The sequence below is a fragment of the Dipodomys merriami genome, unplaced genomic scaffold (assembly GCF_024711535.1).
Source record: "Dipodomys merriami isolate MVZ:Mamm:240054 unplaced genomic scaffold, mDipMer1.0.p SCAF_322, whole genome shotgun sequence".
In the NCBI taxonomy this organism is placed as follows: Eukaryota; Metazoa; Chordata; class Mammalia; order Rodentia; family Heteromyidae; genus Dipodomys; species Dipodomys merriami.
The window spans coordinates 334,173-467,500 of record NW_027204738.1 but is presented as its reverse complement, the minus strand read 5'-3'; the positions used below and the strand labels follow the sequence as shown (position 1 = coordinate 467,500).

The 133,328-nt window shown below is 55.0% G+C and overlaps 5 protein-coding genes across 16 annotated transcripts; 3 read left to right on the top strand and 2 right to left on the bottom strand.

The window, feature by feature from the left end:
* The first annotated feature begins 21,062 nt into the window (after window positions 1–21,062).
* Window positions 21,063–21,716, top strand: LOC138841544 (class E basic helix-loop-helix protein 23-like). The gene has a single exon (XM_070042251.1). The coding sequence runs from the start codon at window positions 21,063–21,065 to the stop codon at window positions 21,714–21,716; it is 654 nt and encodes a 217-aa protein (XP_069898352.1).
* A 22,619-nt stretch (window positions 21,717–44,335) lies between these two features.
* Window positions 44,336–53,058, bottom strand: LOC138841591 (voltage-gated purine nucleotide uniporter SLC17A9-like). Its single transcript, XM_070042380.1, is given in 14 exon segments — window positions 44,336–44,554; window positions 45,079–45,113; window positions 45,233–45,288; window positions 46,138–46,201; window positions 46,204–46,252; window positions 46,783–46,925; window positions 47,427–47,557; window positions 48,729–48,828; window positions 49,636–49,744; window positions 49,747–49,777; window positions 50,119–50,227; window positions 50,230–50,722; window positions 52,467–52,645; window positions 53,040–53,058. Coding segments are annotated over 14 exon segments (1,737 nt in total).
* Window positions 53,059–62,817: 9,759 nt separating this feature from the next.
* LOC138841558 (glucose-induced degradation protein 8 homolog) lies at window positions 62,818–72,195 on the bottom strand. Its single transcript, XM_070042279.1, has 5 exons — window positions 72,017–72,195; window positions 67,918–68,047; window positions 65,767–65,963; window positions 65,129–65,326; window positions 62,818–63,539 (listed from the first exon to the last, which is right to left on the bottom strand). Exons 2-5 carry the CDS (start codon window positions 68,033–68,035, stop codon window positions 63,366–63,368), a joined length of 687 nt encoding a protein of 228 aa, XP_069898380.1. The 5' UTR covers window positions 68,036–68,047; window positions 72,017–72,195; the 3' UTR covers window positions 62,818–63,365.
* Window positions 71,138–72,427, top strand: LOC138841590 (uncharacterized). The gene has a single exon (XM_070042379.1). It carries the CDS (start codon window positions 71,138–71,140, stop codon window positions 72,425–72,427), a length of 1,290 nt encoding a protein of 429 aa, XP_069898480.1.
* Window positions 72,320–128,465, top strand: LOC138841551 (death-inducer obliterator 1-like). Of its 12 annotated transcripts, none has more exons than XM_070042262.1 (17): window positions 82,771–82,857; window positions 93,488–93,629; window positions 94,935–95,048; window positions 96,243–97,062; window positions 97,630–97,951; window positions 100,919–101,131; window positions 102,089–102,302; window positions 110,704–111,160; window positions 111,272–111,431; window positions 111,958–112,074; window positions 112,167–112,271; window positions 112,631–112,766; window positions 113,308–113,836; window positions 114,063–114,216; window positions 114,672–114,761; window positions 115,579–115,774; window positions 123,980–128,465. In XM_070042262.1, the coding sequence occupies exons 4-17, from the start codon at window positions 96,245–96,247 to the stop codon at window positions 127,126–127,128; spliced, it is 6,660 nt and encodes a 2,219-aa protein (XP_069898363.1). In that variant the 5' UTR covers window positions 82,771–82,857; window positions 93,488–93,629; window positions 94,935–95,048; window positions 96,243–96,244; the 3' UTR covers window positions 127,129–128,465. The 12 variants fall into 12 exon arrangements, with proteins under 12 accessions (XP_069898367.1, XP_069898363.1, XP_069898366.1 ...); XM_070042263.1 differs by lacking the exon at window positions 82,771–82,857 and adding an exon at window positions 83,617–83,725; XM_070042264.1 differs by lacking the exon at window positions 82,771–82,857 and adding an exon at window positions 92,774–92,989.
* Window positions 128,466–133,328: the final 4,863 nt, after the last annotated feature.

Genomic DNA, 133,328 nt, shown 5'->3' with positions numbered 1-133,328 from the left:
GTCAGAGGGGAGGGAGGGCCGCGCAGCCTGTGGAGTCCACGCCTGCCGAACGAAGGAGCGTGCGTGGGCTCTGGATGCGTTGACAGGCTGGGGCTTCCACGAGCCTGGATCCACTTCACACATCATTTTCTCCAGCGACGAAACACCGGAAGAATCTCCCTCTGCGGCTCCACTGGGGAGTTGCTAAGGAAGGGGACAAAGAAGAGGAGGGGGAAGGAAGAGAGGCACCGGGGCAAGCTCCAGGTCTGACTGCGCTTCCCGCAGGCCCCGAGGCTGCAGCCCCTTACCTGAGCCCCCGCTGGCTCTTCCAGGCGCGAGTGAGCACTGAGGTCTGAGCGAGCGGTGAGGGGTGGAGGACGTCCATGCGTGCGTGGTGGGAGGACCCAGTGAGCACAGGCAGGAAAGGCAGCTGCTGGCCACGCCAAGGCCACAGCCTCTGATCCTTCCAGGTTGGGGTAGGAGCGGGCAGAGCCTGCCAGGCCGGGGCCCAGCTCCCCCATCCAGTCTTGGCCACGTCCAGCGTCTCCGCTTCCCTCGGTCACTTGCTGCTCTCCTTTCTGTCTCTTCCTGTCACCTTCTGCAGTCCTTCCTGGACCTCCTACCCAGAGCCTCCACCTGCCTGGGCCCTGCCCTGCCTGGGGCCTCCCTGCTGACCTGTGTCTTTCTCTTAAACTTCCCTTCCAGCTGCGCAAAGGCCCACGGGAAGGGCCTCTGTCTCCCCACCTCTCTGTCTCTGTCTAGGTTCCCTTCAGGGCTCAGAGGACGCTTCTGCATCCACACACGTGTCTACGATCAGCAGACTAAGCCTAATCACAGCTTTATCTTGGCAGCTAACAAACAAAAATGGCTGCGTGGCCATGAACGGCCAAACGCATTTGCAGATCCATGTACGCACATGCCCACCCCGGGCCGTGCTGGCTGCATGGGTCACGGGTCACCCCAGGGCACGAGGGGCGTGACCTGGGTGTGAGCACGGAACGGCGAGTCACTGGTCGCCTGGGTGTGACCTGGGTGTGAGCACGGAACGGCGAGTGGCAGTCGCCTGGGTGTGAGCTGGGTGTGAGCACGGAACAGCGAGTCACTGGTCACCTGGGTGTGAGCACGGAACGGCGGATCGCCGGTCACCTGGGTGTGAGCTGGGTGTGAGCACGGAACGGCGAATCGCCGGTCGCCTGGGCTCCATGGCCTCTTCCAGGAAAACAGAAGCCACATTATGTTACCTGTGTGCTGAGCGCACTCTGAAGCCACCGCGTGCACAACCCCAGGCAGACCGGAAGCCCGTTCCACACTGCAGGACAGCCTCGTGTTCCAGCATCAAGACAAAGGATTCTTCCATCTCGTCCAAAGTGGGGAGCCAGCGTTGGCAAGCGGAGGGGAGACAGCTAAGCAATGCAGCAGAGCCGGAGAATGTCGAGCGCGTGAGGGTACCTCATTGATACCTTAAAATGGCACAAAACTTACCATTTTTCAACCTGAGCAAAACATGGAGGGGAACGGCGTTGCTGCTGAGCTAGTACTATCTCAGTTAAAAGGACAGTGGAGTGTGTGCGGAGGCCCTGGCCAGCACCTGTCCGTCATCACACTGCTGGGCCCCCACAGAGCACGAGAAGGAACAAGGGACAGGCACGGCCGAGCCTGGCCAGGCCCTCTCAGGGGCCACCTGGACCCAGCCGCCACAATGGCATCCTCCAGGCCTGGCCAGCGGGGCCAGGCTTTGCAGAGCACCGGCCCTGCCAGGAGCCGGCCCTGACAGCTCGTCCGCTTTCCCGGGCCAGGGGAGGAGGAGGGGCGTTGGGAGACAGGCAGACAAACCTGACCTCAGGATTCCAGGCAGCAGGGCCTGAGGCAGGAGGGGGACTGGGCCGTCGGTGCCCATCTCCCACCTGGCCTCAGGGAAGGCCGCTTCCACCGACCGGCCACCCTGGCCGTGGCGGTTACCGCCCGTGGCCCCTCGGGGCTTTTCCCGAGGTGCGGAGAGCTGTGGTGGGCCTTGGTGCAGATGCGGCACAGCACTGCAGGGATCCCAGCTGGACGGAGGACAGAGCCCAGCGCAGGCCACCGCCCTGCCGGCACCATGCCTGGACCGGGGTGGCCGCACCCGCCCAGCCTGGGCTGTGGCTATGGCTCCCGCTTGCCCGTGGAGTCCTGTCTCCCCCGCCCACTACGCTCCAGCCCTCACTGCGCACTTACTGAATGGGAAGGGCTTTTGCTTGTTCATTTCACCGGGTGTGGGGCCTCAACTCAGGGCCTGAGCAATGTTCCTGAACTTTTCTGCTCAAGGCGAGTGCTCTACCCCGGTGAGCCACAGCGCCGCTTCTGGTTTTCTGGTGATTCATTGGAGATAAGAGTGTCCAGGGCTGGGAAGGTGGCTCAGTGGCAGAGTGCTTACCTTGCATGCACAGGGCCCTGGGTTCCATTCCTCAGCAGCACATAAGCAGAAAAAGCTGGAAGTGGCGCTGTGGCTCAAGCGGTAGAGTGCTAGCCTTGAGCTGAAGAGCTGAGGGACAGTGCCCAGGCCAAGAGTTCAGGCCCCATGCCTGACAAAAAAAAAAAAAGTCTCTTGGGCTTTCCTGCCCGGGCTGGCTTTGAACTTTGATCTTCAGATCTCAGCCTCCTGAGTAGCTAAGATGACAGGCGTGAGCCACCGGCGCCCAGCTTGAATAGATGTTTTGGTTCTCATGAATTTTGCATTCCTCCTGCTTATGACCAATAGGTGAGCTGCCCGTCCACGCCAGCATGGACACTACAAACACACAGACTGTGTACAAAGATGAATGTGCAAATGAATGAGTGATTTGTGAGCAGATGAGTGTGAGAGCCAATGACTGCGCGTGTGAACGGAGGAGAGCTGAATGCCCAGGGGCCATGCCTGCTTTCACCCTGGCGGCCGCCGGCCGGCCCAGAGGGACTGGAGGCAGGTCAGCAAGCCCCCGGCCTCAGCTCCGCCGAGAGCCAGTGTTCCAGATGCACAGATGTGCCAGGGCCAGTGCTGTGGCAGTGGTGACACCCTGGCCCCATGACTGTGGACATGTCATTCATGGCTACTCCCTCCAGGGGCTCTTGGGGGCACAGAGATCCCAGAATGTAAGGTCTACTCCCAGCGAGGGCCACCAGCCCCTCCCTCCCTGCTAGTGATCGACCTGCTGATGCCCTCTGCTGGGCAGCCTGACCCAGAGAGAGAGAGAGAGAGAGAGACAGACAGACAGACAGACCGACAGACAGACAGACAGACAGACAGACAGACAGACAGACAGACAGACAGACAGAGACAGAGACAGAGAGGACCATGGGGCAGGTTAGAAGCTAGCAGGAGCCGGCTGCCCGGGACCTGACTGCCGCTCATGTCCTCTGTGGTCAGGGAAGCCCACGACTCCCTTCCACTGGCGCCGAATTCCTTGTGCCAGCCTCCGCCCGGCCCACGTGGCCCCAGGGAAGCAGAGAGGGTGGGAGCGGGCGGACCGCCTGCTGCTCCGGGTGTGGAAGACACTGACACAGAAAGCCCAGTCCGCATCTCTTTTCTTGACCTGGAAGGGAGGGTCACGGAGGAGTCCGGGGCTCAGACAAGAACAGAGGCTGAGGAGGGCCTCTTGGCTGGGCCCAGCCCTGCTCCTGAGGCTGTTGAAAAGGCTGCCAGGCAGGGAAAGGTGACCATGCACAGGAAGCGGGGACAGAGCTCAGCCTTCTGTGATGGGCAGCTGCCCAGCCTATGGCCCACAGTCCTGGAAGGACACCACACACGGGCCCAGGCCAATCCGGGCAGACGCAGACCTCTGGGTGCTGGTAGCCATCCCTACCGGCCCCTCAGCACGCAGGTGGCGGGGCAGAATGGGGAGGAAACACAGAAGGGTAAAGAACCCCCAGCCACCTGCGCCATCCTGTCCCAGGGCCGAGCTGCCGGCCACGGGAGATCCGGACCACGCCTGATGGTGCTCAGCAGTCTCCTGTCCCAGCCCTGTCCCCAGGAGCCCCGCAGGGGCTGAGGGAATCCTCTCAGAGGGGAGGGGCCAGCCCGGGGCTCCCTCCGTTCTTCCAGTCACCGCTTCCTGTAAACAAGCACAACAGTCACTGGCTCCTAAGTAAAGTTATCTGTCTGTAAACTAATACATCGTATTATCTTTGAAACGCAATAATTTGTCTCTGGAGGAATCATCCTAAAGCCTGACAGAGGGTATAACTAGCATTTGCATATGCAGATATGTCTAATTATTCAACTTGCTCATGTGTCAGCAAATGGGACTAATTAGATACATTTATCTGCGATAATCAGCTTTCCACAAACAAAATAGACCCCCTTCATTTCTCAGAGAGATGATGGATGGAGGAGGAGACCCGCCTGGCTGGAGGGCGGCCGAGTGCCATGCCGCAACACGGGTGGCCTCCTCAGCCGGACGCCGGTCAGTACAGCGATCAAACAGAAGCAGAAATGGGAGCTTCTGCCCAACAGAGTTAAGTTCCTCGGGAGGCCAACGCGCTGCTCTGGACGTGCGCGCGCGAGTCCAGGGCAAGTCAGAGGTGCAGCGTCCGCACATAAAGGGCAGGCCTGCCTCTCCCAGAGGGGCGCAGTGAGGCCGGGCCGGGCTCCAGAGGGCAGGCCCCTGCGGGCCGGGACTCGGAAGGTCTTTCTGGACTTGCAGATGGACAGCCTGCTGTCTCCTCCACCCTGCCCGAAGCCCAGCTTCTGACACTGGCCCGCCGACAGGCCGCGTGGAGCCATGAGGAGCAGAGATCCGAGGGACATGGTGACCCCTGGGCCAGTGGGGGTCCTCGAGGGAGGACCTGGGGTGTGGGGGCAGCTCTGTGGGGTCCACTGGCATGGGGGGGGCAGGTGGCCTGGACGGCAGCCGGAGCAGAGACACCATTGTCCCCACTACAGGACCAGGAGGAGGGAACGTCCGGCTATGGGGGCCAAAAGCCACCTGGAACAGCTGCCGAGTCCCTCCCTGCAGCTCCAGGGGGAGCAGCGAGGCACTCCAGGGCACCCCAGATCCGCTGTGCCTCGGAGGGACGCCGAGGGCAGCAGTCAGACCGGGACCGGGACCGGACCCCACAGAGAACCCGAAAAGGCCACTTTGAGCCTGCAGCCACCAGCGGCTCTGCTCGGCGATTCCCCAGTACATGTCCTTGAAGACGCGTCACACCCAGAACAAGGACTCTCCACCTGGTGCTCTGAATTCAGAGCGCGCCTCCCTCAGATAGACCTGAAAGGTCCTGTGCTCAGATGTTTTACAGACGTGACCAGGCTCCTCCGCTGAGCTTGCCCTTAAGCCCCCTATGATTACCCCGGCGGTGAGTCGTCCACGGCCCCCAATGAAGTCCCATAATGGAGGTCTGCTCACTCTCTGGTCTGGAGGTCACGGAGGCCGAGTGGAGTGGGGCTGGGGGGGAAGGGCAGGAGGAGAAGGGCAGGAGGAGAAGGGAGGAGGGGAAGGGAGGAGGAGAAGGGAGGAGGGGAAGGGAGGGGGAGAAGGGAGGAGGGGAAGGGAGGAGGGAAAAGGAGGAGGGGAAGGGAGGGGGAGAAGGGGAGGAGGGGAAGGGAAGGAGGGGAAGGGAAGGAGGGGAAGGGAGGAGGGGAAGGGAGGAGGGGAAGGGGAATGAGAATGGGAGAGGACGGCAGCTGGGGAGGGAGATAAATGTGTGCGGACAGAAACAGGTAGAGCCTCCACATCCGGACACGAGGGGATACCAGGGGACAGGAGGGGATGTGAGGAGACAGGAGGGTACAGGAGGGGAAACAGGAGGGGACAGGAGGGGACAGGAGGGGGTGTGAGGGGACAGGAGGGGACAGGAGGGGATGTGAGGGGACAGAAGGGGACAGGAGGGGGTGTGAGGGGACAGGAGGGGACACAGGGGACAGGAGGGGACAGGAGGGGACAGGAGGGGACGCGAGGGATGGAGCCCGCCACAGGAGCCCAGTTCCATGCCATCCGTCTGCACAAAGCTCGGCCTGGAAGTCTGAGCTTGCCCTAGGCTGGACTCCACGGTCCCCGCCAGTCCCTGCGGAGCTGCTGGAATGCCAATGAGCCAGGCAGCTGGCACCAAGTGTCCTCCTGTCCCCGGTGCCCCGGGGACGGAGTGTCTCTTGGCTGCTGGGCTCCCAGCTCCACCGGCCTCTGCGCCCTCTTCATTTTCCAAGCTGACCTGCTGCGCCGAGGACCAGTCCTACCAGAACCCCCGGCGGCTTTCAGAAGCCGCTAATTAATCAGATGCACATCCCGAAAGGCACTTTCAATGCCAGTGTGAGAGGCCAGAACAGGAGCTGGGAGCAGGGCCAGGGAGGGGCTGGGGGGGCCAGGGAGGGCCTGGGGGGCCAGGGAGGGGCTGGGGGCCAGGGAGGGGCTGGGGGGGCCAGGGAGGGACTGGGGGCCAGGGAGGGACTGGGGGGCCAGGGAGGGACTGGGGGGCCAGGGAAGGACTGGGGGGCCAGGGAAGGACTGGGGGGGCCAGGGAGGGACTGGGGAGGGCCAGGGAGGGACTGGGGGGAGGGAGGGACTGGGGGGAGGGAGGGACTGGGGGCCAGGGAAGGACTGGGGGGAGGGAGGGACTGGGGAGGGCCAGGGAGGGACTGGGGGGAGGGAGGGACTGGGGGAGGGGGGACGCTCTCTGCTGCCTCCCCAGGTAAGAGCGGGGACTGTTGCCCTGTGCACACGGACTGTCCTGCCCTGACGCTCTTCCCACAGGCTGGGTCCGGGGCTGTCCAGCCCTGCCCTATCCCTTCACCCTCTGGGGGGCTTGGTGGCTGAGGCTGACCCTCACGGTCTCTAACACCCCCTCCTTAGCCTCTCTGGGTCCTGGTGGCTGCAGGGGAGCCGCTGGGCATTTCTAGATGAGGAGCGTTAACTGGCCCTGAAGGACATCTGTGAGGGACAGGAGCCTGCCAGCTGTCCAGTTACCTGGGGCTGCAGTGGGGTGGGGTGTGGGTGTGGCCAGAACTGGGCAGGGCTGGGACTAGGCAGAGCTGGGGGTGGGCGTGGTCGGAGTGGGTGGGGCCGGGAGTGGGCGGGGCCGGGAGTGGGCGGGGCCGGGACTGGGCAGAGTCAGGAAATGGCCTCGCAGCAGAGGGTGAGCTGGGCTGTGGCTATGCAGCAGAGCCTCCTCGCCTCCAGCAGGGCCCCGAACTGAGGACAGGGCAGAGATTAGTGAGGACTACCTGATGGACAGATGGACTAGCATGTCCTTTACACTGAGCAAAGCAGGCTGCCACCAGGGAGGAGTGCCAACCCGTGCTGCTTTGGGAGGATCAGATTGGGCAAACGCGGAGGCCCATGTGCGGGGAGGGGTGTGTGGGGACCAGGGAGGGGTGTGTGGGGACCGGGGAGGGGTGTGTGGGTCCGGGGAGGGGTGTGTGGGGCCCAGGGAGGAGTGTGTGGGGTCCGGGGAGGGGTGTGTGGGGCCCGGGGATGGGTGTGTGGGGCCCGGGGATGGGTGTGTGGGGTCTGGGGATGGGTGTGTGGGGCCCGGGCAGGGGTGTGTGGGGCCCGGGCAGGGGTGTGTGGGTCCGGGGAGGGGTGTGTGGGTCCGGGGAGGGGTGTGTGGGGCCCGGGCAGGGGTGTGTGGGGCCCGGGCAGGGGTGTGTGGGGTCCGGGCAGGGGTGTGTGGGTCCGGGGAGGGGTGTGTGGGGCCCGGGCAGGGGTGTGTGGGGTCTGGGGAGGGGTGTGTGGGGCCCGGGCAGGGGTGTGTGGGTCCGGGGAGGGGTGTGTGGGTCCAGGGAGGGGTGTGTGGGGCCCGGGCAGGGGTGTGTGGGGTCTGGGCAGGGGTGTGTGGGTCCGGGCAGGGGTGTGTGGGTCCGGGGAGGGGTGTGTGGGTCCGGGGAGGGGTGTGTGGGCCCGGGCAGGGGTGTGTGGGGTCTGGGGAGGGGTGTGTGGGGCCCGGGGATGGGTGTGTGGGTCCGGGCAGGGGTGTGTGGGTCCGGGGAGGGGTGTGTGGGTCCGGGGAGGGGTGTGTGGGGCCCGGGCAGGGGTGTGTGGGGCCCGGGCAGGGGTGTGTGGGGTCCGGGCAGGGGTGTGTGGGTCCGGGGAGGGGTGTGTGGGGCCCGGGCAGGGGTGTGTGGGGTCTGGGGAGGGGTGTGTGGGGCCCGGGCAGGGGTGTGTGGGTCCGGGGAGGGGTGTGTGGGTCCGGGGAGGGGTGTGTGGGGTCCGGGCAGGGGTGTGTGGGTCCGGGCAGGGGTGTGTGGGGTCTGGGCAGGGGTGTGTGGGTCCGGGCAGGGGTGTGTGGGTCCGGGGAGGGGTGTGTGGGTCCGGGGAGGGGTGTGTGGGGCCCGGGCAGGGGTGTGTGGGGTCTGGGCAGGGGTGTGTGGGGTCTGGGCAGGGGTGTGTGGGGTCCGGGGAGGGGTGTGTGGGTCCGGGCAGGGGTGTGTGGGTCCGGGGAGGGGTGTGTGGGTCCGGGGAGGGGTGTGTGGGTCCGGGGAGGGGTGTGTGGGCCCGGGCAGGGGTGTGTGGGGTCTGGGGAGGGGTGTGTGGGGACCAGTACTGTCCAGGGAGGGGTGTGGGGTGGTGAGGCCCTGGTGCTGCCCGGGAGGAGCTGTGTTCAGGTGGAAGGTCTCAGTGGGGGATGGGTGGAGGGAGGGGCGGCTGGCCGGGCTCCCACCCAGCACCTCTAGTCTTCTGGGGTCCAAGGCTAAAAGCCTGGTCGGGGGCAGGCTTCCGTCCAGGTGGCTGTGAGACTCAAAGGACTTCCCCTTGATGCACTCAAAGTTGTCGAAAGGCCGTCCGATCATTTTTGTTTATATCTGACCTCCTCATTTCAAGCTCTTCACAGTAATACAGACCAGAGCCCTGGGGAAGGACCGGCACGCCCGCCTTTCTGTGCAAATCCCTGACACCTAAGAGCCTGGACAGAAACACATTCTGCGGCAGTCAGAGAGCACCTACATGCACAGGCCGGGTCCACGACTCCGACTCCCTTCCCTTGCTCTGCACCAGCCCAGAGCGGAGCTCCTCCCCAAGGCCGGGTCCGCGGCCTCACGTGCAATCACTGTCCTGAATCACTCTGTTCCCCTCCGAGGTTCTGGGGGGAGGAAGCCAGGCCTCCAGGCTGCTGGGTCCTTCCACGTGGCAACAACCTCCCAGAGTGTGTACTCTGCCTCTGTGGAGCCCTGGAGCTACAGACTGGCACAGAGGCAGGAAAGAGGAGAGGAAGAGAGGAGAAAGCCACTCACTCAGCAAAGGACGTGGGCAAAGCCAGCGATCAGTTCCGTAACTTGGAACCAGGGACTGGAATTGTGCACCAGGGTCCTGCCCAACCCTGCTGTGGTGAGGAGGGTATGTAGCCAGCACAGCTTCAGGAGAGCTGGCGAAGGCCAGCCCGCGGCCAGAGTGCCCTGCACTCCACGCACCACGCACCCATGCGCCCCCCACCCCCTGTGGATCTCCTGCAGGATGCACACCGAGCAATCAGCTGAGTTAATATGTTACCCTCAACAAGTTAATTGCATTAGTACTTTCTGACTCAGTAATCACAAGACTTCTATGTTTTGTCGCTAAATCTGGTAAAAACTTTAAATTGGGGTAGTTAAATAATTAGCCATAAAGTATGACAAGCTAACAACCAACTTCCCGTTTTCCCTGGCATTCCTAGTATTCGGCATTGCCAACGTGCGCTTGTGCAATCGTGACAGCTGGCCCCATGAGGCGTCCCCGGACTGGTACCCTCTGGCTCCCATGGGGGCTCTGGACACGTACGAGGGTGTGTGAGCCTCGGGGTCTGGGAGAGCTCTCCGGTCCTGCAAGGGAGCGACAGCCTAGCCTCACTCATACTAGAAGGACAGATGGTGAGAGACATGGGGAGAGCCCGGAGTGAGTTCACAGTGTGAACTTCCTGAGTCACCTACACCCTCGATGAGCTGGATGAGGTCCCTCAGGGGCTGGGTATAGAGAAATCGTCCTTGCCCCTGACATCCAGGGTCCCTCGTCCTGCTCACAGCAAGTGGACGCCTCCGGCTGCTCCGTGTTGGGGACCAGGGCTGGCATCCTGGTCAGAGAGGACACTGCTTGGGGCAGCCTGGCCGCCCTCTCCTCTGGCCGGCGGAGGCCAAGGGTGGATCTGCCCATCCCACTGCTTGGTGAGCTGGGACTTGCACACCCCTGAGGCAAATGTGGAGGCGCCAGGGGTGGAGACATCTCTGCGGGACGGTGGCAGGGAAAGAGCAAACCCACCCCGGTCCCCGGTGAGGCCTAGTTAAGGGGCACTGGGCAGCTGATGTTCAGAGAACAGCAGCCAGGGGAAATCGGAACCACTTTTGGGTGGAGGACTTGGGGCAGGGGGCGGGAGCGGAGGGCAGAGGGCAAAGCTGTGAGATCGCACAGCAACTCCTCCGCCAGCCCCGCTGTACCCTGACGTGTCGAGACGCACACGGAGTCCCTGAGAATCACGAAGGACATACTCCAAACAGCCAGTGGTGGACAGGTTCTACTGCCTACCATTTCTAGCATAAGAAGATATTTACAGTAAAAGAGGAACAGACAAGTAAAAGAGGAACAGACAAGCACAAAGGATATGTGAGGTCCATTGCAGTGTCCAGCTCAACTCTGTCAGCTGTCACACTGAATGTGAACAAACTTACACCACAAACACTCAAATGGTGGAGACCGGTAAAAAATAAATCAGTGCCCACCCTTATATTCTCTACGAGAGATGTGCGGTGCAGTTCAAGGTCGAGACAGGCTAAAGGGAAAAGGAAGGCATGTACATGCTCGGCGAATAGAAATCACCACAGCTAGCCTGGTTAGAGTTACTTCAGATGCCCAGGTGTTAGTAGACACAAATGGATGTTTTGTGATGATAATGGAGGTCTCCATAACAGAACAGATGACAGATGTGCAGGCTCGCCTCACAGAGGCAGAGCCTGATGTAACTGAAAGGCGAACAGTCAGAGATTCAAACACCATTTCTCCATCTCCAACGGGCCATCCGCTCAGAAAGCCAGCAAGAAAGCGGAAGGCCTTAGCGGACAGTGTTGGACACAGTGGAGAGCCACAGAGAGGGACGCTTCCTGGGCCAGACCCCACATGGCCGCAACCCATGTCTCATTCCTGTGAGAAGAAACAGGAGGAGGAGGAAGAGGAGGAATAGCAAGAGGAGGAGGAAGAGAAGAAGAGGAGAGACAGGAGGAGGGAAAGGAGGAAGAGGAGAAACAGGAGGAAGAGGAGGACAAGGTGGTGGAGGAAGAAGCAGAAGAGGAGAAAGAAGAGGAGGAGGGGGAAAGGAGGAAGAGGAGAAACAGGAGGATGAAAGCAAGAGGAGGAGGAAGAGGACAAGGAGGAGGAAGAAAAGGAAGAGGAGGGAGAGGAGAAACAGGAAGTGGAGGAGGAAGAAGATGAAAAGGATAAGGTGGAAGAGGAATACATTATTTCTCATGAACGAAGTCCTAAACTGGAGTTCAGTAGACCAAGTGGCCCACAGAGAGCCCAAGGTGTGGTGGTGGTGTAGCCTGACATGGTGGGCGTGGCTTGGCTTGGCATAGTGGTATGGCTGGCACAGTGGGTGTGGCCTGGAATGGTAGGTGTGGTGGTGGTGTGGCCTGACATGGTAGGCGTGGCTTGGCATAGTGGTATGGCTAGCACAGTGGGTGTGGCCTGGAATGGTAGGTGTGGTGGTAGGCGTGGTCTGGCACAGTAGGTGTGGTGGTGGTAGGTGTGGCCTGGCATGGTGGGTGTGGCCTGGCATGGTGGGTGTGGCCTGGTATGGTAGGTGTGGCCTGGTATGGTGGGCGTGGTGGTAGGCGTGGTCTGGCACAGGGGTGTGGTGGTATTGGGTGTGGCCTGGCATGGGGTGTGGTGGTAGGTGTGGCCTGGCATGGTGGGTGTGGTGGTGGGTGTGGCCTGGCATGGTGGGTGTGGTGGTGGGTGTGGCCTGGCACGGTGGGTGTGGCAGCCACAGGGCAGCAGGCTTGCTGTCAGGCTCCATGACTTTCGGCTGTCCTCAGTCCCAGTCAGGCACAGCTGAGAGACAGCGCTGCCTGAGGAGGTGGCCCGGCTGGGCTGGGTTGGGCTACCGGGTTGGGCTCGGCCTCCTCACTGATAAGGAAGCCATGGCCGAGGTTCCAGAGCCTGAGTGGAGGGGCAGCCACGTGTGGCAGCGCCTCTGGCCGCAGGTCACTGGGTAGTGGCACCGGCCCCGGCCATTTCCTGCTCCCAGCCAGAAAGAGTAGGGTGATTTACTTGGTGCTTTTTCCTACCAGTGACCACGTTCAGATGCACTGTTTAACCTACATCTGCACTTTCCACCCTGCTGCCTTCAACGACTGTGCGGAGACGATTAAACACCTCATAAATAATCATGTGACATTTTCCAAGTGGGTGTCTGATTAAGTGGCCACTCTGCAGCGGGACTCTGAGCAGATGAGATCACTAAAAACAGGACAATTCCACAGGCTCTCGGCCTCTGGGGGGGGTGCATGCAGCTGCCCCCAATTAAGCACAGCACCGACTGAGCCATCGCTCTCACGGGAGAGGGAGGCAGTGTCTGGAAGTGTCCAGCCCTGCCCACAGCCCTGCTCAGCCCTGCTCAGCCCTGCCCAGCCCTGTCCACAGCCCTGCCCAGCCCTGTCCACAGCCCTGCCCAGCCCTGCCCAGCCCTGTCCACAGCCCTGCCCAGCCCTGCCCAGCCCTGCCCACAGCCCTGCCCAGCCCTGCCCAGCCTTGTCCACAGCCCTGCTCAGCCCTGCCCAGCCCTGTCCACAGCCCTGTCCACAGCCCTGCCCAGCCCTGCCCAGCCCTGTCCACAGCCCTGCTCAGCCCTACCCACAGCCCTGTCCACAGCCCTGCCCAGCCCTACCCACAGCCCTGTCCACAGCCCTGTCCACAGCTCTGCCCAGACCTGCTCAGCCCTGTCCACAGCCCTGCCCAGCCCTGCCCAGCCCTGTCCACAGCCCTGCCCAGCCCTGTCCAGCCCTGCCTAGCCCTGTCCACAGCCCTGCACAGCCCTGTCCACAGCCCTGTCCACAGCCCTGCCCAGCCCTGCTCAGCCCTGTCCACAGCCCTGTCCAGCCCTGCCCAGCCCTGTCCACAGCCCTGCCCAGCCCTGCCCACAGCCCTGCTCAGCCCTGTCCACAGCCCTGCTCAGCCTTGTCCACAGCCCTGCCCAGCCCTGCCCAGCCCTGCCCACAGCCCTGCTCAGCCCTGTCCACAGCCCTGCTCAGCCCTGCCCAGCCCTGTCCACAGCCCTGCCCACAGCCCTGCTCAGCCCTGTCCACAGCCCTGCTCAGCCCTGCCCAGCCCTGTCCACAGCCCTGTCCACAGCCCTGCTCAGCTCTGCCCACAGCCCTGCCCAGACCTGTCCAGCCCTGCCCAGCCCTGTTCCCAGCCCTGCCCACAGCTCTGCACAGCCTGCCCACAGCCCTGCCCAGCTCTGCCCACAGCCCTGCCCAGCCCTGTCCACAGCCCTGCTCAGCCCTGCCCAGCCCTGTCCACAGCCCTGCCCAGCCCTGTCCAGCCCTGCCCACAGCCCGGCTCAGCCCTACCCACAGCCCTGTCCACAGCCCTGCCCAGCCCTGTCCACAGCCCTGCCCAGCCCTGTCCAGCCCTGCCCAGCCCTGTCCACAGCCCTGCCCAGCCCTGTCCACAGCCCTGCACAGCCCTGTCCACAGCCCTGCCCAGCCCTGTCCACAGCCCTGCACAGCCCTGCTCCTGAGGACTGTCCTCCTGGTTCCCGTGGGAGGCACAGCCCCGGGCCATGCAGGGCCCTCCCCGTGCCTGGAGTGGATCCACTCTCCTGAGATGACCTGACCACCTGACCCGCCCCAAGGCCCAGCAATGCTCCCGGCCACATCTGTCACGCTGCCCAGCTCAGAGGCTCAGAGTCCGGGGCCATCCTAGGCGGAGGCAGCCTCCAGCTCCAGACTGCACCCAAGGGCGGGTAGGTGGAGGGTGGGCAGAGTGCCAGTGAGGGGTGGGGGCAGGGGAGCAGGGAACTAGGGGTGAGGGACGGGTGGGGGGAGGGGCCGGCCTGCACCCAGGCTGCGCCCTTGCCCACCATCGCCCCCCACCCCCACTAGACCCTCTGGAAGTCTCTGCCCTCTTCCCCACATGGAGCACCGCCTGCCCAGGGGGCGGTGGCACCGGTGCTGCACCCCTCCCTCGCTGCCCGATGGAGGCCATAGCTCAGGGCTCTCGTGGTCATGGACCTCACGGCCCACACTCTAGGACAAGGCCCGCCCCCCCCAAGCCAGGCCCCCTGGAGCCACTGCCCCCCAGAGCCTGGCTGCCCGGCTCTGCAGGCAGCCACGCCACCAGCATGCTCTGGGCAGGAAACCAACGCCTGCTGACCATCAGCCCATGGCCAGGCGGGTCCGAGGGGCTGGAGGCTCCCAAAACTAGCAGGAAGCCCCGGCTGTGCAGATCCTTCTAAGCAGAATCAAGTAGCGCCACCTGACCTGAGCTGTATCACCTGGTGTAGTCATGTGAGCTGGGCTGGCATGTCGGAGCCAGGCTGGCATGTTGGAGCCGTGCTGCATGTCAGAGCTGGGCTGGCATGTTGGAGCTGGGCTGGCATGTCGGAGCCAGGCTGGCATGTTGGAGTTGAGCTGGATGGCATGTCGGAGCCAGGCTGGCATGTTGGAGCCGTGCTGGCATGTCAGAGCTGGGCTGGCATGTTGGAGCTGGGCTGGCATGTCGGAGCTGGGCTGGCATGTTGGAGCCATGCTGGCATGTTGGAGCTGGGCTGGCATGTTGGAGCTGGGCTGGCATGTCGGAGCCATGCTGGCATGTTGGAGCTGGGCTGGCATGTTGGAGCTGGGCTGGCATGTTGGAGCTGGGCTGGCATGTCGGAGCTGGGCTGGCATGTCGGAGCCAGGCTGGCATGTTGGAGCCAGGCTGGCATGTTGGAGTTGAGCTGGATGGCATGTCGGAGCCAGGCTGGCATGTTGGAGCCATGCTGGCATGTCGGAGCCAGGCTGGCATGTTGGAGCCGGGCTGGCATGTTGGAGCCGTGCTGGCATGTTGGAGCCGTGCTGGCATGTTGGAGCTGGGCTGGCATGTTGGAGCCGTGCTGGCATGTCAGAGCTGGGCTGGCATGTTGGAGCCGGGCTGGCATGTTGGAGCCGTGCTGGCATGTTGGAGCCATGCTGGCATGTTGGAGCCGGGCTGGCATGTTGGCACTGGGCTGGCATGATGGAGCTGGGCTGGCATGTTGGAGCTGTGCTGGCATGTTGGAGCTGGGCTGGCATGTCAGAGCTGGGCTGGCATGTTGGAGCTGGGCTGGCATGTTGGAGCCATGCTGGCATGTTGGAGCCGTGCTGGCATGTCGGAGCTGGGCTGGATGGCATGTCAGAGCCGGGCTGGCATGTCAGAGCTGGGCTGGCATGTTGGAGCTGGGCTGGCATGTTGGAGCTGGGCTGGCATGTTGGAGCCGTGCTGGCATGTCAGAGCCGGGCTGGATGGCATGTCAGAGCCGGGCTCCACTGTTTGCAAGGATCCCATGTTTGGGCAGCAGGGCAAACCCAGCCCCGTGTCCCAAGCCAGGAGCACTTGTGAGTGCGAGGAGGCCCAGGCCCCTGGGCTTTAGCTCGACCTCGTCCTCCCCAAGGAAGGAAGCAGCCCTGAGCTGCCCACCAGCTCCCGAGCCCTACCAGCCTCCAGCCCGCAGCTCCGGCTTCCACACACCACAAGCCCCACGGGGCACTGGCGGAGGCCCATGCTCACTCCCCGGGCCTGGAGCCCAGCGACTGTGGCCTGATGTGGCCAAGAGGCTGGGGTAGCATCGGGGGCGGCCGGGGCAGCCGACGGGAGTCCTGGGTCCATGTTGGGTGAGGCCACTGTCCCCAATGGCCCCAGAGCAGTGTCTTGGCCCACACCCAGGGGTGTCACCGTCCATACCCAGCATCCAGGGCTGTCACCTGGTGGGCCCCCAGGGAGAGGGTGTGACAAAACCCTCCACGGGGCTTGCAGAGGAAGGGAGGGAGGGAGGAGGACTGCTCAGAACCCAGGCTTGCTGACTGATCCCTTCCCCTCGGAAGGGAGTGAGTGGAGCTGTCACTTCGAGCTACGCTAGGCCAGCGGCCAGCAGAGCCCGGCTCTGCAGCGCCAGGCTCCAGCACCCTTGGCTGAGTGGCAGCAGAGTAAACTTGTGAGGTCAATTCGGTTGTCTCCTGTCCCACACCCCTCTTTTGTTCTTTTGCTCAAGCATACATGGGAGGGGCCTGTGCCCATGAAATGAGGGAATGCAAGAGGTCACCAAGGTGTGACCTTAGGCTCAGTGGTAGAGCTCTGGCCTAGCAGGCACGAAGCCCTGGGTTCGATTCCTCAGCACCACATACACAGAAAAAGTCAGAAGTGGCGCTGTGACTCAAGCAGTAGAGCACTAGTCTTGAGCTGAAGAGCTGATGGCCAGGGCCCAGGCCCAGAGTTCAAGGCCCAGGACTGGCAAACAAACAAAAAAACCCCAAAAACCCTGCCCTTGAACTGGCAGGGCAAACCCAGGTTCCTGCTGCCCCCTGGAGGCCAGAAGGGAAACGGGCCGGAAACCCCGCCAGCCCCAGCCCAAGCAGGGTCTTCTTTTAGGATCACAGGGTCTTCATGTGGCCTGGCAAAATTCATAAAAAAAGTTTACTTCCTTTTCTCCAAAACTCTGATCTCGTTGTTTGTAAATTAAGAGTCTAGCACCTGCAGCTGTGGCTACCTGCCGGTCAGAAAGACAGAGTGTCATACCTCCTGCGTAATGTCCTTAATCCAGAGCACCGGGTCTGCTCTCCGCAGATTTACCCAAGGCTTCACACCGGCCGGGCAGGCGCTCTATAGGTCTGTCACATCCCCAGCCCTTTCTGCTTTCGTGTGTAATGGGTTCGTGCATGTGCTGGGCCGCTGGTTCTGTGGGGCGTGGTGGCCGGCAGGCCCCTTGGGTTCGTGCATGTGCTGGGCCGCTGGTTCTGTGGGGCGTGGTGGCCGGCAGGCCCCCTGGGTTCGTGCATGTGCTGGGCCGCTGGTTCTGTGGGGCGTGGTGGCCGGCAGCCCCGACTCCCGGCTCTGTGGTGGAGAAGCCAGGCTGGCCTTGTCCCACAGTCTCCATCTCCATCTCCTGACCAGCCGAGATTACACGTGTGAGCCGCCCTGGCCAGCAGAGCATTTTAATTCAATGAAATACCAAAATGCAGGTACGCAGAGGTAAATCAGTAGCTGTGAGCACGCACACTTAAAAAGAAAAAATACCTGAAGTCAATCACCTGCATTTCCACCTATGACACAAGAAAAAAAAAGAAAAAGAACAAATTACATACAAAGCAAGCAAAAAAGAGAGAAATCAATGAAACTGAAGATAGGAAATCAATAGGAAGAAAGTCCCTGAACCCCCAACTGGTTCTCTCAAAACTTAGCTCTTGCCTTAGCTGTAGCCCAGCTGCTCTGGAAACAGAGAGGATGCAAATGACCAAGATCACTGCTGTCCCTGGAAACTATGAGAGCGATAAGTAAATAAATGTAGTGAACTACCAGCCCACAGGCCTGACAGCCTACAGGAATAATAAATAAATCGGGCACCGGTGGCTCACACCTGCAATCCGAGCTACTCAGGAGGCTGAGACCCAAGGATCCCAGTTTGAAGTCAGCCAGGGCAGAAAAGTCCCCATGGGACTCTTATCTCCAATTAACCACTCAAAAACTGCAAGTGAAGTTGTAGCTCAAAGTAGTAGAGCACTAGCCTGGAGCACAAAGAGAATCAGGAACAGCACCCAGGCCCTGAGTTCCAGCCCCACAACCCAAAATAAGTAAGTTAAACAAATTAATAAACACAGTGAATCACCCCAGGTCCAGACTGCTGAAGCCTACAGGAAACAGGCCAATTCCACAAGAAGACATGTCTGCCAAAAGGCACACAGGGAGAAGCAGGTCATCTGAACAGATCTAAATCTATGGCCCGGGATAAGTAATTGATAACCCTCCAAAATAGAATGCACAGGTCCAGAAGTGTTCTTCACAAATTCTACCAAACACTTAAGGAATTATAGCATTATTTATTGTCTCTTCTGGGAAACAGAAGCCAAGGAATTCCCCCTGGACTCCTTCTAGAAGGTCGCAGGATCTAATGCCAAAGCCACCTTGGGACCAGGCCCTCCCTCCCTGCCCCGCCCCTGCCCTCCCCGCTCTGGGAGGAAGCAAGGCCGCAGGCTCTGCTGGGGCAGGGAGGCTTTCTCAGGCCTTCTTCAGGCAAACTGTCCAGAGCTTCATCTCCATGGGGAAGGAAGGGTCCTTGTGGAGCGGGCACGAAAAACCCGGGCAAGAACGGGGCTCGCCTGGGAGGGTTCTGGTAGCAGCCTGGGAGGGTTCTGGTAGCAGGGACCAAGTACCACACAGAAGCACCTGTGATGATGCTAGACGCGTCTCCAGTGTTCTCTAACATGACCCTCCACCATGGCTCCCAGGCCCCCGCCCCTGTGTCCCCACCCAGGCAGCGTCCACACACAGGGCCCTGCAGCCGCCCTGGGAAACCCTGGGAGCGTCCTCCTGATTATGGTCCTGGAAGGAGGGCAGCTCTGATCTCCCATGTGGCCAGCAGGTGGCAGTGCCGTACCATCTGGAGTCCCCATGCCCGGCCAGCCCACAGCTGGCTTTGGTCAAAGGGCCTTTCTTTGTTGTTGTTGTTGTTGTTTTGCCAGTCCAGGGCCTTGAACTCAGGGCCTGGGCTCTGTCCTTGAGATTCTTTTGCTCAAGGCTAGCACTCTGCCACATGAGCCACAGCATTACTTCAGTGTATGTGATTCTGAGGAATCGAACCCAGGGATTCAGGCATGCTATATAAACACTCCATCACTGAGCCACTTCCCAGCCCCCAGGACTCTGAAGATTCTTGATAAACTAGCCCAGAGCTCCACTCATGGCTTGAGAATGGAGGACCACAGAGCCAGGCCCAGGCACAGAGACCTCCAGCTCTGACAAATCCTGATGGTTGCCAATGGGCAGCCATGGCTAGAAAATGAATATGGACGGGGATGTCAAAGCCCACATCATGATTTCTGCAGTGCTGACCGCTGTGTTTCCACTGACGTTGACCTGAACACCAAGGACTGACCACTGACCTCCACCTGAACACCAAGGACTGACCACTGACTTCCACCTGAACACCACATCACCACTGACCTCCACCTGAACACTACATCACCACTGACCTCCACCTGAACACCAAGGACTTGACCACTGACCTCCACCTGAACACCACATCACCACTGACCTCCACCTGAACACCAAGGACTGACCACTGACCTCCACCTGAACACTGCACCTCACACTGACCTCCACCTGAACACTGCATCACCACTGACCTCCACCTGAACACCACATCACCACTGACCTCCACCTGAACACCAAGGACTGACCACTGACCTCCACCTGAACACCAAGGACTGACCACTGACCTCCACCTGAACACCACATCACCACTGACCTCCACCTGAACACTACATCACCACTGACCTCCACCTGAACACCAAGGACTTGACCACTGACCTCCACCTGAACACCACATCACCACTGACCTCCACCTGAACACCAAGGACTGACCACTGACCTCCACCTGAACACTGCACCTCACACTGACCTCCACCTGAACACTGCATCACCACTGACCTCCACCTGAACACTGTACCTTACCAGTAGGACGTCTTCACCCACCCCCTCCCCCTGTGTCTGGTCCAGCAGCTCATGTTCCCTGCCCCCAGGCTGAGTTTCGGACTATGAGCACCCGGGCCTTGGGGTCCCTGTGGAATCCACCTCTTCTCACGTGGGTGTTTCTGCTGTCAGGCCCCTGGCACCCCTGAAGGCTCGGGGCCCCCATGGGAGTCGCAACCCTCGAGCACATGGTCTCAATGGCTAGGGGGTCTTGGTGGTTCCCTGAAGGCCAAATGCCCACCAAGGCCCGCAGCTCCCCCTTCCCAGGGACTCACGCTTCCCACGGACTCCCCTTCCCACGGGCTCCCCCTCCCCAGGGACTCCCCCTCCCCAGGGACTCCCCCTTCCCAGTGACTCCTCCTCCTCACGGGCTCTCCCTTCCCAGGGACTCCTCCTTCCCACAGACTCCCCCTTCCCAGGGGCTCCCCATTCCCACGGGCTCCCCCTTCCCACGGACTCCCCTGTCCCAGGGACTCCCCCTTCCCAGGGACTCCCCCTTCCCACGGGCTCCCCCTTCCCACGGACTCCCCCTTTCCACGGGCTCCCCCTTCCCACAGGTTCCCACTTCCTATCAGGACGGAGGCACGGGGCTCCAGGGTGCGGCGCCTTCCAGGGCCTCGGCCCTGAGCACAGGCTCGGTGACTGCAGGCAGGGCGGGGCGGGGGGGGGTGCTCAAGCGCCAAACTTCCCCATATGGACCTAAGGAACTCGGGGCCGCACTTGGAGCGGTGGCTGGTGGCCCATAGTCCTGCCGTGTCCCCTCCCCCATCCACCCTCCCCCCCACCCCTACTCCGACCCTTCCCGTCCCTCTTCCGGCCCCTCCTCTGTTCCTCTCCCATTGCCTCCTCCATCCCCTCCCCTGTCCCCTTCCCAGGCCCCTTCCCCATCCCCCTGGATTGGACCAAGCTGTTTAAGCTGAGCTGTAGGAGTCAGAGCCCAGGGAGGAGGGAGGGAGGAGGGGAGGAGGAGGGAGGGGGAAAGGGGAGGGGAGGGAGAAGGGGAGGGAGAAGGGGAGGGAGAAGGGGAGGAGTAGGTGGGGAGGAGGGAGGAAGGGGGAAAAGAGGAAGGGAGTAGGAGGGGAGGAGAGGAGGGGAGGAGGAGGAGGGAGAGAGAAGGGGAGGAGGAGGGGGAGGAGATGGGAAGAGAAGGGAGGGAGGAGGGGAGGGAGGAGCAGGAGGGGAGGGAGGAGCAGGAGGGGAGGGAGGAGCAGGAGGGGAGGAGGCGGGGAGGGAGGAGCAGGAGGGGAGGGAGGAGGGGAGGGAGGAGGGGAGGGAGGAGGGGAGGAAGCAGGAGGGGAGGGAGGAGGGGAGGGAGGAGGGGAGGGAGGAGCAGGAGGGGAGGAGGCGGGGAGGAGGCGGGGAGGAGGCGGAGGGGGCGGAGGCCGGGGTCTGGCGGGCGGCCCGCCCGGCTGGACCGGCGCGGAGGAGCGGCGGGCTCCGGGTCTCGGCGGCCGCGGGCTGGGGCTCGGGGCCATGGCGGAGCTCGGGCCGCTGTCGGGGGACGCGTACCTGGCCCCGGGCCGCGGCTACGCGACGGCGGCGGGGCTGGCGTTCGGGGCGGCGCGGGGGCCCGAGGCGGCCCGCGGCTACGGCGCGCCGGGGGCGGGCGGCGACCCGGCGGCGGGGCCGGCGGCGGCGGCGGCCGAGAGCAGCGGCGAGCAGAGCGGCGACGAGGACGACGGCGGCGGACGGCGGCGGCGGGGGCGGCGCGGGGCGGCGGAGGCGCGGCGGCGGCCGCGGGAGCCGCGCTCGCTGCGGCTGAGCATCAACGCGCGGGAGCGGCGGCGCATGCACGACCTGAACGACGCGCTGGACGGGCTGCGCGCCGTGATCCCCTACGCGCACAGCCCGTCGGTGCGCAAGCTCTCCAAGATCGCCACGCTGCTGCTCGCCAAGAACTACATCCTCATGCAGGCGCAGGCGCTGGACGAGATGCGGCGCCTGGTGGCCCTGCTCCACCGGGGCGCGGGCCTGCCGCCGCCCGCGCCCGCCGCGCCGCCGCCGCCCTTCGGCCAGGCCGCCCTGTGCCCCTTCCCGGCGGGCGCCGCCCTCGCGCCCTGCCCGGACAAGTGCGCCGCCTTCCCGGGCTCGGCGCTGTGCAAGCGCTGCGCCGCCGACGAGCCGTGACGGGCCGGGGCCGGGGCCGCCCGCCGGGAACGCGGGGCCCGAGCCCGTCCCGGGGCCGCCCGCCCGCCGGGAACGCGGGGCCCGAGCCCGTCCCGGGGCCGCCCGCCCGCCGGCCCGCCCGCCGGGAACGCAGGGCCCGAGCCCGTCCCGGGGCCGCCCGCCCGCCGGGAACGCGGGGCCCGAGCCCGTCCCGGGGCCGCCCGCCCGCCGGGAACGCGGGGCCCGAGCCCGCTTCCCGCCCGCGCGCGCGCAGCTGCGAGTTCGGAAGCGCGCAGCCCGCGGCACGGACGGCTCTGCGGGCGGCGCGGGCGGCTCTGTGCGGGCGCCCGGGAGGCTGGCGAGCCCCGGGGAGCGCCCGGGCGGGGCGAGGCCCGCACCGGGCTCCTTCTCCGGACCAAACCGCAGGGCCGCTCCCCCGACCCCGCGCCGCCCGCCCTGCGGAGGAGTGGGCAGCAGGGCCCGAAGACCCGGGGCGACCAGGCTCCAGCATTTTCCGCGTCGGAAGGCTCGGTTTGCTTCTTGACTGCCCGCCCGGGCGCCGTGGGATTCCCCCGTCCCGGGGCCCGCGCCCCCAGCCCGGCCTCCTCTCCCCTCTTCGGGCGCAGGGAGGACGGCCCCGCAGCCTGCGCCCGCACCTGACCTGGAGGGCCACGGAGCGCCCCAGCGCGGCCCCGGAGCCCGCAAACCCGCCGGCCCGGCGCGGGCCCCGCTTCCTTCGCCTGACCCCGCGCCGTCCTCCAGGCTGGGCGGACCGGACGGCGCCGCCCGCCGCCTGCGGGGAGCGCGGAGCGCGGAGGACCCTTCGTGCACACACCGGAGCGCGGAGCTCGGAGGACCCTTCGTGCGCACACCGGAGCGCGGAGCTCGGAGGACCCTTCGTGCGCACACCGGAGCGCGGACCGGCTCTCCGCGAGCTCGCGCGCCCTGCTGGTTTCTGCTGCTCCCGTTCTTCTCTCTTCCAAGTCCAGACTTGTTGATTACTTCTGAGCCCTCCGAAGGCTGGGGCCTGGGCCTGGCGGCGCTTTCCCAGCCCCTGTGGAGGAATCGCAGCAGATTCTTTCCCTCCTGGGGAGTCTACTTTATAAACTACTTACCATCGTCATTTGACACAGAAACCGCGTTTCTTAATTAAGACCTGAGGTGTGTGAGTCATCATGATGCACAGGGTAACGTATTTGATTTAAACTTATTTTGCGAAGGTAATGTGATTAAATGTGAATGTCACACCAAACCGTGTCTAATTCATTCATCATTTCAATCTTGGGATGCCCGCTCTCGGGCCCAAAAAATCTCTGAACTGCCCAGCTGGACCCACTCCAGCCACCACTGGCCACAAATAGAGAAAATCACAACAGAAAGGTGAAGGAAAAAAATACCTCGCCCCCTTAGGCGAAACACTAGTTTACCAATCAAAGTTTTCTGTAATTGCTTCAAGTTCAGGTTAAGTGAAAACATGTTATGTTGTGAAGCTGTTTCTCTGCTGCTCTTCAGAGCAGCACCAAGCCCTTCCCTGAGGTTGAGCCTGGGCAGACAGGGTGCTTGGCAGAGTGGATCCCCTGAGGTTGGGCCTGGGCAGATGGGGTGCTTGGCAGCGTGGATCCCCTGAGTTTGGGCCCGGGCAGACGGGTGCTTGGCAGAGTGGATCCCCTGAGGTTGGGCCCGGCCAGGCGGGTGCTTGGCAGCGTGGATCCTGGCATTGTTGAAGGCACTGTCTAGGAGTTCTCTGCACTCTCATCCAAGGACGCCCACGGATCACCACAAGTTGTCGCTTCTTCTATGGTCACCTTCCATGGCCTGTGTGCCCAACAGCAACACTTTCCTAGCCCAGTGCGGGAGTGGGGCGGGGCGCGAGGCCTGGGGCTCTCTGGAAGCTCCAAGACCGGCATGTCCCTGTGCCCTTCCAGCCACAGTAGCCCATACTGAGAGAACACGGGTCGTGTGTAAGATTGATGTTTTCTGGTGGCCACATTTTAAAACATCTCCGTGTGGTACATTGTTATTAATGAACTCTTACCTTTACCTTTGGGGTAATAAGTCTTCAAGTCACAGCCATGTGTGCATTGCTCAGTGGCCACGTGTGGTTGGGTACCACTGTGGCAAGTGTGAGGCTTGGGATCACCCATGTTCCAAGCACCCAGGGTGCCCTTTGCACCCTCAGTTTAATAATAACCAGGAAATGTCCAACTACCCAGAGAACGCGTTCTACAGCCGAATCGTCAATGTCGTCTTTATTTCTCTGCAAACCCTGACTGAATCTTCTTTCAAAGTGCTAAGAGGCCTGGTGCAGGCAGCAAGAAGTGCCACTGTCCACTCCCTGCCTTCAAAAAGAGGCAGTGCTGGTGACCAGATGCCCTCCAGGTCCCGGTCCCTGCGCTCTCCTGCTCCCTTGGCCATCAGCCCAAGCCTGGGGAGCCACAGGGTTGGGAGGTAGGAGAGAGCTGAAACCTGAGCAAGACCCTGAGCTGGATGGCCCTGGATCCCCTCCCCCACCTATGCGGGGTTAGTCTTGGGGCAGCACCATCCCTCCCTGTAGACCACACGAGCAAAGGCTGCGGCTGCTGCTTAAGCAACTGGCAAAACCCAGACATGGTAAAACTCAGGTCGTGAGCCCCTGGTGTGGCTTGTCAGTGAAGCACGGCTTGTGTGGGCTCGGGCAAGCTTCCCCGGACCAGCAGCTCCCAGGGCTGTTGTGTGGGTCATGACAAGTGGCTGTCCTGCCAGGCCCTGTCTATTTTGTGACTGTCATGTCTGTGCCCAGATGCCTGCCGCTAGCCTGCCTGCTCCCCCCGCCCCCCCCCCGCACCTGCCAGCCCACCAGTCGGAAATAGGGCGCTGCATGAAGGCAGGGAGAGAAGAGCCCGCACAGCTTCCCCTGCCCTCTTTCCTTAAAAACATCGGGACTACAGACAGATCGTTCTTCCGGTTTTGATGCCTCGTGACCTACGGAAGCAAGTGACCCTGGACCTGCTGCAGTGTCTCCACACCGGGCTGCTGGATGCGGTTCCCCTCAGCAGCAGCTCAGTCCTCGAAGGCACCTGAAGACTTCACAGTCCACGTCCAACCCCGGGAAGAATCACACTTACCGGCAAGCCCAGCGTTGCAGATCCAGGCAGGAGGCACCCACCGCCCAGGGCAGAATGAGACCTCCCCGCCCACCTCCCACCCCAGAGCCTGGACTTCGCGCACACCTCCCCCAGCCACCCCTCTTAGAGTCTCTACTGCGCAGGCTGCTGCATTCTGCGGCTAAGTTCATCCCAGAGATAGAATCTTGCCGCATTTGCGCAGATGTGTCACTGGAGAACCTGTGTCACTTGTGGTTGAGCTAACGAGCACCCACACGAATGTGGCTCTGCATAAAGGACACACGCTCGTTTCCTAGAAAGGTGGGTGAAAGGCACAGACCTTCAGCCCAGCCCCAAAGCCACTCTGGCTGCACTGCACAGAGCGAGCGAGCGTGCTAAAGGAGAGGCCTCTAGAAGCCAACAGCTCCTAAACCCTGCTTAATCCAGTGGAGAACAATGACCGCAATTTTGTAATGTAGATTTGTTGGGCTCGGTGGTTAGTCTTTATTTGCTTTGGGCGTCCCATTTGAAGGGCTGGAGATGGAGGGATTTGTGCGTATTAAACCATGACTCCAACAATTGCCTTCTTGGACTTATAACCCTGGCTGCTGCGTTCCAATATCCCCAATGAAAGTCTGTTCTGTAAGATTAGGAAGTTAACGCACATCTGTCAAGTTAACCCAGAGAAACAAAGCCGGTGAGCACCGGGAGGTTCACGTGGTTAGCATTGGCCTTTAAAGCCAGTGACCACCCTGCAGTAAAGGCGGTTGTGCTGGGTCCCTTCCAGTCGGGACAGCCTGTGACCTTTCGTGGAAAGGCAGATCGTGATGCCAGCTGAGGTGGAGGGGGGGTGGGAGAGATGTCTACACAGAGCGGCCTTGCCCACTCCCCGTTCTCTGCCGGTATCCACGCGGGATGCACAGCATCCGCAGTCTGCATTTCCAAGCAGCATAGCTGTCACAGCACAGCACGGGCCGCCAGTCCCCCCTGCTCGGGCTGCTTGGCACATCTGCCCCACCTTGGCCATCCCCGCTGCCAGTGACGGAGCTGAGGGTTCCCAGGAGTCACCCTGTGCCTCCCACAGTCCCCCGGCCCCTCCCAACCAGCCTCCCTCCTCCGCCACGTCCCACATGGTCCACAGCAATGAGCCTGTGGTGGTCGCCCTCCCAGCGCCCCTGATTCAGGTGGTGTGAGGCTGCTGTCCCTGCTTCCACACCATGGGCCTTGTCCCCCAGAGCCCTGGGCCACCCACAGGGCTCGGCTGTCTTCCCAAGGCCACGGGCATCTGACAGGACGCACGCCTGCCTGGCTCTCTTTGGTGCGCCCTGCTTTCTGCCACAGGTGACCGCAACTTGGAAGCAATGTCTGTGTGCGGCTCCGTCACATTCCCCGCACACACTGGGGTGGCGAGTTCTCAGCGGCCTCGGCCCCACCACCGAGGATCAGAGGCAACCTGGGGGTGCGGCCGGGCCTTGCAATGCCTGGCAAGGTGCGGGTGGAAGACCAGGCCCCGTGGCCGTGGGTTGACCCACGCAGCCTGCCGGCACGGGACTCACCACTCCGTGCGGGGGGGGGGGGGGGAGAGCCAGGAGCACTAGTCCCTGGGATCAGAGATCTGCCAGGCGAGCCGACAGCCAGGCCTGTGGCCCTCCTCCCCAGCATGGGGTCCCAGCATATATTCCGCGGGGTCTGTGGTGTCTGTGGAAAATGCCTTGAAGGCAGAACTTCAAGCACCATGGATACATGAGAAAACGTGTTTCCATAACCAATGCCGTTCCCTGAATCCTTTTCATTCACCCGCATCTTTTCTGGGTCTGTGGGTCGGCCGTGGTCTATCTGTAGATTGTGCAGATCCACCTTCCTCTCCATGCCCCCCCTCCAGGACCCCGACGCCAGCCACCAGTCTAGCAGGGACATGGTGGGAACCAAAACCCAGGCCCAGGCCAAATGTCCCCACCCTGGCTAGCATCCAGAGGACGCCGAGCTGACACAGGAGGGGCGCGGAGGAGGGCGCGGGGCCCCTGAGCACGTTCTCTGGGGTCTGCCCGTGGCCCGTGAAGAGAGCGTGGCAGGAGCATGCTCCATGGCAGGGAGCATGGGGGAGGGGCGGGGCCTCCAGGCTTCCCACGCCCTGGCATCCGTGGGCTGCACAGACACCGGGGGAATCAGCGGCCTTGGGGTCCAGCTCCGAGGGAAACGGCCCCTTAGGTTGAGCTGAGGCAGAGGGAAGAGGGGGCCCTGGGAGAGCCCCGCCCAGCGTGAAGGGAGCAACAGCAGAGAGCAGAGGGGACAGCTCAAAGCTCAAAGCTCAAAACCTGTGACCAGGACATTGGCCAAGTGGGCAGACTGACAGCGGGCGGGACTGGCAGGGAGGCCAAGCCTGGTGACCATGGGTTCGAGCAGGGTCTGGATTCTCAGTGGGCATTGGAGGAAAGGCCCTGGGGCTCTCCTGAGGCACAGGGTCAAACGGCATGGCCCGAGAGCCGGGGCCGCTGGGCTGCCCACTCCCACCACTGGTGGAGGAAGCCAAGGCCCCGGCCTCTGCTCACCTGGGGCTGGTTTGGCCGACAAACACATCTTTAAACATTTCAGTTTTCAGAGCTCCCAGTACTGGGGTTTCCATGCTGATGGTGAGCTATGGGAGGGTGGGCTGGGGGAGGGTGGGCTGGGGAGGGTGGGCTGGGGGAGGGTGGGCTTTGGGATTCTATCAGCCACTTTTCCGGACAGGAAACATCTTTCTTTCAAAAGCAGCAAAGCTGGGATGCTGAACTCAAATCTGAGGCTTCCCAGAGGCAGCGGCAGAACCCGGTGATGTGTGTTCTGAGACACAGGGCGCACGTGTGTCCCCAGACCAGAGGCCTGGCCCCCGCGGGGTGCTCGGGGGGGCTCCTCCCACACAGCTCATAGTCAGGCCTCAGAAGAGGAGGGGTACCCAGGTGTCTGCCCTACAGCAGGCGTCCCTTTCCTCTGGCCTTCTGCTTAGTGAGGTTCGTGCCATTCTGGGGCCGGTGCCCGCAGCCTGCCCGTTGTCACTGCAGAGAAGCGGCGCTGTGTGACAGAAGAGGAGAGACGGCTCCCAAGGACACCGCTCATCAGCATGCGAGCCACCGCTCCCAGCCTGCCAGAACACATCCTACCGAGGACGCTCGCCTTTGGTCCCCACACACCGCAGCCCCTACTACACAGGTGAACAAACACTTTGCTCAATAACTGCAAATAAACCAGGAGGATCAGAGGCCCCACCAGGCAGGGCTCCATTCCACACAGAACGCCATCAGGGTGGTGAGCGGCTGTGGGTGCCAGCTGAGGCCAGAGATCTGCCCCCCACACCCACTGGGCAGCAAGAGACTGTGTCAGGCACTGCTCAGGGAAATGAGCGGCCTAGGCTCTGACCACAGCACCTGGTGCTGCATGGGAGTGGGCTCAGCGAGGTGCCTAGGCCTCTCCCTCCCTGATGGCATGACTGCCCCGCGGACCCTCTGTGTGCACACCACACACACCACGCTCCGCGGACCCTCTGTGTGCACGTGGATCACACACCACGCCCTGCGGACCCTCTGTGCACACGATCGCACACCACGCCCTGTGTGTGATGTGAGTGGGGACAGGGGCTCCAGCCCGCAGGGTTAGTACCTAGACCTCTTGCTCCTGTCTGGAGACCTAAGAAACGGTGGGATGTAACCCAGTCAGAGTGAATCTTGGAAGTGTCCTGGGAAGAAGCAGGAAGTGCTTTTGCAAAGGAAAGGCGGCTGCCTGGCTCCCCTGGCTCAAGCCTGGAATCCTGGCCACATGGGAGGCTCAGGAAAGGAAGCCCTAGTTGGAAGCCACTGATCCTGAGTAGAGCAGCCCTTGAGACTGTTTTCAAGATAACAATAACACAATGAAGCCAGGCTGGAGTGGTAGAGCTCAGATACTACAGCACCAGCCGAGCAAGCAAGTGGAACATGTGAGACCCTGAGTTTAAACCTTGGTATGGAAGGGAGGGAGGGAGGGAAAGAAGGAGAGAGGGAAGGAGGGAGGGGGAGGACAGTAGTACTCACTAGATACTATGTGGAAAATGAACTGTACATGATGAGAGGGAAAAACTGGGAGAGAGTGAGGGAAGGGGAGACATGGTTCAAAAAAGACTGCACTCATTGCCTGATCTACGTAACCGTAAGCCCTCAGTACATCACCTCTACAATTACAGTAAAACAAAAAAGAATTATAGTAAAGTCACCAATAGAAAAGGAAGGAGGTAGCCGGGTGCTGGTGGCTCACGCCTCTAATCCTAGCTACTCAGGAGGCTGAGATCTGGGGATCATGGTTCAAAGCCAGCCCGGGCAGGAAAGACCGTGAGACTCTTATTTCCAATAAACCACCAGAAAACCGGAAGTGGTGCTGTAGCTCAAGTGGTAGAGTGCTCGCCTTGAGCTGAAGAGCTGAGGGGCAGCGCCCAGGCCCAGAGTTCAAGCCCCACGGCCAACAACAAAAAAAAAAAAAAAAAAAGGAAGGAGGGAAGGAGGAACGGAGAGAGGGAGGAAATGGAATACCTCATTGCTCATGAAACACAATCAAACCAGGAAAAAAATTGAATCACTGTCACCTCAAGAAGATAGGAATATGGGAGGGTATTTTTTTCCATATTCAAATCCTGCTCAATTTATCCCTGCTGTTCTTAGTTGAGGTTTATCTAATCAGCAAAACAAAGCTGGCCGCTGTTGGCTCACACCTGTAATCCTAGCTACTCAGGAGGCAGAGATCTGAGGATTGTGGTTCAAAGCCAGCCTGGGCAAGAAAGTCCGTGACACTCTCTTGTTCAAATAACCACCAAGAAGCTGAAAGTGGAGGTATGGCTCAATGGAGGAGCACCAGCCTTGAGTAGCCTGGCCTCGAGTCCAAGTCCCAGCACAAGGCACACACATGCGCACACAGTTGGGGTACATCATGTGACAGGAGGGCCCCATACACGGGGCCTGGAGCACGGCTAGGGCTACTTCCTGTCCCCACTCGTGACCCCCTCCCTCTCAGGGCAGCAGCCATCCACCCGCCCACGGGATGTCAGGGATGAGGCTTTGATCACATGCCTCCTGTGACCGCCCTAAGTAAACCTGAGCAATTTTCATTTTGCTGAGAATTAATATAGATCAGTGCCCTGTTGTTGGCTCCTACTTTAATCCAAAATCACTCATTAAATGGAGAGCAGCAGCTCGCCCTCGATGGGTGAGTGTGGGCCGGCCTGGGGTGGCGAGGCCGAGGCCACGTCCAGATGGACGGCAGCAGCTGCCCTCGTTACGGACTGGGCGTGATTTGGAATGCTGACCTGCTTCTCTGCACATTAGACATATTAAAAGCGCCCAAATTCGGGGAGTGGTGCGGTCTGGAGATGCGCTTCCCAAACGGCTGGGCACGGGCTTGGCCGCAGGATGGCAGATGGCGGACGCGGAGGAGGCGGCTCCACACAGAACAGCCGCCGCAGACTCTGCCCAGCAAAGCTGCCAGCTGTGACTCTGTGGCACCTACTGGCCAATCCGGGCTAAAGCCTGGATTCCCCGGCTCCCTCTGCTTTGGACCCAGCAGGACCAGCTGTGGCCTCTGACCCTGCATAGGCAGTGGCCAACCAGTGGAAGTCCGAGGGGAGCTGGCCTGAGCCTGTGGGAGGGAGAGGCCCACCGCGGGGCCCGTGGGGTCCCGGGGTGAAGGGAGTCCATGCCCCAGACACCAGGTTCACCCTGAGGCCCAATTGCCGCCTCTGAGGCTCATGCCTTAACTTCTGCTGCCCAGCCCGTGGGGCCGAGACCCCTTCCACCTGCTGCTTCTCGCCCGCATCACGCTGTACCTAAAACCCATGCCTGTGCCCTCCCGCCTGCCCGCTGCCCGCCTGCCTCACGCTCTGGCGACGTCTCTCCTCCTCAGGGCTGACAAGACCAGCAAGAGTGGGACCCAGGCTGCACAGCCCCCTGCACAGCAGGAAGGGGACTCTGAGTGAAGAGCCCCTCACCTCCCCAAACAAGGACTAGACAGACTTCAATGCGTTAGGCCCAGCGGTGGCAAGACTGCGGTGTCTGTGTGGAGCACACGGTTCTGAGGCCCTGAGGCTGGCCTGAGCACAGGCTGCCTCGTCCCTTCTGAAGGACAGGTGGGGGATGACCGTGAGCAGAGCCAGCCCCAGGGCCTGAGCCCCACCCCCATGGCCGGCTGCGGACCTGCTGGACTCCGGCCCAGGGGAGCCCACTGAGTCCTCGCAATGGCCGAGGAGGCCACGTCTGCGGCCACCCTTCCCAGAGGCCAGGCCAGAGCCACGCTGCACCTGCAGCCACAACCTGCTACAAAAGGAGTCCGCGCTGCCTTGCTGGGCCAGACAGGAGGCGGAGCACCAGCCCGGCCTGGAGGGTCTGTGAGGGGGGGGGGGAGGTGAAGGTGGCGGAGCACCAGCCCGGCCTGGAGGGTCTGTGAGAGGCCTTGCCCGCCACCCCTGGCTGGCGCTGGCGTAGCCCATCATCTCCAGGCCCGCCACCCCTGGCTGGCGCTGGCGTAGCCCATCATCTCCAGGCCCGCCACCCCTGGCTGGCGCTGGCGTAGCCCATCATCTCCAGGCCCGCCACCCCTGGCTGGCGCTGGCGTAGCCCATCATCTCCAGGCCCGCCACCCCTGGCTGGCGCTGGCGTAGCCCATCATCTCCAGGCCCGCCACCCCTGGCTGGCGCTGGCGTAGCCCATCATCTCCAGGCCCGCCACCCCTGGCTGGCGCTGGCGTAGCCCATCATCTCCAGGCCCGCCACCCCTGGCTGGCGCTGGCCGTAGCCCATCATCTCCAGGCCAGCTCTTTGCCTGTCCTTCGGCTCCTGTCTCCCCAGGGACCTCCACGTGGCCACAGGCTCGAGGCAGCTTTAGTCAACCCCAGATTCTGAAGCACCTGTGAGCACACGGGCTGTGTGCCAATCCGGATGGGAGTTCTGCCTGGTGTTCTCTCTCGGCAAACTCTTTTTTTTTAAAGACATGCCTGGCACCATCTCTGTCCCCCTCAGCATGCGGGGCCTTCTGTGAGACACACGCCGGCTTTGCGGGGGTCCTGGGTCCACGCCCACCCGGGGGGGGGGGAGTGGGGCCTCTGTACAGGCCTAGCTGGAGTCTGGAAGCTCCCAGGGGCACAGAAGTCAGCGTTTGCCAGGAAGCAGTTAGTCTCCGACAAGCAGAGCTGGGAGCCGGTGCCGGGCTGCCCAGGGCTGCTGCCATCCCCTCCCTCGTACTCCTGAGCTCAGGCCAGTGCCGGCCCCGCTCCTGTGCACCAACGGCGCTCCCTCTGAGCCAGGCCAGCTCCCGGCCGCCCGGGCTCCTCAGGCTCCACGATGGAGCCGACTTTGTTGAGCGTCAAGCCAGGCGGCAGCGACAGATGGACGCCTGCCTCAAACCTCAGTGTTCCGAGCCTGCACAAAGGCCCGGGATGTTTTTAGTATCACACATTTGCCTCGGGCCAGCTTTCAACCCCTCTACCAGGGGCTCCAGCTTTTTATCCGGCAAACGCCTTAAGCATTTTGTCAACTTGGACATCTGGCCACACGTTTAAAAATGTTTTCTTTGCTAAAATATTTAGTGGTGTGTCAGGGGCTCAGCTGGAGTCTTGCATGACATGGCTGAGCGCACTCCCGACCACTCGAATAAAGAATCGCAGGCACTCTCTAGCAAGCAGGGCCGCCCACAGGAGAGGGGCCGGCAGGCACCGTCCTGCGAGGAGCTGGCTCTTCTCTGTGTGATCAGAATTTGCTGCATTCCGGCACCATCTCCCTTTATACCATCAGTGAATCCCGGAGGAAAAGAGAACCATGGGAAAACAGCTCAAGCAGACGCCGGCATGCATTTGTCAGAGCGCTCAGTGCTGCTCAACCTGCAACAGGGAGAGCTGGACCTCGTGCGCCAGCTAGTGAGCGGATGTACGCAGCGTGGGCCACACATGGCAGGGGACTCCTCAGTCATTACAAGAACAGAGCACAGACACACTGCAGCGTGGTGAGACCTCGCTCGGGGCGCTCAGAGAGAAGGCAGGCAGGGAGGGCACGTATCCATCCATTCCACTTCCACGCCACATCCAGAATGCACAAAGTGTGGGCGACAGAGTAGAGAATGTCTGCCTGAGCGGTGCTGTGGCTCGAGTGGTAGAGCGCTTGCCTTGAGCTGAAGAGCTGAGGGACAGCGCCCAGGCCCAGAGTTCAGGCCTTCATGACCGACCAAAAAAAAAAAAAATGTCTGCCTGGGGCTGGGCAGGGTATGTGCAGAGACCCCGAGGCAGCACGGTGCCCAGGAGAGGACAGCAGGTCCGGGGTGTGGCGCCAGGGTGGGGGGACAGTGCCTGCTGTTTTAGCTGGAGTGGTGGTCGGAGGCCTGGGCCCTGCCACGGGGACGGAGGCTTGGACCCAGTCTTTGCCGTGGGCTCAGTGAGTGGCTGTGGAAGGAAGGCATTGGGGGTGGGGGCGGCTCGAATGGCTGAGACTGGAAACCATTCTTGAGATGTGCCATGCCCCAGCTCTGCCAGGGTGCCCTCCACCGCAGCCTGGCACGGGACCAGGACCCCGCCCACAGGAGTGGGCACTTGCCTGGGGGGAGGCCGCCCCTGCCCAGCGAGGAGCCTGGGCTCAGGCGGGCCCGGGCCAAGTGTGCGGCTCACGAGAGGCCTCAGGCTCAGCCTGGGTCTGCAGACCCTGCTGAGCGCCACGAGACACGGGAAAGGATCAGGATCAGGGTAGGTGACAGGCAGGACTGACTGCACCTGCTGGACCCGGCCCCGGGGAGACGGCAGCCAGGAGGCACCAGCTCCTGCTAGGCGCTGGCCCTGCTCAGCACAACTTGCTCTCGGGGAATGTTTGCTCTGTTCTCAGGGAGGGAAGGCATCCCCCTCCTTGCTCCATGGACAAGCACCATGTGGCAGCGAAGGTAGGCTCAGGACATGAAACACTGCTGCCTAGAGCCTGCGGCTGACGCCCCAAGACAGGGCTTCACACACTGCTCTCAGGTGGCTGCTGCAGTGTTCCTCTCTCCTACTGTTCCCGCCAGCCCCCAGCCTGTCGTCCTGACCCCCACCTCCACGCCTTTGTGTTGAGCTACCTGTGTCTGGTCCTAGAGACCCCCCGGTGGGCCTGGGCCTGTAGTCCCTCCCCTACCCCCTACCCCCGGGACACCCAGGCCCATGCTGCAGATCTGGGATCTGTTGTTTCCTTCCCTTCAGATGTTCGGCAGCATGAATATTCTTATTTTTTATTTAAAACTAATTTGGAGTTCTCACTCTCCAAGGGGCTTCTAATCACCAAAAAGTGCCTACGGCAAGCGCTGATTGACAGCCCAACGTGGCCACTTCTGAGGAACAAATTGGCCAGTGGCAGAACCACCTACAAAGGGAGTGCTAAGTGCTTGTTATTTATGAGCTATTAGGAAAGTGCTTTCAGCAGCTGCTTCCCACATGGGCAAAACACCTGTCAGACATCAGCCAGCCATAAATGACACGCAATTCTGCAGTTACTTTGTTTAGAAAGTCATTAAAATTAAATGTCAGCCAAAACTTAGGAAAACATTTCTTCTTCAACCCCCTTTGAAGCTTGCCAAAGAGTAAACAGGCACGCACTCTCACTGCTCAGGGTGGAGGTGCAGTGGTCAGGGTGGTCGGGGTGGAGGTGCAGTGGTCAGGGTGGAGGTACAGTGCACAGGGTGGAGGTGCAGTGGTCAGGGTGGAGGTGCAGTGGTCAGGGTGCAGGTACAGTGGTCAGGGTGCAGGTGCAGTGGTCAGGGTGGAGGTGCAGTGGTCAGGGTGGAGGTGCAGTGGTCAGGGTGGAGATGCAGTGGTCAGGGTGGAGGTACAGTGGTCAGGGTGGAGGTGCAGTGCACAGGGTGGAGGTGCAGTGGTCAGGGTGGAGGTGCAGTGGTCAGCGTGCAGGTGCAGTGGTCAGGGTGGTCGGGGTGGAGGTGCAGTGGTCAGGGTGGTCGGGGTGGAGGTGCAGTGGTCAGGGTGGAGGTACAGTGGTCAGGGTGGAGGTGCGGTGGTCAGGGTGGAGGTGCAGTGGTCAGGGTGGAGGTGCAGTGGTCAGGGTGGAGGTGCAGTGGTCAGGGTGGTCGGGGTGGAGGTGCAGTGGTCAGGGTGGTCGGGGTGGAGGTGCAGTGGTCAGGGTGGAGGTGCAGTGGTCAGGGTGGAGGTGCAGTGGTCAGGGTGCAGGTGCAGTGCTCAGGGTGGAGGTTCAGGGTCGTGAACATGATAAATGAGGCTGTGAACTGTCTTAGAGCCTGCTTGGGAGCCTGGCTGGGTGGGAACAGCACCCATCAGCCACCTGGGGTCTTCACTGGACAGGTGAGTGCAGTGCACAGTGGCCCCTCCCCGACTTTTATGCAAGGACATGAAGTTCTAAGGCCAGCTCTGCAGGGAGGTCCGCCGGAGGGGCGTGGACACCGAGGCGGTGGCCCTGTTTGTCTGTGGCTCGCTGGCGGGGACACGGTGGCTTTCCACACACCAGGAGCTGCTGCAGCCCCTGGGCCCCTGCGATTGCTGGAGAAGGGGCCAATTAGGCAGGCCAGTTTTGGAGACAGCTCAGGACAGACCCTCCACGGGCCCAGAGGGGTCAAGGTGGCAGGCAGGGCGGGACACTCGTCCAGGAGCCAAAGCAGGGCCAGGCCAGTTCCGAGAGGTCTCCATACTGGAAGGTTGTCTCCCAGCCACCGATGGTGCAGGATGGAGAAGTCTCGGGCCACGTGCGCTGAATGTGGAGGTGGAGGACCAGAACCACGTCACAGGAGGACCCCGCCGGATGGAGCTGAGTCCCAACCACCACTGGGCAGAGAAAGCCCAGCATGGGCCACGGGGCCGGATGCTGGAACTCACAGCCTGGGCACCGTCCCTGAGCTTCTTTTGCTCCTAGCACTCTACCACTTGAGCCACAGTGCTACTTCTGGCTTTTTTTTCTTTATGTGGTTCTTAGGAATTGAACCCAGAGCTTCATGCATGCGAGGCAGCTCTACCACTAAACCACATTCCCAGCCCACTGACTCAGATTTTTGGTGTTCTCAGCTGTCCAGGGCTTTGTGTTTGGCTCAAGGGCCACATTACTGCCCATTAAGGCCGATGGACGACAGTGAGATGCTAAACTGACCAGGACATGGACACAGAGACGCCAAGACAGCACAGCGGTTCACCCCAAGCTGGAACACGTAGCTGAGGCTTGTTGTAAGTTCTTTGTGTGAGAAAACAAAACAAAAACCGCCTTGGTGAAAATCTCCTCTGCCGATTAAGTGTGGACATGGGAAGCCCAGTCTGAGGCCATCTCGATCGGCCAAGGGTCTGCAGGAAACACCCAGCCCCCACGTCTCCAGTTGTCATTTACACGGGCCCTGGAAGGAGACCAGCCCACCTGTGTCTGCAGACAAGAAGAGGTGACGCTGGACTCCCCAGCTGGGCTGCAGGACCAGGGACACCAGGGAAGGATGGACCCACTGACATCAGAGACCAACTGGGGTGGTGGAGGCGAATGTCCCTGTCCCTGTCCCTGAGTTGAAGGGACCAGAGGAAGGGGTTGTTCTAGGCCCCAAAGCCCAAATGACGCCACTGAAGGCTGCTCTGGTCTCGGTGCAGGACCGTCTCTGGAGTTGCTCCTGGTTCAGTGAGGGATGGGGCCCAAAGGAAGCGAGCTCACCTCACAGTAGCTCCCTGGACAGACCAGGGGGCTGTGAGCCCAGGGAGGGAACCGGGCCCGGCAAGTGGCTTGGGCTCAGCTGAGCTCAGGTATCTTGGTACGTGTCCACGGCAGGTCCAGGGAGGGGTAACCCCGGCTGCAGTGAGCTGGGGACAGCGCGGAATGACATGGAGCAGACAGCACAGGGCAGGCTCGGTCTTGGGGTCAGACGAGGTGCTCCTCCCCCCCACATTCCTGGAGGTGACACCCATGGATGGGACATCCCGACACTGGAAGGGGAAAGCCAGCCGGCCCGGAGGGGGTCGGCTAGGTCATCCCGCACCACGATTCCATGTATGCTTCTTGCGTGGCTGGGCACCGTGCCTAACTTTAGTACTGGCTGAGATGGGGTCTCCTGCTTTTTTTTTTGGCCTGAGTGGGCCACAAACAGCAATCCTCCCAATTTCAGCCTCTCCAATAGCAAGGATTACAGGCCACAAGCCTGGCCTGAAATTTACCATTTTTAAGAAACAGTTCCATGGGATTTAATGCGTTACAATGTTGCTCAACCACCACCACTGTCTAGTTCCAAATCACTCCCATCCCCTGAGGGAAACCCAGGCACGCTAGGCTGCTCCTGTTCCGCCTCTGTGCCCACCAGTCCGCTCCCCCCTCTGGCCTCACCCGCCTCTGTGCCCACCAGTCTGCTCCCCCCTCTGGCCTCACCCGCCTCTGTGCCCACCAGTCCGCTCCCCCCTCTGGCCTCACCCGCCTCTGTGCCCACCAGTCCGCTCCCCCCCTCTGGCCTCACCCGCCTCTGTGCCCACCAGTCCCCCCCCCCAGGAGTCACCTGTTTGGTCATTTGTGCAAGATGAACCAGACTTCATAGACTGTCTTTTACTGGGCACAGCGGGAACTGGGCGTGGTTCACCTGTGTTCTAGCAGATGTCAGGACTTCATTCTTCCACAAGAAGGGGCTGGGCTTGGGGTCCAGTGTTGGCAGAATCCCCTCCACGCTGCACAGTGAGCTGAGGCCGTCCCGGAGAGTGGGCGGGGTTCTCCAGGGCGGCCACCGGCCACGGCTGGGCGCACAGGCAGGGCCACCCAGCTCCCTGTCCCCAGGGTGTCCCCTCTGCCCAGCTCCAGCTCAGATCCTGTTTTCCAGAGCCCGGGCTAGACCAACACGCCTTCCCTCTGGGCCACTGTACTCACCTTAGCACCCCACCCCCTCTACACCCCTCTGTCGGAGATGGGCACGGGAGGTGGCCAGTCAGAGGGACCCCAGGTGAGGGGCTCCTGGGCTTTCTTCAGCCGGTACCCTCCACCAAGGCCTGTGGGAGGTGGGCGTCTGGGAGGAACCCCCACAGAGCCACAGAAGACCCTCGGCGGGCTGTGACTTCCTCCAGGGAGAAGGCAGCATGCTGATCCACAGGGGAGCAGAACAGAGGAGGAAAACAGAACCGGCGTCCATCAGCGCTCACAGGGGGTGGGGGGGGACAAGGCCTCCTCCCGGGGCCACAGTGGCCTGGGGCTGGGGTCTCATTTCCCGTCACTTGCAAACTGCACCTCAGGTCAGTCAAGTCTTTCATCAGAAGCTGTGTGAGGGGTCACGCCCTGCTGAGCCCGAGCAGGTCACTCTGAGGACAAGGGAGGGCTCAGGGCCTGGGCAGCCCCGCGAGGCTCTGGTCCTCCCCGGGCCAGCTCCCAGCTCCCCGGCTGGCTGAGGAGCGTGTGAGGTGCTGCACTGGCCTCAGCCCTGGACGTGCATGCGTCCGCCGGCTGGCACACCATCACAGAGACACCTCTGAAAGTCAGCAGTGTCTTTTGTATTCCAAAGGCCAAAGGGCAAACTTGCCTTAATTAAAATGCGCGTCCTTTAATTAAAGACCCCATAACACATGAAGGGCACTCCCTGAAATACGAGGTGTGACACAGTCATTACCCTGCCGTTAATTACTAATTAATGAAGCTATTTCAATTAATAGCTTCCCGCCGTTGCTCCCCTAGACAGTCCCCGTGCTGGGGTCCTTCCCCAGATCACAGACCGTGGCTGCGTGCCAGCATCTCAGCACTGAATATTCATGACTCTTTTCAATTAAACATAACAGCGTACATCCCAAATCCCACCATAACTGTGTTTCCACTCACGACATCTCTGCCCTCCCCACGTGGCCTGGCAGGTCCCGGGCGGGGTGCCGGTGGAGGTCCTCGGCTGCTCCCCCGTCCAGCAGATGGCGGGGGAGCGTGGCCAGGCCCACGCACAGCCCTGGGTCCGAGTCTGCACCCAGGGGCTGATATCCAGGAATCATTGCGGGAAAAGGAGGGACTCTGTTGTCCCATTGCTGAAGGGCAATGGCTGAGAAATGGAGGGGGGGAGCAGCAAAGGGGACATTAACATATTAATTATGAATATTAAGCAGTCATTAAAGAGAAATGACAGGAAGTGTCACTTATGGTGGCCAGGAAGGAACAGTTATGTACCTGAGCAGGAAACGCGCGGTGGGGGCTCCGCAGGGCTGGCTGGACACGCAGGTGGACCGGCAGGAGGTAGGGGGACTTGGGGAGACGCAGCCGTGGCCAGATCAGGACTGCGGTCTACAGGGGAGCACTCCCCAGGGAGAGGCCAGCCACAGACACTTCTGAGGGTCACAGCGCCGTGGGTGGCCTTGGAGTCGGTTTGAGGCCAGCCCCGAAGGACAGTGCCACAGGGCGCGACCTGCCTCGACCTGCCTCTCCATCATGGGCCCAGAGCCCACCCCGAGGACATCACCCCTCGCCAAGTCCCATGGGGACCAGAGCCACCCGTGGACAGGGCTTACACCCACAGGGGGTGGGCGCGAGGCCAGGGCTCCCAGTCCATCTTCAAGGCAGCCCAGCCGCGCTGCCTGTGCCCGGCTGAGCCCCTGATCTCACGGCCTCCTCCACCCTTGGGTCTGAGGAGGATCCGAGGAGCAAGTGGCTCACCACCGGGGGCCGGGCTCCCTGAGGGGGCATTGTGCCCAGAACAAGGAGAGGTGGGGGGGGGGACAGGCCCGGGGCAAGGCGGTTAGGAGGCCCTTGAAACACAAGGCGGTGCAAGCACCTTCTTTGCATTCTTACAAAAGCCAGCAAGAAACCGTGCGCAGGCCCAGGAGCCGCAGGGAGGGCCTGCTGCAGGGGTCAGACCAGGGACCCCAGGCCAGCGCCTGCCAGGTCCCCAGCAACCCCCCTCCTCTCCCGAGCCCCACCTCTCAGGCTCACGCCTTCCACACCTTCCCTTGGCCCAACAAGAACTGGCTGTGACTCCCCAGCCGTCATCCGCGCTGTCCCTGTGCCGGCACCTGCTCCACAGTGTCGCAGGAAAGACTCCATCCACGCCGAGGAGACACACGCCTGTCCGACAGTGCCCTCTGCCAGCCAGAGAGGAAATGGCAAGCGCCCTGTCCCGCTGCGGAGTGCTCACCCCGACAGCCCTGCTTCCAGGCCAAAGGCCCAGGTGAGACGCCGTGGGGACCCTGGGTCCCGTGCTCAGCCTCAGAGCCCTAAAGTTCCCGTCCTAGAAACCAGGCTCAGGGCCTCCAGCCTGGGTCCGAGCGGAGCCCCGGCTGCAGTGGAATCTGTCTCCTGAGAAGAGTGGGGAAGCTTCCCTGCTCCAACCCTGGGGCCAGGGAGTCAGGGGGTCAGGGGGTCAGAGGGTCAGGGGGATCAGGGGGGATCAGGGGGTCAGGGAGTCAGGGGGTCAGGGGGTCAGGGGGTCAGGGGATCAGGGGGTCAGGGAGTCAGGGGGTCGGGGGGTCAGGGGCCCCTCACACCACTCCAGACACTGCCAGCTCTGCTCAGGGCAGCTCTGAGCACACAGCCCGAGCCCTGCACCCCTCCTCCTGCTGCCCGAGGCCCAGCCTCCTCTTCAAGGCACACGCTGTGCCCATCGCCAAGCCAGTGCCCTGCAGTCCTCCCCACACAGCCCTTCCACCTCATCTAAACTCCCCTCACAGGCCGCCTGCCAGACCGACCCCGAGCAGCACCTGCCCACCACAGCTCTGTCCCTCCGTCCAGTCCTCCTCAGGACAGTCCTCCGTGGTCAGTACGGACTTGATGGAGGAGGGTCAGGAAGAAGGAATCATGCTCGTGAAGAGCCACTCCAGCAGCACCCACAACCACCCTGCTCACAGCACCCACAGCCATCCTGCCCACAGCACCCACAGCCACCCTGCCCACAGCACCCACAACCACTCTGCCCACAGCACCCACAACCACCCTGCTCACAGCACCCACAGCCACCCTGCTCACAACACCCACAACCACCCTGCTCACAGCACCCATAACCACCCTGCTCACAGCACCCATAACCACCCTGCTCACCGCACCTATAACCACCCTGCTCACAGCACCCACAGCCACCCTGCCCACAGCGCCCATAACCACCCTGCTCACCGCACCTATAACCACCCTGCTCACAGCACCCACAACCACCCTGCCCACAGCACCCACAGCCACCCTGCCCACAGCACCCACAGCCACCCTGCTCACAGCACGCACAACCACCCTGCTCACACCACCCACAGCCACCCTGCTCACACCACCCACAGCCACCCTGCTCACACCACCCACAACCACTCTGCTTACAGCACCCACAGCCACCCTGCCCACACCACCCACAACCACCCTGCTCACAGCACCCACAGCCACCCTGCCCACACCACCCACAACCACTCTGCTCACACCACCCACAACCACTCTGCTTACAGCACCCACAGCCACCCTGCCCACACCACCCACAACCACCCTGCTCACAGCGCCCATAACCACCCTGCTCACAGCACCTATAACCACCCTGCTCACAGCACCCACAGCCACCCTGCTCACAGCACCCACAGCCACCCTGCTCACAGCGCCCATAACCACCCTGCTCACAGCACCCACAGCCACCCTGCTCACAGCACCCACAGCCACCCTGCTCACAGCGCCCATAACCACCCTGCTCACAGCACCCACAACCACCCTGCTCACAGCACCCACAGCCACCCTGCCCACAGCACCCACAGCCACCCTGCTCACAGCACCCACAGCCACCCTGCCCACAGCACCCACAGCCACCCTGCCCACAGCACCCACAGCCACTCTGCTCACAGCACCCACAGCCACCCTGCTCACAGCACCCACAGCCACCCTGCTCACAGCACCCACAGCCACCCTGCTCACAGCACCCACAGCCACCCTGCTCACAGCACCCATAACCACCCTGCTCACAGCACCCACAGCCATCCTGCTCACAGCACCTACAACCACCCTGCTCACAGCACCCACAGCCACCCTGCCCACAGCACCCACAGCCACTCTGCTCACAGCACCCACAGCCACCCTGCTCACAGCACCCACAGCCACCCTGCTCACAGCACCCACAGCCACCCTGCTCACAGCACCCATAACCACCCTGCTCACAGCACCCACAGCCATCCTGCTCACAGCACCTACAACCACCCTGCTCACAGCACCCACAACCACCCTGCTCACAGTACCCATAACCACCCTGCTCACAGCACCCACAGCCACCCTGTTCACAGCACCCACAGCCACCCTGCCCACAGTGGGGCCTGTTCCAGACCTTGGGCTCACACAGGGAGGGCTGCCTCCCAGTCCAGACAGAACGGCTCCCTGGGGCAGGGCCACATCTGGGCCTGCCCAAAGCAGATCCCAGACTATAACCCCACCCTGCTGACTCTGAGGCTCTGCTCCCCTTGCACACCTGTACTCTCCCACCCCGCAAACACCCAGGAGCCGGGGTCACCTTAGGAAGGCAGGGCCCAGGCCTCGGGTGAGTGTCCACATGGGGCATCCCGAGTGGACACCCGGCCAGCCTCACCCTTGCCAGTGAAGCAGCCTCCTCCAGACTTGAAGAATGTCAAGGGTTCGCCACGCGGTCCAGAGGTTTGGGCCTGGGCTCTGAGACCTGGGCTTTCCACTGGGATCTGAGGCCCCTGCGGTGGCGGGGCTGGCAGCTGCTGAACCTCCCGTGACGTGGGGCCATGGGAAGGGCGTTGTCGCCCACTGGCTGCAGGTGAAATGGGCGGCTAGTGGTCCACATTCACCTCACCCAGCCACGAAAGGACAACACCTGTCTGACTTGTTCACTTAGGGACTCAAATTTATAGGCAGAATATACAGGGGGGCGCGGTGGATAGTTAATGGAGACAGTGTGTTTCTCAAGATGACAGAGTTCTATGGATAGAAAGTGTGAGGGCTGCCCAGCAGTGTGAATGTGCTTAGTGCCGAGGGACTGATGGCTGGGGGCAAGGAAGAGGAGGAGGAGGAGGAGGAGGTGGGGAGGAGGAAGGGTGGGAGGAGGAGGAGGAGGAGGAGATAGAAGAGGAGGAGGAGGGAGGGAGAGGAGGAGGAGGAAAAGGAGGAAGAGAAGATAGAAGAGGAGAGGAGGAGGAGGAGATAGAAGAGGAAGTGGAGGAGAAGGAGGAAATGGAGGAGATAGACGAGGAGGAGGAGGAGGAGGAGGAGGAGGAGGAGGAGGAGATGGAAGAGATAGACGAGGAGGAGGGGGAGGGAGAGGCAGAGGGAGAGGTACTAACTCAGAGGCAGCCTCTCCCCCAGAACCCACAGGAGGGGAGGTTGGGGGCTTGGGCCTTCTGGAGCCCAGCAGACATAACCAGGCCCCACTCAGCGAGGCCAGGGCCAGTTCCTCCTTTGAGATTTCATAAAAAATCAAAACCGGAAGGATTTTCAATAAACGGGCAGTTGTATGCGTGTGTTGGTATCTGCTTTGGCTCCAGGTTGGGGCGGGGAGGGCTGGTTTTCCACGGCCGCCCCTGCAGACTGGGTTTTCTGTCTACGCAATGGCTCTTTGGCTGCTCCTGGAGGACCGAGAACCGGCCCTGGGCCTCTGGGCCTCGCGTGGGCTCCTGGCCTGTGAATCATCCCTGCGATTCTCCCCCTGCCTGGCCTCCCTGTGAACCACTTCTATAACTTCTTTGTTCTTTTTTCTTTTCTTTTTTTTTGTCGGTTGTGGGGCTTGAACTCTGGGCCTGGGTGCTGTCCCTGAGCTCTTCAGCTCAAGGCTAGAGCCACAGCACCACTTCAGTTTTCTGGTGGTTAATTGGAGATAAGAGTCTCATGGACGTTCCTGCCCGGGGTGGCTTGAACTGTGATGCTCAGATCTCAGCCTCTTGAGTAGCTGGGATGGCAGGCAAGAGCCACCGGCCGCCTGGCCTACAACTTCTTTACCACACATTCACTCAGAAAACAAAGGTGTTAAACCACATCTTCTTAATGGTTTGGCGGCTATCAGTTAAACAAGCTGTGGTGTGCTTTTTTCCATATCTTTACAGTTTCTTTTTTTTTTGTAGAAGAACTCCTGCCGAATGAGTTCTTAATTCATGATCCCACGGGCTCCTAGGGTTACAAAAAGAGGGGTCTCACAGCTGGGAGCCAGGCAGCTCCCTGCCCAGGCTGCATCCGCACACAGGGAGCCACCCGCTGGGCGGGGCAGGGCTCCAGAGGTGGGCAGAGCCTCCAGCCACAGCCCACATCAGGCTGGCGGCGGCAGAGGCCTGGGCTCACGGAGCACCACGCTCTGGGCTCTGGAGAAGGTAGCAGCGTGTGTGTAGGGCTCTCCTCCCAACACTGGGCAGTGTCTCAGACATCTCCGGCTGGCATGACCGGACAGGAGGGTGGACGCCCTGGAAGGTGCCCCACAGCGCTCATCATGTCCCACCACAGAGGGACCAGGCGGGCTGAGGGGCCGGGACTCCGCTCCCCTGCCGCGGCAGCTGTGAGCTCCGGCTGTGAGGCTGACTGGTGGCACTCACGCCAACATGGCAAGGGGGGAAACGGAGGCTCAGAGAGGCGATGAGCCCCATCCTGACCCAGGCTGTCTGCATGCACTGGCTCGGCCTTGGCTCCTCCCTCCATCATCGAGTCCACACTGCTGTGGACCGATCCTCTGCTCACACCCACTGAGTCTCCCAAACGGAGTCCCCGAGGCCGTGGACGGCAGGATTCTGGGTAGGACTGGCAGGCAGGGAGCTACACATCTTCCCGGGGGAGCTCAGGTCCACTCTCCCGGCCTGTCCAAACACTAGGAAGGTGCCCAGCCCCAGGTTGCTGATGACGGCCACCAGGTTGCTGATGACCGTGGCCTCGGTCAGGTGGCCGCCCAGACACACCTGGACCCGGGAGAGGGGCAGCTGAGCGTTCTGTGCAGCCAGGAAGGGCAGCTCCGCCACACCGGCCCATGACCCCCAGTGTGAAGCTGTGTGTCCCAGCTGCCGAACCAAGGAAGGCCATTTTAGACAACACAGGTCACAGGTTACTGAAAATCATCTCCCAGGTCCTTCCAAGGGGAAACTGAGAGCATGGGCAGGAACAGAGGTGAAGAGGGGCCCCCTGCCCCCGGCATGCGGCAGAGGCCCCTAAACTATGGGACTGACATACATCTGGGGGTCAGGAGAGAGCGTGGCTCAGAGCCGGGTGGCTCCTCCTTGGAGCGCACTGAGAGCACGTGCCCCTGAGCCGGCCCGGGGTTCGCGCCCTGCCCCGACACGGGCCCCTGGATGCTGTGCTGGCCTCAACCCTGCAGAACTGGGCAGGCAGAGAGGGAGGCCCAGGCCTGCACTCGGGCCGCAAACGGGTTTGCAGTGAACGCAAAGCCAGAAGGCAGAGGACGAAGCCTGGCTTCAGAGGGGCTCACGCACACCTGCCAGGCCCCCGCGGTGTTGGCCACACCTGTGAGCAGAACAGAGAGGCTGCCCCCAGCCCCCGCAGCCCGGCCTTGGCCCACCTGGGGTCAGCCCCCCAGGGTGTGGCAGGGCGGGGGGGGGCGGCGGGGGTGAGCCGGGCCTCACCAAACAGAAAGCCAGCCCAGGACGGGGCCAAGTCCTGGATGTGAACGGAAATGCCATGTGGGAAACAGGAGAGAAAGTAGGGGCGCGGCCCTGGGCCTGGCCCTCCCCTCGTGCAGCCCAGGGACCCCGGAGACCCGGGAGGAGGTCCTGTCTGTCACAGAAGCCGCGCGGCCGGCCCATCTGGCTGTGGTGCTGCCGCCAAGGCCCATGAGCGCCCTCTGCCGTGTACCCCGCACACCCTGCCCCACGCACCCTGCCCCACGCCAGACACAGCCCCAGAGCTACCCCTGAGCCTCGGTTTGCAGTGGTTGAAGCAGCTCTGGGTCACCAGGGCCTTCATACTGCGGGGACAGCTAGATGCAGCGGTGGCCACACAGAGCGGGAGAGCCAGGTCAGAGGAGGCGTCCCAGAAGCCCCCGCTGGGCGCGGGGCAGCCAGGCCGGGGCGGGGCAGCCAGGCTGGGGCGGGGCAGCCAGGCCGGGGCAGGGCTGGGGCGGGGCAGCCAGGCCGGGGCGGGACAGCCAGGCCGGGGCAGGGCTGGGGCGGGGCAGCCAGGCCGGGGCGGGGCAGCCAGGCCGGGGCAGGGCTGGGGCGGGGCAGCCAGGCCGGGGCGGGGCAGCCAGGCCGGGCGCGGGGCAGCCAGGCCGGGGCTGGGCAGCCAGGCCGGGGCAGGGCTGGGGCGGGGCAGCCAGGCCGGGGCGGGGCAGCCAGGCCGGGGCGGGACAGCCAGGCCGGGGCAGGGCTGGGGCGGGGCAGCCAGGCCGGGGCGGGGCAGCCAGGCCGGGGCGGGGCAGCCAGGCCGGGGCAGGGCAGCCAGGCTGGGGCAGGCCGCTCCAGAACCTGCCCTGTCCCCACAGGCCCGTCCCCCCCCCCCCCCCCGTCCACTCCCCTCCCCCCGCAGCAGCCTGTGGTTGAAGGTCTGGAGGTTGATGGCAGCTGATGCGAAGACTACAGCCTTGGGAAAGCTCCTGAGTGACCCAGACACAGGGCGGACATGCTTGACAGGACAAGACCCATCACCTGGGGAGAGGCCTGGGGAGGGGCCCCAGCACAGGCCAACACAGCCCGTCCTGGCTCCGTCCACCCCATGGCCATCCGGTACACTGACCAAGGGTCAGGCCTACCTCATCCAGATGCCCTTCCCAGGCCAGACCTCCTCAGGCCATTGGGGAGAAGGCTCCAAGAAGAGCCGGTGGTGGGTGCGACGTGGGAGACTCCCCTTGAGTGCCCGGGCCTGGACGGCAGAGCCTCTGTGGAGAGCAAGCCTCCCACACGGCTTCGAGCACCCACCAGCAGCCCCACCCTGCCACTCCCGGCTCCGGGTGCAGCAGCACGGCTCTCCAGTGGTCTTAAAGCCCTACAGGCTTGTTGTCTTGGGACAACGCCGCTCACACCTGGCAGGTGCCGGCTGGAGCCCCGAGGACGGCTCCCTGCAGTACCTGCAGCTTTCCCAGCACACAGTCCCAGGGATCGTGTGATTTGGGTACGTGATCCTCGGGTCAGGAGATCAGATCCATGTCTAGAGAGAACAGGTCCAGTGATTTCCCTACCTGCATGAACAGGTTACTGACGGCACCGAGGGCAGCAGCAGGCGGGGAGCTCCGCGGGCCCTCTGGTCCAGAAGGTTCTTCCCAGCCAGCAAAGCTGCAGCCCCAAGGGCCCACAAAGCTATCCTGTGCCGCCCTGCTCAATGCTGGTCGGGGGAGGGGTCTGGTCAGGGGAGGGGGTCTGGTCGGGGGAGGGGGTCTGGTCAGGGGAGGGGTCTGGTCAGGAGGGGTCTGGTCAGGGGAGGGGGTCTGGTCAGGAGGGGTCTGGTCAGGGGAGGGGGTCTGGTCAGGGGAGGGGGTCTGGTCAGGGGAGGGGGTCTGGTCGGGGGAGGGGGGTCTGGTCGGAGGAGGGGGTCTGGTCGGGGGAGGGGGTCTGGTCAGGGGAAGGGGTCTGGTCAGGAGGGGGTCTGGTCAGGGGAGGGGGTCTGGTCAGGGGAGGGGGTCTGGTCAGGGGAGGGGGTCTGGTCGGGGGAGGGGGTCTGGTCAGGGGAGGGGGTCTGGTCAGGGGAGGGGGTCTGGTCGGGGGAGGGGGTCTGGTCAGGGGAGGGGGTCTGGTCGAGGGAGGGGGTCTGGTCGGGGGAGGGGGGTCTGGTCGGAGGAGGGGGGTCTGGTCGGGGGAGGGTCGCCGGCTCCTGGGCTGTTATTACCTTTTCCGCTCAGCAGGCATCTGTACAGGTCACCCACACAGAGCAAGGTGAGGCCCTCAGAGAAGTCGAAGGCGCTCTGCCAGCCACAGCAGTCCAGCAGCAGGGAGCCGGCAGCCCCGGTCACCAGCATCCTGGGGCACAAGGAGAAGCGTGCTCGTGGGCCGGGCTGCCGGACGGCCTCCAGGGTGAGGCTCAGGAAGGATGAGGTGCCCGGGGCGCGGGCTTTGCTGAGTCGTTCCAGCATTCAGGAGAGACTCGGGACGAAGGAATTGGATCAGCCGCAGAAACCAGACACAGGATCGGTGCCGTGGGACCCAAATTGTCTCTAATTTCTTGCTTCTAGACCTTTACATTGACCCATCATCTGTGCTAGTCCTGGGGTTTGAACTCAGGGCCTTGTGGCCACTTGTGCCACACCTCCACTTGCTAATGATTTGTACCGTGAATCTTCTCAACTACAAGGCAGCAAGAGGAAGAGGGCCTGAGGACATACTTTGTTTTTTATACTCAGATATCACAGAGGATGCGATTCCAGAAAGATCATTATGTGCACAAACTCGGTGAGGCACAGCCTCCATGCCCCTGGGCAGTGTACTCATGTCCTGCGAGCCCTCGCCGTCTCTGCCGGTAGGAGAGGCAGAAGAGGACGCCGAGCCCAAGGCAGGAGCAAGCCCTCCTCCTCCTCAGCCTCAGTGCTCGGCACCAGCCAAGCCGGGCCTCCAGCCGGGGCAGCGCTTCCTTTCCTCCACCACCAGTCACAGGCGGAGCCCTGGGTGCCCCGCACACCACTGCCTGATAGGCCACAGGACGCCCAGCTGGATAGGGCTGAAGAATCACCATCCCGGGCGTACCTGACGCTCAGCCTTACTGGCTGCTTGGATATTTCTAAATCTGCCGGCTTTCGCCCCCCTGGCTTGTTTCCAGCCTGATCGACAGGCGCCCCATACCTCTCCCTCCTGAACCCGGACCCAGCAAACTCAGGAGGGCCCGACTGGCCCACTACCAGGAGCCTTCCCGTTCTCCAGCGGCCGCAGGTGTGGGCCTGGGGCACGAGGAAGCAGGCTGAGGGCACAGGGGCTGTGCTTGTGGCCAGACGCTTACGCAGGGGTGGGCAGCAAAGGTAAGACGAGGCGCTGCCCTCTCAGCCTGTGCTGGAGCCGCAGCCCATGCACAGCAAGCCGCACCCTGGGGACCCTGCCGGGGTCAGTGAGCCACCAGGGGGCCCAGAGGCAGCCCTCCACTCCCTCTGTGCCTGCAGGCTCCCCCTCCGGGGCTCAGCCTGCTCAGCCCCAGCAGCCTTACCCTAACTGGGACCCGACGCCCACCGAGCTGTAGGCCCAGGCCCTCTGGCTCTCTCTCACCCTCTGGGCCAGCAGGCTGGTCAGGGCGGGGAAGAAGACGCCTGCAAAGGCAGAGGATGTGGTGGTATGGGGCGGGCAGGGCCGGCGCCGCGGCAGGGCTGGAATCCAGGGCACCGCGTGTCCCGCACATCCAGACTTGGTTAGGGCCACATGGTGGCCGTGAGGAAGACCCCTGCCCCATGCCCACCCCGGCCCTGCCGCGCTCCGCAGAGCCTCACACTGACACACGTGCACAGACCTCCCACACACCAGCTTCCCACCTGCCCCATGCACGTGTACCTCATGCATGCACCCGCCCCAGGAGCCTGGGCGTATCACGCGCACACACCTTCCCTAGGATAAGTGTGTACACGTACACACGTACACACTCCCCAGGAGTGTGCCACTACCTGTATTTTTCTAGACAGAGTTTCCTCCTAAGAATTCCTTTGGAACATGGCTTTCTTCACATCTTAAAAAACGGTAACATGCCCTCATGTTCTTTTCCATTCTGGGAAGTTCTAGAGTCCCACCCCAGAGGACCTCTGCCCACTCCCCCTGGAATCTCCTCGCGGGGTGTCTGGTAACGGGACCGCTCTGCCCGCCCCCCCCCCCCGCCCCAGGTCAGAGCCTTTCCAGGGTCAAGTGCCCCCGAGGCAGGAGAGCCCCACGACAGAGAGCCGCAGCCCCGGTGGCCCTGCGCGGGCAGCCGCCGCCTGGCTGTGCCCCAGCCCCCCAGCAGACGTTTGGCAGAGGGCAGCAGGCAGCTGCGCGGCCTTCCACACGCGCCCCCCGTCTGCCCAGCGCCCCCCCCGTCTGCCCACCTGCAGAGGAGCCGCGTGCCAGCGGCCTCCGGGACACGCTCTTACCTTGGAGCAGACCTGTGAGGATGCACGAGGTGACGATGACCAGGTGGGCGCTGCCTAGGCGGGCGGGCCGCGGGGTGGCAGCGGTGACAGAGCCCCAGGTGGAGGCGGACGCAAGATGACCACCTCACCCTCACCCCCACAGCTGGCAGGACAGAGGGCGGTGGGGCGGCCTTGCGGGTGGCCACCTGAGCAGACCCCGGGGGTGGATGCGTAGTAACCCCACGCCACAAGGGAGGGGCCCACAGCCGGGCCCGCGAGGCCGAGGCTGGTCCCTGTGTCCCTGTGCCTCCGTGGCCGCACCCACCTCAAGACTCGGGTGCTCTCTTCTGACCCAGGGCCAGGCCCGGTTTCCCCATTGACAGCACGTGTCTTCCTCTGAGAAGGGCATCTCCCCAAAGATCTGCTGAGTTCCTTCCCCAAGGCTCCCTCCTCCTCCTGTGCCAGCCCCCCTCCAGCCTGGTGTGGGGCCCCCAGGCAGGTTGCCGGTCCCCCAGGTGGCCGCCCACCACCTGCGTCAGGCAGTAGCCCCAGAAGAAGCTGCGGAGCACAATGCCGGCCTCCCTCTTGTCCCAGCCGAAGTCCTGGCTCATGCGACTGCACAGACGGGCACGGAGACGCGCACGCAGTATAGCAGGGAGGTGCCCAGCAGAAGCATGCCCATCCATGCCTGGCACTCGGGCCTGCCAGACAGAGGAGAGCGGGACCTTGAGAGGCCTGCGATGCCCTTGGCTGTGCAGACCCTTCCCGGGGCCAGGGACACGCTCACGCCCAGGAAAACCCACTGGTAGGGAATCTTGGCGGCTTGTAAACATCCTGACCCATCTGACTCCTGGAACTTGGCAGATGCCACACGGGTCACAGAAGAGGCTGGAAATGCCTCTCGAGCCCTCTCAAGGGGCGGTGAAGCAGGTGACACCCGTGGTTCCTGACCCCTCACTTGGTGCTGCTGGCCATCAGGAGCGGGCTGAGGACCCGAGGCTTGGCTCCTGCAGACCTCGGGGCTCAGCAAGGCGGCCAGGTACCGGCTTCCAGCTGCGGCTGTCAGCCCTCCAGGGGCGATGTGCTTGCCAGGGGGCTCGGGGGGGGGCTGGGAGGGGGGCAGGAGGGTCAGGGCACGGTATGGTAATGCCCCAAGAGCACCACGGGAAAGTTGCTTGGCCTGCCCAGGAGAGGACAGGGAGCAGGCAGGGTGTCAGGAGCCATGGGGTTCGGGCAGGCCCGGAGGAGTGACTCCTGCTGTAAGCCTGTGCATCTGGAGGCCGAGGGAAGGCAGCGGCGCTGCTGTCACATCCTCCATGCTCCGGGCTCTGATGATGGGTTCCCAGCAGAGTGGGCCTCGCCGGCCTTGGCGAGCCCCGGCCGGGTTTGGGAGGCTGGGTATTGGGATGGCAGCTACTCAAGTGTGCGTGGGGGCCCGGGAAGGCGTCTAGCAGAGTGGACAGTCATCCAGGCCAGGCCCAAGTCCTCCTGGCGGCGGCTGGGCAGGTCCCTCTGCCTCCTTGCAGCCGGGGGTTCCTCACATGGGCAGGGTGGGCTGCCGTCCACGGGGCGGGGGGGAGGGGGGAGGCCTCACATGGGCAGGGTGGGCTGCCGTCCACGGGGCGGGGGGGGGGAGGAGGTCCTCGCGGGCGGGGTGGGCTGCCATCCATGGGGCGGGGGGGAGGGGGGAGGCCTCACATGGGCAGGGTGGGCTGCCGTCCACGGGGAGGGGGGAGGGGGGAGGCCTCACATGGGCAGGGTGGGCTGCCGCCCACGGGGAGGGGGGCCTCACATGGGCAGGGTGGGCTGCCGCCCACGGGGCGGGGGGGAGGGGGGAGGCCTCACATGGGCAGGGTGGGCTGCCGCCCACGGGGCGGGGGGGAGGGGGGAGGCCTCACATGGGCAGGGTGGGCTGCCGTCCACGGGGAGGGGGGGAGGGGGGAGGCCTCACATGGGCGGGGTGGGCTGCCATCCACGGGGCGGGGGGGGGGGGGAGGAGGCCCTCGCGGGCGGGGTGGGCTGCCGTCCACGGGGAGGGGGGGAGGGGGGAGAGGGGCCTCACATGGGCAGGGTGGGCTGCCGTCCACGGGGCGGGGGGGGGGAGGAGGCCCTCGCGGGCGGGGTGAGGCTGGAGGACCCCAGCCCCGGCCCCTCGCCAGACCCCACCCTGCCAAGATCCTGAGGGTCGTGGTGCACACTGGGCTTTGTGATAAAGACCAAGGAGGGTGACAGGCAGCCACCTGTCCCTGCTGCTGGCCAGCTCCTTCCTGGAGAACAGGCCTGGCCTGAGGGGGACACAAGCAGCAGCCAGCCCCTCCCCGCCCCCGAGGCTGGCTCAGAGCTGTGGACACCTCCCGGCACCTGCTGTGCCTGGAGCCGGCCTGGGTGTGCCCTGTAGTCCCAGCCCTTAAGCGCTTGCCTCCTGCTCCTGGCTAAGCAGTAACTGGGTAATGAGGAGCACCGGAGCTAAGGAGCACCCAGCCCTGCCGGCCTCCGGTATCCTTCCTGCAGCTCCAGCGGCTCAGGGTCCGTCCGGGAGGAGTTTCTCCCAGCCCAGCTCCCCGCCCCCTGCACCTCCAGTCCTTCCCCTGCCTCTAACACTCCCAAGGGCGGCTGGCGGGACGAGAGCTGCCCTGCAGATGCCCCCGAGAGCAGGCCAGCCTGAAGTGCCTCGTAGAAAACCAGTCACACACAGCAGGCCTGCCCTGCGGCTCCCGGCCTTCTCACTGTGCGTGGAGTGGTGCAGGGGCCACCAGGCGGCCGGCAGTGCCCAGACTCAGGCAGTGGGACTGGCGCCCTGGCTGGGGGCAGCGGTGTCCCAGGGAGGAGGGCCCCATGGGGTGCCCCCCCACCTCACCCCTGTCAGGTTCACACCACCCTGGTGTGCTCATGGGACCCATGGTGAGGAGGGGCTCGGGGGCCCCGTGAGACTGGAATGGGTCTGTGCCGTGAGGCTGACAGCCAGGATGGGGCTCCGGGGGGCTCCGGTTGGGCCTTACCAAGTCAGATGCCAGAGAGGGTCTTGGGTAGGCTGGGAGTGGCAGGGAGAACGTAGGTGGAGGGGACTAGCCCCTCGGAAGGAAATCTGCAGGGCACTGGCAGAGACGTCAGCCAGAAGTGTGTGCGTGTGTGTGTGTTTGAGTGTGTGCGTGAGTGTGTGTGCATGTGTGCACGCGTGAGAGTGTGTGTGTGTGCGTGTGTGTGTGTGCGCACGTGTGGTTAGGTGTACTGGCCATTTATTTGTGAGGCCGGGCACAGGCTTCCAGTGTGGAACTCAAAAGCAGGATGCCTTTCTCATCGCCCAAACGTGCATTGTAGCTTGGGTCTGGGCTTTGTGCTGAGGGCCAGGGCAGGCTGTGGGCCAGGGGCTTGGGAGACGCGGAACACGGGAGACCACCCAGCCCTGCAGAGCTGACTGGCCTCACCTGCTCTCAGCTCACTCATGTTGACTCTAAGAAGAGGCTGATTTAAGAAAGGGAGATGGCACCTTCCAGACATGTAGGCTGGGATGGGAAGGGGATGGGTTTGATTACTGTTGACCACCAGCTACTTCCTAACTTCCAACTGCCCTCCTCCAGCCTCCATTACAGATGTGCCCAAACCGTGTCCTGGGAGGTAGATGTGAGCCCCACCCTTCCGCCTTCACACTGGCTCTCTGGTGAATCCTCTGCACATCCCTTTATAACAACAGTGATTTTTCTTTTTTCTTTTTTTTTTTTTACTTTTTTTTTTATTGTAAAGATACTATACAGAGGGTTACAGTTACATGAGTGAGGTAATGAGTACACTTCCTATTGAGCATTGTTACCCCCGCCATTGTTTTCCCCCTACCATCCCCTCCCTCCCTCCCTTACCTGAGGTTCTTTTTTTTTTTTTTGATTGTGATTGATTACATAATTTCCCGAATTTCACAGTATTGTGGAATAATGATGCTCATTTAAAGTCACAAGTTCATTCTAACTTTCCTGGAGCAAATTGTCTATCACAGTCTGTAATATATAACGGTGCTCACATGTTATATACCATATATGTGATCAGCAGCATGGGGATATTTGGTAGTGGTTCAACCAGATGAGTGGAAGTTCTTTGTTTCTTAAGTCCTGTTAGTTTTGTCATATCACCTAACATTTTGGATTTAGCATCCACTTATCAGGGAGACCATGTACCGTTTGTCTCTTCGTTCTTGGCTTACCTCGCTCAACATGATTCCTTCTAGCTCCATCCATTTCCCTGCAAATGCCATTATTTTGTCATTTCTAATGACTGCATACTATTCCATTGTGTATAGATACCACAATTTTTGGATCCATTCATCTGTGGTGGGGCATCTGGGTACAACAGTGATTTTTTAAGGGAGCGCTATTCCTTTAGGTGGTCGAAGCAGAAAAAGGTCGCCGCTTCCGGGAGAGTCTGAGGGGGAGCAGTTGGATACGGCCAAGCCTCCTGAGACCCTCCACCCCGCAAAGAGCCACAGCGCAGCGGCGCTGCTTGCAGCCTCCTCTGCCTCGGGCTCCCAGGAAGCCCAGGTGCCCTGCTGAGCATGCGGGGCGGGGGCGAGGCAGGGTCTGCTCGGCCGGCCTCCCGCCCAGAGGCCGCCGCGGGCCTGTCCACAGATGGGGGCAGCCGCGGCTGTCTGCAGGCAGTCTAGCTGGAGAAGGCCGTGCTTCCCGTGGTCCCCTGCAGTGAAGGCCTGCACGAGGCATCCTTGGCTAAGCCATGGAGAACCCCATGGGAATCACACGGGCCCTGAGACCCACCAACTCGGCCCACGGCGCCCTGCAACTCCTGTGGTTGCTCAGGAGACCCGCCTCCCAGCAGAGAAGGCTGGAGGAGGGAGGGGCTGGGCCAACAGAGCAACCACTGCCACCCACCCGAGGTCCTGGATGGCCTTGATGCTACAAGACCTGATCGCCTGGCAGCCGCCCCTGCCCACGGGCAACGCAGAGAGAAAGCCAGAGAGAAGCCGTCGCTGGGGGCCAGGCAGAGCCAAGAAATCATCACCTGCAGCAAAGCTTGCAGAATGTTCTGCAGGCCTCACTCCAGAGCCGGCCATGCGGGCAGGGGCTGGGACAGGGGCTGGGACACTCGGGAGGGGGGGCGGGCTCCCAGAGCCGCCCTGGCAGGCTGTGATGGTGGCTCTGAAAGGCTTCTTCTGGTACCTGCTGTGCCTTCGTCTGGCCCAGGTCCGTGGTGGCGCCAGGATTCTCTGCAGTCCCCTCCAGCAGTTGGGGGGGGTGGTAAGGTAGGGAGGGGCGGTGAGGTGGGGTTGGCTCTGGAGCCCTTAGGGTCTTTTGGGTCCTGGGCTGCGGTGCCCTGGCCTAAGGGCTTCGGCCCACGGATCCAGGGCGGGTGGAGGTTTTTCTTGGGGTTCCCATTTAGGCTCTGCAGCTGTCACCACCTCACTTCTGGTGTCTGTAGGGTCAGCCGTTTGGGGGTCCATGGAAGTGACAGCGCATGAATGGGGGCGGGCGACCTGTCCGCCTCCTCCCGTGCATGTGTCCCAGCCTGAGACCCCACCGCACAGGGCCAGCCCTGCGAGCGACCATGCTCTGTAGCCCTGACCATCTGCAAGGCCTCGGCGGTTCCCCAAACCAGGGCCGGGAGGGCGCAGAGGCTGCTGGCCACGTTCTGGGACTGGCCAGGGGCAGGAGGGTCTCCTCACTGGAGCCAGCAACCATGTCTCCCGGCCCCTGGGGGCTAGGGCTGCCCAGGAAGAGGGAAAGTGGCCACCAGGGAGGAGCCAGGGGCAGGAGGGTCTCCTCACTGGAGCCAGCAACCATGTCTCCCGGCCCCTGGGGGCTAGGGCTGCCCAGGAAGAGGGAAAGTGGCCACCAGGGAGGAGCCAGGGTCGAAGGCCAGTGCTCCCTCCCCAAGCCCTGCCGTGTGCCCACCTCCAAGGACACCCCCTTTCCTCTCCCCTCCCTCCCCCCCACTTCCAGTTACGTGGACCGTTGGGTGTCATCCCCTGGGGATCTGAGAGCCTCTTCCAGGAACGGCTGCGTGGGCCCGGACGCTGGGACCACGTGGGCACCGGCTCCCACCCCCTGGCCCTGGCCAGCCCACTGGGCAGCGCCGCCCTGGCTGACATGTCAGTCCCTGGGCCTCTGTCTGGTGGGACTCCTGCCCGGGACTTGTCACCCCTGGAACTGGGGCCGCCCCACGGACGTTGGGGGAGGCCGGGCCGGGGTGGGGGTGGGGGTGGGGGCACGACCCTGGGCAGAAAAGGGAGTGGCGCTGGAAGCTTCTGTGCTGGCTACAGGCGGGGGTGGTGCAGTGACCAGACTATGGAAGTCCAGTGAGGACGAGAAACAAGTAAGACAGGAACATTCCAGGACGGCCAATTCAGGGGCAGGGTTGTCACAGCTCCTACCCTAAATGGACAAATGAGAGCAGGTAACTTAGGTGCTGTCCAGCAACAGACGATTGCTAGGGGGCGTGAAGGTGCCCATGGCCCGTTAGTCATGAGCCAGGTGTCTGAGAACTGATTGTGGCCAGGCTCTGGGCTCAGGGCCAACTACAGAAGCCCTCTGTGTCCCACATTATCTATACTGGCAAACATGCACATGGAGAACACACCCAGCCTCTCCTCACCAGGAGGCTGCAGAGGCTCCGTCCACCTCCTCTCACCCCAGGTGCACTCTAGCCCATCTAATCCTTCCTCATACAGCAGCCAGAGGCCAAGGAAGTTCATCATACCATGGAAGCCCCCCCCTCGCCCCATCCCCATCCCTACTCTCCTACCTTCTACAGCCCAGCACACCGCAGGACCTTTATGTATTTGATTTGGACGCACTGAATGGAGATCACAAAGTCCTGGGACCTAGGCTGCAGGTGCGGCTTGGCTGTGGATTTGAGGACTTCATGCTTACCACATGGGATGTCCCGGGTTCCAAGTATTGGGGGGAAGAAAGGAACTAAAAGCAAGGTCATGACTCCATCCACAGCAGATGTTTGGGAGACACAAAGATGGTGGTGCTGATTCTCCCGGAAGCGGAGAGTCTGAAACTGTTCAACTCACAGCTGTCAAGGACTCTGGGCTCCTAGCACTGCCCTCTTCTGCACAAGGTGCGTGGCAATCTCATGCAGAGACCCAGAGCTCCACCGTGGTGCACATCTACCACCTCTCTTGGGCTAGTGTTCTGCAGTGGGTGGAGGGAGGGAGAAGGGCTGTCACTTAGCACAGCTTAGTGGGAGGAGCCACAGGCTGCCCGAGGTCTGGGGACTGTGTGAGGTGAGAAGCCAGGACCTGGGCTTCAGCTCTTCATGAGGGCTGGCAGCTGACACCACCAATGTTCCTTAACCCTGCCTCCTTCTTAGTTCTGTGAGTATGAGTCTAAGATGACAAGTCCAAATAAATGGGACTGAAAAAATGACATTTTTCTCCACGGTTTTTGACAAACAACTATACAAATAAAATCTGAAGGTGTGGGTTGGCAGAGCCAGGAAGTTCCAGGCTATGTAAACAGATTATTTCTTAAAAGAAATGGAGAGCCAGGTGCCGGTGGCTCACACCTGTCATCCTAGCTACTCAGGAGGCTGAGATCTAAGGATCATGGTTCAAAGCCAGCCAGGGCAGGAAAGTCCGTGAGATCTTAGCTAAAATTAACCACCAGAAAATTGGAAGTGGTGCTGTGGCCTCCAAGTGGTAAAGTGCTAGCCTTCAGCATAAGAGCTCAGGGACAGCGCTCAGGCCCTGAGTTCAAGCCCCACGATCAGGGGGAAAAAATTCAGCACTGAATATGATTTCCATACACTTTCTGAGCTGAATGCTGACTATGTGCATAAAGGGAAAGGAACTGAGTCAGACTCAACAGCAGCCAGACAGGAACCCTGTGCTGAGGGCAGATGTCTCATGATTCCACTCAGGATTCTTCACGGCACTTGCAGCCAAACCTCACCAGTGGTCAAGAACCCCAGCTGGGGTGTGGTGGTGCATAGATGCAAGCGGAGCCGCGTGGCAGCAGAGAGCCAGGACTGCCGCTGAGATAACCTGGGCAAAGCCAAGCCAGAAGAAAGACGGGCAGAGGCCCTGGCTCAGGGGTAGAACGCCTGCCTGCGGGCAGAAGGCTGAGTTCCATTCCCACTCGGACTTAAGGCTGGGGTGTTTGCAGGGTTTCCTAATGCCTCTGGCTCCCCCCACCTTTCAATCTTGGCTAACAGATAAGCTTGCCTGACCCACAAAAGCCAGCTGGACCAGATCACAAATGTCAGAAGCCTGATTCCCAGGGGTGAGCAACTCATGTTCCAAGAGAGGTCAGAGCCATGCAGACATTTGCTGGGCACTGCTCCCTGTTTTAATTTTCCCCCCAGTTGTGGGGCCTAAACTCTGGGCCTGGGCACTGTCCCTCAGCTCTTTAGCTCAAGGCGAGTGCTCTACCACTCGAGCCACAGCGCCACTTGTGGTTTTCTGGTGGCTTATTGGAGAAAAATCCACGGACTTTCCTGTCTGGACTGGCTTTGAGCCACAATCTTCAGATCTCAGCCTCCTAAGAAGCTTAGAGGCATGAGCCACCTGTGCCCAGCTCCCTGGTTCTGTTATTGTTGGTTGTGGGGCTTGAATTTGTGGCCTGGGTGCTGTTCCTGAGCTCTTTTGCTTAAGGATAGTGCTCTAACACTTTGAGCCAGCCACAGCATCACTTCTGGTTTTCTGGTGGTTAACTGGAGGTATGTCACATAGACTTTCCTGCCTCGGCTGGCTTCAAACCGCAATCCTCACATCTCAGCCTCTTGAATAGCTAGGATCACAGGTGTGAGCCACCAGCACCCAACCTTGCTCCCTGGGGTCTTACGGTTTTTTCTTTTTATTGGTTAGTTGTAGGGCTTGAACTCGGGGCCTGGGTACTGTCCCTCAGCTCTTCAGCTCAAGGCTAGCACTCTTACCACTTGAGCCACAGTGCCACTTTGTTTTCTGGTGGTTCACTGGAGAAAAGAGTCTCTGGACTTTCCTGCCTGGGCTGGCTTTGAACCGTGATCCTCAGCTCTCAGCCTCCTGAGTAGCTGGGATTACAGGTGTGAGCCACTGGTGGCCGGCATGGCTCCCTGGTTGCTAATGTGAACATTTACTCCCAGGATACAGGCAGTCACACGTGGCACAAGCACCTCGTGACAAGCACTGTTGTGTGACTGTGAGGCAAACCTGAGCCGCAGGGCCTCCGCCATCAAGACCACAGTGTCACTGCCATGCAGGAATGGTGCTGGAAAGGCTGCCCTCTCACACCGAAAGTGCAAGCACGGGGCGTCACAGCAGTGCGCACTGCTCAGGGCCTCTGGCATATTCTTCTCCGTGCTGCTCTCTCAGCCTGGAGAGGTGTCAACAGAAGCCACAAGGGCCAAAATCACAGGAGCCACCAGCATGGGGAGCCCGCCTCTGTCGCAGCCGCGAGCCCAGAAGTGCCGGGCTGTCAGCTGTGGGACAGCACCGCCTCTATTCCTTAAAAAAGGTGTTTGTTTTGTTTTGTTGTTTCTTTTTATTGTGTATGCCAGTACTGGGGCTTAAAGCCAGAGCCTGAGCACTGTTCTGAGCTTTGCTGCTCAAGGCTGGCACTCTACCACTTGAGCCTCAGCACCACTTCCAGCATTTAAAAAAAAATTTTAATTTTTTGGTTACTAATTGGAGGTAAGAATTCACAACTTCCTTGCTTGGGCTGGCTTTGAGCCATGATCCTCTGATCTCAGAACAGATATGAACCACAGGTGTCTGACTTGCTTCTATTTTTATGATATAGTTGAAATTTTCCCGTTAAAAGATCAAGTACTGTTGGAATGGAAGCTGATCAAAACCAAAGTGTAGTTAAGTGAAACGCAAGTTTCTATCCTTCCAATTAAACAGAAACATGTTTGCACAGTATTTTCTTGTTCTTGTCAACTTATCTTTATGAAAAGAAAATGAACTTTCAGATGACCATTCTGGGAAAATGTGAAAACTTTTACTATCAAATTAAGAACAGGCAAAAGCAATCTATTCTGCATTTCTCAAAAGATAGATGAGGGGTCAGGAAGCACAAATCTCTCCCCAGAATAAAGAATTACAGAGTCAAATGTGTACAACAGTACTCTAGTAGGCTATGAATTTATACAGGAATTTACATGACTACTGCTAACAATACAACTTATACATCTGAAAAAGCAATACATGTTTCTGAACCAAATATACCCGTGGTAAGAAACGGTGCACACTCTGGGGTCACCCAGGTGGCAGGGAGTGAAGGCTGTGGCCAGGGCCCGCGCCCGCACAGCAGTCCCCGCGCACACCACCCCTCATCTACAATGGAGGGACACAGCTGCAGAACACCGCAGATGCTCTCCATTTGGTCTTCTGTTCACACTAAAACTGCACAGCCCTAGAAGGGGCGCCTGCTCCCTTACCTCCGGGATGCCAGTGTGTGCGTCATCAAATGTGTAAAGATCCTTCTGGAACACTGGCTCTTTCACTCTCCAAACTACCAGCACACAGGAAGAAGAAAGACAATAAAGACATCACATTGCCTTACAAAGACCGTCTCCATTCCCCTACAGCAATGGACACCCGTTTGCTATTTCTGTGCACACGGGGTCACTGGCGCTCAGCTATGTCCCAACACAGACTTTGGTCTCAAACATTAGTCCAGTCAACACCTGCCTTTGCTAGAACGTACAAACCTTAATTCAAGTGGCAAACCAATCAGGTCCCCTTATAATCCCCATGCTTCACCAAGTTCCAAACTGGGGGTTTATTCCTCATACAATTTCATGATATGAAACAGAGTACAGAATATTCTCGTTTCATTTATTTCAAGGCACTTTCCACCAGAAGGCATAAAAATGGAAAAAGAAAAAGCTAATCTGTACAATACAACCACATTTCAATAATCACCAGAGTGAGACCCAAAGGAGGCAAAGTAGGAAGTCGTGCTGAAGCCCGCCACCCCCGGGAAGCTTACTAACTTGGTTTGCTGGCCCCAGTGAAGACAGCACGGGAAGAACACGCAGAGCACCTCCAGAAGGGGACCCATGTCTCGTCCACCAGCGGATCACGGGAAGAGACCAGGATCTGAAACCTGCAGTCTTGCTGATCTTTATGGATCGCAGCATTGGCTGAGTTAGCTCCACTGATTGAATTGTAAATGAAATCGCAACACTGCCGTATAACCACTTAACACTGCATGTGTAGGAGCCCCATTCATATCCCGTCTGTCTGTGGATAATCCGTGTAGACAGGACTTCCCGGTACTGTCTCTCACACCTTTAGTGGTGAGAACATGTCAAACGGATTATACACTAGTACCTATGCAAATGATCTTATATACACTAATAAGATAATATGTGTTATCTGGTGCTTTTCAAAAAATTGTAGTTTATCTTTATCTCTTCCCAACTTCTGCTACATGTAAATTATTAACTACTTGAAGAGTAAAACTCCCTTATTGTCTATCTTAGTTTTATCCTCAAATCTAAGGAAAGACACCCCCCCATCCCCCAAAAAAAGACCACAGCTGAAGATGGCTGCAGAAACCTACTCTGCCCAGAGGTAAGGGGTGACTACCAACACCATCCTTGTGGATGGCAAGGGTAGCGAAGTGTCACTCCAAGGGCCGGAGTGGCTACCGGATGCCCGTGACATCTTCGCATCTCTTACTAACTCTAGGTAAGCGTGAACACTGCCAAGGCGCCTACTGACTAAAGCCAGAGCTGAGGATGCCTCACTGGGCGCCAAGGGGCGCGGAAATAAGTCCTATGGGAGAAGAGCAGGTAAGAGGCTGAAGGCGCAAGATGGGTCCAGTGACTCACCTGGAATCCTAGTCCCTGGGGAGCAGAGACTTGATCATGGACCGAGACCAAACCAGGCAAAAAGCGAGACACTCCCAACCCCACCCCCACCCCCATAACCAATAAAAACTGAGTGTGACATGTGTCTATCACCCTAGCTATGTAGAAAGGGTAAACAGGAGGACTGAGGGCCAGGCTGGCATGGCACACACATGAAATATTATTCAAAGACGACAAAAGCATAAACGGACAGCTGAATGTCCCTGGCTCACCTCTGTAATTCTGGCTACTCGGGAGTCTGAGATCTGAGGTTCGCAGTTCAAAACCAGTCCAGGCAGGAAAGCCTGTTATCTCCAATTTAACCACTAAAAAGCTGCAAGTGGAGCTGTGGCTCAAGTAGTAGAGTGTAGCCTTGAACAATAAAGCTAAGGAACAGCGCCCAAGTCCTGAGTCCAAGCCTCAGTACCGGCACCAAAAAGCATCAAGGCTGACTGAAGGCATGGCTCAAGCACTTGCCTAGCTAGCACAAGGCCCTGAGTTCTAACCCCAGTAGTGCCTCGACACAGAAAGCAGACACGAGGAAGGAGCGTGACAGGAAGCCAATTAGCCGTCAACTAAGCAGTTCAGGTATTAGTTAGTGAACAGTCAAACTCCACTGTGACCTAGCTAGTCAGCTACCCAACAAGGCAAGCAGTCGCCCAGGTCAGCTGCTAAAGCCATGCCAGAACGCCTCATTCCTGTCCGGGAGGCAGGCCAAGCAGGGAGGCAGGTGGGTGCTCCCACAGAGGATGGCATCTGCACTGTTCACGGCCCCACCAGACTCACCAGAGGGCCCTGCTGCAGCCTGGTCTCCACACACACCTCCGCCCTGACGCCCTGACCTATGTGTGCACACGCCCATCGCTCAGGCAGTGACCTGCTGTCAAGCCACACCTCGAGACTGCTTTCCTCCCACCCGGCAAGTAACAGCAGAAAAGAGCAGGACATCTGCAGCATCGCTGACAACGAGAGAGATGGGAAACTGCCCTGCCAAGCTCATGTGCAGGGCAGAAAGGCTGAACAGGCCTTGCGTGGAACTGTCTCAGCCCGTCCCCACCAGCACCCGGGGCTGCTCTGCGGTCATGCAGAGCGCCCCCTAGCACGCAGACTGCCTAAGTCACCCTGCAGCTGAAATCACTGGGTCAGCACAGGAAAGCCCACCAAAAACAAAGGCTGCTTGAGATGATAACTTTTCACAGGATGTTCTTAGAATCAAAGAGAAACCTTTATTTTCAATAAAATTACCTGTAAGAGATGGCCCACTGGTCTGCTATGAATATTCTCATCACAGACAGCACCAAAATATGTATTTAAAAAACAAAACCACACAGCCTGCCCCTCATACACACATTGCCCCCAAAGCCATACAATCCAAACCAAAAGGCACGAACAAACCAACTCAATACCTGCACACACAAGTTGTCTTTGAATTAGGATTTACAAATTTATATTCTTTCCTATAGGAAAAAAAAAGGGGAGGGGGAGGGACACAAAACAAAAGCAAGAGGGTAAGGAAAAACTTCAAGATGAATGCTTGACATGTCTTAGAGAAATTTAAGAAAACACAGTCTGTCTACAAGCTAACAGAAAGCAAAAGAATGATCAGTGCTTTTCATATGCTTTGGGTGGGAGGCCTTAAGTCTAACTGATGTTCCCGAACAGTGCGGCATTCCGTAGTGAGTAGAAACACCAGAAACACCCGGCACACTGCAACAGTAAGGGCAGCATGTGGAACTCCTCAGGGTGTGTCAGTGCACCGACGGCATCACACTTCCAAAGAGCCAGTGTCCTTCGCCGTGGGTTTGCCAGCATTTAAAAGGGCTGCTTTCCCCCTTCTAAAAGATGCTGGGTCAAAAACAAAATGAAGCACAAGGGGAGAGAGGTTCTCTACTGCAGGGAGCATCTGTCAGGTGTGGCCCCAGGAGGCGGATCCGGTGCCGGAGACTGCTGGGCTCCATGCACAGGCTCTACTTGGGTTCCTCAATCACACCTTTGCTGAGGTCTGTCATTTTGGGATATTTTACTTTCTTCTGGTCCAACTCATTCTGAGCCCAAAGCAGCAGTTTCAGTAATTTTGCCAGCTTAGGTGTGGACTCACGGTTTTCATAATCTAGTACAGCTTGGTTCACTTCGCTCCATACCTGGAAAACAAATACATCTCATAAAGACAACCACACAGATTACCTACCAGCAAACTGTCTCAGTAAGTTGCAGTGTGTGTACTTAGATGCCCTTTATACATGAGAAGCCTGCTGCTCCCTTAAATGCGCACTGACGTCTGTCACTAACCACTCTGAAGACAGCCAACAGTTCTTGCCCAGAGCAGCTTCCACAGTCTGGCCGGCCCCTCCCATCCTCCTGGGGAGCCCTGAACGCAGCACTGCAGGAGCCACGAGAGTAAGGAGCAGCGCAGTGGGCAACGTGAGCTTCCCCCAAACAAACCAGAAGGGAACATCTCAGCGACCTCCGAGGACTGGTGGGCTTCCAAATGTGGAGTTGGGAGGACAGAGCTCCAGGAGGAGGGGAGTCGGCGATTAGAAGAGCAAAGTTGAAGAAATGTATTTTCTTTTATTGTGTGGCAGTACTGAGTCTTGAACTCTTGCTCTTGCTTGTTCCACTCAAGGCTAGCACTCTACTGCTTGAGCCATACCTCCACTTCTGGCTTCTTGCTAGTTAACTGGAGATAAGAGTGCCTTGGATGGGGCTAGGAAAGTAGCTCAGGGGTAGAGTGCTTGCCTTGCATGCCTAAGGCCCTGGGTTCGATTCCTCAGCACCACATAAGCAGAAAAAAAAGCCGGAAGTGGCACTGTGGCTCAAGTAGTAGAGTGCTAGCCTTGAGCTGAAGAGCTGAGGGACAGCACCCAGGCCCAGAGTTCAGGCCCCACGACCGGACCCCCCCCAAAAAATAAAATAAAATAAAAAAATAAAGAGTGCCTTGGATTTGTCTGCCTCGGCTAGCTTTGAATAGGGATCTCAGTCTCCTGAGTAGCGAGGATACTGTGGCATGAGCCACTGGCACCCAGCTTTGGAAGTATGGATTTTAAATTAAAAATTTAGGACACTGTTTCTAAGATACAAAAGAGTTTCTAAATAAAAACAGGAAGAAAGCTAAGAAAAGCTTGCAAAGGGGTTTGGGCCAGCCTAAGCAGGAAAGTCTGAAACTCTTATTTCCAATTAACCACTAAAAAAGCTAGAAGTGGATTTGTGACTCAAGTGGTAGCACACTAGTCTTAGGCAAAAAAAACTAAGGGACAGCACCCAGGTCCTGAATTTAAGCCCTAGTATTGGCACACAAAAATAGGAAAGTTCACCTATATAGTGACAAATAGAGTATGGCTCATATATATTACACACCAACTAATAAAAACTGTCACGAATAAGCCCAGACATTAAATCTTCTAAATGAAGATTTTAAACTAAACAGCTATTTTTAAAATACATGTACAAAAATGTATTGCAGCAATTGAAAAATCATATCTTAGGCTGGGCACGGGTGATTTATGCTTGCACTCCTAGCAACACAAGATGCAAAGGAAGAAAGAAAGAAAGAAAGAAAGAAAGAAAGAAAGAAAGAAAGAAAGAAAGAAAGAAAGAAAGAAAGAAAGAGAGAGAGAGAGAAAGAAAGAAAGAGAGAAAGAAAGAAGTCAAACTTTAAACTGAAGTCCATAAGCCCAGGGTCATCTGTCTCTTCCCACACCACGGATGTGGCACACACATCATTAGCCCCTACCTTTTGCCTCTGCATCATGTGAAGGAGGTCTCCAAAGGGTGACTCCTCAGGGCTATCAAAGGCCAGCAGGGCCAGCGTGCGCTCCATCTCTGTGAGGCACTCTCTGCTTTCCTCACCCTGCTCTGCCAGCTGCGTCTGGGCGAACTCCAGCGCTGCTTCAGTCTCACGCTGGCGGATCAGCTCGATCAAATGCTGTTGCTGGTTATTGGAAAAGACAGGCAAGTTTAGCCAACACACTCTTGGCAAGTAACACTTGTCATGGTTAATGATAAAGACTGACTGGTTGGCTGGTATATACCTAGAAGAACAACAAAAGTAATGGGTCTAGGAATACAGCTTAGTAGTAGAATTCGTGCTGGATATTAAGAGCAAGCATGCAAAGCCTGGGGTTCGATTCCCTGTATCACAGAGACAGAAAGATCAAAGGAATCAAAGGAAATACTATCTTGTAGCACTTGAGTTATTAAATTTTCATCTTAAAAGCAAAACATAGCTTCTGAAATACATAAAATAGCAGCTAACTCAAACTTCATTTCCATATAAACCAAACCAACATTTTATCAATTAAGTCAGAGAAACAGCCCACTTATTTGAGTCATCCTAAGCAATCTGAGCTTGCTGGGCACCCTACAACGCACCTGAAGATGAAAATAAAGATACCGGTTTGTGTCCAAGAGCTCTGGGTGGAGGCTGTTGATCAGGGCGATGGCCTCCTGAATCTGACCCTTCAGAATCATCTCCCGAATCTTAATTCGTTCATCAAGGGTTTCTAAATCCACACTTGGTTCAATCCCAGATTCCATTCGAAACTTCTCTGCTGCTTCCTTGAAACCCTCTGAAAAGAAAGCTATCTTCACCACTAGGAAACACAGCAGGGATTATCAAAGGCTTTCTGTATGTATGTATGTATGTATGTATGTATGTATGTATGTATGTATGTATGTATGTATGTATACATGATGTATATGTATCTTTGTTGGTTGTAGGGCTTGAACTCTGGGCCTGGGTGTTGTCCCTGAACTCTTCAGCTCAAGGCAAGTGCTTTACCACTTGAGCCACAGCACCACTTCCAGTTTTCTAGTGCTTAATTGGAGATAAGAGTCTCACAGAGGGGCTGGGAAGGTGGCTCAAGTGGTAGAGTGCTTGCCTTGCATGCATGAGGCCCTGGGTTTGATTCCTCACCACCACATAAGCAGGAAAAAGCTAGAAGTGGCGCTATAGCTCAAGTGGTAAAGTGCTAGCCTAGAGCTGAAGAGCAGAGAGACAGCGCCCAGGCCCAGAGCTCAAGCCCCATGATCAACAACAAAAACAGAAAACAAAACAAAAGAGTCCCATAGACTTTCCTTGCCCCGGCTGGCTTTGAACCGTGATCCTCAGAGCTCAGCCGCCTGAGTAGCTAGGATGACAGGGTGAGCCACCAGTGCCCATCTGCTTTCTATCTTTACAAAGCACAAAAAAAAACTCAACTAAATAATTCTTAGTATGAACTAGTTTTAGGGACTTCATACTACTATCTCTGTGATTTATAGGTTAAGCTCTAGAAACACAGAAATGACAGGACAATATTTCATTCCTTTTGTCCCATTTCCAAAGCCCAAACCTACCAGCCCAGAGCTTAGACTGAGTACGGGAGCACCCACTGTGTGGCTGGCACCCTAAAGGCTGGGATTAGGTCAGGATGTTGGCTCCAGGTGAGGCAGGCAGTGCGGTGCTTCCATGGGACTGCTGAACTTCCACACTGGCTCCCTCTCTTAGCAAGAGCCTGCAATTCTCTCCAACATGAAAGCAAACCATAGGCCTAGATCTTGTCAGCTTTCTAAGAACTGTTAGGAGAGATTAATTTGGGAGGGAGGGGACACTACAGATGAACAGGAAGACAACTTCTCATTCTGTTTCACTAGGGATGTCCTCTCCCCAGCTAGTCTGGGTCTTCTTCCCAACAGGAGGAGGATCCAAGTGTACACTCCTCCACATCTCCCTTTGCTCTTTTAAGTTGGGAACAGGACTTCTAGAAACAGGCCAGTACACTTCACCGGATGGCCAAGGACATCAATTTAAATCTACTTCAGAACATTTTTAAAACAAATGTTTGTTTTTTGAGACAAGAGTCTTGCTATCAGCTCCGGTTAGCCTCAGACTCAAAAATACCCTCTCCAAGTCAGAAAATATTATAGAGTGCTTACATAGCAGACACAAAGCACTAGATTCTATTCCTAGTACTACCAAGACAAAACAACAAAACCCATTAAAGGCCAAAAAAACAGGTTTTTTTCCCCCCTTAGGTCCAGGCCTAGAATAATGATCCTATCTCCATATAACATAATTTTTACAGATGGCCATTCAACACTAATAATATTATAATATATAATATTCTAGATACAAATACTTTCCCTCAGTCTATACCCTAGCTCTTTTGTTGTTGGTTGTGGGGCTTGAACTCTGGGCTGCGGTGCTTCAGCTCTTCAGCTCAAGGCTAACATCTACCACTTGAGCCACAGTGCCACTTCTGGTTTTCTGGTGGTTTACTGGAGATAAGAGTCTCATAGACTTTTCTGCCCAGGTTGGCTTTGAACCATGATATCTCAGCCATCATATCTCAGCCTCCTAAGTAACTAGGATTACAGGTGTGAGCCACACCAGTGCCTGGCTCATTGTGGTTTTATAATGTCTGAATACAACATAACTTTACCATTGAGCTTCATGGCTCAAACTTTACTTGAACAAAAAGGGAGAACTATATTCAACTGGTCATGTTCTCAGAGCCAGTCATTACCTGTGCCAGTCATTACCTGTGACCAGGTAGTTCATGATGAGACGATTCATGTCTGCTCGTTGAACATGTAAGTTATTGAGCTTTTCCATCCATTCATCTTTCGTTATTTCATCGGGTTTTTCTGCATAACTCATTCTGATTTATTTCTACAGGAAAAAATACTTGAATAATAGGTGAAATCTATGCCCATTGTGATTATTTCAGAAAATACATAGCAACGTATTAAGGAGGAAAGAGCAGTAAACACCCCCCCCTTTTTTTATTGGTTGGTTGTGGGGCTTGAACTCAGGGCCCTGAGATTTTTTTTGTGTGCTCATGGCTAGAGTTCTACCACTTTGAGCCCTAGTTCCAATTTGGCTTTTTGGTGATTAATTAGTCTCATGGACTCTCCAGTCTGGGTAGGCTTTGAACTGAGATTCTCAGGTCTCAGTCTCCTGAGTAGCTAGGTTTATAGGTGTGAGCCACCAGCACCCTGACAGGAGATACATTCAATCTTGATAACAGTGTAAGACCCAAATGAATGTTTGTGAAACAGCAAGAAAAATGATACATTTAGAAACAACTAGCATGAATGCAACAACTCTCTCAGAATTAAGAGGTCTTGTCATCAGATCCATAAGAGTTGAGGGATTTGGTTAGATTTCCCACAAAGTACAAAGGACAGCCACTGCAAAGACACTAAAAAATTATGTGCTATAATATATGTATTAAAAAGGAGACTACAATGCTGGGCGCCAGAGCTCATGCCTGTGATCCTGGCTACTCAGGAGACTGAGATCTGAGGATTGTGGTTCAAAGCTAGCCCAAATAGGATGCTGGAAGTGGAGATGTGGTTCAAATGGTAGAATAGTAGCCTTGAGCAGAAGCTCAGGAACAGCATCCAGGCCCTGAGATCAAGCCCCAATACTGATGTGTGTTCTCAGGCACGCGTGTACGCGAGTGCACGCGTGCACGCGCGCGCGCACGCACGCACACGCACGCACACACACGCACACACACACACAAAGTAGACTACGATCTCATACCAATAGTCTGACAAAAAATTGAAAGTGAGGAGCCGGGCGCTGGTGGCTCACGCCTGTAATCTAGCTACTCAGGAGGCTGAGATCTGAGGATCACGGTTCAAAGCCAGCCCGGGCAGGAGAGACCGTGAGACTCCTATCTCCAATAACCACCAGAAGAACCGGAAGTGGCACTGTAGCTCAAGTCGTAGAGTGCTCGCCTTGAGCTGAAGAGCTGAGGGACAGCGCCCAGGCCCGGAGTTTAAGCCCCATGGCAGACCCCCCCCCCCAAAAAAAAAAAAATTGAAAGTGACAAGGCCAAGAGTTAACCAAAGCATGGAGTTCTCTTGAAAATTTTTACTCTAGTGTCAACAGACCAATAATGGTGTAAATAATAGCACATTCCTTATAAAACTGCCAATGGTGTCCCTTACAACTGGCAAATCTATTCCTGCTATATCTAAATCATACAGAAAAACATCATATATCAAAGACAACTGTTCACAGAAGCACTGTTCAAAATGACAAATGTGAAATCTACCCAACCAATGTTCATCCAACAGGACCATGTACAAAGGAACTGGGGTATAACCCATGTCCAAAAACCCTCAGGCAGGTGCATTCTGGAATTCAGAACATCACAAATTATGCACAGACGACATGGTACAACTTACTTCTAGTTTATGAGACCTTACACAGCATTCTGGGAAGCACCCCACAGCCAGGTTGTTTCTTCAATGAAACGTGTGTATTCACATTAAGTGCAAGGAAGGCCATTAAACTTTATCAAGTCAGATTTTGCCACCAAATAGGTTGAAAACTACTTTTGGTTTCAGAGATGCCTGGATTTGAGAAGGGCTATAGTCATGTATTACACACAAAACTTAAGCAGTTAAATGAAGCCACAGACAATCACATGGAAAATTGTCATGAAACTATGTTAATGGCAACCAAAAAAATCAACAAATGAAAAACCAAGTTAGAGTCACAAGTGTGACATGAATTTTTTGGGAAAAAAAGGCAATATAAACTACATGTGCTCTAGAAATATGTGGCCTTTTTATTTGGGGATTTTTTTCTTTGCTTTTTTTGGTCAGTTGTGGGGCTTGAACTCAGGGCTTGGGCACTGTCCCTGAGCTCTTTTGCTCAAAGCTACCGAACTACCACTTTGAGCCACATCTCCATTTCCTGTTTTCTGGTGATTAATTGGAGATGAGTCTCACGGACTTTCTTGCCCTGGATGGCTTTGAACTGTAATCCTCAGCTCTCAGCCACCTGGGTAGCTAGAACACAGGCATAAGCCACCAGCACCTGGCTTTGTTTTGCATATTTAAGTGCAAGCATGAAAGCTAGCACTCAGGTGGTGGAACCTGTGGAAGGAGAGTGTAGGGCAGAGCCACAGGGCAGCTGTGCCAGTTTTGGGAGCACCAACTAGTCTCTAACATTGCATACTGTGTTTTCATACTTTGTCACTGATACCACTTTGCAGACAGCAGAGTATTAGGTAATTTAGTTAAAAAGTGGCTCTGGTTTCTGGGCTCACAATGGATAAATGTGTGGAGAGAGCTGAGCAGCACAGTTAACAGGAGACACTCCAGTCAGAGAAGACAGAGCATCAGAAACCAGCCTGGGTCAGGAAGCTTTGGCCTGAGAGCCAAGAGCAGCTGCTTGCTGGACGAAACTTGTGAGACAAATGCAAGGCAGGAGTGAAGCCCGGCAAATGAGGATGGATAGGGTCAAAATACTCTCTATGCATGAGAACAGAACAATGAGACCTAGTGAAACTGGGAGAGGTGCATGTGCTCAGGATATACTGTAAACACGCATGCATGATCACAATGAAACCCCTTTTGTGCAACTAATATTTGCTAATTTAGAAAAAGGAAGCTGACCAAAAATAAGTAGAAGAAACTGGAGGACAATCGTAGACCAGAGGTTTGAAGTGTGAGGCCACAAACAGGAGGAGGGTTGGGAGGAGGAACAGGTTTGAGCAGCAGGGCGGCCTGTGTGGCTACCAGACCGGCATCTAGATGACAGATCCTGGGCTCCACACAAGCTAATTATGAAAACACACCTAACACATATCGTGTGTACAGACACGCATAACACATATCGTGTGTGTGTACACTGACACACCTAACACATATCGTAAGTGTGTGTACACTGACACACCTAACATATCGTGTACACAGACACGCATAACCCATATCGCATGTGTACAGACACACCTAACCCATGTCGTCCGTAAGGTGCACGCACGACCAAGACCACCTAGGGAGGGGCCGCAGGCCGGTCGGGGTCCGGGCCCGTTGGCGGGGAGCGAGCCCGGCCTTGGGCGGTAAAGCAGAGCTGCAGGGGCCGGCGGCGCGGTGGACAGCTCCTCGGCAGCCGCCCTCCCCGACCGGGCTCCCGCAGCGGCCCCGGCCCCCCGGCCCCGGCCCCCGGCCCCGGCTCCCCGGCCCCCCCTCCCCCGGCCCCGGCTCCCCGGCCCCCCGTCCCCCCGTCCCCGGCCCCCCGTCCCCAGCCCCCGTCCCCCCGTCCCCCCGTCCCCGGCCCTCCGTCCCCGGCCCCCCATCCCCCCGGCCCCGGCTCCCCGTCCCCCCGTCCCCGGCTCCCCGGCCCCGTCCCCCCGGCCCCGGCTCCCCGGCCCCCCGGCCCCGGCTCCCCGGCCACCCGGCCCCGGCTCCCCGGCTCCCCGGCCCCCCGTCCCCGGCCCCCCGGCTCCCCGGCCCCCCGTCCCCCTGTCCCCGGCCCCCCGTCCCCGGCTCCCCGGCTCCCCGGCCCCCCGTCCCCGGCCCCGTCCCCGGCCACCCGGCCCCGTCCCCCCGTCCCCGGCCCCCCGGCCCCGGCTCCCCGGCCCCGGCTCCCCGGCCCCCCGGCCCCGGCTCCCCGGCCCGCGGCGGCTGTCCGCGCGGCGACCCCGGCCTGGCCGGCGGGGCGCTGCCGGCCCGCAGCGCGGCGGCCATCCCCGGCCCGGCGGCCGGGGCACCGGACGGCGGTGCAGCGCGGAGGGCGGCCGCCCCGGCCTCGGGGCCCCGACTCCCGGCCCGGCCCGTCCGCCCAGCCCCGAAGAGACGCTCGGACCTCCACCAGGGCCCGCCGCGGCCATCTTACCGTGCGAATCCCGCCTCCCGCGCGACACGGCCGAGGCGGCGGCTCCGCGGCCGCTCCCGGGACGGGGGAGGGCGGCGGCGGCGGGGGCGGCGGCGGCGGGAAGGGGGCGAGCGCCGAGGCCGCGGGGGAGGCGGGGCGGGGCGGGAGCGGGAGCGTGACGGACGCCGGCGGCCGGCCTCAGACGCCTCTCGCGAGACCGTGGGCCCGCAGCCAATGGGGCGCCCCCACAGGGGGCGGGACGCGCGGCTGCGGAAGTTAGACGCGACTTCCGCTCCTGCGCACTACCCCGCCGCGGCTCCCCGGCTCTACGGATTGGCGCCAGAGTCAAAAGGTAGCGGTCGCATTGGAGGACGATGGCTGCTGCGGACGCGTCCAGGTGCGGGGTTCAGGCGCCGGGACGGCCACCTGTAGACTGAGCCCGGAGCTAAGGTCCCAGCGCCTGTCCCGTCGTTTGTGTGGGGCCGGGAGGCCGGGGCGGTGGGCAGGCCGGAGGGCCCGAGCGCAGAAGGGGCGCTGCGGCCGGCGGCCTGCGGGCTCGCGGCTCCGGCTCCGGCTCCGGCTCCGGGCGGCCGCCGGGCCGCGGCGCCGCAGCTCCGCTCGTGCGGCTGGAAGCCGGCTCCCCGGGTTAGCCCCAAGGACGAGGCCGAGCGTGTCCCCGCCCGGAGGCCCGGGAAGACCCGCCGCGGGCGCCGCGGGGAGCCGGGGCGGGGCCGGGCCGGGCTCTGGGGGTTCGCGGAGTTCCGGGGCCCACAGCACCTCAGGGGTCGTGGGAACTTTAAGAGGTGCAGGGTTTGCTGGTGGGTGCGGGGGTTGCGTGCGGTGTGACGTGACCTGGGTCGCTGGGGAGCGAGGCGGACCTTCCCGCCCCGAAAGTCCGCCCGCTCCGGCCACTAGACTGGGTGGAGGCGAGTCAGCAGGCGGTTCCCACAAGCGAACGCGCCGAATCTGCACGCCCCAAGTTCTGATCCAGATCGGTTTAAAACGCCAACGCCGAGTGGTCAGACTCGGTAGCGGCGGCGCCCAGGGGTCAGCCCGGGGGCCTAGGAAGGCTCCAGCGGTGCCCTCGGTGGGCCCTGCCCCGAGCAGCCAGCCAATGCCGGGGCCCGGGGCCTCCCCCAGCCTGCCTGGAAGCCCTGGCGCTCGACCCGAGTCCATCTTCGGTGGATTGCGCCGTGTGTCCCTCCCAGAAGCCCTGCCTGCTCACCTCCGAAAGCCACCGCAGACGGAGTGGTTTCTCCAAACCTCCCTGTCTCTTGTTTTCATACCTTTCAAGCACTCGGTGGTGGCTTACCTAAAGTGAGTGCAGCCAAAAACCCCAGCCTGCCCGCTCTCTACTCCGGCCTCCCGAGCCCCCGCGGTTCACCTCTATAATCCTAGCTACTCAGGAGGCTTAGAGCTGAGGATCTCAGTTCATAGCTATTCCCGGCAGGAAAGTCGATGAGACGCTTCAATTAACCACCAAAAGGCCAGCAGTAGAGCTGTAGGTCAAGTGGAGTACTAGCCTTGAGCAAAAAATCTAAGGGACAGAGTTCAGGCCCTGAGTTCAAGCTCCAGTGCGCACTCTCCCTCCTCCTTTACACTGACCACTCTTGTCTCTGACTAACTGAGCCCACTATGTAAAATGCTTTTAAAATGCTTTCCTCTGTAGAGCAGCAGAGCTGGGGCTTCCTTGGGAAATCTTCCCGAAACAAAGCTGGACCCTTCACAGCTCTTAGCATTCCATCCATGTCTCTGATGTCTGATCAGATGTGGAGATCCCACCGCCCAACCCCCCCCCCAAAAAAAAGTGTAAGGTTCACCAGGGTAGGACATATCTGGTAATAGTATGTAAGTAGCTCAAGGAGTAAATGAGTGAACGGCACTAAGGACCTGAGCCAAAACCAGCAGTGGCAGAAGTGGAAACAAGAACTTCCCTTAGGAAGGTAATGGGCAACCCTGTTGATGGACAGGTTGTGGGACTAAGGAAGAGTAGTCCACAGTGATGAGATGTGTATCCTGGCCAGCCAAGGGGCGGCACCTCCTGAGGTGCTTTATGAAGAAGGTGGGAGGCTGGGGTTGTAGCTCCACGATAGAGCACTTACCTAGTGAGCTCTAGGCACTGGGTGCTAGCCTCAGCTGCAGAGGTGTGTGGGGAGAGGCGATGAATGTGTGTGGGCCAGGTTGAATGTAAGGTGCCTGAAGGGTGCACCCAGATATCTAGGGGAAGTTAAGCGGTGAGACTGAGAGTTGATGAATTCAGAGAGACAATGATGAATAGCGAACTGCAGCATGTCACTAAAGAAGAGTGGTCCCGTGGAGGCAGCCGGGAAAGGCCAAAGAGCTCAGGCACAGAGTTTCCAGAAGCTGTGATTAGCTTTGTCTACAGTAGCAGAAAGGAGCAGAGGACCGTCACTAGACTGCCATTTGTTTTGTTTTTTGTTTTTGGTTGGTTGCGGGACTTGAACTCTGGGCCTGGGTGCTGTCTCTGAGCTCTTCAGTTCAAGATGAGCGCTCTACCACTCGCCACTTGTGGTTTTCTGGCAGATTTATTGGAGATAAGAGCCTCACATGAACTTTCCTGCCTGGGCTGACTTTGAACTGTGATCCTCAGCTCTCAGCCTCCTTAGTAGCTAGGATGACAGGCATGAGCCACCGGCACCCAGTTTAAACTGACATTTAAGTTGCGGGTGCTTGGAAGACATTTGAGTGACATGGTGGGAATGAGACATGCTTGATTATGGTGGTCAGGCGTGAGGGAAGGACAGGCAGCAGACATGAGCAGTGGCCAAAAGACATGTGTTGTTGCTCAGATCATTAGCACACCAGGTTAGTGAACACCTCCATCCAAATCCTCAGAAACTTAGCTTTTTTTTTTTTTTTTTTTTTAGCAAATATGTTACGAGGATTAAGAACTCCTTTATTCACTTGCACACGCGTGTGCGAATGATTGGGGATTGAACTCAAAGTGGTTTTGCCTTCGTTTTTTGTTTTGTTTTGTTTGCCAATCCTGGGTCTTGAACTCAGGGCCTGGGTATTGTCCTGAGTTTCTTTGGCTCAAAGCTAGCGCTCTACCACTTGAGCCACACACCACTTTTGGCATTTTCTGTTTATGTGGTACTGAGGAATCGAACCCAGGGCTTCATGCATGCCAGGCAAGCACTCTACCTCTGAGCCAGCCCTTGGCATTTGTTTTTGTTTTGTTTTTGAGGTCTTGTTAATTTGGAGGCTGGCCTCAAACTCCAGTTCCTCTGGCCTCCATCTCCCTAGTAGTTGGGATTACAGGTATGCACCACTAGGTACTGCTGCATGTACTCTGATGCCATGTGTGAGTGACACACCAAGACTCCACAGTGTTTTCAGTGTGGATTGTTTGATCTGGTTGCCTTTCCCTTACACTTAGGCACTGGTTATAAGTTCTGTTAATATTTGTCTTTTCTGATTTCTTTTTAAACTTTTGACTTCTTCTGAAGTTGGGATATGAACTGGACCCAGCATTTTGTTGTTGGAAACAAATGGGAAAGCAAAGCCATCCTACAGACCAGTAGGATGTCCAAACACACCATTGGGGTAGCAGTTGCTTGGTTCACCCACTTAGCACAGCTTTGTGTGTTCAGTAGCTGGTCAGGATTTCATGACACACTACTTATGGATTGGAAGTTCACTTATTTAAATTTTTTTTTTTTTTTTTTTGTCGGTCGTGAGGCTTGAACTCTGGGTCTGGGTGCTGTCCCTCAGCTCTTCAGCTCAAGGCGAGCGCTCTACCACTTGAGCTACAGCGCCACTTCCGGTTTTCTGGTGGTTTATTGGAGATAGGAGTCTCACCGTCTTTCCTGCCCGGGCTGGCTTTGAACCACGATCCTCCTATCTCAGCCTCCTGAGTAGCTAGGATTACAGGCATGAGCCACCAGCGCCCGGCTTAAAATTTTTTTAATTAAACCTATCCACGTACACATGTATATGGCTGTATTTGTATACATTTTAAGGATTTTTTTTTGGGGGGGTCCGGTCATGGGGCCTGAACTCTGCACCTGGGTGCTGCCCCTCAGCTCTTCAGTTCAAGGCTAGCGCTCTACCTCTTGAGCCACAGCACCACCTCCGGCTTTTTTCATTTTGCTTATGTGGTGCTGAGGAATCGAACCCAGGGCCTCAGGCATGCAAGGCAAGCGCTCTACTACTGAGCCACCTTCCCAGCCCAGGATTTTTTTTTAAATGCATGAGCACAACTGTTGTAATCAAATGTCTGGGAGGGAAGAAGCATGGAAAGCCCTGGGTAGAGATGAGACATGTGTTTTGTTTTTTCCTTTGTTGGTCATGTAGCTTGAGCTTTGAGCCTGGGATCTGTCTAGCTCTTTTGCTCAAGACCAGCACTCTACCACTTTGAGCTACACCACCACTTCCCGTTTTCTAGTGGTTAATTGTAGATAAGAATCTTACAGACTTTCTTGCCTGGGCTGGCTTTGAATCTTGATCCTCACAGCTCAGCCTCCTGAGTAGCTAGGATTACAGGTGTAAGCCACCAGTGCCTAGCCATCCTTAACAAAGAAAAAGAAAGAAAGCTTTCCCTTTGCCCCTGTCCCCTGCCCCTGTACTTGCTAGGCAGGCACTTGATTACTATACCCCTACCCCAAATTCACTCCTTAAGAGCTTATCCCCTCCACTTCTTTCCTCCTCTCCTCTTTCCTCCCCCCTCCTTCCCTTCAAACCTTGATCTTCAGATCTCCTGCTCTAAGTAGCTGAGATTACAAGCATGAGTCGCCTGCTTCCAACTGAATGGTTCATGGTCTGCGTTTTTCTCTAAACCATTGGCCCTTCGCCCTCATAGGCAAATTAGTACAACCGGACTCTTCTGTAGACACATTTCTTTTTTTTGATTGGTTGTGGGGCTTGAACTCTGGGCCTGGGAGCTGTCCCTCCACTCTTGAGGTCAGGGCTAGTGCTCTACCACTTGAGCCACAGCGCCACATCCGGCTTTTTCTGCTTATGTGATGCTGAGGAATTGAACCCAGGGATTCATACATGCAAGGCAAGCGCTCCACTGAGACACCATCCCAGCCCCCCACTTCCAGTTTTCTGAGTGGTTTATTGGAGATAAGAGGCTCACGGACCTTCCTATCCAGGCTGGCTTTGAACCAGGATCCTCAGATCTCAGCCTCCTGGGTCACTAGGATTACAGGCATGAGCCACCAGAACCCTACTACAGATCAGTTTCTAAATTTTATAAGCTATTGATTTAGTTTGAAGTTCAAAATGATTTTGGTATGGGAAGGGTAATTCCTGCATATTGATTTATTGAAATTCAGAATAAAGCTAACATACCTTTTTTGATGTTCCTTTGGAAATGTGTGAGCACAGCCTTGTTCCCACTGATGCTCTCAACACCACTCCCTTGCATTTTTAACGTCTTATTTTTGAGCTAGATCAGAACAGGAATTAAATAGTACGGGTGAATATCCCTTTTCCAGAGTACTTGGGACCAGCAGTATTTCAGATGTTTTTTTTTTTTTTTTAATATTGCATATACAGGGGCTGGGAGTGTGGCTTAGAGGTAGAATGCTTGTCTAGCATGCATAAGCCCTGGGTTTCATAAGAAGAAAAAGCCAAAAGTGGCACTGTGGCTCAAGTGGTAGAGTGCTAGCCTGGGGCAATAAGCTCAGGAAAAGCCCCAGGACTGGTACACACAGAAAAAAAAAAAAAAATATATATATATATATATATATATATATATATATGTATGTGTGTATGTATGTATGTATATGTATACATAATGAGTATCCTGGGTTGAACCAAGTATAAACACAAAATTTATGTTTTATATATACATTATATGCTTAACTGGAAGTAATTTCCTAAAATATTTTCAATGTGTCTGCACCTTAATTGACCATCACATGAGGTCAGATTTTGAACTCCCTGTATGTTCTGGTCATTAGTGCCTTTTCAAATATATAGCTAGCAAAGATTTTCTCACATTCTGTAGGCTGTGTCTTGATGCCATGGAAGGTTTCCTTAGCTGTGCACAAGGTTTTTAGTTTCATGAAGTCCCATTTGCCAGTTCTGCTCTTGCTGAGGCTGGAGTCCTATTCAGGACATGGCTGCCCACGCCTCTTCCAGTGTTTTCCCATGGTGGTTTGAGAGTTTGAGCAGTTATATTAAGAAATAGAACTTTGAATTGATTGTAGTACCGGACAAGGGACAATGATCTAGTTTCAGTTTTCTACATGGGGAGTTTCTTACTCTTAAATTGCTTTTCTGTCAAAATCTGTGAAAGGCTTTCTTTTTTTTCTTTCTTCATGTGTTCCTTTAAAAACTGGAGGTAAAAACATATTTAAGAAATGATTTTGGGGGGGGCTGGGAAGGTGGCTCAGTGGTAGAGCGCTTGCCTTGCATGCCTGAGGCCCTGGGTTCGATTCCTCAGCACCATATATGCAAAAAGAAAAAAGCCGGAAGTGGCGCTGTGACTCAAGTGGCAGGGTGCTCGCCTTGAGCTGAAGAGCTGAGGGACAGCGCCCAGGCCCAGAGCTCAGGCCCCACAACCGGACACACACACAAAAAAAATGTTTTTTTTTTAATGCCTTCTGAAGTTGAATTTACTTTTCACTGAATTCAGGAAAAAGACATCTCAGGTTAGCATGAGACATTCTCAGAGGTAAAAGCAAATGGTTCTGTATTCATGTGTTTTATTTAATGGGTTTTATTATAAGGAAATATGAAAATACTTTATATTCTAAGTGTCTCTGGAAAATGATAGAACTGATAACACATCTGGATTCAGTTTCCTGTTTTATATGCAGTTCCTTTTTGCTTCATAGATTGTCATAAATCTGTGTGTGGGTGTGTTATGTCTGCTCTTAGAACCCTTACAATGTGTATCCATATGCATACATACTTCTGTAGGTCTTGAGTAACCTACAAAGGCCAAAGAGATCAAGATCCATCTCTTCTTGGCTTTCTAGATAAGACAAGTTAGTGATGGCATAGGTCTCTAGTAACATTGTGTTTGAATTGTCTGTACACCATTAATGGGAGTCATTTCTTCTCCCATATTTTCTATTCTTTTATCTAAAGAAATTGCTTCAGTTATTACCCAAACATATATGTCCATTACATATCACAGCTGACTTTCTGAAGTTCTTTGAAGTTGAAGCAGTTTAGGTTGGAGTCCTATGTTTTTCTATGAATTGTTTTATTTTCTTGCTCTTTTTCAGCTTTCCAGTCCCTTATCCCTCCCAGTGCACACTGCTACTGTGATGGTTGGTTGTCAAAACAGCATTCAGCTTACCTCAATGGGTACTTTCTGAAGCTGCCTTTTCTGATGGTGCTATTAGAATGCAGTATTTGCACTTACTGTCAAAGATCTGCCTGAGAATTTTCACCCGCTGTGTTCTTTAAAGGGGAGTGGAAGAATAGTGCTGTACTGTGCTTTTTGCCTCTGGGAGAAGAGCTAAGTTGATTGTGAGTGGGTTGTTCCCAGAACGTAGATTCATCTAGAGTTAACAAATAGTTAACTGTTGAAAAGATAGCTGGTCTTACAGAGAACTTGCTTAGCATGTGTCATATCCTGGGTTCAAAATTAACAGAGCTATCTGGTCCGTCTAAATTTTCAGCAGAACATGTTCTACATCTGTAGACTTAACTAGTTGTGGTCTGAAATATTCAGAGAGCCAAATGTGATGATGGTGTTTGTCTCACCTTAGGAGCTGAAGCAGAAAGAGTGAGAATCAAGGCTAGCCTGAGCTCCACCATAGTGAAACTCTGAGACATTCTCTCCCCTCTACCCCCATACTCCCTCTGTGTCTCTGTCTCTCAGGAAAACTGAAGTGGTATTGAACACAACTGACCTTTTTAAAAATTGTTCCCTAAACAATATATCATAGTATCCATCTAGCATTTACATTGTGTTAGGTGTAAGGGTAAATATCCAGATAACTTATCTCTAGATGTTGCATATAGGTTCTATGTAGATAAGTCAAACCACTTTACATAGAAGACTTGGACCTCTTCAGATTTGGAGATTCTGGGTACGAGGACTGGGCTGCTCTGGGGAATCTGTAGTCTGTTCCTAATGAATGGTTGGGGGTGTCTTGCAATTAATCTGCGCATGCTCCTGTTTCATTCCTTAAGTGTTAAAAACATGGCTCTTAAGTACCAAGGTCCGTAGCTGCTGGGCCCTGGAAAGAGGAAAGAACATACCCTGCTCTGGTAAGAGTCTGGCTGCGTGTGCTTCTGCAGGGGTCAGCCACAAGAGCATGGCAAGCCCTGTGAGCACTGGCCCTGCTATTGCTGTCCCCAAGTTGTGAGCAGTTTCTACTGGGGCCCTCCAAACTGGGAGGCCCAAGCAGAGGGCCTGAGAGGCCTGAGGTGTCTGGTGTTTGGATTCCAGTCCTCCCCTGCCTGTGCCCCTCTTCCATGTCCCCTCCTGCCTTCCCTACTATTTGTTCTTTCCCTCCTCCGGAGTCCTGGTGCACCAGGTCTGTGATCACAAGTGAGTTCATCAAAAGCTGGCGGCGTGAGTCCCTTTTTGGCCACTGCTGGCTGCTTCTGCCTTAGTGTTCTCATTTGGGATTGGGCATTTTGCGGGGCCAATCCCGGAACAGTGTTCACACAGGCTGTTCTGCATGGGCTTTTTTTAGTTCTAATTTTTTTCTAAGACAGTCTGTGTAGCCTGGAATTTTAGATCCTCCCGTCTCTGCCTGTGACCGCCACTATACCCATCTTAAAAAGGATTATGGAGCCAGGCGCCAGTGGTTCATGCCTGTAATCCTAATTACTCAGGAGGCTGACAGCTGAGGGTCAAGGCAAGATAGCCTGTGAGACTTTTTTTTTTGGTCAGTCATGGGCTTGAACTCTGGGCCTGGGCGCTGTCCCTCAGCTCTTCAGCTCAAGGTGAGCACTCACCACTTGAGCCACAGAGCCACTTGTGGTTTTCTGGTGGTTTACTGGAGATAAGGGTTTCACAGACTTTCCTGCCAGGGCTGGCTTTGAACTGTGATCCTCAGATCTCAGCCTCCTGAGTAGCTAGGGTTACAGGTGTGAGCCACCAGCTCCTGGCTTGTGAGATTCTTATTTCCAATTAATAAGAAAACCAGAAGTAGAGCTATGGCTCAAAGTGGTAGAGTGTTAGCCTTGAGCAGAAAAAGCTCAGGGACAGTGCCCAGGACCTGAGTTCAAGCCCCAGGACACACACAGCAAAAGAGTGGATTATGGAACTCCAGCCCTGTGCTTTGGAATTTCTCTGGCTCTGAGTGGGGTGTCCATCTAGTAAGCTTCTGCCCTGCTGGCCGGCCAGCCCCTGGAGCACTTTCAAGCTGTGTCTAGGTTTTGGTGGTGCATTGAAGGACTTAGGAAATAATTGTTTTTCCCTTCTCTTTATGTTTTAAATGGATGGTATCCAAAGGAATTTTAAGTCCAGATAATTTGTCTTCTGGGTTTTACTTTCTTTTTTTTTTTTTTTGGTGGGGCTGGGAGCTTGAACTCAGGGCCTGGGCACTGCCCCTGAGCCTCTTCGTGCTCAAGGCTAGCACTACCACTTGAGCTACAGTGCCACTTCTGTCTTTTTCTAAGTGGTTTACTAGAGATAAGATTCTCATGGACTTTTCTGTCCCGGCTGACTGATCTTCAGATCTCAGCCACCTGAGTAGCTAGAATACAGGTGTGAGCCATGGGTGCCTGGCGGGGTTTTACTTTTAAAATAGGTTTTTAGGAGTTATCCCTTGGCTAATAGTTTAATTTAATAATACCTCTACATTTTCGTCTTTTTCTCTATGGAGAGGAATGACAGCAAATAACCAGGGAGGAGTGCCCAAACAGGGTGGGAGGGAGGGAGACCATACTGCTTCCGCTCCCTTCCCGTTCCCTGGGCTTTGAGCTTGTAGTTCCTGGTCTCCCCTTTCTATTCTGCCAGCGCTTCTTTTGAAGGCCCGGTCTGAAACTGCACCCCCAAGTTAAAAATCTAAAGACTCACCTTGCTGAAAAAACTTGCTCTGGGTCTTGCTTCATTTAAAGAGCCTCAGCCGAAGAGGCTAGGTGGAGGACTGAGGGGGTCCAGGTCCACCTCCTCCTGCCCATCTTCCAGGCGCTAAACTCCCTGCCTACCCCGGGTTTGCAGACCAAACCTCCCTCAGATGAGGAGGAAGCGGGGCCTCCCCCGCAGATCCCACCAAGGCCGACCGCAGCTGCGGGAGCCGGTCTGGTTTTGTTGTTGTTTGGTCGGTCGTGGGCCTGAACTCCGGCCTGGGCGCCGTCCCCCGGCTCCCCGGCTCCCGGCTCCCGGCTCCGGGCCGGCGCTCTGCCACGTGACCCACAGCGCCACTGCCGGCCTTTTCTGCTTCTGTGGTGCTGAGGACTCGAACCCAGGGCCTCGTGCATACGAGGCAGGCGCTCTACCGCCGAGCCTCCCCAGCCCAGGCAGTCCGCAGTGCGTGCCGCCCTGGGAGCCGTTCCCCGAAAGCCTCGGCGGCCCCTCCGGGGGGCCGTGGCCCCGGCTGCCCGGGGCGGGGGCGGGGGGCCGTGTCGCCGGCGGCGCGAGCCCGCGCCCGGGGAGTGACGTCCGGGCCCCTGTCCCGGCGGCCCGGGCGCCGAGGGAGTGGCGCGGTCCCCGGCTCCAGGGGTCGGACGCCCGGGGCCGCCCCGGGAAGTTCCCCAGGCGGCGGCCTCTGCCCGCTCGGCACGCCCTGGGGCTTCGGCCCGAGACGCGGCGGCCTAGAGCGGCCCCGCCCGCGCGCGCGCGCGCCTGCGCCCGCCGCCCTCCTTCGGCGCCCGGGCGCCGCTCTAGCCTCGTCGTCTCGGTGGCCGCCGCCCGTCGCGCGCCGCACCGATCCGGCCCCGCGGCGGCGTCGAAGTGGCTGCGGGCCCCGGCGGCCACGGTGAGTGCTCGGGCTCGGCGGGGAGGCGGGCGCCGAGCGGGCCGCCCTCGGACGCGGGCGGAGCCGGTGCCCAGCCCGGCGGCGGGAGCCGAGCCCGCGCGGAGCCGCTCCCGCCGGGAAGATGGCGGCCGCGGGCCGCCGGGCGCGGCCTCGGGCGTCACGCTCGCGGGCCGGGGTCGGCCGGGCCCCGGCTCCCGCCGCGCCGCGGGCTGTGGTGCGGGGCGCCTTGGCGCCCTCGGGTGGGACCGGCGGCGGCCCGACCCCGGCGGCCCGGGGCTCCCTTCCGGCCCGCGGACGCCGTGGGCGTTGGGCCGCCGAGAGCGGCCGGCCGGGCGTCCCGAGGAGACGACGCCAGTGCCAGGTGAAGTGCGCCGGGCCGCCGCCCGCCCGCCCGTCCCCGTCCCCCGTGCCCTCCCCGCCTCCCCCCTGCGCCGCGCGGCCGCGGGCGTCACAATGGCCGCCAGGAGCCGGGCCATTGTGCGCGGCCCGTCCACGCGGCGGCCCGGCGGCCTCGTGTGGGATTGGCGTTTGTCGTCGGCGAGCCGGAGGACCCGCTGGTGCCCCCCGTGCGGAGCGGCCCCAGGACCAGCCCTGCGGTGCGTGGGGGCGGCGATTGCGGCGCCGCGGGCCTCCCCGGCCGCGCTCTGGGCGCCGCTCCCAGCCTGGGGGACGCTGACGTCCTTAGACGTTTCCCCCAAGGGAAGCCCCTTTCGAACTTGGGACCTGAATGGCGGGGCTCCTCACAGTACGCACTAATGCTCTCTTTATGGCTAGTGTTCCGTGACTACGAGGGTCTGTGCTTACCGGCCAAGGCGGCCTGCTCATTGGGAAAGAGGTCAAAGCACAGTCTGAATTCAGTTCATGTTGTGTAAGTACACAGACTTGTCTGTCTGTGAGGAAGGCCGTGTTCCTCAGGCTTGGGGGGGGGGGGGGCGGTGGCAACTTTGTGGGAAATAAGGAAAGTTGGATGGGTAGTTAGTTAGTTGTACATTTTTAAAAGAATTTTGTAGCTGTACTTGTGCAATTTATTGTGATTAACCTGTATGTAGATGAAGTACAAATAGGCATTGTCCCTGCTTATTTCACCAATGGTAATTTGTACCGTTTTGTACCTCTCCTTTAAGGTGTCAGATTTAGGTTCTGGGTTTTGATTTTTCATATGATTGTATTTATCTTTATAAAAAGATGGATTATGGAAGTGGCATTGTGGCTCAAAGTGGTAGACTGCTGGCCTTGAGCAAAAGAGCTCTGGGGCAGTGCCCAGGCTCCAAGTTCAAACCCATGACTGACAAAAAAAAAAGAAGAAAGAAAGGTGAATTAATTTTTCCTTCAATAAAATGATTGGTATGCTTGGGTTACAAAGGTAATAGAGATAAAGTTTGAGTAACATATAAAAACTGTTAAACACACTTGAAGGGGAGCCCTGCTGTGTTCATAACAGGTGTGCATTTGGGGGGATGTTTCCCTGTAGGCTTCTTGTCACCACTGTTTTCACCCTGTGGTGGGAAATCCATGCATGGCAGGAAATGTTGGGATTCATCATCCTTTGTTATTTTTATGTATTTATATATTTTGCTGGTCCTGGGGCTTGAGGGCCTGGGCCACGGTCCCTGAGCCTCTTTGTACTCAAGGTTAGTGCTCTTACCACTTGAGCCACATCACCACTTCTGGCTTTTTTTTTTGTCAGTGATGGCACTTGAACTCTGGGCCTGGGTTCTGTCCCTCAGCTCTTCAGCTCAAGGCTAGCACTCTACCATTTGAGCCACAGTGGGATTTCCAGTTTTCTGGTGGTTAACTGGAGATAGAGTCTCATGGACTTTCCTGCCCAGGCTGGCTTTGAACCGCCATCCTCAGATCTCAGGCTCTTGAGTAGCCTGGAGCCTGAGCCACTGTCACCCAGCCATCATCCTTTATGTCCTAAATAACTTCATCCTGTGGGTGTTTCTTGATTTTTCAAACTAGTCATCTCATGACAAACATTAGTGTTCATTTTGTCACCTTTGGGGGGGGGGGCCTGGTGTGTACACCCTCATAAATTAATCTTAAGTAAAAGGGAAGCAGTCCTACATCTCCCTAAGACAGGGTTGACACTCTATCCCCTATACCTAGCATTTAAGCAAATGGTGGTAAATACATGTTAAAAGAAAGTCATTTTAGCCAGGTGCATATCTTCAATCCTAGCTAATTTGAAGGTTGAGATATGAGGATTGTGGTTCAAAACCAGTCCAGGCAGGAAAACCTGTAAGACTCTTAACCTCTGATTAGCCTCCAAAAAGCTGGAAATGGAATTATGGCTCAAGTGTTAGAAGTGCTGCTAGCCTTCGGCAAAACAAGCTCAGGGACAGCATCCAGACCCTGAATTGAAGCCCCAGAGAGGAGAGGGACTCACTTTAGAGGGCCCGATTCTCCAAACTCTGCCAACAGATCCTGTCACTTTGATGAGTGATATTGACTTGTTGCATATTTGCTAAGTTTGGTGCTGATTTGGCACTTGACCAAATCGTGCTTTGGAAAACCTTTTAGGAAACACACTGGCATTGTCCCAGCCTATTTCACCAATGGTAATTTGTAGCCAGGATTAAACACTTTAACGCCTATCCTCTCATACTTGCCTGCCCACGGACTTGCCCTGCCCTGCCTAGCCTAAATGGCTAGGGTTGAAAAGGAATCGTAGGGGAGGTCTGCTGCTGGGAGTAGGATCTGGAATAAGGAATCTGATCTGTGCCTAGAGAGCTGTCTGCCAGAAGCCCTCAGGCCCTCACCCCAGCGGAGATGAACTGGTAGACAGGAACTCTGGAGTTGTTAGATTGTAACTTGAAAACAATAGTGTTTTTCTCTTTTAACATGTCTTTAGTAGTGACATATCCTGTCTTGTCACTTGTGCCACTTGTCTGTCCCCATGTACCACTGATGAGTAAGTTACTGGAAAGTTACGTCTTCACTTCCTCAGAAGCCTTGACTGGAACTCAGCTATGCATAGATTTACAAAAGTTGGTACAAGAAATCCTGTTACTGGCACCAGCACTCCTTGTTGAAAACATTGGATGTTCTCACTGCTCCCATACCTATCAATCAGTAAAAGTAGACATTGACCTTGACCAGTCTCAGGGAAGGGAAAGATCATTCCAGATGAAATGCAAAGTTGAAACCAAAGGAGGAGGGTGCAATGCTTGGTAAGAAATGTACGCATTATCCTGCCCATGTAATTGTAACCCCTCTGTACAGTATGTTCACAAATAAAATAAAATTAAATCAAAAAAAAAAAAAGAATCCAGGCAGAGAAAAGAAAAAAAAAAGAAATGCAAAGTTGTTTCCTGGCTTGATTTTCCAAGACCCCTTAGGCTGACCTTCATGGGTGAGCTCATGGTTCTGTGGATCACAGTTTGAAGCCTGCCCAGGCAAGAAAGCTAGAGAAACGATCTCCAATTAACCAGCAGACAGCTGCAAGTGGAACTGTGGCTCATGCCTGAAATCATAGCTACTCAGGAGGCTGAGATCTGAGGATCGAGGTTCAAAGCCAGACCAGGCAGGAAAAGAACATGAGACTCTTATCTCCAATAAACCACTCAGAAAACGGAAGTGGCACTGTGGCTCAAGAGATAGAGTGTTCACCTTGAATAGCTGAGGGATCAGGCCCAGGCCCAGAGTTCAAGTTCCACAACTGGTTGAGAACACTAGCCTTGAACAAAGGTGCTTAGGGACAGTGCCCAGATCCTGAGTTCCAGAATACACATACAGGTATGCACTCGCATACCCTAGACTTTAGGCTGTGGCCAGAGATCCTGATAACCTCATAACTACAGCTCTGCCTCCTAGAGTAAATGCTTCTAAGAGAAGGCTTATTCTAAATTTAGGTAGCAGGCTTCTCTGAGTAATCACTGGAAACGCCATAAGAAAGGGCTGGGAGGGAGGAGATTAAGTACTGCAGCATTGCTAACCACTGTCCTTGGAACCCTGACTGGGTGAAAGAGTAGATCCAGCATCAGCCCTTCCAGTCACACCTGGGATCTCTGTGCTCTGTTCCCTCCACACCAGCCACTGTAGCAGAACTTAGTACTCCTACCTCCCCCCCCCCCACGACCCCAATAACTTATTTTTTTCCTTTTCCTCTTTTTTTATTGTTTCAAATAAAGGGGTTTCAACCTAATATGTCCATATAGATTTTTTTCCAAGTCCAGAGCAATTTAAAAAGGAAGCTGACCTTTAGTGTTGTTCTGCAAATCTTAACTGACCACAGCTGGTTTCTTACATCTGTATATCTATCTCTAGTTGAAGTAATACTGTCACTGTCATTTAGCTTTTGAAAACTCAGTATAACTCTGAGAATCACAGTGAAAAGGACACATAATGCTTTATTAGTGTTGTGTGATAGCTTTCATCAAACCACCTTTTGATAGTTACTCTCAATAGCAATTAAAAATATTGTTGAGAAGAGTTGAAAAGTAATTGATCCTCAACATCTGGGAAAGTAGATTTTGTTTATGAAGATAAACATACATACCCTCTCACTGGGTCTAGCAGCACTTCTATTGCAGTAGGGAAAAGGAAAAAGGACAGAGATGGATAGGGCCATTGAGTTAAACCCCCAACCAGTCTAGTACACTTGGAGCACAGAGACGGACAAAAGTGGATATCGAGTCATGCCATGGCAGGTAGGTCAGAGGAGGGATCAGAATATCTGTAACTACTGGAACCACAGACTGTGTCTTCTGTGTTCACAGCTATTCCTGGAAACGAGGGCCCTTTTTGACAGCATGGATACTAAAGGATGTATATGTAGTTTGTACTGTTGAGTCAGATTCTGTGTAGGTCCTGGTGGCCCAAACAATGTGTGTGATGGATGAGCATGGTTTTTGCTACTGTGTACCTTGGGGTTCCATGCCAGGAATACTGAGCACAGCAGCCTGTGGTTCAGAGGTGATTGCAAGTAGCTATTTCCGAGGGCAGGAAGGGAAGCTTTCCACTTTCCAGATATTGTTTGAATTTTCTAGGCATATTCTGATTTGCTACTTGTAATGTTTACAAAGCAATTAAATTTTTTTCTTGGGTAATCTTTTACTTTTCACAAAGAACTTTAGTATCTTCTGTGTTCCCTCATCTACATAACAAAATGTCATCTAGACAAAAGACCCTTAATGAGTCAGAAGTCAAAATGCAGAATTGCCTCCAAGTTTAAAATTGTTTTAAATACTGTTTGGTGGGTAACTGAAGTTCAAAGGACTTGATGTTTTGCCCCCAGGTGGGCCAAATAGTCAGTTAACTTTTTGGTCTGCAGTCTTTGTTGTTTTCCTGGGTTGTCTGGCTGAATACAAGGACTTTACTGTAATTACTACATTTCAAGGTGCCTCAGAGATTGATCCCTGGAGGTTGTGTTAAATCTAGTTTACATTATTTACCTCTACAGAATTAGAGTATTAACGTGTTCTTGTAATTATTATGTTTAATTATGTGTGTGATATTATGTTTAATTGTGTGTGTGTATGTAAAGCCATGCACCTCTAATGTTTAAATAAAATATATTGTATGTGCACTCTGGTTGTGGGACTTGAGCCTCGACACTGTCCCTGAGCATTTTTGCTTAAGACTAGCACTATGGATTTTTAGTGCTTAATTGGAGATATGAGCCTCGTGGATTTCCTGCTGGGCTGGCCTTGAACTATAATCCTCCCATCTCATCCTTCTGAGTAAGCTAAGATTACAGGTGTATGCCACTGACACCCAAATTTAAAATATTTTAATACTGTATTAATGTTTTCTGTAATAATTAGTAATTAATAGGAGTTTAAGTAGTATTTACCATTTTGGAGGTTGTGTTTTACTTCTTTAGTTAATCCACTGTGGCGGGTAATGTTTTGCTGAGTTGGGGGATCTGAAGGCAATTAGGGATGGTTGCAGAGCACTTCATTGAAGTCTCTGCCCAGGCACATACCCAGTAGAAATAACAATGTATATCCAGAGCTCTCTGTTGTGTTCTCAGGGGAACTTGCTGCAGTAATAGTCCAAGTGGTAAGCCTCCCTGAGTGAGCACCAGGACCCTGTGCTCCCGCTGAGGCTCCTAAGAATGCCTTGGTGAACCACTGCAGTGCTGATTTGACCCTCACATGTGCCTTCCTTTGGCTTCTCTGAAAGGAATGGTACACCCACCCCAGCACTGGGGACATAAGTGAAGACACATGGAGCAGTTCTCAGGCAGCTTCTCCAAATGAATGAGCCACAAGAAAACTAATTACTTCTTGCCATCGATAAAATTTGTGCTTTTGAGCCGGGCACCGGTGGCTCCCGCCTGTCATCCTAGCTACTCAGGAGGCTGAGATCTGAGGATCGCGGTTCAAAGCCAACCGGGCAGGAAAGTCCGTGAGACTCTTCTCCACTAAACCACTAAAAAACCGGAAGTGGCACTGAGGCCCAAGTAGTAGAGCGCTCACCTTGAGCTGAAGAGCGCAGGGACAGTGCCCAAGCCCAGAGTTCAAGCCCCACGACCGACCAAAAAATAATAATAATAGAATTGTGCTTTTGAGCCAAAATTTGAGTTTTGGGAAACTTATGTCTGCCATTGTGAACTTGATGGCTTCCCTGTAATTTAAGCAGTTCTCGGGCGATCTGTGCACATTCACAAATTTGCTTTCTTTTTATATGGTCTGCTTAATTCAGTAAGCTGCTCTTTCTAAATGACCCATTGGCATCATGTGGGTGAAAGATGCTAAAGTTTTGACAGATTTTCACCTAAGAACATGAAAAAATCATTGATGTGGTTTCAGAACCCAGCCGGTACTTGTTGATACCAAAGAATACCCACAATTGGGTGAAGAGATTGTTAAAATACTCCTCTCTTTTCTAATGGCAGACTTTTGTAAAGCAAGGCTTCATATATTTTATCCAAACGATATGTATCAGTAAATAGAATGTAGGGAGTCTGCTGTGTTTTATTTGGGCAGTACTGGGATTTGAACACTGGTCCTTGTGCTTGCACTCTACTACTTGTCATATCCCAGCTCTGGTTGTCATGTTTGTTTGTTTTGGTGCTGTCCTGAGGCTTGAACTCAGGGTCTGGGCACTGACTGAGCTGCTTTTGCTCAAGGCTAGTGTTCTACCACTTGAGCCACAGCTCCACCTCAGGATTTGTTTGATAATTTAGTGGAGATAGTTTCATAGACTTTCCTGGCTTTGAACCCCAGATCTCAGCCTCTTGAGTAGCTAGGATTACAGCGTGAGCCACTGGCACCTGGCTCCCTGCTATCTTTTATTAAACCAGAGATTTGCAAAATTATGAAACAGCACCATTGTGTGATTCTGGAAATAACATTCCTTTTCTCATTAATAAAATGTTAATGTGTAATGGACTTAACAAAACAGTTAATATTTAAATTTTTGGTAGTACCTATAGATGCACTCCATGTAAATGAAAGTTCGTTATACCCGTGTATGTGTATATAATGCGTTTGTGCATGTATATGTGTACGTGTATATATGTGTTGTGTGTGTGCACATATGTATGCATGTTACTTCTTTTTCAGTACTGAGGTTTGAACTCTGGATTTTGAGCTTGCCTGGCAGGCACTCATTTGCTTAAGCCATACTTCCAGCTCTCTCTCCTGGTTATTGGTGACATAAGGTCTGGCTTTTGCCTTGCCAGCCTGCTTCTTATAGTAACTGGGATGCAAGTGCATGCTACCACACTTGCCTTTTTCTGTTGAGATTCAGTCTCATACTTTCTTTGCCCAGAGGCCGGCTTGAACCACCCTCTCCCCAACGCTAGCCAGTAGGGTTACAGGTGCAAGCCACAGTGCTCAGCTGGGGTCTTCCTTCTTTAAAGAGTAGGAATAGGCACTAAGACCCAAAATACTTGAATTGCTTTTTTTTTTTTTTTAACCACTAAGACTTCATTGCATTACCCCTAGTTGCATTTAGTAGGAATGGGAATTAAGTAATTTGAAGTTCTTTTTGCAATTTTTGAAAAATGTATAATTTTTGTATTCGTTATTGTAAGGTGATGAACAGAGGAGTTATGGTTACATGTCAGAGTACATTTCTTTTTTTAACAATATCAGCCTTCCCTCATACTCTCAGTTTTTCTCTCCCACCCCCACCTACAGGTTATATAGTTAGTTCATTTTCAACATTGTATCTAGTAAGTATCACTACTGCATTTGTTCACCCTTTGTCATACCATTTCTGTGCCCTCCCAAAGACAGATAGACAAAAGGAAAAGAAAAAAGTGCTAAAAAAAAGTGAAACAGATACTGATACCTGAAACCTAGATTGTTATTTTTATTTATTTTATTTGTCGGTCACGGGGCTTGAACTCTAGTGCCGAGTGCTGTCCCTCAGCTCTTCAGCCACAGTGCCACTTCAGGGTTTCTGTGGTTTACTGGAGATAAGTGCTTCACGGCCTTTCCTGCCTGGGCTGGCTTTGAAAGAGATCCTCATATCTTAGCTCCTGGAGGGCTGGGATTTCAGGTGCTCCGCTCAATCTAGAATTTTAACTAACTTAGGAGGCTGAAATTTGTAGGGTCACAGCTAGGGGACAGCCAAGGCAAAAAATTTTCTAGATTCTTATCTCCATAATCTCAGTAACTAGCAAGAAGTAAAGCTGGTGGTGTGGGCTCAAGTGGTAGAATACCAGCCTAACAAGTATAAAGGCTCTGAGTTCAAACCAGTACCACCAAAAAAAAAAAAAAAAAAATAGAGGGGCTGGGAAGGTGGTTAAGTGGTAGAGGGCATGCCTTGCATGCCAGAGGCCCTGGGTTCCATTCCTCAGCACCACATAAGCCGGAAGTGGCGCTGTGGCTCAAGTGGTAGAGCACTAACCTTGAGCTGAGTAGCTGAGAGACAGCCGCCAGGCCCAGAGTTCAGGCCCCACGACTGACCCCCCCAAAAAAAATTTAAAATGTAGAAACATTTAGATTCTGTATACTCAGTGATAACCATTTGCACTTTTCCTTTCTGGGAAGAAAATATGAATATGATGTGGTTGCATTTCTCCATTGCAATTGTGCTATATAGTCTGTGCTATGTAGTACTGAATCGTAAAAGAAACTTTAACAATTTTATGCATATATTTTATTTCTTCCCACTTTAGCTTTGATATGTTTTTAATCTCATACAAAAAAAATTGTATTTGTTGATAAAATCATGAAAAACATTTGCAATATAAAATGATCTGTTCTGAATGCACTTTATCATTCTAATTGATAGAAATAACTGCATTTTTCCTTCTTAATTATATTCAGAACTGAAATCCAGAAACGTTTCAAATTCACATATAAATTGCTTTTTTTATGATTTTATTCTAAGAACATTTTAATTCCTTTCCCTTTATAAATGCTTAGTGTTGTAAAAAATACAATTTTATTTCCAGTTTTTTATTTTTTTGCCAGTCCTGAGGCTTGAACTCAGGGCCTGGGCACTGTCCCTGAGCTGTTTTTGCTCAAGGCTAGCACTCTACCATTGAGCCACTGTATCACATCCAGCTTTTTCTGTGTATGTGGTTCTGAGGAATCGAATCCAGGACTTCATGTATACTAGGCAAGTACTCTACTACTGAGCCACCTTCCCAGCCCTCCAGTGTCTTTTGAGTTTTGTTGTTGTTTTTTTCCCTACTACTGGGGCTTGAACTCAGTGCCCGCTTTTTTCATTCAAGCTTGTTACTGTACCACTTGAGTCACACCTCCATCTCTGGCTTTTTGCTCATTCGTTGGAGAAAATAGATTTGTCCTTCAGACTGGCTTCAGACCTGGATCCTTAGACCTTAGTGTCCTGAGTAGCTAGGACTGTAAGTATGAGCCATCAATGCCCAGTTTGAGTAATCTGAGCCCTCAAAGAAGGTCTCTTGGAGGCTATGGAGATCATGTGACTTAAGGCCAGTACCTGCCACCACACCACCTGCCTAATGAGAGTAGATAGGCAGTCTGAATGGCCGCTGTCCCTTTAAAGAAGAGCAAGTGTTTGTCCTTTGTCTTGGGTTGCTGGGGAGACCACAGTTAGCTGGAAGGCAGTTGGAGCAGTGGAGGCGGAGGTAAGAGAGAGGGGCTTTTGGGTCAGTGTGGTGAAGAGGTAGTGTAGAAACTGCCTACAAGCAAACGCATCTCCAGTGTTGATACTCAGATTATTTGAAAGAGGAAAGAAGGAAAAGGTGTTTTTCTAAACTTTACATTTTGTTAATGCACATAAACTAACCATGCTACATTGATGTTTAGTAAATGTAAAAGTCTTCAAACGTTCTTAGCTTTTAAATTAAAATGATTGTATAGTTAATAATAAGACAAAGTAATTACATGTAATATGTGATTATATACATACAGTAATTTTGTGTGCAAAGCTTTTTGTTTGTGTTTCACTGCCCTGTTGGATTTCTCTTGAGCTAGGTCAGCTCATCATCCCAGAGCCCTCTGTGATGCCTCTGCCTGCCTTTCCTGGACTAATCTAAAACTCATGGCTGGGCCTCACTGGGCCATCCTAGTTCTTCTGCCAGAGTCTATCAGTACTGCTTAACAAAGGGTCAGGATTTTTTTTCCTGATGCCTTTATAGGTCATTCAGAATGTTACTTGGAAAAATTGGCTTTTAAAAAAATTATTGTTGTGTGGTTTATAGTTACTTTAAGTGTATAACGTGTGTTTCATTTTCCTCCAGGTGCTCATTCCCCATCAGTATCTCAAGAGTCTCGCTTGTAGGAGCTTGAACCTTCTCAAGAGCAGTGACTGGCAGCAGTGTGACAAGGCCTGGTCATCTGCCGGGCCTGGGCCCAGCTTCCAGCAGCACCCAGACTTTCCAGGTAAAGTATCAGTATTATTACAACAGTGGCAAGAAAATAACATTTATATTCCCTTTTTTTTTTTTTATTTTTTGGGGGGGAGTCCGGTCGTGGGGCCTGAACTCTGGGCCTGGGCGCTGTCCCTCAGCTCTTCAGCTCAAGGCTAGCGCTCTACCACTTGAGCCCAGTACCACTTCCGGCTTTTTTCTTTTTGCTTATGTGGTGCTGAGGAATTGAACCCAGGGCCTCAGGCGTTCAAGGCAAGTGCTCTACCACTGAGCTAACTTCCCAGAAGCCCCTATATTTCCTTTTAAATGGCACTAGTTATAATAAATGTGAAGTCGCATTTATATTTATTTGACATATTCTAATCTCTAATCCAGTTTTTAAAGTTTCTGATTATCGTTAAGAATTGATGATGTTTCTTTATCTTTGCAGTTATCTTATTCAGTGTATGGTGAAAGGTGGTCTGGGCTGGGCTGCTTTTTAAACTATCTTGAGTAGAAATGGAGAGTGTGGTTGAGGAATGTGGCTCAGTGGTAGAACCTGACCTTAGTTAAAAAAATTTTTTTGTGGGGCTGGGAAGGTGGCTCAGTGGTAGAGCGCTTGCCTTGCATGCATCAGGCCCTGGGTTTGATTCCTCAGCACCACATTAGCAAAAAGAAAAAAGCCGGAAGTGGTGCTGTGTCTCAAGGGGTAGAGCGCTAACCTTGAGCTGAAGAGCTGAGGGACAGCGCCCAGGCCCAGAGTTCAGGCCCCATGACTGGACCCAAAAGAAAAAAAAAATTTTTTTTTTTTTTGTTGTAAATTTGGTGGTTTACCTAAACGGCAGACCCATTTTTACCACCCCCCAAAAAAATTCTAGCAGTAATAAGAAATTGTAACTAATGTGGTTTGGTAACTACTTTGCCATATATATTGATTAAGAAACAAATTCCACCTTGTCTTGTCTTTTGGAGGCCAGTACTTCCCCTGAGTAAAAGCAGTTCATTGTCACCAAGCTGAGCCCCATCTATTCACCCCCTTGGCAGGTCCTCAGTGCCCAGGTAGTTGGAGGGGTTTGCCCTATGACTTGCATTGCTGTTCGTTGAGCTGGGTCCTTCAACAACTGAGATCCCCTCAAGTAACCAAAGAGGTGATATACTCTCTCTCTCAGCCTAGTCTGGGTAACCTGGAGTGTGCAGCTTAAGGTTTACAGACTGATGGAGATGACTGGCAGGCAATTGCCACAGCCAAGTGACAGCTGTAGGAAGGACCAGATAGACCATCCAGGGGAAGACGTTACATGCTAGTAATCTTAAATTTCTATATTTTACGTTTTTTTAGGGTTTTCCTTTCATACCAGTCCTTTCTCTTGGATGGAGCATGGTGTAAAACTGACCATCATTAGCTTTTAGATGTGACTAAAAACCTGGAACAGCTAGGAAAAGAAGCCTCAAGGTAGTACCAATTTTTTCCAGTTTTGTTGTTTTAGAAATAGAAGGCTTATATATATCCTTTAATCTTTAAAAAGAAAGTGAAAGAAAACAGAAGTAGACCCTGAAACTGTCACCTGAGTCGTGCACTCAGTAGAGCAAGTGAGGTCTAAGCCCTGCCTCACATCTGGGATCTGGGCAGTCTTTCCTGCACTTTGAGTCGCAAGGGTTATTCTGTACTCAGTTGGAGCATGGCTAATATGCAAGGCCCAAGACTGTCCTTAGATCAGGCTGGGGGGGGGGGGATGGGCAGTGGGCAGGAGCAAAAGCCAGGACTGACTTGGCCAGCCCTCTCATGGGCAGCACCCAGAGAGGCACAGCATCCAGTGCTCTCTTGCTCCTGGGCAGCCAGCTCCATGCAAAGCACTGCAGGACTGGTGTAGACATCAGCACCACTTAAGCGTCTGTCGACTTCATTGGTCATGTCCTTGAACTGCTCCATAAAATTTTTTTTTTGGGGGCTGGGAAGGTGGCTCAGTGGTAGAGCACTTGCCTTGCATGCTCGAGGCCCTGGGTTCAATTCCTCAGCCCCACATAAGCAAAAATAAAAAAGCCGGAAGTGGCTCTGTGGCTCAAGTGGTAGAGTGCTAGCCTTGAGCTAAAGAGCTGAGGGACAGCGCTCAGGCCCAGAGTACAGGCCCCAGGACCGGACCAAAAAAAAAAAAAAGAAAAAAAAAATTTTTTTTTTTTTGGGGGGGGGAGGAGTCTGAACTCTGGGCCTGGGCGCTGTCCCTCAGCTCTTCAGCTCAAGGCTAGCGCTCTACCACTTGAGCCACAGCGCCACTTCCGGCTTTTTTCTTTTTGCTTATGTGGTGCTGAGGAATCTAACCCAGGGCCTCAGGCATGCAAGGCAAGCGCTCTACCACTGAGACACCTTCCCAGCCCTGCTCCATAAATTTTCTGCCCTTTTTGTAAAGATAAGTGTTCTAAGTAGTTAGATGGTGATATTACATGTTGGAGTTGTTGGCTGGATTTTAAATGGAGTATTTGCTGTGTACTACTAGAGTTTATGTACAACACCACTTTGAAAGTAGAAAAATGTCTCATTTCACTGTTGTTTCTAAGTTGCACTCCATAGATGCCCCTTGGTGTTTGATTCAAGGCTGTGTATTTTGATGGCTTGGTGGTTTGTTGTGATGTGATTGTCCTTTATTATTAGGTATGGATGACAAAGGGGACCCAAGCAGTGAAGAAGCACCTAAGGCGATCAAGCCCACAAGCAAAGAGTTCAGGAAAACATGGGGGTTTCGGAGAACCACAATCGCTAAGCGTGAGGGTGCAGGAGATGCCGAGGCGGACCCTGCCGAGCCCCAGCCCCAGCAGCACAGCCTCTCCCTGCGCCGCAGCGGGCGGCAGCCGAAGCGCACGGAGCGGGTGGAAGAGTTCCTTACCACAGTGCGCAGACGCGGAAGGAAAAGCGTACCTGTCTCCCTCGAGGACTCCGGGGAGCCTGCGTCCTGCCCCGTCACAGACGGGGAGACTGCCTCCGAAGGGAGCGTTGAGAGTAGCTCTGAAATCAGAAGTGGCTCTGTGCCCAGCTCCTCGGGGGTGAAGGAAGGCTCTGTCTCTGAAAAGGTCAGAGGGGGTGATGATGAGGAAGACACCTCTGACAGTGACAGTGACGGCCTTACTCTGAAGGAGCTCCAGAGTCGCCTTCGAAGAAAGCGAGAAGAGGGGTCCGCAGAGAGGCCCCCGAAAGGCACTCAGAATCGCCCGTGGAAGGAGCGCCCCGGTGACACTGTGGACACGGAGGCGGGCAGCGCCGGTGAGGACGCCACACCCTGCAAACGGGAGCCTGAGGCTGGCCAGGGGGCCGGGGCCCAGGCTTCCGAAAGTGACAGAGAAAATCTGTCTGAGGGAACAGAAACTCAAGGAACGGAAGATGAAGGCCCTGGGGACACAGGAAAACCCAAGCCCGAGTGTGAAGTTTATGACCCCAATGCTCTGTATTGCATCTGCCGCCAGCCTCACAACAACAGGTGGGTGGGTGGGTGGAGGGAGGAGAGGCGCTGCTGCTTTTAGCGTGAGCCACGGGCGGGACAGTAGTGAGGGCACTTTCCATGTGCTTTGATGCCAGAGTGCTTCAAAGCTGGGCTCGATGAGCAGCTTATTGAAAAAGGAAACAAAAGTGGGTACAGAGTGCCTCGCATCAGCCACAGGTAACCACCGAGTCGGTGTCCGACATGGCGTGAGTGGTGACTAGATTCCACACCAGGGTTGTTCGCTGGGGAGGGCGGGGGAGTGCTGTGGGCATCATTTGGTTGTGTGGAGACAACACACGGAAGACTCCGGGGCTTTGCATGTACCAGACAGGTGCTTTACCACTGAACAAGATACATCCCAGCTCTCTAGTTCAGTGTTATAAATATTCTAGCCAAAGGATGAAGCAGCTTTAGCTGAATTGTGATTAAGCCTTAAAAAAGGGGCATATGGGTATTCCTAGTTTTGTTCTCTCCATTTTTCTGTGTATTTGTATTTCATCAGGTTAAAAACAGTGGTGTCGGCTAGGGATGAACGGTTTGTGATGCATCATTGTGTCGTTTCAGGTTTATGATCTGCTGCGACCGATGTGAGGAGTGGTTCCATGGTGACTGCGTGGGCATTTCCGAGGCCCGAGGGCGGCTCCTGGAAAGGAATGGGGAAGATTACATCTGCCCAAACTGCACCATTCTGCAAGTGCAGGATGAGACAAACTCAGAAGCCACAGAGGAGCAGGAACTCAGATGTAGACCTGAAGGCGCTGACAGCACAGAGTGCACAAGTATAGGGACAGTGGAGCAGAAGTCTAGTGAGGACCAGGGGATAAAAGGTAGAATCGAGAAAGCTGCAAATCCCAGTGGCAAGAAAAAACTCAAGATATTCCAGCCTGTAAGTATTTGCCGAGGCAAACTCAAAGGGTGGACTTGATAGGCGGCAGCCCTGCCGTCGGCGGTGAGACCCACGGCCGGGGCCTCCTTTGAAACACTCTCGGCCTTTGCAAAGGAGGCATGTGTCTGTTAGGAGAGCGTCTTCTGCTCCACTTCGGTCTCATCTCACCATCCCAGTGCCACCCTCTGCCCTCTCTCCCATTCTGTTACTGCCGGACCTTTTTTTTTTTTTTTTTTTTTTAAGTATTCTTTTTCTTTTTCTTTACATACTCTTGGTATTGTGTGTTGGCAGAATTGTTGAGCAAAGTGAGCCTGAGCCTCAGTATCCTTTTCACTGTCCTGTGCCAAGTATATGCTGTCAGCCTGCACTGCCCATGCTGACATGCATTGCATGGTTTCTGAAGTCTGACATTGATCTCCACTGTCCACTTGATGCCTTTGTGGGCCATAATTTTCACGGTTCCCACAGCAGCTCCGGCTCCTCAGGACCGCTGTCTCCTGCTCTCATGCATCTCCATTCCAGCTCCCACGGGAATGCCACTCAACACATTTTTGCAACGTCATATGGCCTACCTCACAGCCTGTCCTCCAGCAATTCTAGGGTCCCGACAAAGCCGAGATTTCTATGCTAGAGGCATCTCGGCCTTAACATTTACCATACTCACACTGTGTTAGCTGTGAGTGAGATCTGGGCTGTTTAACTTGGTGTGTGATAAAGATAATATGAGGGAAGTCAAGTGCTGGTGGCTCACATCTGTAATCCCAGCTTTTCTGGAGGCTGAAATCTGCAGATCATGATTCAAAGCCAGTTCAGGCAGGAAAGTCCCTGAGACTCTCGACTCTCATCTCCAATTTGCTACTCAGAATAAAACGGAAGTGACACTGTGGCTCAGGTGGTAAAGTGCAAGCCTTGAGCAGAAGGAGGCTCAGCAGCAGGCCTTGAGTTCAAGCCCCAGGGCCAGCAGAAAATAGAGATACTATGAGGGATTTTGTAGAAAATGTGGCCCTGTTAATACTGCATTTAGAACAGTCATCAATGTCTTGAACTCTATTAACAATACATTTGACATGAGCTTAAATTTTATTCTAGGTAAAACTTAGATTCAATAGAGGAAAAACAATTGTTAAATTTTTAATTTGAGAAATGAGCTACTGCAGTAGGAAATGTGAGAGGACATGCTTGTGTGTTTTTCATCTGCACCATTAGGCATCCTTTAGAAAGTAAAGGCGGAAGTGGGGAAGGTGGCTCAGTAGTAGAGCGCTTGCCTTGCATGCATGAGGCCCTGGGTTCCATTCCTCAGCACCACATAAGCAGAAAAAAAAGCCAGAAGTGGTGCAGTGGCTTAAGTGGTAGAGGCTAGCCTTAAGCTGAAGAGCTGAGGGACAGCGCCTAGGTCCAGAGTTCAGACCCTACAACTGACAAAAAAAAAAAAAGTGAAGACAAGGCTGGGAAAGTGACTTAGTGGTAGAATGCTTGCCTTGCATGCATGATGCCCTGAGTTCAATTCCTTAGTAGCACATACACTGAAGAAGCCGGAAGTGGTACTGTGGCTCAAGTGGTAGAGTGCTAATCTTGAGCAAAAGAAGTTCAGGGACAGCACCCAGGCCTGAGTTCAAACCCCAGGACTGACCAGAAAAAGAAAGAAAGAAAGAAAGTAAAGACAAGTAGGCTTCTGGTGGACTCTTCATGTCCTAATTCTGCCAACAGGTCTCCACAAACTTAGCTTAAACATGTGCATCCATGTTCCAGTTTGTGTGGTCAGAGCCTAGCATGTGTAGCTGAGTCCTGTCCTCAGGGCCTTCAAGAACTGCAATCGGACTGACTGTGGCTATTGGTTTAGTGTGTGCCTCCCATGCCATTTTTTAACTTTTTTCTTTTTTTGGGGGGAGGGGGCGGCTTGAACTCTGGGCCTGGGCGCTGTCCCTCAGCTCTTCAGCTCAAGGTTAGTGCTCTACCACTTGAGCCACAGCACCACTTCATTTTCTGAGCAGTGTATTGGAGATGGGAGTCCCATGGCCTTTCCTGCCCGGGTTGGCTTTGAACCGCGATCCTCAGATCTTAGCCTCCTGAGTAGCTAGGATTTACAGGCCTGAGCCACTAGCATCCTGCTCCATGTGATTTGGGGGGGGGGGGGGAGGGTTGGTTGTGGGGGCTGAACTCTGGGCCTGGGCACTGTCCCTTAGCTCTTCAGCTCTTCAAGTGGCCTACCGCTTGAGCCACAGTGCCACTTCTGGCTTTTTTCTGCTTATGTGGTGCTGAGGAATCAAACCCAGGGCCTCATGCATGCAAGGCAAGCACTCTACCACTGAGCCACCTTCCCTGCCCTCCATGCAATTTTTATAGCATACTTAAACAAAACTAATGGTTTCTCTGAAATTCAGATTTGTTTCAAACCGATCTTGAACTCTCAGTCTTTCTGTCTGCCTCAGCCTCCCTAGTGTTGGGATTACAGGCATGAACCACCTTTCCTCGAGTTGAAATTTTAGATTTAGTTGGATATTCTATGTCTTTTGGGTTTTGTTTGTTTGGGGGGAGCAATCCTACTTTCACATCACAAGCCAGCCATGAAATCTATTATGGGGAAGTCCCAGTCCCCCTTTTAAGAAGTTTGATATGGCTTTTTTGACTTAATTATCTCAGTTAGGGCCACACATTTGCTCTATAATAGAATCTCACCATGGACGTGGAGGTGAATGCCCATGGGAGGGAACTGTACAAACTGCATGAGCCAAGAGCTACCTCAGAGTGCTGCTCTTGTATGATATGAAGGACAGTCACATCTTTCTGCCTCAGCTTCCTGTGTTGGGACTACAAGCTCAACTAGAGATCGATTTTGATGCATACAGAAAGTCGTGTTGGTCTCTCAGTTGAACAGTGGCAGCGGTCCTGTCACAGTGCTGTCACAAAGCACTCCGGCTGCAGGTGTTGCCACGTACGTTGTCTAAAGTCACCTGTTTTGCCCTGCAGGTTGTGGAGGCTCCCGGTGCTGCTAGATGCATTGGCCCTGGGTGCTCCAGTGTGGCACAGCCTGACTCAGTGTACTGCAGTAATGATTGTATTCTCAAACATGCAGCAGCTACTATGAAATTTCTAAGCTCAGGTAAAGAACAAAAACCAAAACCTAAAGAAAAGGTCAAGATGAAGCCAGAAAAACTCAGTCTTCCCAAGTGCAGTGTTCAGGTAAGCCGACCTAGGTCATTTTTTGAGCCATTGAAGGAGAAAATGCGCAGAAATGTTCTTGCCATAGGCTTGTCTTTTGGAGTATAGAGGACAAGGTATCAACATAATGCAGATCACCTTTAGTTGAGGAGTCCCTCACTAGTGAAAGATTAACATAAAAGCAGGAATGAGCAGCCTAGGCACTGTGGAAAACCAAGGATGCAGACTATAGCTTTTCAAGTTGGCATCTGTGTTTACCTGCCGAGTCTGTGCACAGGGCCCTTTAAGAGAGGGTGGCGTGGGCTCCAGGCAAGGTTAGGTGCCATAAGGCACGTCTCAAAATTGTCTTGTTTTTGTATTCCATGTGATTTGGCAAGAAGCAAAATGCATAGCACTCAAGTTGTTTTCTTAAACCCAGAGCCCTGGCCGGGGCTCATCTGGATGTGCCTTCACAGCCCATTCTGCTGTGACGAAGGAAGGCAGGCATGAATGATGCTGCTCAGGCGTCTGCTTGGTTATTTTCAAATGCTTGCCTGCCTTTAGATGACTTGGTCTTTGGGGCTGGTAATTTGGGATCTTAGAACTCCCTAAGAAAAGCAGTTCCTGTGTGCAGCAGAAGGGCAGCAGTGTGGACCACTGGGAAATAATCCCCTGAGAACACAGTTGTTGGTTATCTTCTTTCCACATCACTGCCCTCTGCTCCAGGTGTCGAGTGCATTCTCACACCCACAGGCAGGCCTGTTCCACCTTGCCCTCCCAAGTGCCTCGGCCAGTTCCATGTCAGGGGCCTTTATATGACCCCAAATATGTGGTTGCTGAGTATGTAGACAACGCACTGAGCATTTAAATGGGGTGCAAATCTGAAATGGGCGAGGGATTTGGGTGCCCCAAAGAAGCATTCCAACCTTGCTTGCTCAGGGAAATGCAGCAGAAGTGTCATTTCTGACCTTAATGACTGAAGTTTCACTGATTATGCAGGTAGGGATTAAAATCTCTTCTGTGCACAAGAGACCAGCTCCAGACAAAAAAGAAAACCCAGCCAAGAAGGTGATGGTGGCCCCTCCTAGAAGTGAAGCCTCAGGGAAGGAGGCAGCTTGTGAAAGCAGCACTCCATCCTGGGCAAGTGACCACAACTACAACGCCGTGAAGCCCGAGAAGCCCGTCGCAGCAGCGCCCACATTGTTGTGTAAATGTACGTATGTCCAGGGGCTGACCTCCAGGCCATCTTTCAGGCTCAGTGTAGCTGCCTGTGGCTGATCTGGGACCATGCGCGCAGCTGCTGTGTTTCTTAGTGCTGATGGTAGAGGCCACCTCAGTCTAGAAAGCCTCGGACCCAGGAGTGATTGTCAGTAGCCTGTGGACCTCCTGGTTTTTGTAGAATGCTCCGTGAACCTCACTCCTGAGTGTTTCGCCTTGGTGAAGCAATTCTTTATTCCAGGATCGGGCTCTGGTAAGTATTGGAGCAGAGCCTCCAGCAGCCCTGGGACTGCCCACGTGCCAGACTCACACTGTACAGACATCAGTAGTGTTATCACAGCCCTGCACAGAACTTGGGCAGTTTTCCACAGCACCTACTTTCTATACAACAGTCCTTGCTCTACTGTATGTTGTGATCCTCTCTGGAGATTAGTGTTACATCTGATGGCTGAAACGGTATTTTTCACTAGTTAGATCATTTTTAACTAGATAGGAAGGCTTATGTTCATGTCCAATTCACATCCATAAGTACACGTGCAAATTTTGAAGGCTATTACCACTGCTTAGCAGACCCCATAGTGAGTAACTGATGCCCTAAGGGTGAACGTTTCAGGACTCTTCTCCCCAGCCTCCCCTGTTTCATTTCAAATCCATGAAATGAAGATGCTTCCTTCCAGTACATCTTCTGAAACCCCAGATTGGGCCATTGCACTTGGGTTCATTCTTGTTTCTCAGAAGTACATTCAAGTTAGTTTCTATTGATGTTCTCATCATAATGCTGTGGCCTTTAGAAGGCACTAGGTAAAATTGCCCTGAATTCCAGGAGTACAGATGTGTATTTTATTTCTTTTTGGTTGGCCTTTCAGCAAGTCTCCTCAAAGAGGGTATGTGCAGGTAGGTGCTAGGTTTCATGTGACTGAAAAAAAGGGGCATGTAGCCAGGCCAGGCATGGTGGCACAATCCTGTAAATGCTTCCAGAAGGCTAGGGTAGGGAAGAGGTCTGAAAGTTCAAAGTCAGCCTGGGCTTACGTAGTAAGACTCGGTCTCAAAAGAAAAAGAGAGAAAATGAGAATGTAAGAGGCTCAAGTCTTAAGAAATAGAATCACAAGTGAATTGAATTAAGTGAAAGATGCATTATAAGGGACCATAGTGCACCTTACGGTGTTACGTGGCAAAGTCCCTGCTCTCAAACGGCTACTGAATTAGTGCAGACTTAGTGACTTCATTTAAAAACAAGTGCTACTTATCTGGGTGGAAGGCAGCCACTTGAACACTGAGCTAAAATGCTTTAAGTTGGTTGTAGGCACATGAGAATAAAGGAAAGAAAACCACGGTATATCACAGCACAGGGGGTTGAGTATCTCCAGCTGCCCTCGAAACACAGGTGGTATTGAGGAGAGGAAAGTTGGCGAGGAGGATTGGGATTGTTGGACCCTAACAGTCTTGTTACTTGTAGCACGGAACACAGGTGTAAGGATTTCGGGGGTCAATGAGGAGGCCAGTTTCTAAGTTTGAAAGTTTCTTCTTTGACTCTTCTACCTCTTCCACTCAGCACTTCCTCAATGAAGCCAGTAGGCTTCAGGGGCAGAAAGTTGGGACAAAACACTTCAACATCTCAAAATCAAAACTGGACATCCAAAATAGAGCATGAATAAGGGCCCTGTGTCCGAAGGTGGTTGTTTCTGACCTCTTTTGTATTACCTCAGAAATGTCATCTTCCCAATGATTGGAAGAAGCGTAGGGTCATTGGTAAAGTGTCTGCTTCTCTCCCCCCAAACAGTTTCAGTAGCAGGCACATTCTCTTCCCCCGCAGTCCAGCGGGAGGCTCACCACACAGAGTTTGTGGAACTGCATCCCCACTGGCTGGCAAGCACACGGGGGGGGGGGGGGGGGGGGCCTTGGAGTGAAGCCAATTCTACGAACACTTCCTTGTTCGCCTTTCTTGTGCATTGATGCATGTCTGGCTCACCCTGTGCATCTGAAGAGCCGCTGCAGCTGCTCCCGGAGGTCTGCAGCCACAGGGCCTCCCAGCGCCGCGCCACCCTGGGGTGGAGGCAGCGGCCCTGCATCGCCCGAAGCTTTGCTCCCCACACTCAGGTGACACGAATTCACGTGCAGTTGTTCCTCTGAGTTGCCTTTTAAAACTTCCCTGGAATTTCTGTGTATTTTCCTTAGCTTATAGAAACAATTGTCATTTAAAATTTTTTCTTTCCAAGAGCCTAGTGGTACTTTTTGGTTTCATGTCCTGTTTTTGTTTGTTTTTTGTTTTTTGTTTTTTTATTTCCACCTTTAATCCACCTGCCATTGTTGTCAGCATAAACCAACAAATGTTCCTGATTTACTAGAGTTCTCAAGTGGAATTCTGATGCAAATAATTACATGTATACTTCCTAGATTTGGGACTCACTAAATGGCTTATTAAAGGACCTAAAACACAGGATCTGAATAGGTTTTGGCAGAAAAACATTTTATCTACTGTGGAAACTAAAATGGAAAACCATAGCAACCTGCCAAGGCAAATCCTGGTGATTGGCTGTTTGTCTTCTCCAGAAAGAAGCATTTTCCTTTTGATGCATGTGCTGCTCAGACATCCAGGCTCTTTGGTGGTGGGCAGGGAGGAGATGGTTTCACCAGGGTACCTGGGCCTGGCTCCAGAAGCGCGTGCCACTGGAGCCCTGGAGAGACAAATGCCCAGGGTGAATGTGTGTTGGGTGGGGAGGGTAAAGAGCTCTAAAACTTGGAGGGGGTGTTTTTCCAGCTGCATGAGCCCTTTAGGTCTCCAGAACTTGAGTGGCAATAAGACGAAGTGGGAGAGCCAGACCACCAGACTCTGCATCTCTACCCCTTGAGGAAAAATACCCAGAATATTGATAAAGGATTTACTTTGACAGCTGTTTTTTAATACTCCACCCGAAATCTTCTTGGTTGTCAACAGTAACGTTCTTTTGACATATTAGTTGTTTGCATTTTATAGACAACTTCCAGGTGAGCCTACTTGGTACCATCCTGCAGCAGCAGCGTCCTTCAGTCTGCCCTGCTGCCCCTCCCCCCCCCCCCAAGGCTGGAGAGGTGGTGAGGGCTGATGTATCCAGCTCTGTGGAGTTCACCTGCTCCCAGTGACCTTTTTGGAGCAGTGGATCCACCCTAAATACTCTGTAAAGACAAACACTCCAGGAACATCCTTCGATGGCATTGCCGATGTCATGGCGCAGTCACCTCTGAAGATGCATGCTGTGACTCTTCAACACAGTGTACAAGCTTCCACTATATCTAGATAAAGTTGTAAAATATAGTAGTCTTGTTGCACATCAACACTCACATAGTCTTGGCTTCTAAAAGTTAGAGAAAGTTCAGAATGTTTGCTACTTCATTTAAATGAAGGTTGGAGGCAACATTTATTTGCCACAGACCTGGAAGAGTCATCGAGAAGAACATAAGGTAACCACGCCTTCTTCGCTCGGAGTCTCCGTGGGCTGTCAGGAGGGGTCTGGAGGACTTCAGGGAGGGTACATGGACTATTTTAGCATATTCCTGTCATACTAGGTTTAGTGTGCAACTTAGCCAGTTAAACTGGCTGCTTCTTTCCTGGTGGTGGTTGGGAAGCCCCCATCCTTGTAAATCCTGGCATTCGGCAGCACAGCAGTAGCTGGGCAGACGGCACACTCGTGTGGCCGGCCACCCAGGTGGTTCGCTTTGAAGTGTAATTTGATTAATTCTTCCAACCTAGCATAAATCACAGTTCTGTTTTTCAAGACAATAAATGTGGAATCGTTAAATCAGAGATGCACAGTTGCAGTTTTTAGGCTTATGTAGAGTTAGCCTCCGTTAAAATGGAAGCGACTCAAATTCTGAACTTCACCAAGGAAAAAATACCTTTTGGTTTTTTGGTTTTTGGTTTTTGGTTTTTTTTTTTTACATTCCCAAATCACTGCAGTACTGATGGCTGTCTGCGGAGCATGATGACAAGTAGCCTGTGCTGCATGTCCCCGTAGAGAGGACGTCAGTAACTTCCTGTGGCCTTTGAAGGATTTTCATATGGGGACAGGGCTGTCCTGCTGTCCGTGCCAACTTATGCTTATACCCTGCTCCAGCTCCCAAGTGCCACCATTCCCAGATTGAAGGATAATTTGAACATATAAAACATTGAATATTGTAGATGCAAACCATTTCTTTCTTGCCAGTATCTGGTTTTTACCCTAGGGAAGATCTTGTGGCTCCTGGGAACCTGAGCTGGTCATCCTGGAGCAGGTTTGTCTGAGGCCTAGTTTCCAGGTGTTGCGGATGAGACCCTGCCTGCCCTCATGGCGGCAGCCCTGCCACCTGGTAGGATGTAAGGCTTGGAGGGAATTGGCATCACTGGGTGAGATAGAGCTATGTGCAGACGAGATTGTCATCAGACACAGCTGCCTGGCAACATTGGGCTTATACCTTCTCTAGGGGATTGTGTTCCCCTGTTGTAACTCATTTGGGTAATTGCTCAACTGTCCCGAATTCCCTTAAGTGATTCCTTCAGTGGAGGGCAGATTTTCTCCCCTTATTTATTGAAGTTCGCTAGTGACACCCAGTGGCCAGTGGTCCTATAGCATCCTCGTTGGCCCTCTGACAAGACCCAGGATTTACGGTACCTTCCCCGTGCCCGGTCAACCCTGCATTTCTAGTGCAAACATGGCAGCAAGTTTTGTCTGGGATCACGGCCTCCCTTGCAGCGGGGCAGGGGAAGGGCACAATTCCTGGAGCTACTAACTTAGCATTAGGGAGCACATTTTTTCCCCTTGAGCGGGCTTTAGGACCAGTGATCAGAGAGGACTAATGGAATGGTTCCTCAAGCACAAGGGGTAGGTGGAGTGGCAGCAGGATACTCTGCAAGCCAACAGGGAAGGTCCTGGCCAGCAGAACACACAGGACTAGAGCCCTGAGGGCTGGGCTGTTTCTGAAACAGAACAGTCCTGGTGACTCTTTCTTGTCTTGGAAGCCACAGCACAGTTAAGTGAGTTTAGGAGTCAGTGTGGAAGTGCACACCTAACCCTAGTACTCAGAAAGCAGAGGTAGTAGGGTCACAGAGTTGAGGTTAGCCTCAAAGCTACCTGGTCCAGTGCCTGTGTGTGTCTGCCTTTGCCCCTTAAAGAAAAGGAGGGTTGGCAGCACAGTTGTGTGCAAAGGCCATGGGTTTGGCGCCTGACAGAGTAATCTCTGTTGCTGATATTCTAGTATCAGTTAACCCAAGCCCAACACTTCCACACTACCCTCCAAAGTAGATATTTGCTATGTAACCAGTCATTGGTGTTCCAGAAACCACTAGTTGCACGAAAGCTGTCAGAGGGCCATTCCCCTGTCATAGCAGGAGACCAGTCTGTGTCTACTTGTTGTCCATTACTGATCTTAGCAAGGATTGGTAACCTCTTCTTTACCTGAGTGGGGAGGGGGGTTGGGCCAGTACAGGTTGATGTCCCTAAAGTTAGATTTGGGGAGGTGGGGCCAAGTTTTTGAGACCTGCAGGTGTTTGTAACTAGAAACAAAATGCTCTCAGTTTAGAATGTACCACACAAGTATGTCAGGGTTTTGTAAAATTACCTAAAAGTGATTCTAAAACTCAATTCCGTAAAAGTGATTGGTTCTGATTCTCAGTTTTAATCACAGCCAGTTGCGAGCTTCCGTGACTGCTGGCTGGCTGGCAGTTTGGATACAGCTGCTGACCAGCGGTGGGCCTGCGGGCACCCTTCTCAGTGTAGGAGAGCTTTGGATATTGTCTAACACTCATCTCACTGCCCAAAATGTTCATCCCCTTCCTAGTCCCCTCCCAGAAAGTCGACTCATTTTATTTCACATGACTACACCAGAGTTGTAAGGAATAAATATTGCAGTAGTAGCTCTGGTTTCTCCTTGAGTGTATACACCTGATCTGTACTCTGAATTGGTTGGCTTTCCTTCTGATGAAACAATATGAAGGGCTGGGAAGGTGGCTCATTGGTAAAGTGCCTGCCTCGCATGCATGAAGACTGTATTTGGTTCCTCAGTACCACATACACAGAAAAAGCCACAAGTGGGGCTGTAGCTCAAGTGGTAGAGTGCTGCCCTTCAGCAAAAGAAGCTCTGAGACAGTGCCTAGGCCCTGAGTTCAAGCCCCAGGACTGGCACCATAAACAAAGTTGAGCCATTGTATAACAGTGCCCTAGACTAAACATTTCTTCCTACTGTGTCCCAGTTTCTCAAATATTGCTTTGTGGCCTATTTAAAAGCTCAGCTCTGGGTTTTTTCTGTTTGATTCTGAGGTGTAAGGCAGAGATGCAGCTGCAGATAGACACGTGCTGTAATGGTGAACAAGTTCACAGGGAGCCTCCAAGTACAGGTCTTAGAATCTTCCTTTGGCAAGTGGTCCCAGGAGTGTGAAGTTGAAGGTCTCTGAGATAAGGGGAGGGGACTGCCTCTTGTTAGAAAGTAATTAGCTAATGCAGAAACCCTTAAAGTTGGGATCCAGGTGTGGTAGTGTACTTTTGTAATCCTAAAAGGTAAGAGGATCACAAATGTGGGGCTAGCCTAGGCTCTGTAACACATTCTTGTCTTCAAGAAAGATGGAGGAGGAGGGGACTGTAAACTTGAGATTGGCATCTACAAACCACACGTGCTGAATTGTGTGCCTTATGGTGATGGTGCCGGCTTGTAGAGCAGCTCTGATGACCCCAGGACCCTGTCAGTGTGGCCAGGTCTGGCCAACCTCAATGGAGCCCTGGGCGTGGGGCACCTGGAGAGGAATCTGGACTCAGGCCTTACTTGTAGTTTGACTTGGCTCTTTCCTCAGCTTTCCAAGCCTCCACATAGAAGAAATGGTCACTGGGGTTTGTGCTCCTTAGTTGTTACCACAGGAGTGGTTAGCGCATCGGGTGACATGCTGTAACTTTTAGGGATTCACTACTGCAGGATGTGGGAGGAAAGTCCACCTAACGGCAGCCTTGGTGGTGGTGTCTGTCCCTTGCTTGGTGGGACAATGGCAGTCCCAGCACCCTTGCTGGGGCCTGTACCTGGCATCTACTTCCTCATCTGCGTGCTTGTCCAGTGCACCACGTAGACAAAGCACTGTCTCCCCAGGGCTACAACACTGAGCCCCAAACTCTGCTGGGCCCAGTGTTTTCACGTGATCAGTTCTGTGCTGACTTGAGGAAGGTTTTGTGCGGTTGAGGAGCTTTGACTTGAGCTTTGGTGACCATCCTTGTTTGAATTAGAAACACCAGGTTGTCAGCTGGGCACCAGTGAATCACACCTGTAATTCTACTACTTGGGAGGCAGAGGTTGGGGGATTCTTAGTTCAGCTAGCCCAGGCTCATGGCCAGCATAGGCAAAAAGTTTGAGACCCTAGTCTCAACAGAAAAAAATGGTGGTGGTGGCACACAGTTCTCATTCCAGCTGCAGTGGGAAGCCTTCAGTGCAGGCCAGACAGAATCTGCAGGTTGTGGAGACGTGAGCAGTTGACTCCACTGCATCGTTAGCATCTGACCAACTGGCATTACGATGGATTGTACATCACAGCTTTGCCACTTTTCCTGTTCTTACTAACAGTATCTTCAATTAACTTGGCCAGAGGGTGACAAAGTGACATGGAGACACTCACCCACCCACCTAGGTGATAGAAGTACCATCCTCCAAGCCCCCATGGTGGAAAATACGTGGAAGATCTTGTTCATTTCCCTCCCCTGAAAAGATTAAATTCAAGCTTGTTTTTAAAAAAAAAAAAAAAAAGTTACAATTGAATTCTTAAAGTACGATTCCAACTTATTGAAAATAGGAATTTGCTCTTCAGGGTTTTCTTGTTTTGGTCTGGGGCGGGGTTTAGGGCTTGAACTCTGGGCCTGGGCACTGTCCCTGAACTTTCAGGCTTAATCCTATGACTTTGAGCCACAACTCTACTTCTGGCTTTTTGGTGGTTAATTAAACATGAGATTCTCAGGGACTTTTCCTTCCTGGGATGGCTTTGAGCCACAACACTGAGACTTTAGCCTCCTGAGTAGTGAGGGCCACAGGTGTAAGCCACAACGTACCTGGCCTGTACTCCAGTTTTATAGCTTAGCTAGTGAACAGAGCCTTTGAGAGTTTGTTGTTGGAGATAAAAGGTTTAGTCAGGTGGTAAAGCACCTGCTTGGTAAGTTCAAGACCCTGAGTTCAAACCACCACACTGCCAAAAGTAAAAAGGTTTAATAGGGCATTTTTCTTTTGAAATAAAGTGTAATCATTATCACAAATACTGCTGAGAGCTATCTCATAAGTAAAACTTGTTTAATTTTAAGATTTTAAGAACTATATTCTCTAACATTATAGAATGCTTGCTAATTTAGAGGTAAGGTTGCTTCAGAGACGGGTGGCAGTGCATTTTCTCCTGCCTCAGCCTGCCTTTAATTCCTTTGCAGCCATGAAAGATGATAGGAGGACAGAGGACAGAACTGTGGTAGCCCCAAAGAAAATAGCTCCTCCTGGATCCTTGGTGGGCAGACAACCTTCGCCTAGAAGTCTGGTTCCAAAGAAGCCTTCTCCCTTTGCGAATGTGCCAGGAGCCAAGGCGACCGCTAAAAAGTCACCCTCAGGCTTCAAGGGCACCATCCCCAAGAGGCCGTGGATCGCCGCTGCTCCTTCAGGTCCTGCTGCCAGGCAGGCAGGAGCCATGTCTACTGCTGTGACAGCAGCTCCCAAAAAGTCCCCTGGCTCTGCAGCTGTGACCGGAGCCATCAGGAAGCCAATGGTAGCCAATGCTGCTGCAGCCACTCCAGCCCCAGGCCGCCTCGGGGCCTCCGGCCCAGCCCCAGCACAGCCAAACTCACAAATACGGCAAAATATAAGGCGCTCCTTGAAAGAGATTCTATGGAAAAGGTGGGCTGTTCCTGACTTACCCTTTGAAATAGAAGGTGCTCTATTGTCACTGTTGAAAAGGTAATACATGTAAATGCAAATGGCTGATAGAGTCCTTTTTCTTCTGCTCAGAGTCAGTGACAGTGATGACTTGATCATGACAGAAAACGAAGTAGGAAAAGTCGCCCTCCATATCGAAAAGGAAATGTTTAACTTGTTCCAAGTTACAGATAATCGCTATAAGAGTAAATATCGCAGCATCATGTTCAACCTAAAGGACCCCAAGAATCAGGTCTGTGCATCAACACTGCAATTCTGGGGATGTCTGGCACAGGAAAACGTGGGCCTTACGGTTCACATTAGCGGTCTCGCAGTAGCACACCGGTCAGGGCAGTGTGAGGTGTTGGGTCCTTGCCTGTTGTGGCCCCTGTGGCCTGGACTGACTCCTGGAGTTTTCTCCTTCACCTCTCAGCCCCTTACCTGTGTTTTAGTATCTGGACCAAGTAACGTAGCCATGGTCAGCCAATGCCTAGTAGGAGTGATCACTCCCTGCCTTTAACCTAACTTTACCTTTTGTGTTCCAAATTGTGTACATAGTCTGTTTTCCTGAGGAGGGAGGTGCTGGGTTTTCAGCATAGTGCCGCAACATGGTTTTGAAGTCCAGACCTTGTGCTTCCTCCTGAGGCCTCTAGCAGTAGAGTGCTTAGGCTCTGTTTATGTGACCACTGCCCTCTGAGTCGGATTTCTTGTGTTGCTTTATGCCTTCGTACTGCTCCACATAAATACCCAGACGTTGAGTGAGAGGTGTTTGTTTACAGGGACTTTTCCATCGAGTTCTGCGAGAGGAGATTTCCTTGGCAAAACTGGTGAGGATGAAGCCAGAAGAGCTTGTGTCTAAAGAGCTTTCAGTGTGGAAAGAGAGGCCGGCAAAACCTGTGAGTGCTAATGGAGTGCTGCCTGAGGCTTGCCTCCATCTTCCCCTGGAATGCAGGGCTGACCACCTTTGCTTCTGCCTTTTTCATTGTAGGTGGCCGAGTCCAGGGCTAAGTTGCATCCTGAAAGCAAGAAGACCACTGTTAAGTCAGAAACCATTCCTGACATGGAAGATTCCCCACCAGTGTCAGATTCAGAAGTGAGCATTCAGGGCTGACAAAACTCATTCCAAATGCTTCTAGATGTCTTGTTTGAGGAACAAGGAACTGAACTTAAACACCTATACGTCTATGAATATAAAATCACAGTATTTTCTTAAGTACCTGTGTTCAGTATGCTCTTCTTGGGGGTGGTTCTCGGTATTTTTGAGACTAGGCCTCCCAGTACAGGCTTGCTTTGCACTTTTAGTCCTGTCTCCAGGGAACAAAATGCTACATTATGGGTATGCATGGTCATCATTAGTGGGCCCTGTTTCCTCGTGGTCCTTAGTTATACAAGACTTTGATGGTGATTTGTAGAAATGGCCTGCTCATGTTGGTCTGCTCCCTTTGTGTCTAGGAGCAGCAGGAGTCAGCACGAGCTGCCCCCGAAAAGAGTGCAGCCCCTCTCCTCGACGTCTGCAGCAGCATGTTGAAGGACACGACAAGCCAGCATCGGGCCCATCTTTTTGATCTAAACTGTAAGATTTGTACAGGTAAGCATAATCTGGAGACAAGATCTAGTTGAAATTCACTTACCCTTCTAAGGTTGGAGGTGCGGCTCAATGGAAGAGCACAAGGCCCTGAGTACAAACCCTAAACTGCCAAAAAAACAAAACATTTATCCACTATCCTCTTAAGAATGATTGCATTCCACCCAAGTTTAGGCAAACAAAAAAGATGAAAGTTTTTTTCTGATGTTTACAGAGTTGCTTTTGTTGGTGTTTTTGTGTGCTGGTCCTGGGGCTTGACACTCAGGGCTTGGGCCCTGTCCCTGAGTGTTTTTTGCTCAAGGTTGGCACTCTGCCACTTGAGCCACAACTTCACCTGTGGCTTTTGGTGGCCAATTGGAGATGTCAGGCTTTCCTGCCTAGGCTAGCTTCAGATAGACTAGATCTTCAGATCTCTCCTCAGTAGCTGTGGTTATAGGCATGAGCCGCCAGCACCTGGCTGCTTTTGGTACTTGGACAGACATCATCACCTACTCACAAAAAGCACTGAGTGATTTCTCATTCAGTTTTCTTATCAATTCTCTAGGTCAGGTTCCATCATCAGAAGATGAACCAGCTCCTAAAAAACAAAAACTGTCCACTTCTGTGAAGAAAGACGACTTGAAGTCCAAATATGACAGCTCTCCCTCTGATCCAGTTCCTGGTTCGGCTGATGAAAGGATCACAGAAACTTTGCCTGAAAATGCTTCTGAGCCAGACCTGGGAAGTGCTTCTCATCCACTCCTGGAGAGAAAATACTTCCCTGGACCCTCAGGAGAGAGTCATCCTGAGCCTTCCCCACTGGAAGGCCTCCCTCCGTCTGCTGCCTCCTGCGGGGCTGGGGTGGTCACTACCGTTACCGTGTCCGGCCGAGACCCCAGGACTGCTCTGAGTGGATTGTGCACAGTCACCACCTCCACTGTAGCCCACCTAGACAGCACCCACACAGCAGAAGCCAAATCTGACATGCTCAAGCCTGCTCTGACCCCTGTAATGGTGCCTAAGTCCATACTGGCTAAGCCGTCCCCATCCTCTGACCCAAGATACCCGTCGGTTTCATCCTCACCAAATCTCAGGTATGTTCTTAAGGTGGAGTCTGAATGAACAAAGAATATTTGTTTGTTTTGCAGTGATGAGAAGAAGCTAACTTTGCTTGGTCAGATTTGATCATTAAAATAGTTAATTGGCACAAGTAAGCTATCAAACTTGATCATTTCTGCTTGTGAATGTAAAGTCTCTATACTTTGGAATTCCTGTTTTACAAAAAGATTTACCTATTTTTAAAATGCTTTTGTCTTACAGCATCTCCGAGTCGCGGTCACCCCCAGAAGGAGACACGACTCTCTTCTTGTCTCGCCTTGGCACTATTTGGAAAGGATTTATTAACATGCAGAGTGTAGCAAAATTCGTCACTAAAGCGTATCCTGTCTCTGGGTGTTTTGATTACCTCAGTGAGGTTAGAACCAACCAAGACAGTGTGTGAATGTGTGGGTGTACCTTGTGGGAGTTACACATGTGACGCCCAGACCTTTGGCACCCTGTAGGGTAAAGCAGAAATGACTGGGGTGAAGCTGTGTGGATGGGGTAGAAGCATGGATGAGAAGTCACGCATCACAGTTACACGTTTAGTCAGGGCTTTCCCATGCCAGGCCTTGCATTTCAAAACTAAGGCAAGGACCAAACCTTTGCAAGGACATTGAGCCAACTGTGTGCTCATAGGAAAGGACATGGGCAGTATCTTCTGATTGTCATCCTGGTCAGCAGACGGTGGTCACCACACCACCCTTGGGTTAGGAACTCAGTCCTGGGTGGCAGTCCTGAATTTTGGGTATTGGGTACCTGGAGGTTCCTGTGTTGACTTGTTTCTGAACACTGCTGTTCCCTCGTTACTGACTCTAAGCTCTTGTTTAGGACTTGCCCGACACGATCCATGTTGGTGGGAGGATTGCTCCGAAGACAGTTTGGGATTATGTTGGCAAGCTCAAGTCTTCCGTGTCTAAGGTATCTGCTCATAGTATGATCTCGGCAGCAGTGGGAGATGCTGTTTGTAATCACATCTTTTTAACCTTTCCTTGTAACGGGCTCATATTTGCAATAGCAGCCTGAAACCTACTAGATAATTAAAATACTTACAGAAATTTTAAGTAGATGTGAAGGTATGTTTGAGTAATACACAAGCAGGAATTTGCTTCCGACTTACTGTAATTGTATACAGTTAAAATTCAGTGTATATAGGCTTTGCTTCTTTCTCATGACTGAAGGTTCTAGAAGGTAGGGCAAGAGGGGTTTAGGAGCCTCAGACACTGGGCCTGGGCCTGAGAGCTGGCTCTGACTTCCACAGAACCCCTGAAGCTCAACTGTAGCTGATGTGTGCAGTATCCTTTGGTGGGGCTGGGCTCCTGTTTTCCTTACGGTCGCAAAAGGAGTTAGACCGTGTTGTTGAGGTTGGCTCTCCTGTGTGGACACACCCAGACTTCCCTGCAGGCCCCACAGCCTGTCGCCATGGCCTCCATCATCACACATGTAAAAACTTGCTCTGTTTCAGACACTGCTCAGCTGATGCCACACAAGGATCACTCGCTGACAGCCCTGTGAGGTGGAGGCTGAGCGAGGTTCAGGCTGAGACCAAGGTTTCAGGCCCAGCACTCTGGAGCTGAGCCTGTATCATCTTTACACCTGCTTAGTAGAACTATGGAAGTCAGAATTTGCTCAGACCCATTCCGGGTCCTGCTCTGAGGTTCAGGCTTGGGCTGTAGGGGTGCTGGTTTTAGGGCAGCCACAGGTGAAGGCTTCGCCCTGTGCTCTGCTTGCCTTGCAGGAGCTCTGTCTGATCCGCTTTCACCCTGCAACAGAGGAGGAGGAGGTCGCCTACATTTCTCTCTACTCCTACTTTAGCAGCCGTGGCCGCTTTGGGGTTGTAGCTAATAACAGCAGGCATGTGAAGGACCTCTACTTGATTCCACTGAGTGCTAAAGACCCCGTGCCATCTAAACTCTTGCCCTTTGAGGGACCAGGTAAGCGCCCATTTCCTGGGGATCATTAGGCACATTGGGTTCCTACATCTCTCTCCACTGGTAGGGAGTGCTACCCAGTGGTCACCAGGTAGATCTGTCTGCCCCACATGCTTCTTCCTAGAAGCCTGTTCTCTGAAGCATAGGGGAGTGGCCCTGCAATTCCGTCTAGTAGTATAAAAAGTACCCCAGATGTGGTACAAGGAAAAGGCCTGATGCTTCCAACCAGCCCGTTCACAGCCTCAGATGAGTGGACCATGCCGAATGCCCAGGACTCGAGGACCGTCCTCGAGAAGAGGAAGGCTTCTGGCAGGAGGCTCAGCTTGGAGTAAGTCGGTGTCTGTGAGCGGCCTCCTCCTTTCTGAGGGTGTCTCTCCCACAGGCTGGATTCCCAGGAGCAGGAGAAACAGTAACAAAAGCGTTTCTCAGGATGATTACTTATAAGTCCACTGCTCAAGGTTTTCTTTTTTTTTCTTTTTCTTTTTCTTCTTTTCTTTTTCTTTTTTTTTTTTTTTTTTGTGGGTCCTGGGCTTGAACTCAGGGCCTGAGCACTGTCCCTGAACTTTGTTGCTCAAGGTTCGCACTCTACTACTTAAGCCCATGACCCCACTTTTTGGTGTTTAATTGGAAATATAAGTCTCATGACTCCCCTGCCTAGGCTGGCTTTAAACCACAATCCTCAGATCTCAGGCTCCTTCCTGAGTAGCCAGGATTACAGGTGTGAGCCACCAGCACCCAGCCCACTGCTCAAGTTTTAATATGTTCCTTTCACCTTTGGCAAACCGTTTTTGTGTTTTGTCATTCCTTAGAAGTACTATTTAAAGGATTATTTACAAAATAACCTAAAAAGTACTCCCAATTTGTCCTTGGTTGAGTTGATTCTCAAGGAGACTTGGTCCAAGGGTTCCAGTTCTTTCTTAGCCCCTTTGAAAAGTTGACATAGCTTCAGTTAAGGAATTGGCACTGGATACCTGAATTGAGTGTCTTCTTAACTGTACTGTCACCAGAGAGCTGGCCTAGTTTTTGTCTGGCACACACTGAATGTGCTTTGGAGGGCTGCTCCAGGTGCTGCCCAGACCCGTACCACCATACCCTTGGTCCATCCCTAGCCTGGGCAGGTTCACCTAAGGTAAATGGAATCCAAGGGCCCAAGTCCGTCATCCCAAGCGCGACCTCTGCCCACTTGGAACCTGTTCTTGGCACTTGGCATTGCTCAGCCTTTTGGAATTGTGTGCTCATAAAAGTATTAGTTGGTGTCAGTAATTCCAAGGTTAAATATTAATTGGCATGATGCATTGTTATTTTGATGCCAAGCACATTTCAAAAGCCAAGTGCTGTAGAAGGTCTTATCAAGTCCTATTTGGGGTAAAGAAATGCCACCTGTGGTGTGGCAGAAGGTGCCCGGGAGGTACCTGGTGACAGCTGTGTGAAGAGCACTGGCCCGAGTGCTCAGGACCCAGGGGAGGAGGTGTGCTGCTCTCCTGGAGGCGAAGATCCGCAAGCTGACCCTCAGCACCTGCGAAGAGTGGCGGGTCACAAGTGTGTAAGCTTGTGGGAAGTGGTCAGTACACCTGGGCTTCTGTGGTAGGGAAATGTGACACCATAAGCACCATCCAATCTTGGGTTCACAAAGAGCCTTTCCATTAGAGAGGCGGGTCCCAAGTCTTACTAAACAATTAAAGCAGTTCCATCCTCTCCCTGTCCCTGCCCTATCTCCAGTCCAGCATTGCCAGTTGAGGGGAGTCGGGTAACAAGCACGCTGAGAGTGCGGGTGGGCCTGGGGGACGTGACGGGACCCTCTGTGGTCCCTGCGAGGGGGCGTGGGAGGTGTAGAAGGACCCCCTGTGGTCTGTCCCTGCCAAGCGTGGGAATGGGTGGCGGCAGCAGTAGCCGGGAGAGCGGGAAGGGTCGAGGGGGCAGGGCCTCCATGTGAGCCACGTGGCCCGTCACACACAGTGTGACGAGAAAGCTCCACAGGAGCCCGTGGCCAGCATTCACAGTTACAGCAGGGACAGGTCAGGGCCACACCTTGCTTCTAGACAGCACAGCAGGGTGGGAGCTGGGGAGGAGCTCACCTTTGCCCCCCAAGTATAATGGGTGCTGGCCACAGTTCCTGCTCGGTGTCCAGCCACGCGGACACCACTGCTTACCACAGCATGCACGGAGGCCCTCACACTGCCTCGACGGGGACACTGAAAAGACAGGCGGATCCAGCACAAGAACGAATACGCTTTGCTCAGGTGGGAAGGAGAGCTGTAGGAGAGTAGTGAATGAAGTACTGCCTGTCAACTTTTGAGGACTTTTTACGTAAGGACTTCACTATCTGTTTTCATCTGCCTGCTCCACTGGCTAGAGTGATTGGGTGTGACGTTTGCACACGGGGGCACAGCAGCCTAGGCCAGGCCAGGCTGGGGGCTGCACCTGCCTCACACACTGATAGGTTGGCTTGGCATTTCCCAGGTACAGGTGTATGTGTGTGTCCCGTTCTGTAGTGCGTGCGTGCGTGCGGGTGTGGGTGTGTAAGACAATCTTGCAACCTGTCTGCACAGAGCCCCGTCCTCACAGCCCAGTCTAAGGACCTGCTTCACAGCATGCTAGGGTTCCTGCACTGCCCCAATCTACACATCTAAGAAGTGGTGCGATTGGCACCTGCCTGGACCCCTGGACCCTAAAGCCCTTCTCTTAATGCTAAGGCTCCAACTCTTCACTCAGCCTGAACACAAAGCTGTGTAAAACCCTATGGAAACACTCCAGCCTTGAGCCACTAGTCGAGGCAAGGACCAGCAGGAACAGAAGTACTTCGCGCGTGAGCGCCGGGCTGCCCTGCACAGTCACAGGTGCCCCCTCCCAAGCCGGGATGCTCACACCTGGGAAGCAGACCAAGGCGGGGGTGGGGGACACTGGAGCCATCTCATGGAACCTCCAGGTGGCCTGCTCCTTACTCCAGTCGTGCCGTAGTGAACAGAGCCATGGGAACTGCTCCCGTGGACTCCTCAGCACGCACATGGAGCACTCATCACCTTAGCACACATCCAGAGCTGCTGGGGTCTCTAGAAAACTCTTGTCCTTACAGAAGTGGGGTGTTCTTGTTCTGTCAGTGGCGTTTTTAGTGATCCAGAATCCTTATGTAAATGGAGAGTGAGAAAAGCCTAGATTCTTCTAGCCAAGCAGTCCACCTCTCCTCAGACCCTAACTTAACTGGACTTGAGTCAGCATCAGTGCCTGAGGCGTGCCCAGGGTGCCTGGGACGTTGGTCAGAACGAGACCAATCAAGGGGACATTCACCTCATCTGTGTCATGGCCCCAGAAGCTTAGATGCCACACAGCAGCAGCCAGGCTGGGGCCAACATGGGGCACTTGACCCTGCAGACGCCTAGCGTGGCTCAGGTCCCCTCTGAACACAGGGAGTCTCCCCAGACCGCCCTCCTCGAGCCCCTCCCTGACCCCATGCAGCCAACATTCCGGGAGGACTGTCAGGCTTAACTGCTCTCTTAGTTGGAAGGTTCTATGCCTTGAATACTAGCAGGTAAGCAGCTCTTCAGTTTTCATGTGTGTATACATCAGCTTTGCACAGAAACTGTAATCAAAGTCAAATATAGCACTGAATGGAATGTAAATACTTTCACATTCTAAATCAATAAAAATATGTCATGGAAACTGGTCACTGTTTGTCTGACTTGGAGAACTACATGGTAGCTTTTGACCACTGCGCTTCTTGTAAGCCATCATGACCGGCCTGAGCTGCAGGTGGCAGCTCCTAGGGACCCTCCACACCCTGCACATCAGAGTGTGGGCTGGCACTCAGACACCTGGGAGAAGACACACAAAGCCCCCTCCCTGTTCCTGAAACATGCACTGTGCCCAGTAGCTCTGTGCGGGTCTTAGGGACTCAGAACTGAAGAAGGAGGGATCTCTGAGTGCGTGAGTGTGTGTGGGGGTTGGGACGTGTAGTATCTCCCTCTTCATTTGCCAAATCTCTGTCCAGTCATGCTTGAGAACTGTTGCCTACTAACGCCACACAGTTTCTGTTCCAGCAGGTACAATTTTGTTTTGGCAGATTCAGACCACAAGAGGGTTCGCCAGGTAGATTTGGGACGTGGGGGCCTCGTTTTTGATAGCTGTAGAGTCAGGAGTTAGATTCAGATGGTTTCTTCAATAGAGGAAAGTGCCATCTTCAACACAGCAGCCTTGATAACGTGCATGAAGTCACTAGTGAGTACTTCTCGAGCCACTGCTCCAAACTCCCTATTGGCTGACACCTGGACACCAGTCCCCATGTTGGTCATGTCCTGGGAGATTAGCACAAGCGTTTTTCAGTGTGCCTCTTGGTCCTTGGATTCTCAGTCCCTACGTATGTAGTCTAATACCACTGAGACTGAGGCTGGATTTTTGCACCATGAGAATTTTAAGGAGGGCAGGCAGACAGGAGCTTCAAGGGCTTGTTTTCGTACATGGGATATCACTCCAAGGGAAAAGGAAAGCATGTCAGCGCCCCCATCCTTCGTGCTTCTGTTTGAGTGTGCCACCACCTGCTGTAAGCCACTGCCTGGAGAGGGAGGAAGGAGCAGCGAGCCCACTGGGCCCAGCACTGGCTCCCAGCCACCCTGGAAGTCTGCACAGCAGCCCTCACGCTGCCTAAATTGGTAGGGTCAACCTGGAAAGTGGAACCTGTAGAACCAGACCTCTGGTGCTGTTAGAGCACGGCTGGGACCTTTTAGCCTCACTTCACATTTTCCTCCCAGTCACCTCACATAGCAAGTTTAGAATGACACTTTCCTTCAGTGAGAGTCCTCAGGCCCAGGGTAGATAACAATAGAAGATGCTTTCAAGGTACTAGCTACAATCTTAGATAGTAATATACCTGTGGTAGCATCAGCACGTAAATTTGCTGTGAGGGAATATGCATTCCGGGGTGGCCATCTTGAGTTTAGCCTCTTGGAGAGGATGTGTGGGGCCCGTCTGTGAAGCTGAGCCCCTATTGCGTGCACATGGGACAGGAGTTAGCAAAGGTGCTTAAAAACAACTGCTGGTCAGATGTCAGTCTTCAGGCAGCCTGCGGTGCTTAAAGCCAGTGTGAATATAAGTGATGGGAGCCTTGGCAGGGCTTCGACAGGTCATCTGTAGGGTCTTGCCTAGCTGGGATATGCTCGTTCATTCTTAGGCCGACCACTGCACAAGGAGAGGGCTGGGACACCATTACTGAAATGTTAACATGCCTGATTTTTTTTTTTTTTTTTTTTTTACCTTTTCTGGCCAGTCCTGGAACTTGAACTTGGGGCCTATGCTCTACCGCTTGGGCCACAGTGACACTTCCAACTTTTTTCTGAATAGTTTATCGAAAATAAAGAGTCTCACAGACTTTCCTTCCTGGGCTGGCTTCTAGCCATATCCTCAGATCTCAGCCTCCTGAGTAGCTAGGGATTTAGCAGTGGTGTGCACAAGCTCCAACTCCAACCTGTGGGTCTCCTGGATTCAGGTGGCAGAGCCCCTTTCCAGGACAAGTGGTTGACACTGAGCTGCCCCTCTGCTTCCCCACACCAAGGCACCCAGCCCTAGTCATCGCGCTGTTCTAACCTCTAACCACAGCCAGCCAGGCCCGTGCTTCCTTCCCTGGGTGTCAGATCTGAACAAGAGCCTCACTTGCAGAGCTGCTCTGTAGACTTCGGCTTGTTCAACAATTCCCTGTTCAAACCTGCTCTGTCGGCTCTGGGACTAGTTTCAACAGACACCTATCTAGAAAGGCCGGGAAAGCTGGTTTAACAGTTGATCATACATAGTACTGGCTTTGAGTAAACCATAAAGCACTTAGTAAATAGCTACCACAGTGAAAATATTGCTGCCTTTAATTTTAAGATGCCCCTAATTCGTGTCACATGGGCCTACAGATTTGTTCGGGGGGAATTCAGATGCATTCAGGGAGCCAGCCTGGCTTTGCCATTCTTGCCCCTCGGCTGGCTCTTTACCATGCCTTTGTCAGTGGGGGTTGGGGTCCATCCCAGTTACAGCTAGTCTCAGCTCTTGGAACCGCCACCCCTCCGGGCAGTGCACCTCAAGATGCCTTGGAGGGAGCAGCAGCTGTGCACAGAGGCTGGTTGCCAGCGCACAGTGGCCGGATCGTGGGAGGGGGTGACCCCTCATGCTCCACGTGCCAATAGCGAGGTTCCTACCAGGAGGCAAAGATGACACATACTTAGAACTACATAACAGTGGCTAAAACAACAACATGTAATTTATGTTAATCTTTAAAATCACTAAGAATAAGAAAATGATGTGGATAAAGTACTTTTGAAATGTCACAATAATGTTAAATTACCTGTAAATTACATGCATGATTTAATTTTAGGTCTGTCGGTGATACTGAAACACTGTCCTTGGTCATGTTCTTCTAAGTTACTATTTTATTACCCGGACTTTTCTCCTTGGCGTCCTCACTTTATTTGAGTAGTAGCTGTGGCACTGAATAAATGTTCTGAAATAAATGTTCATTAACACTCCTGATCTTGGAATAACCCTTTTTTTTTTTTTTTTTTTTTTTTTTAATTTTTGCTGGTCCTGAGACTTAAAGAGCTTGGGCTCTGTCCATGAGCCACCTTGTGCTCAAGGCTAGGGCTGTGCCAGTTGAGCCACAGTGACTCTTTGGCTTTTTCTGAGTAGTTTATTGGAGCTAAGAGTCTTACAGACTTGCCTTCTGGACTGGCAGCAAACCTATCCTCAGATCTCAGCCTCCTGAGTGAGTAAGGTTACAGGCATGAGCCACCAGCACCTGACTTTACAATAACCTTTTTTTAAGCCGGGCGCGGGTGGGCGCGGGTGGCTCATGCCTGTAATCCTAGCTACTCAGGAGGCTGAGATCTGAGGATCTCCGTTCAAAGCCAGCCTGGGCAGGAGAGACCATGAGACTCCTATCTCCAATAAACCACTAGAAAACCGGAAGTGGTGCTGTAGCTCAAGTGGTAAAGTGCTCGCCTTGAGCTGAAGAGCTGAGGGACAGCACCCAGGCCCAGAGTTCAAGCCCCACAACCGCTAAAAAAAAAAAAAAAAAAGAATAACCTTTTTTAAAGAAATAATTACCTAAAAGCAGTGTGTACTAAAACTTTCCTCCCTATGGTGGGCTTTTTACCTCCAGGGTAATGAATGCCTTGTTCTTAGGAAGCCTTGAGTATTAGACAGACAGACAGATATTATTTACATAGTTATTAGTTAGATATTAGGAGTTGGGGTTGGGAGAGGGGTTGTTTAGTTTTATATTGTGGGGCTTGAATGTAGGCCTGGGTGTAGTCACTGGGCTCTTTTGCTCAAGTCTAGCACTCTACCATTTGGAGCCATAGTGCCACTTCTGGTGATTCATTAGAGATAAGAGTCTCACAGACTTTCCTCCATAGGTTGGCTTTGAACCACAATCCTCAGATCTCAGCCTCTTGAATAGTTAGGGTTATAGGTGTGAACTACAAGTGCACTTTTTGGATTTTTGTTTTTTGGCTTTTTCCCTTTTTTCTTTTAGGTCCAAGACCAGGACTTGAACTTGGTACCTGTCACTTTTGCTCTACCAACTGAGCCATGTCTCCAGCCCCTTGTTGTTGTGAGACTTAGTCTTACTATATGTACTTCAAACTTGAGTGGGTTAGTCCCCAATCAAAACAATTGCCATTCATATGTTTAGCCTAACTTACGTGTGGCAAGTCATAAATCTGAAAAGGGCTATGCCCTTCCTGACGTGTAGCAAGGCACAGGAGAAAGCCTCGCCAAAGGCCTGGGGTGTGGCTGGATCAAGCAGCTTCTGCCCAGCAAGCATGAGGTCCTGAGTTCAAACCTCCATACCACCCCTCTCCCCACAAAAGCACAGCTGAGATGCTGTCCCCACAGCCCATGTAAGATGTCGATACGTAGCTTTTCCCTACCCTCTCCACTGCGCACTGCTGCCTTAGCGTTAGACATAGCTTAAAAACATGGAACAAAATTGTGATGGTGGGATTCATTTTCTTAAGACTTGAGCCCTTGGTTTATTTTTAGACAGCTGCTACTAGGACCAGACAGACACTGATACATTCAGGACTTGGGACCACCTGGTCTTTTGCAAAAGAAAAACAAAACAAAACAAAAATCCTTTCTCAGAGAGGTCTCGCTTCACTTATTAAACATTGCTCCTGAAAAGACCATCGATGAAAAGGGGATTTAGAGTCTAAAATCTACAATTATTTTGTTTTCCAGGCCTTGAGTCACCACGTCCAAATATAATCCTCGGGTTGGTGATCTGTCAGAAAGTAAAGCGCTCTTCCACTGCCGGAGAGGGAGATGAGAAACGGGCCCGGATTCCGCAAGAAGAAGCGGATGTTCCAGTCTATCCCAAAGCAGCGTCAGCCCTGCCGTCTGAGAAGCAGCCTAGCAGGTGCCCGCCGTACCCTGCGGACCTGGCTGTCAGCACCACGCCCCCCGGCTCTCCTCCACCTCCACCCCCTCTCCCTGAACCTCCCGGGGCGAAAATGCTGCCGTCCCTTAGGCCAGGGGCCACCGGCATGGCCACCGCGCCTGCCACGTCAGCCGCCAAGACCGCTTCACCCCTGGAGCACATCCTGCAGACTCTGTTTGGGAAGAAAAAATCATTTGAGCCCCCTGCTAAAGAGTCTGCAGGACCTCTTCTGGCTCCCCATCCCGATTCCAAAGCCCAGGGCGACGACAGTGGCCCTGCGGCGGCTCCTTTGCTAGACCCAATCGTCCAGCAGTTTGGTCAGTTCTCAAAAGACAAGGCTTTAGAGGAGGAGGAAGACGACCGTCCCTATGACCCCGAAGAAGAGTATGATCCTGAAAAGGCCTTTGAGGCCCCTCCTGCCGAGCGAGGAAAGCTCCGTGACGTGGAGACGGCTCCTGAGACGGCCGAGAGGGAGGAGGTGGCCTATGACCCTGAGGATGAGACCATCCTAGAAGAAGCCAAGGTGACCGTGGATGACCTACCCAACAGGATGTGCACAGACATGAGCAGCAGCTCCTCCGAGAGGCCTGTGGCGTACATGGCCGGTGTCTCCACGCCCTCTCTGGTTGAGCAACAGAAAATGCTAGAAGAACTGAACAAGCAGATTGAAGAGCAGAAGCGGCAGCTGGAGGAGCAGGAGGAAGCTCTGCGGCAGCAGCGGGCGGCCGTCGGGGTCTCCATGGCACACTTCTCTGTGTCGGACGCCCTGATGTCGCCACCCCCCAAGTCGTCGCTGGCCAAGGCAGAGCCGTTCGCGCAGGAGCCGCAGGCCTCAGACCTCGGTCAGGGAGCACTGGCAAGCCACGGCCCGGACGCCAGGCAGAACAGAGACCCACGGCAAGCCAGGCGGCTGGCGGCCGAGAGCACCGATAGTGAGCCACCCCCCAGGGTCCAAGTGGGCAGCGCGCTGGGCCTACAGAGCCCCCTGCCTGGGCGGGAGACGCCTGCTGGGGTCACAGCCGGCCCGGGGCCCGCGCTGGGCCAGGAAGCAAGGGAGCCGGGGCTTGCCCCCTGGGCTCCGGCCGAAAAGCCTATGCCCATGCCCGAGCAAGAAAGCCAGCGGTGTGAACACCCCGGGAACCCCGTGCCGCTGCCCTTGGAGAACATCCACCCCCCAGGTGCGGGGGAGAATGCAGCCAGGCCTGCCCGAAGAGTGCTGCTGCCCACCCCCCCGGGCCCCGCCTTCCAGCCTGGCTTCCCCCTGCAGAACGACGCGCAAAGCTTCGGCGCTCCCGGGGCTCGGGAGCCTTTCTCCAGTCCAGTGTTTGCACCTCAGGAAAAGCCTCTGGTCCCATCCCAGTATGAGGACCTAAGGAACATTCCGGCCGCCGGGAAGAGCGACAGCCTGGCCGTGGACACAGAGGGCGGCAGGGAGCCGCATCCCAGGCCTTTGGAGGGCACGGCTCCTTTCCTCTCTCCGGGGCAAAGGGGAGGGCCCCCTCCCCCCCAGTTTCCCGGCCAGCGCGAACTCACACCTCGCACTTTTGGGGTGCCAGGACTCCATGGCCCCAATTTCCCAGGTCCAAGGGGAGCTGTCCCTCCATTTCCAGAAGAGAGTATGGTTCCTAACAGTGAGGGGCCGAGAGGCCCTCCGCCCGTCAGGTTTGGGGCCCAGAAGGGGCCCATTCCGTCCTTATTCTCGGGGCAGCGCGGGCCTCCGCCTTTCGGGGACGGCAGGGGCCCCTCGGCCTCTTACCTTGGGCCCAGAGGCGGCGCCCCTGGCCAGTTCGAAGAACACAAGGATCTTCATGCAGACCAGCGGGAATCGCAGGACGCTCCGTTAGGCGAGATGCCCGGCCCCTCCGCCCCGTGTGATGGACCGGAGCAGGCTCCATTCATGGGGAGCAGGGGCCCCACGCCTTTCCAGTTCGGAGGCCAGAGGCGGCCTCTTCTGACTCAGATGAAAGGATCTCGTGGAGGTCCCCCACCCTCTCAGTTTGGAGGCCAGAGGGGCCCGCCCCCAGGTCATTTTGTGGGTCCTCGGGGGCCCCATCCCAGTCAGTTTGAAGGGCCCCGAGGCCAAGCACCCGGCTTCATGCCTGGCCCCCGTGGTGTTCAGCCGCAACAATTTGAGGAACAGAGGGTGAACTCACCCCCCAGATTTGCAGGGCAGAGGCCCGCGGCACCCCTGCCGTTTGGGGGGCCGAGGGGCTCTGCACCCTTCTCCGAAAAGAACGAGCAGACAGCTCGATTTCACTTTCAAGGCTCATCCTCCCAGGCGGGGAAGCCTCCACCGAGGCCCCTGCTGGAGCTCCCCAGCCACCCTGCACAGCACCGGAAGGACAGGTGGGATGACACAGGCCCAGCCCTGCCCTCGGGCGCGGCGCCCGGACAAGGCCCGGAGGCCGATGGGCAGTGGGCAGTGTCGGATTTCCGAGAAGGCAAAGGCCACGAGTATAGGAACCCGGCCTTTGAAGGGAGGCAGCGGGAGCGGTTTGAAGCCGGCCCCAAAGAAAAGCCACTGGACGAGCTTGAAGGGCCAGACAGCAGGCAAGGCCGGGGGTTTGAAGACAGGAGGCGAGATCGGGAGCGAGGCAGGAACTGGAGTCGGGAGAGAGACTGGGAGAGAAGCCGGGAGTGGGAGCGACACCGGGAGAAAGACTGCGGCCGGGACTGGGACCGGGGCCGGGAGAGGAACGCCAGCAGGGACCGGGGCCGGGAGAGGAGCAGGAATCGTGACCGGGACAGGCGGCGAGACCGAGACAGGTCCCGCAGCAGAGAGCGTGACCGCGACCGGGAGAGGGCTCGGGACAAGGAGCGGGAGTCACGGGAGCGCGGCCGCGAGGCCAAGGACAACAAGGAGCACGGCCGGGGCCGGGAGGGCGGCCGCGACCCGAAGCCCGAGGCGGCCAGGACCCCCGAGGGGGGCGCTGCCGCCTCGCAGGCCTAGAGGCCTGTGGGCCCTGCCAGACGCGTGTGCGGCCCGAGGGGTGTCCTCGGGGACACAGGTCACCTGTGAAGGATCCTCTTGAAATGCCAAGTTCATAAAATGTGTTGAGCAAAGAGCTTTTGAGACAGCTATGAACTTAAATGCAGGATAGAATCTTCTGGACTTTTAAAGAATTACTGTGATGTGGTGTGTAATGGTTCCTTAAACTTTTCCCATCTCTTCAACTCTTTTCTTTTAAAAAGCCCAAAACCTCAGTGTTTCCATTTAAGATTAGAGAAATGGGAAAATGCCTATAAAAGCATATTGCTTTTTCATATTATAAAGTTATCTTTTCCAATAACTTGACTGGTGTAGATATTAAGGGAATTTCAGTAGACTTCTAGAGCCGTAGCTTTTCTGGCATCTTGTCTGCTGCGTGTTCCCGAAGCTGCTGTGGAAGACTGGCCCACGGCCCGGCGGCGGCTGTGGCTCCCCTTGCAGTCTTGGTAGCTTACCTGGAATGTATTGTCTTAGAAATTTTTTCCAAAACCGATTTAAAGCAACATCAGACCTAGTAGAAATTGTTGCATTTTAATAACAGGTTACTGAAAAATGTTCAGTTTGTCAGCCTAATGAAAAAGTAAAGCAATTAAGAATATTTTAAGAGGGTGGGTGGGTGTCTCCCTTGGATGTGTACAATCAGGAATGAGTTGTGAAATTCTGCCCTCCAAGCAGCTCCCCAGGTCCTGGGCTGGGCGCCGGTGATCATTTGAAGGTTTGTCACTGGAACGGAGCGATATTTGTACAAAGTCTGAAGGAGAAGGTGGTGGTATTTCAAGAAGCATAGGCGAGGCCAAGGGCGTTCCCGTGGGAAGTGTGAATAGAGAAAGCCTTGCTAACTTATTTGCCTGTACAAATACACTTTGATAATTCTTTTTATATTTTCATAAACTTTCTTTTGCAGATACAAAATTAGAAAATTTCATTTGTTCTTTGAGGTCTTTTATTCCATTGTACATCACTACAGATTTTTCACTTTATAGCACAAATTTTCAGTTGAGAAAACATTGACAGCGCTTTGGACTGTCTGGTGATACACGCCAAGTGTCAGTAGCTAAATAACATTGAAGTGAGTGAAAGTTGCAACATCTAATATGATGCACAGATTTTTTTACGTATAAAGCAAATTTTTCTAATTTAAATACCCAAGTGTAAAAATCAAGTGTGTTTCTTTAGGTTTACTTGATAGAAATTTCTGTACATTGTATTTTGTATTGCAGAGTGTTATATCACTGTATATTACAGCACAGGACTTCGTAGGTTTTGTTACTTGAAGTAGAATAAATATCCACAGAGTTCTTGTCTCGGTCTTCACTCAGCCTGACCCCTGCTGCAGGGGTGCGGCCAGGGCTGCCGCAGTACCTTGGCAGGCAGGGCCTCCCGGAGCCTGTCTTGGGGTACTGAGGGCCTCTCCCTGTGTTTGCGATGGGCAGTTATAACCAGCTGGAGATGGCTGGTGACTGGCCCGGAGAGCCCCTGCCTGCGGGGCGGAGGCCACCGCTGGAGGTTTAATTGCTGATGGCGACCTGTGGTTGGAGCAAAACATAGGTGCAAGAGGCGTGAGCCAGCATTCTTTGATGGAGTGTCCCCCAAAGCCTGGCCCTTTGCCACTGGTTCACCTTAAAGGGGGTTTCTGGGTGGTTAAGCTGCTGGTTGGGCTGAGTTGGTTGGACAAGGGTGCTGTCTCCTGGTGACACTGCCCGCTGAGACCACCTGGCCAGCCAAGAGCAGAGACCCTGCGGGGGTCTTGTGAGCCAGAGCTTGCTGAGCAGAGTGTTGTGGCACCTGTGGCGTCTCTGACCACCGTCCCCTCGGCTGGTCCTCTGAGGCGTCTGGGGGCCACGCAGCCCACTGGCATCCCGTGGCCACCCAGGCCACCTTTGTGCTGGCCCTGCCACCTTGGAAACACTTGTTCTGCCCTAAGCAGCACAAGGACACCCGCCCCAGGAAGACACTTGAGCTCCACAATGGTAAAGGCCAGGTGCTGCTGCCAAGATGTGCTCCACACAGCGCCACCCACAGGATGGGCAGACCCCGCAGACGTCTGGGCCTGGGGTTGCACCGGAGGGGATGTGTCGTCCTCGTCCATCCCAAGCCTATGGGAACCCTTTGTGGGGCCATGTGGGCATGACTCCAGCCCTGTCCCGTCTGCAGAGGCCCTCACCCTGGCAAGGGTGTCTGTCAGTGAGAGGAACAGCAGTGGGCACAGCTCTGGCCGAGCTCTGGGAAGAGGTGACCAGCACGGCTGAGGCAAAAGACAGATGTCTGCCAGGAAAAGCTCAGGGCCACAGCAAGCGCCAGGAAGCAGCAGAAGACGCTGAGTCTACCCTGCTCCGCACCTGCCGGGAGAGGTGGCGCACTTGGAGGCGACGTGGGCGCCACTGGTGGGGGCCCAGAAGTGTTGGATCTGTTTCCCTTCATCTTTTTCCCTCTAATTCTCTTACAAAATTGAGGTTTTATAGGATCTTGGGTTTGGGTTTTTCTTTTCACTGTCACATTTGAGTCATTCCCAGACTTCACCTGGCACCCTGGGTGGGTTGAGCCCATGTTGGGCCAGGCTGTGCCCGTGGCAGGGCCTCCAGTTACTGGAATTGCAGGAAAGCTTCCCCGGACTCCAGCATCGCAGAAGAGCCGCCGTGGCCCCTCTGCTGCATCTGCAACTCCCGGCCGCCTCTTCTAGCGGGTACGGCGCGGTCGCCTGTGGTCTTACGAGCACTCTCCCCAGGGAGCGCAGGGGGCCCAAGCCACAGCAGTGCACACTGGGCTCCCGTGTCACACGGATGGGCCTGCGGCGGGTGCCAGCTTGATGGGACCCGGCCTGGGGGGTACCCACTCGCTTGTCTTGCTGAGTCAAGCCATCCCTCCCTGGCCCAGCCACCGTCTGGTCCCTGGTCTGCCATGAGCTGCTGTGTGGCTGGGGGCATGGGGGAAGGGTGATGAGGCCCCTCCACAGATGGAGGGGAAGGTGGCGTGGCCACACAGCTGCCCACACAGGACACTGCCAGGCGGGCACCACACATCCACATGGGACACTGCCTGGCCGAGGCGCTAGCTGGAGCGTGCCCAGCAGCTGGGGCAGTTGGCAGGTGTGGATATATGAAGGAGGACCTGAGGGGACAGAAGGTGGCTGTGGGTAGCCAGGGCCAGGCGCCCATCGGTGAGGGCTGGACACTGCTGGCCACTCCGTTGCAGGGTTATCACGTGCGCTGCGTGCGTGTTGGGACCTTACAGCCTCGGGCCCGGAAGGGAAAACGTGTCATTGGGGACTTCCAGGAGGGGCCTCAGCTTCCACACACATGTACGTGCAAGCAAGTGTACACACGCACACCCACCCGGAAAGCTGGGCAGGCCGGGGAGGGGCAGGGCTTGCCCGCTTGGCTACTGTTGCTGGTGTGTTGGCGGGCGAGCCGGGTGCAGGGGCCGCAGCCAGGCCGGTGCCCGCTCTGCTGCCCGTGCCCGCGGCTCTGAAGCCGCTGCTCTTCCTTGGCCCTCCACCCCTCGCGCAGAAAACTCAGCCAGACACTCGGAGCAGCACGCAGGACCGTGAAGTGCCAGAATCTTCCGAGGGGGGCCGTGACCCAGTCCGGCTAGTGTGACATGGATAATCACACCAGAGACCCCTGCATGCCCCGGTACTGCTCAGCCTGTGATCCTAAACTACTCAGGATCACGCAATCTGAGGATCATGGTTCAAAGCCAATTAACCAGAGAAAAGCCTGAAGTAGAGCTGCGGCTTACATAGTACAGTCCAGCTTTGAGTAAAAAGGCACAGTGCCTTGAATTTAAGCCCCAGTGCTGATGCTCTCACACACATACACACTCCAAACAAGTTTTTAAGTTTTTTACTTTGGAATTACTATTAAAGGAAATGTAAAAAGAACACAGAGAAGTCAGTCTCCCTCTCATCCAGTTTCCCTCAACGATTAGACTTTTTAATATAGCAATAGTATCCCCTCAGAACTGGAAACTGACAGCTGGATGCATCTGTGCAGATCTAGGCTATTTTTCATTCAGACAGCCCCCACCCCTATTGGGACACAGCTTCCTGTCACCGCGGGCTGCCCTGCTGGCGGTTGGTTTTACCAGACACTTTTATAAGTGGTAAATATCTCATTAACTGGCTAACAAGGCCTACAAGCCAAGAGGTCCACGTTCAAGCTGTCATGTTAGCTGTCTTGTCACTGGCTAACTCAGTGTGGACAGCACTGGTGATCCTGCTTTGGGCTTTGCGTGCATCAGGCTCAAGTTCAGGGCCCGCCCACTTGCAGGATTTCCTGTCTTAGCAGCGCTTCTTCACCACTGTTCTTGCCATGTGTTGTCTTTTGCTTCTCCTAACCTTGGGATGATACCTGTCATCATAATGGCTCTGACATAGTTCTCCTTTATAGAGGTTTTGGAATTTTTATAATTCAGCATATGCCTAAAACAGAAACCAACAGAAAATTAAATCTTTCCTAGTGTGTTCACTATATTTCTGTATTATAGCAAATTTATATTGTGCTTTTTGTAAGTACCCCTACTTTTTTTTTTAAACAAGGTGTGCTTGCTCCAGCCAACTGTAATTAAGTTTCTTGAGAACAACTTGACTTACTTGTGGTGTGAGGGAGTCCCTGAGAGCAGGCCCCTCTGCTCCTGGGCTTCCTTGAAAACAGCTTTGCTTGTGGCTGCCCAGCATCGGATGTTCTAGATCTGTCGTGACTTGAGTGAGTCATGTTATAACCTGTGCCAGTGTCACATTTAGAATCTTCTCACTTAGGGTCTACAGCATGCTATAAACTTAATGATTATATAGTTAGTGGCTTTATAATTTTGATTTTTTTTGTTTTTGTTTTTGTTTTTTTTGGTCCGGTCGTGGGGCCTGAACTCTGGGCCTGGGCGCCGTCCCTCAGCTCTTTAGCTCAAGGCTAGCGCTCTACCACTTGAGCCACAGCGCCACTTCTGGCTTTTTTCTTTTTGCTTATGTGGTGCTGAGGAATCGAACCCAGGGCCTCAGGCATGCAAGGCAAGTGCTCTACCACTGAGCCACCTTCCCAGCCCTATATAGTTTTGATTTTTAAATTTTGATCATTGCAATCATCTGAAACCTTTTGTATTGTGTAAAATAAGTGCGCTAATATTTTTTCAAAATGACTATTCAGCGGTCTTGATATCCTTTGTCAAAAGCCATCTTTACCCACGGAGGATGTTATTGTTAGATGGAAAAAGAAAAACATATAAGACTCTGGTATAATATTATTATTTATTGAAAAAAGAGATTGCAAAAAAGTAAGAATGCACTCCAAAGATAAATGGTACCCAAAGGAAAACTATGCCTAAATTCAAGGCCTTTAAATGCCCTCCCTTCTAAATGGAAAAAAGACTTCCATGCATGAGCTCCCAATGTGAGACAGGAAGTGATTGTTTTGAGCTTGCAAAAATGAGTCTTCAGAGTGAGTGACCCTCAAGGGGCTGGTCCCCCTTGAGTACCAGTGCAGGCTGTGGTCCTGAGTCAAAGGTGGGACCTGGCCTTGGATCTGGTACAGTCAGCCCCGAGGTTCTAGCCACAAAAGAACTGTCAGCCATGGGTTGTGTGGCTGGGTACCAGACAGGGGTCTGCTAGTCAAAAGCTACTCAGGAGACTGAGATCTGAGGATCGAGGTTTGATGCCAGCCCAGGGAAGAAAGTCCGTGAGACATTTATCTCCAGTAAATTACCAAAAAGGCCGGGCGCCGGTGGCTCACACCTGTCATCCTAGCTACCCAGGAGGCTGAGATCTGAGGATCGCGGTTCAAAGCCAGCCCGGGCAGGAAAGTGTGAGACACTTATCTCCAATAAAACCACTAGAAAACCGGAAGTGGCTCAAGTGGTAAAGTGCCAGACTTGCGCAGAAAAGCTTAGGGGACAGCGTTGAGGCCCTGAGTTCAAGTCCAGGACCAGTATAAAAAGAAAAAGAAAAGGAACTGAGGGGTGTGGCCCGGTATGATACGCGGCAGGGCAGAGAGGGTGTGATCTGATACCGGGCCAAGACCAGGAAAGGGATGGATCCGGGAGGGGGAGGGAGGCGGGACAGGACCCAGTTAGGGACAGGACCCAGTTAGGGACAGGACCTAGTCGAGTCGAGTCGGGAGGGAGGGACCGACCTGCGGAGGCGGGACCTGCGGGGGCAGGACCTGCGGGGGCGG

Bases quoted from the DNA above. Each gene is read 5' to 3' on its own strand.
- LOC138841551 (XM_070042261.1), top strand. The intron at 112,075-112,166 runs GTGAGTGCTAAT...TTTTCATTGTAG, and splicing joins AAGAGAGGCCGGCAAAACCT to GTGGCCGAGTCCAGGGCTAA. The intron at 113,837-114,062 runs GTATGTTCTTAA...TTTGTCTTACAG, and splicing joins TCATCCTCACCAAATCTCAG to CATCTCCGAGTCGCGGTCAC.
- LOC138841590 (XM_070042379.1), top strand. From the start codon at position 71,138: ATGTCGTCCGTAAGGTGCACGCACGACCAAGACCACCTAGGGAGGGGC.
- LOC138841558 (XM_070042279.1), bottom strand. From the start codon at position 68,035: ATGAGTTATGCAGAAAAACCCGATGAAATAACGAAAGATGAATGGATG. The intron at 65,964-67,917 runs GTAATGACTGGC...CTTTCTTTTCAG, and splicing joins CATGAACTACCTGGTCACAG to AGGGTTTCAAGGAAGCAGCA. The intron at 65,327-65,766 runs GTGCGTTGTAGG...TCCAATAACCAG, and splicing joins ATCTTTATTTTCATCTTCAG to CAACAGCATTTGATCGAGCT.
- LOC138841544 (XM_070042251.1), top strand. From the start codon at position 21,063: ATGGCGGAGCTCGGGCCGCTGTCGGGGGACGCGTACCTGGCCCCGGGC.